The sequence below is a fragment of a genome, unplaced genomic scaffold, assembly GCF_019419815.1.
Source record: "Pyrus x bretschneideri cultivar Hongxiangsu unplaced genomic scaffold, Pyrus_bretschneideri_v1 Contig96, whole genome shotgun sequence".
NCBI classification, from domain to species: Eukaryota; Viridiplantae; Streptophyta; class Magnoliopsida; order Rosales; family Rosaceae; genus Pyrus; species Pyrus x bretschneideri.
The window spans coordinates 198969-343147 of record NW_025999838.1 but is presented as its reverse complement, the minus strand read 5'-3'; the positions used below and the strand labels follow the sequence as shown (position 1 = coordinate 343147).

The 144179-nt window shown below is 37.9% G+C and overlaps 9 protein-coding genes and 1 long non-coding RNA gene across 12 annotated transcripts; 4 read left to right on the top strand and 6 right to left on the bottom strand.

Annotated features, from left to right (window-relative positions):
• Positions 1-16883: 16883 nt before the first annotated feature.
• On the bottom strand, positions 16884-18340 carry LOC125473767. Its single transcript, XM_048577049.1, has 5 exons — positions 18043-18340; positions 17696-17889; positions 17337-17531; positions 17192-17231; positions 16884-17050 (listed from the first exon to the last, which is right to left on the bottom strand). Exons 1-5 carry the CDS (start codon positions 18338-18340, stop codon positions 16884-16886), a joined length of 894 nt encoding a protein of 297 aa, XP_048433006.1.
• Positions 18341-30327: 11987 nt separating this feature from the next.
• Positions 30328-33498, top strand: LOC103931656. The gene is made up of 7 exons (XM_048577052.1): positions 30328-30655; positions 30877-30934; positions 31243-31323; positions 31464-31499; positions 31620-31859; positions 31947-32088; positions 32782-33498. Exons 1-7 carry the CDS (start codon positions 30441-30443, stop codon positions 33273-33275), a joined length of 1266 nt encoding a protein of 421 aa, XP_048433009.1. The 5' UTR covers positions 30328-30440; the 3' UTR covers positions 33276-33498.
• A 154-nt stretch (positions 33499-33652) lies between these two features.
• Positions 33653-37266, top strand: LOC103931657 (B3 domain-containing protein Os01g0234100-like). The gene is made up of 8 exons (XM_048577051.1): positions 33653-33797; positions 34308-34819; positions 34910-35005; positions 35295-35332; positions 35424-35577; positions 35689-35895; positions 36111-36201; positions 36294-37266. Exons 2-8 carry the CDS (start codon positions 34610-34612, stop codon positions 36989-36991), a joined length of 1494 nt encoding a protein of 497 aa, XP_048433008.1. The 5' UTR covers positions 33653-33797; positions 34308-34609; the 3' UTR covers positions 36992-37266.
• Positions 37267-39808: 2542 nt separating this feature from the next.
• LOC125473773 lies at positions 39809-43122 on the bottom strand. Of its 2 annotated transcripts, none has more exons than XR_007255607.1 (3): positions 42668-43122; positions 40307-42046; positions 39809-40168 (listed from the first exon to the last, which is right to left on the bottom strand). It is a non-coding gene; the product is annotated as an uncharacterized LOC125473773 (long non-coding RNA). The 2 variants fall into 2 exon arrangements; XR_007255608.1 differs by having other exon boundaries at positions 39809-40031.
• Positions 43123-49996: 6874 nt separating this feature from the next.
• LOC125473779 (presequence protease 1, chloroplastic/mitochondrial-like) lies at positions 49997-60422 on the top strand. Its single transcript, XM_048577062.1, has 19 exons — positions 49997-50368; positions 50442-50625; positions 50837-51011; positions 51097-51229; positions 51340-51410; positions 52130-52213; positions 52837-52927; positions 53485-54005; positions 54126-54290; positions 54373-54591; positions 54668-54795; positions 57289-57478; positions 58057-58140; positions 58227-58324; positions 58700-58964; positions 59044-59206; positions 59284-59464; positions 59737-59808; positions 60049-60422. Exons 1-19 carry the CDS (start codon positions 50074-50076, stop codon positions 60188-60190), a joined length of 3261 nt encoding a protein of 1086 aa, XP_048433019.1. The 5' UTR covers positions 49997-50073; the 3' UTR covers positions 60191-60422.
• Positions 60423-80050: 19628 nt separating this feature from the next.
• Positions 80051-81142, top strand: LOC125473766 (cyclin-dependent kinase inhibitor 7-like). Its single transcript, XM_048577048.1, has 4 exons — positions 80051-80398; positions 80577-80635; positions 80728-80898; positions 81073-81142. Exons 1-4 carry the CDS (start codon positions 80051-80053, stop codon positions 81140-81142), a joined length of 648 nt encoding a protein of 215 aa, XP_048433005.1.
• Positions 81143-94129: 12987 nt separating this feature from the next.
• Positions 94130-96819, bottom strand: LOC125473774 (B3 domain-containing protein Os01g0234100-like). Of its 2 annotated transcripts, none has more exons than XM_048577056.1 (7): positions 96551-96819; positions 96365-96460; positions 96038-96075; positions 95793-95946; positions 95474-95680; positions 95173-95263; positions 94130-95083 (listed from the first exon to the last, which is right to left on the bottom strand). In XM_048577056.1, the coding sequence occupies exons 1-7, from the start codon at positions 96758-96760 to the stop codon at positions 94377-94379; spliced, it is 1503 nt and encodes a 500-aa protein (XP_048433013.1). In that variant the 5' UTR covers positions 96761-96819; the 3' UTR covers positions 94130-94376. The 2 variants fall into 2 exon arrangements, with proteins under 2 accessions (XP_048433013.1, XP_048433014.1); XM_048577057.1 differs by having other exon boundaries at positions 94130-95074.
• A 748-nt stretch (positions 96820-97567) lies between these two features.
• Positions 97568-101023, bottom strand: LOC103941429. Its single transcript, XM_009351621.3, has 7 exons — positions 100670-101023; positions 100391-100448; positions 100003-100083; positions 99827-99862; positions 99467-99706; positions 99238-99379; positions 97568-98545 (listed from the first exon to the last, which is right to left on the bottom strand). The coding sequence occupies exons 1-7, from the start codon at positions 100882-100884 to the stop codon at positions 98052-98054; spliced, it is 1266 nt and encodes a 421-aa protein (XP_009349896.2). The 5' UTR covers positions 100885-101023; the 3' UTR covers positions 97568-98051.
• Positions 101024-106303: 5280 nt separating this feature from the next.
• On the bottom strand, positions 106304-107930 carry LOC125473769 (UDP-arabinopyranose mutase 3-like). The gene is made up of 2 exons (XM_048577053.1): positions 107539-107930; positions 106304-106722 (listed from the first exon to the last, which is right to left on the bottom strand). Exons 1-2 carry the CDS (start codon positions 107863-107865, stop codon positions 106468-106470), a joined length of 582 nt encoding a protein of 193 aa, XP_048433010.1. The 5' UTR covers positions 107866-107930; the 3' UTR covers positions 106304-106467.
• Positions 107931-130603: 22673 nt separating this feature from the next.
• On the bottom strand, positions 130604-133586 carry LOC103936522 (B3 domain-containing protein Os01g0234100-like). The gene is made up of 7 exons (XM_009346372.3): positions 133497-133586; positions 133345-133407; positions 132652-132689; positions 132377-132548; positions 132074-132280; positions 131518-131599; positions 130604-131415 (listed from the first exon to the last, which is right to left on the bottom strand). Exons 1-7 carry the CDS (start codon positions 133584-133586, stop codon positions 130760-130762), a joined length of 1308 nt encoding a protein of 435 aa, XP_009344647.2. The 3' UTR covers positions 130604-130759.
• Between the last annotated feature and the right edge of the window lie 10593 nt (positions 133587-144179).

The following is a 144179-nucleotide window of genomic DNA, read 5'->3' as shown; positions in this document are numbered from 1 at the left end:
TTTTATTTTTTTTCAATAATTTGTAAGAGACTTGTTGAATACCTAGATGAACACACATTATATATTTCCTATCATACCCCCATCCTTAATTTTTTGTATTTTATATTATCGAACGTATGAAATTACCAAATTACCCTTGAGGCATGAACGTTGACTTTCATTGATCGTCTCGACGTAATGCTTGTGACTACTTTTCTTAGTTTATTCTTATCGTACACATCGCTACGAACGCGTGGGTGCAAACAGATTCGAATTTGGAGCTATAACGAAGTTTTTACAAATTTCGAGATGTCAAACATTTTTCAAATATTTCACGTTTTGTCTTAGTGGCCTTAATTTTTGAGCCACTGGGACCCACAAATTATCCTTCTCCCTTGCTTTTTTCCCTATTCCCCAAGACATCCCCCCCTCCCCGTTTGCTTTCTATCACTTCTCTATCTCTCTCTAAAATATATGGTTTCTCTCTCTAAGCTCTTTCTCGATTCTCTCTATCTCAGCCCTCCTTGAGGGCACCATACACAACACAACACAACAAAAATAATAAACAGCAACGACAACACCCCCCCCAACCACCCAATAACCCTAGTTGTGAACCTAGAAACGAACAAGAACACCCCATACTCCCCCTCCATCGCTGCACAGTGCACCGTCACTGTTCATGAAACTCTTCAGCGAGTTTCCACCTACTCTGGCGAAGGTAAGCCTCGAACCTCATCCAAAAGTTGTAGATCGTGCCTTGATGTATATTTGGGAGTAGTTTGAGAAGTTTTGGTGATGTTTGGACTTAGGAAACTCACGGGGAAAGCTTCACTAGTTTTCTGGCAAGGACCGCCACTTTGCAACCATTTTTTAGCCAACTCCATCCACCACTCAGTCCCAACTCGGTATGAACTTCTCTTCATGTCAAGCTTCATTTTGGGTTTTGAAACATCGAAAATCGTTGAGAAATGAGCTCGAACGGAGCTCGGAAAGTTTGCCCATAAATCAGCCAAATCTTTGGCCTCGTGAGGAAGGTGAGTAGCCTCTACTCACAGGTGCGTAGGGCTGCGTGTGAAGCACACGGGCTTCCCCAGAGGTACTATGCTCCGCCGTCGTCCACGGCGACTCCAACGACTTTCCAGCTGCTTAACTCGGCGGGTAGCGACATGTGTGGTGGTGCGTGGCCTTCCGGGCCACTGCCCTGTAGCAACATGTGGGAGAACTCGAGGTCCCCCCTAGGTTTTTCGACGTCCTGAGTCCAATTATGAAGTCCGTTTTCCCAAATTCAATCATCTTCTTAGGTTTACTAAAATGTTCTCTTTTGTGCTTAGGTGTGTCATTTGAGGTGACCCTGCCCTCCCTGTTATTGAACGGCACATTGGTAACGAAGTACCTGGGAGTGTCCCTTTCCAAAATGCATGATTTTATTAGTAGAAAGGCATACATGAAAAGCATGATTTTATGACTACATTTTATGAAACGTTTATTGAATTATTGGATTTACGCTTTATGAAATATCATGCTTTATCGAATTTATGCTACTGAGATATTTATGAATATGATTTATGATATGATGTTTGAGCTATTGAGCTCCGATGAGATATATTTTGGAAAGATTATGTTCATGATTTTATGTGCTTACTTAGTGGATATTCATACATATGTGCCTTCGGGAGGGCAATGTAATGCCTTTGGGTGAATGATACATGTGCCTTCAGGCGGATGATGTAGTGTCTTCAGTCGGAAGCTATAGTGCCTTCGAGCAGAAGATATGTATATATATATATATATGCCTTCGGGCAAATATATATATATATGCCTTTGGGCGGGCGATGTAGTACCTTTGGGCGATTGTGATACCACTACTAAGCACACTATACGATATATGTTTTATGAAGGTTTTATGGCATGCTAGGGTTTTCAAAAAACCTATTACTTATTATGCTATATGATTTTTCTAAAATTGGGGGTTAGTACGTTGAAGAATAATTGTTTTAGTATTACATATATATATAAACTTGGCTCCCTCAAGTTTTGTTTTGTGCCCCCTTCAGGATCTAGGAACGAGGCATACGATTCGAGCTGCGAGGCATTCCTATATCAATAAAATTTATGTCGTCCTCTCTACGTAGGACATCTCTTGTAATCGCACTTTCTAATATCCTTTCCGCTTGCATTTCGAATTAGTAGTATGCTCTGAACATGTTCATGCATTATCACTTTTAAATTGTTGGCAGTTGAATATTCTCCTTTGGTCCAGTGACCCATACCTTATTACTATTATTTTGTTAAGGTTTTCCTACACACTTAAGCCCTAAACTCTCTCTTTTTAAAGAAACTGAGCTAGGCATCGAAGATCCATTGACCAAACCCTCACCCCACCTCGTGGGCGCGTGTGTCGCTTTGGCCCAAAGGTGCTATTTTGTTTGTAGGTACAATTTCGTCAAGACTGAGGATGGCATAAATTTGCTACCACAAATTGGTGCTTTTATTGGGAGCCTGATTTAATGCTCGAGGTAGGCTCTCACAAGTCCTTTCGGAATTTTCTGTTACATGGAATTTCTCATACGCTCCTAGTCACTGAGCTTTTTTAAAGTTTTTTTTATCAGTCCCTGGAGAGAGGATATGATGGTAATAAATTCCAAAACCACGATAAGCAATACCTCCTATGTAGCTGAATTTTCACCCAATCGATGGACTGGAGAATGGAGCAACGACAACCACCATCATTGCCCATAACATCGCAGTAGCCACCCATGGCTTACAGGCCCAGGAAACTAAAACAACAGATGCAGACTTTGCTACCTGAACAAAAACCCAAGTAGTTGGGCGCCAATTCAAGAAGTAGGCATGAAGCAGCAACATAAAAGCCTAGACGTGCAAGCCTCGAATGATGTACGTTGTCCAAACTGCAGCAATAGGTGCCCCAAGGGCCAAAGTAGTGGCCCAACTTGTGCTGGAGACAGGAGCAAACCTGAAAAGCAAACATTGCAACCTAGAGCCTAGATGAAGCCTAGAACCAGTAGCAAATCAAGGAGCCCTAGCGACCCAATCTGCGCAAGCTTAATATGTTCCCCAAGTAGTAGTCCACGCGGGTTAACCTAGATCTGCACCATGACCCATGTCCACCACTGTTCTAATGACCAAGTGTCTAAACCGGCTCCCAAATTGTTTCAGGCTCAAGCTGCAGATATTGTACCTAGGCCGATCATCGTCTTCACAAAGTAGGATGCCAAAGGAGTAGGCTCCTCCCAAACTGGCACCCCTGATAATCCTTGTCCAATTGTCATGTGCCATGATCGACAAAATGATGGTTGACCATCGCAACGCAATCAACTTCAGGTGATCCAGAGGATAGGCTTAGAAAGCACAATTAGACGCCAGACAAAAAAACACTTTTCTGTAGTAATGACATGTTGTTGTTTATGTGTCAAAGATCCAAGACATGTCCTAAACTTGCATCTCAACCTGATCTTTACAGGATTACTTGATGATAAAGGATACGCCAATGTCTTGACCGATGGCACAAACAATGGGGTAAGTTTTGAGTATGCATTACAATACATGTACGTGTTATATTATGGACCTTGACTGTGAGATTTTATCTTCAAAGATGTACAAGTAATAGTAAAACACCTTTTTTCGCACGTAATAGTGGATAATTAACATAGTTATTGCCGAAGTCAACCCTTTGGCGTGTATTGAGCTGAGCTACGATAATAATGGGATAACTTTATTTTTTTAACAAACGATATTATCTAAATCAAGGGGAAGGGGGTGGGCTTAGCCTAACAATGGACTAGCAATGTGGTTCAAATTTGTTTTTGGCGAAAAGCGAACCTAAGACCTCTCACTTACAAGTGAAGAGGAATACCATTATACCGTAGTACCAAATGGCACAATTTTGAGGTTTCAAAATATTTTTGCATGACCATTAAAGGTAAATTTATAAGCGATTTGGAACCCATCTTGCCATATATTGAGTCTAGCCCAAAATGTAGACAAAACGGAGTTCCATCATCCAGGGCATAACCGAAATATTATGAATTTTTAGAAACTTATTGTGCGGTGAAAGTTTCATGAAGGTAAGTTTTAATTGTTTTTATAGAAATGAGCATAACCAATTAAAACTCGTCAATAAAAGTAATTGTGAGAAATCGAGATTGCTGAGTTTTTGTAAGACCTTTGCATACACACTTCACAAACAAAAGATGCGACTAATGACTCCATTACTTTATTTGTTTTTGTGTGTGTTGCAGTTGTAACTAAGGAGTGGAACTTGTAGGTGAATACCACTGTATCAAGAGTACTATGATTTAATGATATTTCTTATTATTTGTAAATGAGAGGTCTCATGTTTGACTCATTTGGATGCCAAATTTATACCTAATTATTATAGATGGTCGAATGTGACTTAAGCCTAAACCCCTCATCCCTAAGTGTAAAATATCATTGCATAAAAAACGATGAGTGCTTCAGTGTAAGTACCAATTGATCGGACTTGTAAGGTCGTCCAATAAAAAGTTCTTGCTGATGTGGTAAAAACTAACATACAAATTAAACCCTATAAATTATGCAATCGTAGTATGAGTAAGTAGGGATCGTTCTATTCTGGGGATTAGAAGTGAAGCTAATCAACACAAATTAAAGTTATAAAACTGAAAACTAAGTTAAACTAAAAACAAAACAATGACTGGGGGGATTTGGACGAATTTAATTAAAACGAAAGTAAAGTGCATCAAGTAAATTAAGTTGTGAATGAAATATGGATGAAATGATAGATAAAAGATTCTTCTCCACACGTGAAACATATGCATACAAATCGATTTCCAGTTATTCTTCCTATAAACCATGAATGACAATGCCCCAAATTAACTGTGAACGGCACTAATTAACTCTCAGATTTTCCTAAGTTCATTGAATTGGACTCAGCGACGCAACCAAATTATTCTTCTCAAGTTCCCTAACTATGAAAAGCATGATAGAGATACATCTCAAAGATCAGTTCTGTGAAAATCATAAGCATTGACAAAGCATTCTTAACTATGAAAAGCATGATACTCCTGCCAAGAATTTACTTAACTCAATCATGACTAGTGACTTTTACTACTTACAAATATAAGTTCATAACCATTAGGTGAAATCCCTTATATTCTAGCATCAAATCCCTGCATGTAAACTAAGTGTGCACCTTTAATAAACATACAAGAATAAGTTTTCTATAAAGCAAATAAGTAAATCGCATTCATGTTTTATGAAACAATAATTGGATGTAATCAATTTATATAAAACATATGACATTGGCTTCGAATTCACCTTTAGCTAAAAGGAAATTTAGTTACACATGTTCATCATAACCGAAAAGCAATCTAAAATAAACATTGAACTTAAAATAAAGATAGAATGAACTCTGAAAATTCCAGCAACTTCAATGGATGAATGGTAGGCATGGCACTCCCTAAATCTCTGCAGGAATTTCATATATATATATAGGGGAAAATGGTTGAATCCAAGAAGGGAAGGGTTTTGGCATTTTTAAGTTATTTTAGGACTTTAAAAATTAGGTAGAAAGTGTTGGAATGTGATTAGGATTCCTCCTTGCAGCTGGAGCTAAGATAAGATAATGTTGGATAAGATAGGATAAGATAAGATAAGATAAGATAAGATAATGTTCCTCTCCAATTAGGATTCCTCTTTCTTGTGTAATTCCTTGCCTTCCAAGCCTCAACTTTAATTTCTCCAGATTTTAGCACATGTCTAGCACCATTTAAACACCAAAAACGTTCAGCCCATATGCTATCCACGCTTGCTATCCAATCCAAGTCCAAAAAAGGTCCAAATTGCTCCATTTTACCATTGATTGTCATCTTTACCAACTGGACCTACAATAATACGAAAATAACATAAACTACCAAAATAAATGGAAATTAACGAAGTAAATGAAAAGAAATAAGATAACAAGGTCGCATAAATATGCTTCTATCAAATTCCCCCATACTTAGCTTTTGCTAGTCCTCGAGCAAAACAAAGAAAACAAAACAAAACCTAAACCTTCCAACAATTGCCTCAGGGATTTCCAATGAAACATGACATGTTAAAAATCATTACTTACATAGATTTTAGCAATCCTTACTCTTGAGCTTATACTTAACTGCAGTAACCACTCACTAGCTTGCATTTAATCAATTAACACAACATTTGAAAGTAGTAACATGCCTTAGAGAATTCACTCAATTCCTCACCGGATATACTCTCTATTTTCACACAGATTTTCTGAATACACTCCCTATACTAAGTATATGTGGGAGGATTGATGTAAACATGTAAACTAGCACTCACATATGTTATAACAAAGAAGGCACTTTCTGGAATTATTAATACAAACATGTATATGATCTCATGAACGGAATGCCACTACTTAGAAGCGAGAACTAGGGATTCCATATGCTCATACCAATTTCAAACTCCACATATTGAATAATATAACAATCAAGATAAAAGTCTAAGGGTTGTAATGGGGCTAAGGTATTGGCTAACAAAGAAACGTTAAGGATAAACAAAGGTTCTTAAAGTGATAGTAAGCAAAGTAATGAAATCAACACTTAGAATTCAACTTTTGATTACAGCACCCAACTATAAACACAAGGGAAGATTCGTACAACTTTAGGGTCAGATTCACATTTTTGGACCCTTCTTCAGGAACCAACACTTATGAACTCATTCTCACTTCTTTTCAACTTCTTTTTCTTTTCTCCTTTTTTTTTAACGTTTTTCTTCTTCTTTGGTTTTTTTTTTTTTTTTCTGTTTTCTTTGAAACATAAAACATAAGAACTACTTCACTGGGTTCAAAAGAACAAATCCTTCCCCCACACTTATTTTTCTGCAAATCGTAAATCAAAAGGAATTCCCAACTAGTCATGCTTCACTATTCTTTAAGAACAAGTCATGGATATATGCTAGGCTAGGTAGGGATAATGCAGGCTAACAAAGAAAATAGGCTAAATAAGGCTTAAAGGGGTTAAACCTACAATACATATGCAAGGGATAAGGCTTTTTGGCTCTGGTGGTAACTAAACAACTTCATCTTGTTATTTGTTACGCAATCAATTTTATGCTTTTAATGAAACAGGCATGAGTTCTAGTATTTGGAACTAAAATGATGAAAAAGCATTCTAAGTAGCAACCAAGCAATGAAATAATGAGATCAAGCAACAACTTTAGAAAACAAGAATATCACAGATTAATAACTCTCCAAACAAAGAATAGGCTCAAGTCTCACAAGGTTGTAGCATTAGTTTAAGTTTCTTCCTTCAAGCATGTTACAAAAATTGATTTTTTTCCTTTGTGATTACATGTGAATTCGTAAATGACAGCTACAACTAAGTATTAACCAAAGAGCATATCAAACTTCCGCCCATGTTTGTAACTTTCTTTAATAGTCATGCAACTAAAAACCAAATCCTCATCATTGTGTTAGAAGGTACCCTAAGACGCAAACAAGCAACAAAAATGACTCTTTTTGGTATTTTTCTCAAAATTTTTCGATTTTTTTTCTTCCAATTTTTGTTGTATGACACACAATAAAATAGTGAATAACAATATTAGTAGTGATAGGTGGTGAAAACAAGTCATGAAAAGCAATTCGTTTACCCCTCCCCCCCAACACACTTAAACCAAACATTGTCCTCAATGTTTCAAAAATAAACTTAAACAAGAAAGCAATAAAAGATAACTAGCTAACAAAACAATCATGGCAAAGTAAAAACAATAAAGAAAAAAGTAAAAGATAGCAAATCTGGTTGTAAGAGCCGGAAATTCCAATGTCTCTTTATTTGAATACATGGGTTGCCTCCCAAGAAGCACTTGCTTTAACGTCTTCCAGTCGGACGATACCTCCATTTAATCCTTACTATGGCTAATTGCATGGAGGGATACATCCTCCACGACATGCTCCTTAAAATTTCCGTGCATTGGATCTATAAACGGAAAGGGATAGTGATCCTTCCTGATTGTGGCGTTGAGCTTGCTAAAGTCAATGTAAACTCTCACCAGCTTGGATTCGATTGGGCACCTGAACCAAAGAAGGTAACAACCTATTAGTTGAAATGGGAATTAGAATTGGAATAGGTGGCTCACCTATGTACTGCAATGAAGACTCAAAAGTAGCAGCATTGTCAACAATCTTAGAGGTGGTGCTCTCAGCCTTGGATGGTTTGAGCGCAGTGGCTTGTCTCGTGTGATCCACTCTAATTCCCTTTTCAATGGTGGTTCTAAATACATCATTCTTGATAGGTTTTGAACGTTCCTGCCCTATATTTTCAATCACATTAATGGCAAAACAAGAATGCACATCATTAGGATACTTAACAGATTCAGAAACATTAAAATTAATTATATCGGCATCAAACTCCATAGTTAACGCTCCCTTGGACACATCAATCTTGGTTTGGGCTGTTTTCATAAAAGGTCTTCCACGTAAGATTGGCAATGGTGTAGAGTGGGCTAAATCCTCCATCTCAAGCACATAAAAATCTGCTAGAAAAATCAAATAGTCTACCTGCACCAAAACATCTTCCAAAACTCCTTTCGGATGTGCATTAGATCGATTAGCCAATTGAATAATGACACCATCATTTTTAAGCTCTCCTAGATTCATAGATGCATAAACAGAATATGGCATGACATCAATGAAAGCACCTAAATCTAGCATAGCATGTTCAAACCTTGTATTACCAATAACACAAGGGATAGTGAAACTACCTGAATCTTTGCATTTCGATGGCAGCTTTCTTTGCAAAACTGCAGAGACATTTTGACTTACATGTACCACCTCCTTCTCTGGAATCCGTTTCTTTGTTGTACAAAGCTTCTTCAAAAACTTAGCATACTTCGGAACTTGCTTTATTGCATCAAGAAGTGGAATATTGACTTGTACCTTCCTGAATGTTTCTACGATGTCTTTTTAATTCTCTTCTTTCTTAGATTGCAGAAACCTACGAGGGAAAGACACATTTGGTGGAATAGGGTTAGAAGGAATTGAATTTGAACCAACCTTACGTAAATTGGGTGGCATAGGAGCCTTAGAAGGTTGCGACAAGGATTGTTCTTCTCTTGCCATGGCCTTGTCTACCTCTTCTTCTTCGGGCAGCATCTTTCGTCCTCTTTTTGGCATTGTTTGGACGTTTTTGGATTGGTTCCAATCTCTTTACCATTTCATAAGGTAATAGCCTTAGCAGTTTCAAAACCTCTTTTTGGATTGACAATGGTTGAACTAGAAAGTTTGCCTTGTTCTCTAAATTGTCCCATGAATTCTGTCATCTCCCCAATTTGATTCTTCACTTTGCCCATCTCTTTGACTTGATTTTGTAAACCCTGAGTCAAAAAAGTTAGTGCTTGAAGAATTTTATCATAATCCATTGACGAACCTAAATTTGGTTGGGAAGGTTGTGGGGGCGGCTGTGGTGGTGCAAATGGCCTTTGATAGAGCCCTGGAGATGGCTGTCTATTTCTGCCTTGTTGTTGAGTTTGTTGACATTCCCTCCCCTCCATATTTGGATGATCTTTCTAGCCCGGATTGTAGGTGTTCAAGAATGGGTCACTCCTTGGTTGATTTTGACCTTGATAACCTATGGCATTGACACTTTCCCATCGCTCATTCTCTATTAATCAAGGACATTGATCAGTAGGATGTCCTTGCATAGAGCACACGCCACATGCAGCTACACCTTGCACTTTGGATCCTTCAACTACCTGTGATATAAGAGTAGAAAGATTAGCCATTTGAGATTGAAGTTCTGAAATAACAATTACTTGATTGACTTGGATTGGGTGTACATGTTCTCTTTCTCCAACTTCTTCATATTGTTTGCATTCAAGTCTCGATTCGTTATTAAAATCTTCGCAGCAACTGGGGTTTTGTCAACTAAAGCACATCCTGCTGAAGCATCAAGCATTTGTCTCTCAAGTGGAAGTAATCCTCCATAGAAATATTGAATTAAAAGCTCATAATATGCTAGAAAATATTCACCTTGGCCTTGTTAAATTCCACTAAGTCTCTTCCTCAAAAGAATGACTTTTGAAGTTGGGAAGAATTTCTCTAAGAATGCTTTCTTCATGCTTTCCCAAGAGGTGACAGTTCCAGGTGCTAATTCAAAGAGCCAATCTTTAGCCTTTTCCAAAAGAGAGAATGGAAAGGCTTTCATCTTCAAAATATTCCCATCCACATTAATTGGTGTCATACTCAAACATACTACTTCAAATTCCTTAAGATGCTTGTTTGGATCTTCCATGGACAGCCCATGGTATTTGGGAATGTGATGCAGCAAACTAGACTTCATTTCAAACTCATCAGTTTTGCCTTGAACTGCTGTAGGGTATTGAATGCAAAGAAGAACGGCATTATCCAATCTCGAGGCTGAAAGTTCCTTGATTGTTTGATTGTCAACAACCATGTCTTGTTCCTCTTCCAATTCTGTTTCAATTTCAACTTCAAATTCGGATTCAGAACTAGAACTAGGTGGATTGAATTCTTGCTGCTTCCTCTTCCTTCTCAAAGTTCATTCAAAATCATCGTCAAATTGCAATATATGCCCATGGATAGGTTGAGAACTTTGAGTCATAAACTAGTACCTAAAACAAAGAAAACAAAACAAAATCAGAAACACAAGAAAAGACACGAACAAAAACAAAGGGGAAGATTAGCAATTTTGCTAATCCCCGGCAACGATGCCAAAATTTGATGTGGTAACACAAATTAAACCCTATAAATTATGCAATCGTAGTATGAGTAAGTAGGGATCATTCTATTCCGAGGATTATAAGGGACTGGGGGATTTGGACAAATTTAATTAAAACAAAAGTAAAGTTTAGCAAGTAAATTAAGTTGTGAATGAAATATGGATGAAATGATAGCTAAAGGATTCTTCTCCACACATGAAACATATGTATACAAATCGATTTCCAGTTATTCTTCCTATAAACCATGAATGACAATGCCCTAAATTAATTGTGAATAGCACTAATTAACTTCAGATTTTCCTAAGTTCATTGAATTGGACTCAGTGACGCAACCAAATTATTCTTCTTAAGTTCCCTAACTATGAAAAGCATGATAGAGATACATCTCAAAGATCATTAAGTTCTGTGAAAATCATAAGCATTGACAAAGCATTCGTAACTATGAAAAGCATGATACTCCTACCAAGAATTTACTTAACTCAATCATGACTAGTGACTTTTACTACTTACAAATATAAGTTCATAACGATTAGGTGAAATTCCCTTATATTCTAGCATCAAATCCCTACATGCAAACTAAGTGTGCACCCTTAATAAACATACAAGATTTAAAAGTTTTCTATGAAGCAGATAAGTAAATCGCATTCATGTTTTATGAAACAATAACTGGATGTAATCAATTTATACAAAACATATGATCATGGCTTCGAATTCACCTCCAACTAAAAAGAAACTTAGTTACACATGTTCATCATAACTGAAAAGCAATCTAAAATAAACATTGAACTTAAAACAAAGATAGAATGAACTCTAAAAATTCCAGCAACTTCAATGGATGAATGGTAGGCATGGCACTCCCTAAATCTCTGCAGGAATTTCATATACATATATATAGGGGAAAATGGCTGAATCCAAGGAGGGAAAGGTTTTGGCATTTTTAAGTTATTTTAGGACTTTAAAAATCAGGTAGAAAATGTTGGAATGTGATTAGGATTCATCCTTGTAGCTGGAGATAAGATAAGATAATGTTGGATAAGATAAGATAAGATAAGATAAGATAGGATAGGATAAGATAATGTTCTTCTCCAATTAGGATTCCTCTTTCTTGTGAATTCCTTGTCTTCCAAGCCTCAACTTTAATTTCTCCAGATTTTAGCACATGTCTAGCACCATTTAAACACCAAAAATGTTCAGTCCATAGGCTATCCATGCTTGCTATCCAATCCAAGTCCAAAACTGCTCAAAATTGCTCCATTTTGCCATTTATTGTCATCTTTACCAACTGGACCTACAATAATACGAAAATAACATAAACTACCAAAGTCGCATAAATATGCTCCTATCAGTTGCACAAGTGAGGGTTCATTAACCAAAAATAAATAATTTTGTGTGTGCTTGCAAGAGAAAGTGGGGCTTTATCCTTACATTCCTCTTCAAAATATATTATTTTAATATTATAAAAGAAAATTGTTATTAGCATTAAAAAAAAAAGTCAGCATATTATCATGAAAAGCATTTTGTCACTAATGATTTGGCTCGTTTGGGTTTGTCATACAGTTTTGGTCCAGCATTTTTTGAACAAGCTTCTCCTTCTTGTCATTAGTTGCTAGTTGTAGATATAGTTGAGATCTTGTGGCCTCATGGTATTCTATTGTAATTTTCTTCTTTTTTAAAGGGTCTATGCCTTGTTGTCAACCAAAAAAAAAAGTCAGCATACTCTTCTTACTTATTTCATGGATTAAATAATAATTTTTGTAGTGTTAATAGCACTTCCCGAAAAACTATCCTAACTATTTAACAAATGAAATTACGTTAATAACCCATTATGTGCGAGAGGTTTGAAAATAATTTCAGGGACCTAATTTCATTCGGTGATAATTCAGAGACCAAGGGCTAGTTTGGTATTGTGCTTTTAAGAAAATTAATTTTGCTGAGCTATGAGAATAAACAACTGTAAAATAAAGTTGTTGAGTATTTGATAAACATTTTTTTTTTGTAAAAAAAAGTGTCTGAGTGTTTGGTAAACTTTTATATAAATTGTTGTGAATATGTTAAATGACTAAAAAATATGTGTTATTTAATGTAATATAATAATTGTCAAAGAGAATAATATAGGGGCAAGGATTGTAATTTTGTAAAATATATGGGGGTATAATTGCCATTTTAAAATTTCATTAAATGGACATTGATTACTATGCTTTGAAAAAAAAAAAAAACACTTTTTTTAGATGCATGGTAGACCCTGCTTCTACTTTTCTATAGTCATTAACAACAGTTTTTTTAAAAAGAATTTTGTTTTTTGTTTTATCAAACATATTTGATATTCAAGATTTTTTTAATAAATTTTTTTTTTTTAAAGCACCACAATTCCAAACTAGCCCTAAATCGACAGTTCATCCTTATTTGTTTAGAGTTGAGTAAATTTTTATGGTTAACCAATGAGCAAATTACATGAAAAATGTAAATACATAGAGCAAAAGAAGAATTAAAGAAGGAAGAATTAGGAAAGAGAGAGGGAGAGAGAGTTGGTTTCACGTGCAATGAAATGGTGGTGTGGTGGCCGATCGATGCCTTTTTTTGGTTTGCTTGCTTACTTTGGATCTGATGCACCTAAATTTCAATGCAAACTCTCTCTCTCTGTCTTGTCACTTGATCGAGATAGAGAAAGGGGTGGGGATTGGTAAAAGAATGTTGCTTGCTTATTAATGAAGGCCATTGGTGCTTTGATTTTGGGTTACCAAAATTGATTACTTATAAAGATTTTAAATTATTTTTTAAAAATGGATCAGCTAGCAGCTTCGCTACAAGATTCCTCCCTTTCAGCTGTCAGCAATACTCATAGAGGCATTTTAGTATTTTCTTAACCACTATCATGTGATTCACAAACACCGAAAATCGAATCCAATACGTGATTAATTCTAAAGATAAAGGTGTCATTTGACCTTATCAACTAGTTTTTATTTATTTTTATTTTGTGTGTGTGTATATTAAGGAACTTGACTTGTTAAAATTGGTCCCTCTATTGTCTAATACCGTCTGATTTTCCGTTAAAATGTCAGATGTTAGCAATGTAGACCAATAAAAATACTTTACACGGAATAAAAATTATTAAAAAACACTTATGTTAAACAAAAAAAAACAATATAAATGCTAGATTATACTGTAATTAAATATAAACATTTTCTAATTCATTAAAATAAAATAAAAACTTAAAAAAAAATATACATTCATATGATACACCCCGACCCGGATTGTCCGCTAGGACTCCGAATCGAGCTGTGCTAGCCGACACCTGGAAGGTGACGAAGCCATAAATATGTGATAAAGTGTAAACTACGAATAAATTTAAACCTAAAAGTGCCTTAATATACGAGTGCACGGTGAGCGGGTATGGACCCATTCACACGTGATACCAAGCATAAGTAAAGTATAGCAAGGTAAGAAAATGATTATACCCTCATAAGAAGCCACCTATACTGAGAAGGGTCACGAATCCTCATTGATACGGAAACTTTGCTACTAGAACCTAGAGGGGCGCAAAATAGAAAAATGTGAGTGGGCGAAAACAAAGTTTTGAAAACACATTTCACTTTTCAAATATAATAACCCCTCACTAAAAAACCTATATAATTCCCCAGAAAATCATACTACGTAAGTATGAAATCAAAAGTATACTAAAAGTAAATTTCAGAAGTATACCATGACACAACATCTCATTAGCAATATAAATAATCATGTGCTTAATAACCCATACTAGTACGCAAGTCGGAGTCACCTATGGTGACCTGTACGACTGCACTTATATCTCATTATTTAATGCTAGCTCATAAGTCGGAGTCACCTATAGTGACTTGTACAACTCATCCATATCTCATCAATCGATGCTAGCTCATAAGTTGGAGTCACCTATAGTGACCTGTATAACTCATCCATCAATATCCAAGTAATATGTTAGCCAGATCCACCTTTTGTTGCCTGTACGGCTAAACGTATAGCTCATCACATATCCCTGCACACGTCGGAACCACCTCTAGTGGTCTGTACGACAGAACTAGGTGTAAATAAGTACACTTAAGTTCTACGATCACGTGAAGACTATGTGAATAATCGCGGGTCGCCTACGAGTCGAAACCATTTGTAGTGGTCTGTACAACAGGATTGTGCACCTACCTTGGATCCAAGGTAAGCGTAAGGTGCGGGAGGTGAACATCATCTGAAGGACTGTGCCCTGGCCAAGGGCGGGAGCACTAACACCGGGGTGCAAGTTTATGAGCTCTAATTGCATCTATTATAACATGTACGACTCATGGGCAACCTATATAACAGTGTTGGAGTTGCTTATCATTGCAACCTGTATGACAAGGTCGGAGTTACCTAAAGCATAAATATAGTCATGCCATAACTCGATCATTTCAAGTAATGCCATAAACTCACCTGAACTTACCTGTGCATCATGTGTTCCTCTTCGCACTTCAAAGCATTCACAGTAATTACTCATAGGTACTATACATATGGATATGCCATGATGCAATCTAACACTCAACCATGTCATAGCATTTACCAATATATACATATATATAACATGGCGAAATATGCATAATCTGTAATGCCCCATTCCCGAACTATTTATTTCGGGAATAATTATCGGGAACAAGTCCAACTAGATATTTGTTTAATCAACTATCATTACTTACAATTCTTTACTTCAATCTCTCAATTCCTCACATATTGTTATTGTCTCAATTATTGTATGACTACATCTAACATCTCGTTAGACTACCCACATGCCCTAAACAAGGATCAAGCCATTCGTAGTTCGCATTAATTATTGTAGGTAACATGCATAAATCAACTCAAACACATTTGTGGAATTATCAATCATATGTATATGTACGATAGAAAAGAAATGACCCACTCACTGATATGTAGAAGGGTCGTAGCCCCCAAGCCTCGCTTGCCTACGCTCGTCCTCAGGAAACGTCTCCCCTAAGCGAAACAACTATTTTTAACGTTATTTTAAGCACATACTCAAAACTAGGTAATAACTTCTCATACATTGCTCAATTGGGATGTTTGAATATACCAATGTGATCTACTAAACCCCATGAACATCCCCATATTTTTAGAAAAAATTTTCGATCACCCACACGCCCTCACGCACCGGCCAAGGCAAGGCCACACGTACGAAAACCCTAACGGCGTTAGGGAATATACTGTTAAATATACCTGATACCGTTAGTAACGCCGTTAGTATATTCCGTCAAAGTTGATGGAATATTCTTCGTCTTCTTCGATGATCCTCGCCGGAGCCGCCGTTAGCCGTCATCTGCGATTGCCGGATTCTGAAAAATTTTCAAATCTTCATATCTTCTTCATTTCTCAACCAAAATTCATGAAATTTCCACCAAAATGAAGCTTAGGATGAGAAGAACACAATCTTATCACTTTGAGGTCCTAAAACCAACGGAATCTCGCAGGAAAAATTTGAGGAAACCGGCCAAACCCTGTAACTATATAAACCTGAGTGTTCTTACGTCAAAACCACTCCAAAATTGATCCAACGTGCTAGAAAAGCAAGAATATTACCTTCTTAAGTCTCAAAACCACTTAAAACATTCACAATCATGTTAGAGGAAAATCAGCCCTCACCGAAGTTTGGGTAACTCGAGTTCCCATGAACCGTTCGTCGTTCCAAAGGTACTACTCAACTCATGAAGTCATGAGGAGTACGATGGTGGTCTTAAACAACTCGATCCGTGAGATATGACGAGAGTTGAGGAGATGACCGTACGAGTGTACGAACGAATTGAAAAATCCGAGAGGGAGGAGAGAGAAAGAGGGGGTCAACAGGATTGGATGTATTTGTGCGAGTGTGGTCCAGTTGGCAACCAAACAAAACCAACAAAATCTTACTTCCAATTGGGTCTAAAAAGTTAGGAAGAAAAATAGATTGGTCCAAAAGCTTAGCCCATTTACACACACAACCACACAACGTTCAAGGGCAAAATGGTCATTTCAAGCTATCGAAAATATATTTCGAGACGGGCTATCACAACCTACCCCCCTTAAGAAAATGTCGTCCCCGAAATTTCATATAATAATGTAACAACCCACTAATAACCATAAAATAAGCGTGGATACATTTCCTTCATACGCTCATCTGTCCCCTAAGTGGCTTCCTTCACCGAGTGATTCATCCACAAAACTTTCACTAAACGCACGTTTTTATTCCTCAGAACCTTATCCTTCCAATCCAAAATCGTCACTGGTTCCTCTTCATAAGTCAAGTCTGGATTAATTTCCAATGGTTGAGGAGGTATCACATGTGATGGGTCTGAAACATAATGACGAAACATGGAAACATGAGAAACGTTGTGCACTTTAGATAACTCGGGAGGCAACTTAAGCCTGTAAGCAACTTTATCGACTCACTCGGTGATTAGATATGGTTCGATGTATCTAGGACTTAGCTTACCCTTTTTCCCGAACCGTACCACACCTTTCCATGGCGATAGCTTCAAAAATACTCAATCACCCACTTTATACACTCAATCAGTGGCATGCTTGTCTGCTAGACTCTTTTGTCGATCCTGGGCCGCTTTCAAGTTAGATTTAATTACCTGAGTATTCTGAGTAGTCTCATCTACAATCTCGGGGCCCACCAAAACTCTTTCACCAACTTCTAACCAACATAATGGCGTACAACAAGACTTGTCATAAAGTACCTCAAAAGGTAACATACCAATCCTCGAATGGTAACTATTGTTGTAGGCAAACTCCATCAAATCTAAACGATGATGCCACTCATCACCAAACTACAATACCAATGATCTCAGTATATCCTCCAATGTTTGAATAGTCCTCTAAAATTCTCTGGATGATATGTCGTACTATAAAGTAACCTCGAACCAAGAGCCTCCTGAAATGTCACCCAGAATTTAGAAGTGAATCTAGGATCCCGATCCGAGATAATACTGACTGGAACCCCATGGTACTTAACAATCTTCAATATGAACAATTCAGCTAATCGGCTTAAAGAATATTTCTCCCTTACTGGAATAAAGTGTGCTGATTTAGTAAACCGATCAACAATCACCCAAACACCATCATAACCATTCCGTGTACGAGGAAATTTATACAGAAATCCATTGTAATATTTTCCCATTTCCATCTCTGGAACAGGAAATGGCTGCATTAATCCAAATGGCTTTTTCCTTTCAACTTTAACCTGCTAACAAATGGCACACCTACTCACATACTCAGCAATTTCTTTTTTCATGCTCGGCCAATAATAAAATGGTCGAATGGTATGATACATTTTAGTACCTCCAGGATGCATCGCATATGCCGAGATATGCACTTCATTCAAAATTTCTTTCTTTAATTCCACATTATTCAACACATACATTATGTTCTCCTGTATAAGCATGTCATCAGTCTCCCGAATTCTGAGATCTTTCTTTTTCCCTTCATTTCTTGCCCGAATTAACTCTTGAATTCCCTCATCATTCATTTGAGCCTCAAGCACTCGATCAATTAGTATCGGCCTGACCTGAAAATTAGCAAGTAAAGCTTCCTCTTGTGCTTCCACCCCTAACTTCACTCCAGTGGACCTCAAATCCATAAGAAGAGGAACATGACAAGCGTGCAAAGCATTAATTCTCCCTTAAGGCTTCCTACTAAGTGCATCTGCCACCACATTTGCACGACCAGAGTGATACTCAATCATGCAATCATAATCACTGAGCAATTCAATCCATCTTCATTGTCGAAGATTAAGATCCCTCTGAGTGAAAAGGTACTGAAGACTTATATGATCCATAAAAATCTTACATTTTTCACCATAAAGATAATGTCTTCAAATCTTCAAAGCAAAGACAATAGCTACTAACTCAAGATCATGAGTAGGATAATTCATTTCATAAGGCTTCAACTGTCACGACGCACAAGCAATCACCCTACCATGCTGCATCAACACACAACCTATGCCATTTAATGATGCATCACTATAGATCTCAAAATTACCACTATCATTTGGAAGCGCCAAAACAGGTGCACGAGTGAGACAATACTGCAACTATTGAAAACTTTGCTCACAATTATCATCCCACTCAAATTTAACATCCTTTCTAGTTAACCTTGTTAGTGGAAATGCAATGACTGAAAAATCATTTAGTGTGTTTTGAAGTATTTTTTATGTGTCTTAAACAGAAAATTCGAAAATTTGAAAAAAAAAATCGAAAAAGAGTGTTTTAAAAACCCAAAAAGAGTTGTTTTGAGAGTCGTTTTTGTTTGTGTCTTAGGATACCTTCCAACACAATGATGAGCATTTGGTTTTTAATTGCATGACTATTAAAGAACGTTACAAACATGGATGGAAGTTTGATATACTCTTTGGTTTATGCTTAGTTGTAGGTGACATTTACGAATTCACATGTAATCACAAAGGGAAAAAAAAAAGTTTTTGTAACATGCTTGAAGGAAGGAACTCAAACTAACGCTACAACCCTAAGAGATTTGAGCCTAAACATTCTTTGGAGAGTTATTAATCTTGATGTCTTGTTTTCTAAAGTCGTTGCATGATCTCATCATTCTTTGCTTGGTTGCTACTTAGAATGCGTTTTCTCACTATAGTTCCAAATACTAGAACTCATGCCCGTTTCATTCAAAGCATAAAATTGAGTGCATAACATATAACAAGATGAAGTTGTTTAGTTAAACCAGAGTCAAAAAGCCTTACCCATTTGCATATGTATTGTAGGTTTAACCCCTTTGAGCCTTAGTTAGCCTAATTTTCTTTGTTAACCACATTATCCTTACCTAGCCTAGAATAGGACTATCCATACCCTTGTTCTTAAAGTATAGTAAAGCATGACTTAGAGGGAATTCCTTTTGTTCTACAATTTACAGAAAACCAAGTGTGGGGGAAGGATTTTCGTGGGAATCTAGGGGGATGGATGATTTATGTGCCAAAGAAAAGATTAGGGCACGAAAAAAAAAAACGTGACAAAGAAAAAAGGAACTTGAAAAAAAAAAAAGAAGAAAAGAAAGAAAAAAGAGTTGAAAATAAGTGAGAATGAACTCACAAGTGTTGATTGTTGAAGAAAGGGTCCAAAAGTTTGAATTTGACCCTAAGTTTTATGTGAATCGTCCCTTGGTGTTCAAAGTTGATTTCTACATTCAAAAGTGAATTCTAAGTGTTTATTTCATTACTCTGCTTACTATTGCTTTAAGAACTTTTGTTTATCCTTACCTTTCTTTGTTAGCCAATACCTTAGCCCCGTTACAACCCTTTGACTTTGATCTTGATTGTTATGTGTTTCAATATGTGGAGTTTAAAATTGGTTTGAGCATATGCTATCCCTGGTTCTCGCGTCTAAGTAGTGGCATTCCATTCATGAGATCATATACATGTTAATAATTCCAGAAAGTGCCTTCTTTAATTATACATATGTGAGTATTAGTCTACATGCTTACATTAATCTTCTCACATATACCTAGTGTAGGGAGTGTAGTCAAAAAATTTGTGTGAAAACAGATCTTCCCAAAACTTAGGAAAAACTAACATATTTTCCGTATTCGACGAGGTGGCAAGATTCAAACATTAGACACAAGGACCAAGAATGCCCACATCACCCGTGTGATGAAAATAATACTGCCTAACTTATACTCTGATACAAACTGACACACCCCGACCCGGATTGTCTGCTAGGACTCCAAATCGATCTATTCTGGCCAACACCTCGAAGGTGACGAAGCCATAAATATGTGATAATGTGTAAACTACGAATAAATTTAAACCTAAAAGTGCCTCAATATACGAGTGCACAGTGAGCGGGTATGAACCAATTCACGCGTGATACCGAGCATAAGTAAAGTATAGCAAGGTAAGATAATGATTATACCCTCATAAGAAGCCACCTATACTAAGAAGTGCCACGAATCCTCGTCGATACGGAAACTTTGCTACTAGAACCTGGAGGGGTGCAAAACAGAAAAATGTGAGTGGGCGAAAACAAAGTTTTGAAAACACATTTCACTTTTCAAATATAATAACCCCTCACTGAAAAACCTGTATAATTCCCCAGAAAATCATACTACGTAAGTATGAAATCAAAAGTATACTAATAGTAAAATTCAGAAGTATACTAGTATGCAAGTTGGAGTCACCTATGGTAACCTATACGACTGCATCCATATCTCATCAATCAATGCTAGCTCATAAGTCGGAGTCACCTATAGTGACCTGTACGACTCATCTATATCTCATCCATCAATATCTAAGTAATATGTCTGCCGGATCCACCTCTTATGGCATGTACGGCTGAACCCATAGCTCATCACAAATCCCTGCATATGAGTCGGAACCATCTCTAGTGGTCTGTATGACAGGATTGGGTGTAAATAAGTACGCTCAAGTGCTACGATCACATGAAAATTGTGCGAATAATCACGGGTCACCTACGAGTCGGAACCACCTGTAGTGGTCTGTACGACAGGACTGTGCACCTACCTTGGATCCAGGGTGAGCATAAGGTGCGGGAGGTGAACATCACATGAAGGACTATGCCCAGGCCACGGGCGAGAGCACTAACACCGGGGTGCAGGTTTATGAGCTCTAACTGCATCTATTATAACATGTACGACTCATGGTCAACCTGTACGACAGTGTCAGAGTTGCCTATCATTACAACCTGTATGACAAAGTCAGAGTTACCTAAAGCATAAATATCGTCATGTCATAACTCGATCATTTCAAGTAATACCATAAACTCACCTAAACTTACCTGTAGTATACATATGGATATGCCATGATGCAATCTAATATTCAACCATGTCATAGCATTTACCAATATATACATATATATAACATGACGAAATATGCATAATCTGTAATGCCCCACACCCGAACTATTTATTTCGGGAATAATTATCGGGAACAAGTCCAACTAGATATTAGTTTAATCAACAATCATTACTTACAATTCTTTACCTCAATCTCTCAATTCCTCACACAATGCTATTGTCTCAATTATTGTATGGCTGCATATAATGTCTCGTTAGACTGCCTACATACCCTAAACAGGGATTAAGCCATTCGTAGTTCGTATCAATTAGTGTCGGTAACATGCATAAATCAACTTAAACACGTTTGTGGAATTATCAATCATATGTATATATACGATAGAAAGGAAAGGACCCACTCATTGATATGTAGAAGGGTCGTAGCCCCCAAACCTCACTTGACTGCGCTCGTCCTCTGGAAACGTCTCACCTAAGAGAAATAATTATTTTAATGTTATTTTAAGCACATACTCAAAACTAGGTAACAACTTCTCATACATTGCTCAATTGGGATGTTTGAATATACCAACGTGATCTACTCAACTTCACGAACATCCCCATATTTTTAGAAAAATTTTCTGATCACCCACACACCCTCACACGCCGACCAAGGCACTGCCACACGCGCGACAATGCGCAGGCACGTGCCTGGCACACGTACGAAAACCCTAACAGCGTTAGGGAATATTCCGTCCAATAATGAAATATACTGTTAAATATACCTGACGCCGTTAATATATTCCGTCAAAGTTGGCGGAATATTCTTCGTATTCTCCAATGATCCTCGCCGGAAGCACCGTCGGCCGTCGTCTGCGATTGCTAGATTTTGGAAAATTTTCAAATCTTCATATCTTCTTCATTTCTCAACCAAAATTCATATTTTCACCAAAATGAAGCTTAGGATGAGAAGAACACAGTCTTACCACTTTGACGTCCTAAAACCAACGAAATCTTGCCGGAAAAATTCGGGGAAACCGGCCAAACCCTGCAACTATATAAACCCGAGTGTTCTTACGTCAAAACCACTCCAAAATTGATCCAACGTGTTAGAAAAGCAAGAATATTACCTTCTTAAGTCTCAAAACCACTTAAAACCCTCGTGATCATGTTGGAGGAAAATCACCCCTCGCCGGAGTTCGGGTAACTCGAGTTCCCATGAACCGTTTGTCGTCCCAAAGGTACCACTCAACTCGTGAAGTCACGAGGAGTACGATGGTGGTCTTAAACAACTCGATCCGTGAAAGATGACAAGAGTTGAGGAGATGACCATACGAGTGTATAGACGAATGGAAAAATCTAAGAAGGAGGGGAAAGAGGGAGGGTCAACGGGATTGGATGTGTGTGTGTGTGAGTGTGGTCCAGTTGGCAACCAAACAAAACCAACAGAATCTTACTTCCAATTAGGTCCAAAAAGTTAGGAAGAAAAATAGATTGGTCCAAAAGCTTAGCCCATTTACACAAACAACCACACAACGTTCAAGGGCAAAATGGTCATTTCACGCTATCGAAAATATATTTCGGGACGCGCTGTCACACATAACTAATTGTCATCACCCCTTTTACCCACAAGGGCCACAACTACCATTGTAAACAAGCTGCCCATTTGGGCCACTCCTAATTCCTAAATATGCCAACCCCTTTCCCCGACAACCGATCAAGTCTAATTGTCGACCCAACACCACTTCTCTGTTATGTTCCTGTTAATACATTGATCATAATTAGTGATATATTAGTTGATTAAATAATGAGTATTAGTGAGTGATTAGTCATTGCCAGCTGGCAATTTGGTTTTTAGTAACATATTCTAGATGCAACCGTGACATCAAAATATCAAATCGAGTCTATGGTTTATATAAACCAAATTCACTCCAAATGCTCATCCAAATTATTCGAATAAACCAAATACCAAATTTTTTTTAGTGGGTCATTTCACTCGTTGAAAATCCCAAACTCATTCTAAGGAACTACAAGTGGCTTGATCCCTCAAAATGGGTACGTATGCAATTTAGGCATTTGCTTAAATACAACCACAAAATCAAACAAACACTCAAATCCCCAAAGTTATGGTCTATTCATATTAGAATTAAAGGGTTTTCCTTTTTAAGATTGTTTTAATGGACGCATAGTCTTTTTAATGGGTTTGGTAGGATGTGGGGTCCACGGTCTTTTTAATAAAAAATGAAATATTTTAATTTAATTGGACAAAGGAGTGGGTCTCGCGTTTTCCATGTTTGCAGTTAACGATCAATTTAACAGATTAACTAACGAAAGTTTGACATTGCAACAAATTTGTAAGTTGATGTATAACATTGCAATATTCAAAAGATGTGGTATAAATTTGTAATGCGATCCAAATTGAAGTGATAAAATGTGATTTACCCATTTATCATAATTTTCTTTTTCTACCATGAATCTTGTATTAACTAATCGGAATAAGCGCTAATTTCAATACTAGGGCAAGGATCCTCTCTGTATCCTATTTGCAAGGATCCTAGGGATCCTCATATCCTATCCGTTCATCGTATATTGTGAGGCCTGCTTTCGTTAGGTACTGTTTGTGTTTAATTTTAAATAAAAAAAATTAAAATAATTTCTGATCGCACGATGTACGATGAATAACGAACAGGAAATTTGAATCCATAAAATCCTCACAAAGAGGATTTAGATGGAATCCAAATCCAGTTGACAGTTGTGTTGTAATAATTGAACTGGCATTCTAATGCAAGTTGTTGGGTGAGATTGAACACATAGTGATAGTTGACTAAAATTTGTCCTAACTTCAAACTCTCACAAATATAAAAAGACTATAACTTACTTGATCATGCCATTCATTAATGATTAAGAATAATAACATATAGGTAACTTATTGGTGAGTGAAAATTGTACAGATCATACGACTAGTGCTGTGGTACTAATAGACACGCTTGACGTAGCTTGCTGCAAGATTGTTGTGGATTAGGAAATGTGATAATATATGGGGGGTTAATCTTAGGAAATGCGAAATAATATCTAGAAACTGGGTTGGAAACAAATTAAAATCATCAAAATAACTTCTTCTTTTTTTAACGTGTTGAAACAAATTAGATGCATGTCACCTCATATAAACCTGTTAAGGATCCGTTATTAGCGGGTTCTTATCATGTAACCCGATAACAATCCAATTAGTTATCATGTTGATCCAAAACTCGTTATTTTTGTGTTTGTTCACACGACATCATGTAAGAAATTGTCAAGTCTAATTTGATATATACTTCTAGGTATATAGTGACACACCCCGATCGAAATCAAGGCGTGATGGCTGTCACGTGAGTGTGACGTAGCCATGTGCACAGTGCAGAAGCAAAAGATAGTAATAAAAGTACAAATAAATAAAAACCAAACTACTAAAAATCTAGTTAAGGTAACACACTAATGCGAGACTAAGTGTGATAAACGTAATCAGAGCACAGAAAACCTACGTGCAATCCAGAAGAAGAATACTAAATGCACAACACCCAAAGGTGATCCTACATTTGTGATGTTCTGTCAGAACCACCGTCAAGTCCTCGTGAGCCACCAAAGCTGCTTCTAACTAGAACCTGGAGGGGTGCAAAACAGAAAGTGTGAGTGGGCAAAAACAAAGCTTTTCAAAATCATTTCATTATCAAAAGTTCTAACCCCTCGCTGTAAAACCTGTAGAGTTTCCCAAAAAATAGAATATACACATATATCGAAAACATGCTCAGAAATATGTCATGTCGAATGCCTCCACATAAAATGTAAGTAACCCAGGTAATGTCAATCAATGCAAGTAACATGTCAACCAAAGTCACCTAACATGACCTGTACAGCTAAATATAGAGCACAAATCCTCAACTCACTAACTATACCTGCACACGAGTCGGAAACACCTAAAGTGGTCTGTACGACAGGACTAGGTGTAAATAAATACGCTCAAGTGCTACAATCACTTAAAGACTGGGCGAATAATCGCGGGTCACCTACGAGTCGGAACCACCTATAATGGTCTGTACGACAGGACTGTGCACCTAACTTGGATCCAAGATAAGCGTGTGGTGCGGGAGGTAAACATCACGTGAAGGATTGTGCCCTACTCTGGGCGGGAGCACTAACACAGAAGGTGCAGGTTATAAGCTCTCTATGCATCTCACATAACCACTAATTCACAATCATAAACCATAAACTTATTTGGCACTTACTTGTGCGTCCGCAGCACCAAACATACATATATGCAACTACTAATGCATAAATAAATAGGTAAACGCTATGCATGGCATTTAAAACATATAAACATTCCATATCATTTACCGGGGAAAACCACAAGTATATAGGTATATACGGAAAACCAAAAGCCTACTCACTGATATGTGGAAGGGTCGTAACCCCCTTGCCTCGAGTGACTGTGCTCGTCCTCAGGATAGGTCTCACCTATATGCGAAACAACTATAAAAACGTCAATTTAAAGCACATAACCAAAACTAGGTAATAACTTCTCATACAATGCTCAAATGGGGTGTGTGAATACACCAATGTGATCTACTCAACCTCACGAACATCCCGGTAATTTTAAAATAATTTTTTGAGGTTCCACGCGCCGCCACGCGCTGGCGAGTGCATAGACCTACGCGCCTCCCACGCGTGGCCACGTGAAAGGCACACTGACGGCGTCAGTTAACGCCGTCAAGAATATTCTGTTAAACCCTAACAGATTCCTTTAAAACTGACTGACGACGTCAGCATATTCCGTCCAAAATTGACGGAATATACTGTCATCTTCTCCGGCGAATCGCCGGTCGTCAGAAACTAGAAAATTCTTAAAACCTTCGTTTCTCACTCGTTTCTTCACCGATTTTTATGAAATTTACACCAATGGAAAGCTAGAGATGAGAAGAACAACGTTATACCTGTATGAAACCTCAAAGATCACAGGATGTCGCCGGAGAAATTCAAGAAAAAATCGGCCAAACATGCAACTCACGATCCCGACGTCTAAATCCTTCCAACGCACCACCGCAAGCTTCCTAAGGACCTCACTAAGCTTCCTATAAGCTTCAAATTCCCTAAAAAATAACATTTCACGTGTGCATGAACAGTGACCAAAACGAAGATTCCTAGTTTGACGTGAAATTGAAGGATTCCTTATCTGAAATTGGTATGGTTAAACTCGTATGGTCCTCACGAACACAAAGGTATAATTTTCCACCTCAATCAGTGACGTTTGCAAGGGATTTGGGTCTTGTCCGTACAAAGGAAGAAGAAGAGAAAGAGAGAGAGAGAAAGAGAGAGAGAGAGTGTTCAAGACAGAAAGGGAAACACGGGAAAGGAGATGAGGATGAGGGTGTGTGGTCCAGATGCAGCCAACCAAACAACAAAACAACCACCCAAAATGACAAATACCCACCAAGGGCAAAATCGTCATTTCACACCTACGATACGAATAATCCTGGACGGGCTGTCACAACTTACCCCTTAATAAAATTTCATCTCGAAATTCATAACAACAACTCAAACAAACCACTAGTAATCGTAGAACAACCGAGGATACAAATCTCTCATCCGGTCTTCCATCTCCCAAGTTGCCTCTTCCACTGAGTGATTCATCCACAAAACTTTCACTAAACTCACAGTCTTGTTCCTCATAACCTTTTCCTTCTAATCCAGAATCGTTACTAGTTCCTCGTCATATGTCAAATCCAGACTTATTTCCAATGGTTGAAGAGGTATCACATGCAACGGATCCACAACGTAATGACGAAGCATAGACACATGAAAAACATTATGCACTTTAGCCAGCTCAGAAGGCAACTCAAGCCTGTAAGCCACTTCACCAACTCGCTCGGTGATCATATATGGTCTGATATACCTGGGACTTAACTTACCTTTCTTTCCAAACCGTACTACACCTCTCCACGGTGAAAGCTTCAGAAACACCCAATCACCAACTTTATACACCCTGTCAGTGGCATGCCTGTCCGCTAAGCTCTTTTGTATTTCCTGGGCCACTTTTAGGTTAAACTTAATTACCTGAACATTCTGAGTAGTCTCATCTACAATCTCAGGGCCCACCAAAACTCGTTCTCCGACCTCCGACCAACACAAGGGTGTTCGACAAGATTTACCATACAGTGCCTCAAATGTTGACATGACGATACTCGAATGAAAGCTGTTGTTGTAGGCAAATTCCATTAAATCCAACCGCTTATGCCAAGCATCGCCAAACTACAACACCGAAGATCTTAACATATCCTCCAATGTCTGAATGGTCCTCTCTGATTGTCAGTCTGTCTGAGGATGATATAACGTACTGTAGAGTAATCTCGTACCCAAAGCTTCTTGAAAAGCCCCCCAAAATTTAGAAGTAAATCGTGGGTCACGATCCGAGACAATACTCACTGGAACACCATGGTACTTCACAATCTTCGATATGAATAATTCAGCTAATCGGCCCAAAGAATACTTTTCCCTTACTGGAATAAAATGTGTTGACTTAGTAAGTCGATCAACTATCACCCAAATGCCGTCAAAACCATTATGTGTACGCGGAAGCTTCTACACAAAATCCATAGTAATATTTTCCCATTTCCACTCTGAGATAGGAAGCAGCTGCAACAACCCAAACGGCTTATTCCTTTCAGCTTTAACCTATTGGCAAATGACACACCTACTCACATACTCAGCTATCTCTCTTTTCATACCCGGCCAATAATAGAATGGTTGAATGGTATGATACATTTTGGTACCTCCTGGATGCATCGCATAAGCTGAGATATGCACTTCATCAAGAATTGCTTTCTTTAATTCCAAATTATTTGGCACAAACATTCTACTCTCCTGCATAAACATGCCATCCGATTCTCGAACTTTGAAGTCTTTCTTTTTCCCCTGATTCCTTGCTTAAATTATTTCCTGGGTCTCTTCATCAACCATCTGGGCTTCAAGTACATGATCAATTAAAATCGGCCTAACTTGAAAATTAGCAAGTAAGGCTACCTCCTGATCTTTTACCTCTAACCGCACTCCAGTTGATCTCAAGTTTGCCAGAAGAGGAACACGACTAACGTACAACGTGTTAATACGGCCCTAAGATTTTATGCTAAGTGCATCAGCTACCACATTCGCACGACCAGGGTGATAATCAATCATGCAATCATAATCACCAAGCAGTTCCAACCATCTCCGCTGACAAAGATTAAGATCCCTCTGAGTGAAAAGATATTGAAGACTCTTATGATCCATAAAGATCTTACATTTTTCCCCATAAAGATAATGTCTCCACATCTTTAAAGCAAAGATAATGGCCGCTAACTCCAAATCATGCGTAGGGTAATTCAACTCATGAGGCTTTAATTGTCGTGAAGCATAAGCAATCACCCTACCATGTTGCATAAACACACATCCCAGACCATTTAAGGAAGCATCACTGTAGACTTCGAAATTACCACTATCATCCGGGAGTGCCAAAACAGGTGCATGAGTGAGACAATACTTCAATTGCTGGAAACTTTGCTCACAATTATCATCCCACTCAAATTTAACATCCTTCCTAGTTAACCTCGTCAATGGTAAAGCAATCATGGAAAAATCCTTTACTCAACCTCACGAACATCCCCATAATTTTAAAATAATTTTTCGAGGCTCCACGTGCCGCCACGCGACTGCGAGTGCACGGACCTACGCGCCCCCCACGCACGGCCACGTGCCAGGCACATTGACGGCGTCAGCATATTCCGTCCAAAACTGACGGAATATACTGTCATCTTCTCCGGCGAATCCCCAGTTGCCGGAAACTGGAAAATTCTTAAAAACTTCATTTCTCACTCGTTTCTTCACCAATTTCTATGAAATTTACACCAATGGAAAGTTGGAGATGAGAAGAACAACATTATACCTGTTTGAAACCTTAAAGATCACATGATGTCGCCGGAGAAATTCAAGAAAAAATCGGCCAAACTTGCAACTCACAATCTCGACGTCTAAATCCTTCCAACGAACCATCTCGAGCTTCCTAAGGACCTCACTAAGCTTCCTATAAGCTTCAAATTCCCTGAAAAACAACATTTTATGTGTGCATGAACAATGACCAAAACGGAGATTCCTGGTTCGACGTGAAATCAAAAGATTCCTTACCTGAAATTGGTATGGTTGAACTCGTATGGTCCTCACGAACACAAAGGTATAATTTTCCACCTCAATCAGTGACGTTTGCAAGGGATTTGGGTCTCGTCCGTACAAAGGAAGAAGAAGAGAAAGAGAGAGAGAGGGAGTGTTCGAGACAAAAAGGGAAACACGGGAAATGAGGTGAGGATGAGGGTGTGTGGTCCATATGCAGCCAGCCAAACAACAAAACAACCATCCAAAATGACAAATACCCACCAATGACAAAATCATAATTTCACACCTACGGTACGAATAATCCGAAACGGACTGTCACATATAGTGACATTATAGATAATGATATCGTACATTGAGTTCAAAAAATAATTAAGAAAATGTTACAATAACTCTTTTATCACGTCTCTTATAAATTTAAATTCTAGCTCCATTACCGACCCTCGGATCAAGAATCAAATTGAAGAGCAGGGTCTTATCCTAAAACGCGCGTGGTACAGTCAGAGGTGTCCCGGTGGACCCCATCTAAGAGATCCCTCTCCTCAGTGGCCCCACAATGACGATGACCGCATAGGAGTCATGATCCAGCAGAAGCCCCACCACGGCCACCATTATCGTTTCTCTCTCCAGAAATTCAATTCAGGATTTCGTGCACGTACACGAGTGGCTCTTACAATCCAACCACCATTTCCCCATCTACCTCACAATTCCACCCACACCAAAAACCCTAGGATTCAATCCCAAAATTCTCCCAAAGAAGCTCAGCATCTATGTGGAGCGGTGGCGGAGCTAGTGGTAGTTGCGGAGGCGATGGTGGCGGCGGTGGAATCCACTGGGGACGGAAGGAGGAGGTCTCTCAATCGAAAGGAATCGTTGTCATCTTCGCTTGGGTTTCGATTCACGAGAGGCACTTGCAGAATTACGTGGATTTGTACTCGTCTCTCGGTTGGAATTCCCTCGTTTGCCATTCCCATTTTCTCCATGCGTGAGTGGATTTTCTTTTCTCGCATTTTCTCACCACCCAAACAGAACGTAACATCCATGAGATGTATTTTTAGAATTCTTTTTGTGCTGAATCGCTCATGGATTTGCTTGCATTTGGATATTTGGTTTATGATTCATGGATGGGTTTAAAGATTGGAGTTTTATTCGATTTTGCCGCATTTTGAGCTTATTTTTCTGCTCTGGTGATGAAATTTTGTGTAGATTCTATCCCGAAAAGGCCATGTCGTTCGCCTTTGTTATTCTCAATGAGCTTGTTGAGGTCAGCTTCCTTCCCAGTTTGCCAATTTCTTATTCATTGCTTCTTTAGATTTGATGCATATATTTAATATGGAACTATGATCCGATTCCCGGGCCAATGACTGTATGGTTAGTTGTGTGTGTATGTGTATTACTCGCCTAATGGCGAGAAAGAACCGAACTCTTATATGGTGTAAAATCCCATCCCATCCCATTTCAATTTCAAAGTGTTTTTAATGCCGGATGAATTTGGCATACATAGCTTTTAATTTTGCTCAAGTTTACTCTATGGAGTGTCCTGTTATTTATTTTTATATTTTGGGTATGCAGGAGCTAAGGGTTAAGCCATGTCCTGTAGTCTTTGTGGCTCTTTCTGCTGGTACAAAAGCTTGTATGTACAAGGTTTTTCGGGTAAGTTTTGTGAGTAGTGGATACCCGACTTTGTATTTGGCACTGATAAGTTGATTTCTGGAATTGTTGAAGTCATAGCTGGTCTTTTCTGATTTTATTTCAATGTTTGTACTGTGTAATAACTTTAAATGTAACTGCAGATTCTTGACGGAATTTGTGACGGTCAGCATTATCTGGTATGCTTTTCTTCGTAGTTTCAGTTAAAACATGTGCTGTATTTTATTCATAATGCCCATTTGATCCCATATGGTCATTTTTGGAACTCTGTTCTTATGGGTTATTTTAACTTTGTGAAGGCTGAATATCGATTGGTAAGAAAGTGTATTACTGGACACATCTATGATTCTGGTCCTGTTGATTTTACAAGTGATCTGGGCACTCAATATGCTCTACACCCAACCATTCTAAAGATGCCTGGATCGTCAAAACTGGTTTCTTGGGTAGCTAAAGGCATTGCTTCTGGTTTGGATGCGTTGTACCTTACTAGATTTGAATCCCAATGTGCTGAGTATTGGCACGCTCTTTTTTCGTCTGTTGTAAGTTTTCATTCAGCCTTTACTCACCTTTAGCTGTCTGTTGCTTGTTTCTATTAGTTTATGGACTAATTAATTTTTTTCCTATAGAGTTTGGGTGCGCCATTTCTCATTTTGTGCTCTGATAAAGATGATCTGGCCCCCTATCACATTATCTGCAATTTCACTCACCGTTTACAAGAACTTGGAGGAGATGTCAAGCTTGTGAAATTGAATGGCTCCCCTCATCTAGGTTTGTATAAAAAAAAATTGATTTCCTTTTATCCTTATCCTGTTCTGTAGTTTTGATTTCCTTATTGTGCACTACCTATGAAAGTTATATCGCTCATCAGCGATGTGTTTTGGTATCGGGAAACCAGTAGGCATAGCTTAGCACCGTTCTTTAACATAATCGTAATGGTTATTGGATATCTGTAAGAAATTACATGGTTTTGTTGGGTGAAGTTATGGCATGTCAACGCGTTTCAACAGGCAACACTTTGAACAGTATAAATGTCTTGTTGGAATTGTCCAAAACCTTGTGGGCACCATCTTATCTTGGACAAATAGAAAGTAAAAAAAATAGATGCAAAAGCGTTCAGATGATATGGTTAAACCTTTGTTTAGTTAGTAGATTTTGGGGACTTTCATTCTCTTAGTTGGAGGCCATGATTCAGTCGGTCTTGTACCGTGGTACATTTCATCCCAATCTATGGTACTTGGGAATCTAGACCTTGTACTGACCTTAAGTCCAACATGACCATTGGTAAAATGAACTTGCAGAATTGCAGATAGAGTTAGTTGAGTTCCTTTCGCGTTCCTAGATTGGAAAACACTGCATAGATACTTAACTAGCGCATAGAATTTTTCACATTTTTATCGCTTGGTTGCTTTAATGCTTGTGGCACAGAAGAACTAAACACACACAATTTTATGTTCATTTCAGGTCATTATAAGTATTATCCAATACAGTATAGGTCTTCCGTTACTCACTTTCTTGAAAAGGCTGCTTTGGTTTTTTCTCAAAGAATTGAAGAACTTGAAGGTGACAATACTAGCATGGAAGGCATGCAAGATGAGATATCTGAACTAATATGTGATCTCCAGAAAGCAGCAGTTAACTCTAATCAGAGCCTTAGAAGAGTTGCAGTGGAGCCGAGCGACCACTTCTTCTTGCCAAGTTCAGCTGAGAATCAAAATAGTACTGACTCCGGGTCTTTACAAGATGAACAAAAAGAAAGATCCGTCTCTCTGCCCAGTCCCCCAAGCATTAGTGCACATAGTGTACTTGGCCAAGTCCTGTTTGATGTTTGTGTCCCTAAGAACGTTGAGGGTTGGGATATTAAATTTTGCGGGTCTTTGAATGGGCAGCCATTTGCCTCTGCTCGTAGGAATTCACCTCCTCGTGGTCTCAAAAGCTTTCGTCGCTCAAGATTATGATTTCTCTTATGGGTTGGCCGTCAATGCAACAATGTTAGCCAGAATAAAGGCAAATGTTGGAGGTGAGGTCTGCCGTTTCAGGCATCTTTGGTGGTATCCGGAATAAATGCATGCATATTCTAACTCGTTCGTCCTCTGGAACGAAGTGTACAGATCGAACGAAGGATAATCACATGTATATAACAACGTAACCTTTATATGTTTAATATAGATTTTGTCTATATGATGTAGCTTCGAAATGTATAGATGATGATACATATCACCAGGAGATAGGTGCAAAGTTGGTTTGCATAAGATAATAGTTTGTAGGTCAGCTGCAGCGCGGTCCGAAGCGACCGCGAACGGAGTAACTATGACAGTAGATGTTGGATGAATCATGACTGTAAGATTTATACGCTGCTAGTAGGAGGAAAATGAACTGTAACTTTTTTCTGAATAAGCTAATAAAAACTAGATACAGACGAGAGAATCTGGGTTTGACTCAATTTCTTAAAGGACAAACACGTCGAGAAAATTTCACGGGTACTCTCTACTCATTCTTCTTTAATCTAGGAATTATTTATTGACATGGTTGATTATTTAGTACTTGTCGAAAGCATTTAGCAATGTCTATGAGTATTTATGCATAGAAACTTGTCATTTCAACCTTCCCATTTCCAGAATGGTGCTTAGTGGCCGTATTGGCAGATCATTAATGTGAAATTATGAATCTCAACCCATAATTAGGTTCCTTCTTGGACAAGACAACGTCACCAGTGGGAGTGAATTGAGTGCATATGGACCGCCAGATAGCTAGATGAACCGACTATTTAATTTTGACGCTTTATTGATTATTGATAATTGATATTTCGATTACATATTTAATGAAACTTATTTTGAATGTTTATCATTAACAAATAACTGATAACGTGGCAAAATCTTGTTAACAAGATAAGCGATTTGTGAGCTCAACTTTTTAATTTCTACTCTCCTTCTAAGAGAATCCATTTATTCACTTTAGTTTTTTTTTTTTTTTTTTTAATGGACAACTAGTGGCAAGTCATGGTTATTCACTGGTTTCGGGCTCGAAGAAGCTATGGAGAATTTCAATATGCCCGTAGCCACACTCAAGCAGATTCACCAACTCGGATCATCAAACCTAGAACCTTCCACATTTTTCTTGTCTAGTAGGAAACCGGAGGCTGTGCCCTCACCACTTGCTGTTGTTTCCTTTTTTATTTGTTGAAATGGCTAGAGAATAAAGAGGTGAGTGTTTGACAAGAAGTAAAACGCAGTGACTGACTAGTGACGAGAGGGGTGGCAGAGCTCTCAGGCTGAGTGTTTGTCAAACGCCAATGGCCATGGCGGCGATGCTGGACTGGAGACACCCCCAAAACTTCACACTCGACATGAACGTCAAGGAAGAAGAAGAAGAAGTCGCCGACTCTGAGTATTTCCCAGAAGAAAAAGAAGACGACGAAGACCACGGCGAAGCAGAAAGCTTGACCGTTTCCCAGTTTCGTCTCCGCAGCCGCCCAAAATCCCTTCATTCACCTCCACCTTTGGTTCCCTCTCTCTCTCTCTCTCTCTCTCTCTCTCTCTCTCTCTCTCTAGATTGTGAATGTATTTGCTGAATGCTGGCTGTTCGACTGCAGGTAGAGGTAGAGCAGAGGGAGCAGACATTGGAGACCAAGCAAAATGTGCTCAGCACCTGCAGACGTCCTTCACGACCGACCCATATCACCAAGCGAGTGAGAACGTTTTTTGTTTCCATTGATTTCCTTATGATTTTTTGAGTTGGGTGCTTTTAACAATTATATGGGAAACCCAAAAATTGTGCCAGCCAACAACATGCCCATCTGTTGTTTGATACATGTTTGATAAACTGCCCCAGTGAACTTTTTCTGCAAATCAGTAGAATTAGCGTGATTTTGTGATTTCCGACACGGCCCTTGTGATTTTACTTGTATTCTGCTGCATGTCATGACTCATATTATCAATACAAAGCTAAATGGAAAGTTGTTATGATTATTTTGACAGAAAGTTCCTGGTCATCCTCAGAAGCATGGAGATGGAGGGTAGGTATATTTGTCGAAATGTTTTCGTTAATTAACTTGACCACTTATGTGCTTGAAGTGTACAACATAGATGTTTTGATTGATTGACTAGGTGTAAACGGAAGAGAACCATTTTCGACTCTTTTAAGGATCATGAAATATCTTTTGCGAGAAACCAAGTTCAGGACATCCAGGCAAATATTGGAGCTGACCCCGTCTTTGTCAAGTCTATGATACGTTCAAATGTTTCCTCTTGCTTTTGTTTGGTGAGTCATAACTCTTTAAGTTCTTAACTGAAGCACCACGTTTTGAAGGCCTGGACTTGGATTCCTAGACAAATGTGTAACTGCTTTTGTTCTTAATTTTTCTTTTGACAGACACTGCCTAAGCAATTCTGCCATTTGTATTTGCCATTGCATGATGCAACATTAGCCCTCGAAGTTGAAGGTGGGGAAAAATACAGAGTGACGTTTCTTGGGGAAAGGAGGATAGTCAGTGCTGGATGGCAAAAGTTTTCTACTGCAAACAAGTTGCTTGTCGGCAACCTTTTAGTTTTCCGTTTGGTCAGGCCCTTGAAGTTTAAGGTAGTCACTGTTGTTTCCTGGCAAATAGTTTTTTTTTTTTTTTTTCCGTAAATTTTACAAGAACATCTTGGTTTTTAATACCCTCATGTCCACTTACTATGCTGTTCTTCATAGGATGAAGTGTATCTGCCATTTCATGTGGTTTTATCGGTCTAACTTCTTGACATCTACCGTGCTGCGGATTAGTTTACTGTGCTCTCTACACAATGTTACAGGTGTACATAATGGGAAGACATAGTCTAGCTGAAGTAGATGCAGCTTTTAGCCTCTTGAAAATGAAATCCTGTGCCACCAAAGAGGTTTTTGGTACTCTCTCTCTCTCTCTACTTTGCTCCTTCACAAATTATTAGATCATTGCATGTGCACCAGAAATATTAACTTGGTGAAAGGTTATGCAGGGAAAAAACATCTAATGACTCCTCCACGAGATGTTTCACAAGTCAACATTCAAAAGAAAAGTTTGAAATTAGGTACTAATCCAGAGCTTGATGCCAACCAATCTGAGGATGACAGTGAGGACTTCACCTCCAACTTAGCGGCAGATATTACAATTCAAGGACCAGCAGCTGATTTTGAAGATGTTAGAATAATTGATAATTTCCCCATTCTTGTGAATGGTGTGACTATAGATACTCAACTCTCCGCGCAGGTCAGGACTATCTATTATGATCTATGCTGCTCACAAGGCTCATTTTTGCATGACAATATCCTCAAAAGTATTGACAGTAAGTTGGCTGCTGAAATAATAACCGAAACCACCAACATCGCTAATGCCATTAGAGCTTGCAAGCTGCCCCCCTCCCGTGCTGATTGTGTAATGCAGGAGAAGACCTTACACGCCTTTGAGCTGTTGGGTATGGATGTTGGATTTCTACGCGCGAGACTGAAGCGGTGTCTGAGCGTGGCCTCCAAATACGAAGTGGCCGCGGAATCAAAGAGGTATTTAGAAGGTAAAGTTGAGCAAGTTTGTATGAGGGATAAGATGAGAGATCTTGATTCAAAGCTTTCGGAGTTGAAAGAGACCATGGAAAGTTTTGATGCTAAGATAAAGGCTTTAAAAAAAAATTCGAGGAAGCGCGAACTTATCTTTCCATGAAGATTTTGGTGGTCCGTGTTGATGAAAAGTAAAAGAAAACACGCACACGCACACACAAAAGCCCTTTTAGGGTTCAACAGAATTCAATGGCTTAGATGATTTTGTTTTTCTTCAAGTAGATGTAGGGATTTCACATGCTTGAGTTGGTTGTTATACATGGTCCTTCACCTTATCTAATCAAATCCTTTGCTACTTTTAATAGTACTGTTTGGAGAGTATGTGTAATTATTTATTATTTTACTTGCAATGCACGTTTAAAATGGGGATCTTTACATCATTCTCTCATCTGTTTTTTTGGATAAATATATTTTTGAATATTTTAGGAGAGGCATCTGCAACATTTAGAAATTGAGTGTATTTTATGAGAACTATTATTGGCACTTCAAAAATCTCATTTTGCACTCCTTATATATGTATTTTTTTTTTAAATATAGAAAGTTTGGAGTGAAAAATGAGAATTTTTTAGTGCTAATAACAATTCCCTTTTTTATTTATCACTCTAGTATACTAAATTACTAACACCAGAAGAGTGAATTTTCCACAAACAAGTGAGATTTGACTCTCTGCCACTTAACAATTAACGTTAATTTTTGTACCAACATTATAAAATATTGTGCAAAAAACATGAGGTGCAAAATAATTTCACTTTTAGAGAATCCCTTTTATATTTCTCAACCAAACTATTCAAAAGGGAAATTAATAATATAGCATTAATGTGGCGTCGTTTCCATGCATTGCTCACGAAGCGGCAAAATAGGTATGATGTAAAATTTTGAATTACAGACCCTCAAAAGTAGCTGACTCATCGCTCTAATATGTAAAGTAAATTGAGGTGCTAATTAATATAGTTAATGGGTTTAAACTGAAGAAATTGTTGTGGCATATTTTGTCTAAGAGGTGCGGATAATTGAGGAATTTTTGAGATGTATATTTCTCATTTTGTGTACTTTTATTTATCGTAAACTATGATGAGAGAAAAACTTGATTTCTAAGAAATACAAATCCTATTAGGAAAGGATCACTAATTTCAAAAGTAAACCAAACCTACCAAGGATTATACAATACACCTGTGCTAGAATTTATATCACAAAACTTCCCCTTGAATGTATAAATACTCAAGTAGTTGTCGTATCAGATCCTTATAGATGATGTAGAAGCCATTGATGAAGTTGTCGAGTCTAGTCGACGCAACGAGCATATGTGAGTCTCAAACAAGCAGAAGTAATGCATAAAAGATGAAACTCAAAAAACCCCGCTGTGATAAAAAAAAAAAAAAAAACACTATGGTAGGATAAAACCCATAGTCCAAGGAGAAACATGAGAACTTAAATCAAGTCAAAACTAAAGATCTTCGGGATGCAAGTAAAGCACACAAGGATATGACTAGTCTAGGATAGGTGCCTCGTTAAAACCTAACCAAGTAGTAAAAACCCAATGGGAAAAATGCTCCTAGAAAAAGGAGTACCTTCAGGTCAAGTACGTATACTTCTGAATACTCCCACTGAGTCTGACAAACTTTCAAATGAGAACTACAAGCGTTGCCAATCAGACAATTTACATATACCGATTTCTTAAACAAGATTCTAAAAGGTAAACTTTGATATTAACTTCGTGAAGAGGTCCGGTAGGTTGTCCGGTAACTGCATGCCTTTGGTTGCTCAGTGATGTAATACTCCTCTTTGATTTTATATTTTTGGTTTTTATTTTCTTTTACGTTTATAAAATGCTTTCTGTATTAATAGCCATTTATTCTTAATGATTAACTTAATACAATAATTCTCTACACGATAAATGGATATATGGTATAAAACCCCTTGAGGCATTGAACCATGGCAATTTTTTCAAGGGACTGAATGCCCAAATACAAAAGCAAGGCTCCAAGCTTGATTTTTCTCCTCTGATAAATTAGAGTTGTCTACTAGTACGTTCCACAAGCATAAAGATTAAGGCTTTGAGTTTTTTTTTTTTTTTTTTTTTTTTTTTGAACAAACGATATTATCTATACTAAGAGTATGGGGTGTACGTTAAGCTCACAATAGGCTAGTAATAATATGTTTCAAATTTGCCTATGACAAGAATTGAATATATGACCTCTTACTTAATATTATTGGTCATAAAAATTTGACTCAAAAAGAGATTGCTAGTCAATTGGAATACATTTTTCTCGTTTTTGTAAATATATTTTTGATTAAATATTCTTTCTTTCTAATAAGCCTATTATCTATATTTAGTGCTAGGAAATTTAAAGTTGATAAATTGCAATGAGCATTTTTGCTCACCACCACAACTATTGTGTATACTCATCATACACCTAATCATCTGTCACATGCCGTTTCATCTAACTCTAATTAACTTTCATATTAAATGTTACATTTGAACATTGAAAAATTTAACTAAGATTAAATGAAAAGACATGTAGCAAATGATTTGATGTATGATAAGCATACATCATAGTTTATAATAATGATTAGTGAGCAAAAATATTTCCTAAATTGCAACATAACGTTGGTCAAATAATACTTAACATCTCCGACGGAGGTAGCAAAAGAGTAGTAAACTATATGTGCTATGCCACGTTAGATAAAATTGTCTCAAATGGAAGTAGCAATTGAATTCGTAAACTATAACTGTAGGGACCTGAGCAAATTGGGCTCGGAAATATATTTTATTCTTTTTTTTTTTTTTTGAAATTTTACTATTAATAAAGAGAGGGAGAGACTTCGAAACTATACACTAATTTAGAGAGGGAGAGTTTCGAGCTCAGAATGCATGTACATGAATCTCACATCATATCTACTAAGATATTGGACCACATACTTACTAAAAAACATTGTTTATTTATTCACACAAATGACAAATCTATTAAACATACAGCTGTTGGGCCCCCACAATAGAACTTAAAATAAAAAACAAAATTTAAAGATTGGGTAGAATGACGAACTTCTACAACCCATTAGGCGGATTGGGTGAGATTGTGCTTTAGGAATAGAATTAGCAAGAATGCCCGCGCTTTGCTGCGGGTTTTCAAACCATGAATAATCTTCACATCACAATAATTAACCACAATCCTCTGTTTTTCTAAGTGCAAATAGAAAAACAGAATCAAAGTATTCAACCCAAAATCTTCACATTAGCTCAAAAACTATATTGTTTCCAGAGCTTTCCAATTTTCCAGCACTGAACAACAAACATAATAGCACTAAAATATATAATTGAAAAAAAAAAAAAACAATTCCAAGAAACTAAATGCGAAGTTCGGCAGATCTGCAGAGTAACATAAACCCATTACTTGAAATTAAGAGCATTGCGGCTCACCTTGAAAGCACCCATTTTCCGATAAGGGAGAGAAAGGCCGCTGTTCTGGCAACTGAGTGCTACTGGCTCCAAAGTAGTTTATCTTCCAGAACTTTGTAAGAGCAAGTCACCCTTTCAAAGCCACCATAAATCGCCAGTTTACATCATTTTGCTTGCCTAAAAAATGCAAACAAAAAAAGAAAAAAAAAATAGAAAGTATAAGATTCAAACATGTTTACAATTACAAACACTTTACAATGCATGTAAAAATTAAACGTTCTCAAGCACCCACGTCTCCGATTCGAGGCTAAAACTCAATTCCACAAAAGAAATCAACAATTTTGATCAAAACAGAAAAGCCAACAGATCCAAAAGCCCCAATACAATTACACACATACTTAGCTTCCATGGAAATCAACAATTCCATATAAGTACAAAAAATATTTTCTTACACCTAATTTCACAGCTTAGAGAGCAATAGTTATACTAACAACAATTAATTGAAACCATTGAAGGGGAAAAATGCAAAAGTGGATAAAAACTTACAATTCAACGAAGATTGTGTTCCCAATCTAAATACATTATAAACTCCGGCACAGAATTAAACATAGGTCTCCTTTAAGCACTAAAGCTCAGTTCATGTGGATTTTGGGAAAAAAAGGGTTCAAAACCTAACAATCCAGATTAGGGGAAACAATTAAACTGTAAAATTAACAACAACTAAACAAATTAATGAACTGAAAACCCACAAAAAAAAACCCAAAAAAAAAAAGCAACTGATCTTAAAACAAAGAACAAACAGACAGAACAGAGAGTGAATACCCAAAATAAGAGAAAATAAAACAAATAAAGGAATAATGAGAGAGATGAATCCCCCAAAATCGGACCTAACGTACTAAAAATTTTGAAAATCTAATCTAATATTAAAGAATCCACCTATGTATTGTATTAAACCTCAAAGACACCTCCACCTTTTAACTGAAAAGCTTAGTCAACATACCACCTCCTAATATAAACACTTGCTTATAAATATGACTAATAAATAGTTTTGATCTTAAACAAAAGAATGGATGTATCCCTTCCCATTTTTTTTTTTTTTTGGTCTGAATGTATCCTTTCCCTTTAAAGGTTGCACTGTCCTAGAAGTAAACTCATTATGATGAAAGTAAATGATTTCACATAAAAACAATTGTAGCCTCTAACAGTTCAGCACAAACATAAAATTATCATGATTCATACTTCTGCGCCGATATGAAATTTTATAAACTAGACAAAAGGAACCCGATTTCATTGACTTCACAGTGTAAGTGCTGTAAAAAAATAAGCAAACACTGGCAATATGATCACACACATTCCAAGTATTAATACATCCAACTGCAAAACAGATGGCAATATGATCAACCACATTCCAAGTATTAATACATCTAACAATGAAGGTAGAGATTAATTGCAGAAGAGATGATTGCAATTGAGTGAATCCGCAAAACTCAGTAGACTCAAACTGCAAAACAGATGGGGAAAAATCAAACCCATTAACAGAGTGGAGAGAAATTTTAAATCTTTAAACGAATTCTAGACAAAATCATGTAAAGGAATTAAATGTTGCAGATTATAAATTAAAAAATTAAAAAAAAAATAACCATTTAAATTTGTTTACTTGCCGGCTTCCTATCTGGTTGTAGAGGTTGCAGATAATGTTGTCTTCCTCTTTAGTGAAGCTTCCATGTTTGATGTCTGGCCTCTTCTCGCACCGCCTCAAACCTACAAAGTGTAGAAAAATTAATAAAGTTGAGAACTCTTGCAGAGATTGGCAAAGAAAATAAAACCCTTTTCTCATTTCTCCTTGGTAAAGAAAATAAAACCCTTTTTCTCATTTCTCCTAGAACAGCATGGAGTGCATCCCATGATTGCTTATTGTGTGCCCTCACTCACTCCCTAAAGAGCAACCAGAGACATACACAAATAGCACTAAATTGCAATTTCAAAACAAAAGTAACTTTTGTTCTTCAAACCAAGAACCACATATGCATACCAAAATGATGACGATGCGTGGGAGTCCAAACTAAACAGCCAAAAAATAGAGAGAATAAGAGTAAGAATTCGAACAGAGTTCATGCATTTATATTGTATAAATGACTCTTAGCTTGTTTTGCTTCTTGCAGGCTTATGAGATTCAGGAAAAATGTGTTAATTAGTTCCTCTCGTAGAACTAAAGAGGTGTTTTCTAGAGACCTAGAATATATGGAATCTCTACCCAGCAATAAAAACAAAGAACATCACATAGGCAACATAAGCCGAACAAAAATCCCACATTTCACAACCAAATCATCACATCAGTTCGAAACATTAAACTATAAGAACTAAAAATAATAATAACGGTACCTTGAGCTGAACCTTCAAGTCAAAACCTCCTGCTTTGCAACCTGAAACGAATGAAAGAAATTAAAACCCACGAACCCACAATCAGATAAAAACAATTTTCTAGGAAAAACAAAACCAAGATTGGTATACAAAAAACCATCAGATCTATAACCTGGAAAAACAAATAAAAAGCCACACAAAAAAAACCCAATAAAAAAAAAAAGCAACCGACCTTAAAACAGAGAATAAACAGACAGAAAGAGAGATGAATGTCTAAAATGAGAGAAAACAAAACAAATAAGGGAAATTAATATCTCTGATGAATCCCCCAAAACCTGACCTAACACACTAAAAAAATAAAAAATAATCCACAATCAAAAGGTAGAAACGATGACAATCTAAGCTGACAGTAAAAAAAAAGAACTTATCTTTGGAAATCCAGGCATGCAGCGGCAGATCCGGACGACCCGTGTGCATGTGTTGATGAATGGGATTGTGGAGATGCACGGCATGGGGTGTTTGTTTGTGTGAAGTGTGTGTGAATGCATGTGGATGACAACTAGGAAAGTGGGAATGCATGTGCAAGTGTGGCTAAGGGTTGTTGATTGGGCTAGAGGTTTTGCATGGCTCAAAGGATTGTTTGATTGGGCTAGGCCCTTTGTTTTATGTCCAAAGTGCATACAAGGCTTTCAAATTCGTCCAACACTTTGGCTCCAAGCATATGCTATCCATTCCAAGCCTAATTTTGCTCCAAAATGCTCCAAAATGCATCTTTTTGCTTCCTTAGCCATATGAACCTAAAAACACACGAAAATGGCTTAAACTACTAAAACAACTATGAATTAACAACATAGATGCACGAAAACAAGCTAAGTAAGTCGCCTAAATATGCTCCTATCAATGTATGATCTTAAGTAAATCCGAACTCCTTTTGGCACCTTTAGAAAACTTGTTGGTTTGCTTTCCCTTAATGTAATCTCTATAAGTCCTATAATCAGTAAAATCTAAAGTCATCAAGACTCCATCATTTACTAATTTCTTGATTCTCTCCATGGAGATATGACCTATTCTTTTATGCCAAAGTTTTGGGGAGTTTTCATTAATAATACATCATTTAGTACCAACATTGTCAGACATTGTTGAAAGATAACACTCATGCGTGAGGTCTAAATTCATTTCAAATAAACCATCTGATAAAATGCCATCACCAATACTCAAACCATTCTTAACTAAACTTATTATTGGATTGTCAAAGCAAACCTTAAAAATACAAAGTACCAACTTTGAAACTGAAATTAAATTTCTAGAGAAAGACAGAACATAAAAGACATTTCCCAAATCTAAATTAAAACCATATGCTAATTTTATTCTAAAAGTCCCCACTGCTTCAACACTGAAGCACATCTGATTTCCTGAGTAGATGTATTGCTCATTGCCCCTCAGCTTCTTGTGGTTTAGGAATCCATGCATGACATTGGTAATGTGAATTGAAGAACAAGAGTCAATCCACCATGTATTACTAGGAGACTCAACAAAATAAGATTCACGACACACATACGCAAATAGAGTACCTTTCTTTTCCAGTCATTTCTTGTACTTGGTGCATTCCTTCTTCTTGTGTCCCTTCTTGTTGCAGAAAAAGCATTCATCCTTGTTGGAAAAATGCTTCATCAGTTTCTTTCCTTTCACCTTAGGAAAATGTTTACCCTTCTTAGCACCTTAATGCTCATTAATTACCAGAAGAGCAGTTTCCAATTTCTCAAGTTTCAATCTCTCTTCCTCTTGAACACACATGGTCAAAAGTTCATTCCAAGACCACTTTTCCTTATATATGTTATAGGAAATCTTGAATTGTCCACACTCAAGAGTGAGGGAATTGAGAATGACTTAGAAATCTTTATCTGTAAGGACTTAAGTTGAGCTGCAATGTCCCTCATTTCCATAATATGCTCACGCACACTCTTAGAATTGCCGTGCTTCATGTCTGAAAGTTTCTGCATCTAGGTGCTAACAAGTGCTTTATCAGACTTCATAAATTGTTCTTCAATGGCTTTCATGAAATCTGTCTCCTTATCACATTCTGAGATTGAACCCCGAATGCTCTTGCTCACACTGAATTTGATGAGCAACAGATTTAAGGGATTAGATCGCTCCCAGCACTTATACGCATCCTTGCCTTCTTGAGTGCTTGATTCTGTGGGCAAGGGTGGTTTATCTCCACGAAGAGCAAGGTCGAGATCCATGCACCCTAAAGCCAACAGGACTTTGTCTTTCCAATCAGAAAAATTGTCACTACACAACATTGGAACATGAGATGAATCAAAAGAGATAATTGCAAACCAAATAAAAAACAAACAAATCATGCTTTTGAAATGTAAATTCACACCTTCCTGTGGGTAGAGGTTGTATAACACAGGAATTTACATATGCTTGAAGGTAATCAAGACATCAAAACCAAAAATCCATACATGTGGGAATAGGAAAACTAACACTTATATGTCTAGATTGCCATTTTGCTTTTCACTAATATTAAATAATTACTTCCTGCAAGTAGAGTAGCTATCACATCCCATTCCAAGATTTATGGTATTTTATTCTCAATAGTAGTGAAATTATTAAAATACCCTTGAAATGCCACATAGGCCTTCCACGTTGACTCATTTTCCCTTCACTTTTCCACTCTTATTTTACTATTTTTGAATAGAACTCATTTTTACGGGACATGGCCGCAGACGGAACTCAATTCGGAGCTATAACAAACAAGTTATGTTTGAAACAGTGTAAATTTACCTGAGATAAATTCTAATTTTCTCATGCAGTGTGCACCTTAGACTGGCGTGGGAGTTTCCAGTTTCTAGATGACCTAAAAATTTGTTACTAAAGAAAGCCGATATGCGCCTATTTCTTACCGGATTTCAACTGTCCATAAGAAATAAGTACTTATACTTTATACATACGTCTTTTCATTCTTTAGAGCCCACTCTTGCTGGAGTTGTTGCTGGGTCAGATTCCATAACCTTTACTAATCTCTGAGTTGCCTTTCCTTCGGCTTGTAACAAGAGTGAGGCCATTATTTAAGCTTAAATCAGCCTTAAACAGGCTATGTTCAGACCATACATGATATTTGATTCATTTAGTGTACAAGTAGGAATTAAAATAATATTTATTTTGGGTTTTGAAAACCCACACTTGTTTCATCGCACACATCATCATTTTCTTTCTTTTTGGCCGGTTCCCACGTCTCTTTAGCTCTCTCTACCTCTCTTTTCTCTCTCACATTAATCCGCATTCATTTCTTTTGATTTCTATATTTTCAACTTTTTCTCTTCCCTATGTTTCTATCCCTCTGCCCCGTGCACTCCCCACTCTCTCACTCAGTCATTCTCATTTCTTCTCTTAACTCTCTCATGCAGCTCTTCCTCTCCTTGCACTTTCTTCTTCCTCTCGGCACTACCTAAGCAGCCATCATACCATCTCCAAAACTCCCCAAACTCAATCAAAAATCACCTAAAGCCTCTGGGACTTGTTCCCCACTATTTGACCGTGAGAAAACTCAAAAAAAAACGAAAACCTCATTGTGTATCATGACGATTGCCTACAAAATAATCACTCCTCTGACCATGGTAAGCTTAGGATTTCCACCACTAAACTCTTTCTCAAGTTTTACTAGCATGCATGTATGTTTCAGTGCATTTGAGGGATGAATATCTAATCCACCATTTTTTCGACTAGTTTGTAGGATTCCCGTTCAAAACCTGGCCAAATCTAGTTGGTTTGGTTGAGTTGAAGGCATAGGGCATTTTCCCCACAACCCCTAGACCACAGGTTTGAGCTTGCATGCTCAAATCCCCTCTGTTCTAAAGGTTCCAAGTCAGGCAATAGATTCTAGGCTTTTTTCGAGCAGCTCTGGCCAACGTGTGACCTTGAAATAGGAATAATTTTATTCATCTCGTCCTAAGCTTTGTTTTGATACATTGTGGGTCAAATTTAGTTGTGTAACGGCTCTAAATGAGGCATTTGAATTTCTTCCCAAATTTCCAACGAAAATCTTGTTTTTGTGCAAACTAAGGGGAATAGGCTTATTACATTAATTATTTTTACTTTAATGATTAGTGTAGTAATTTTCTGTTTAGAAGAGGACCATCCGAAGGTGTACCATGAGCAGAATAGTTAGACGGTTACGATATGCAGGTACCTATGAGTGGGTCTTTTCGTTTTTATGTGTGTATATATGTGTGTGTGTGTGTGTGATTTTTCCCGACAATTGCTTTTATTGCTAAGATGTGACATGCTATGTTTAGTGTTACAAATAGACTTTCATATACTTTATGTTTTTAATATTATTCGTGAGCATAAATTTGTGGCATGATATACTTGTATTTTATCTGCTCATTATTGCATGTTTGCATGGTGTCTCTTAGTTATTTGTAGTGCCCTGGGCCAAGGACCAACTTCAGGTGTAGTTCACATGTACCGTTTACATTCGCTTCAGATCCAGAGTTAGGTGCCAGCCTGTCCTTTTGTTTGATGATTTGAACTCATATGTGATGCGACTAGTGCAGCTCACGTGATGTAGTACTAGAATGTAAAACCTAAACCCAGCTTGTTCCATTGTCTGAATATCTCTGCAATGGACTACATAAATTAATGAGCACTGATTTCTTGTAATAATGATTTGAGATTTAATGTTGAGATACCTTATTGTTGTACCCTACATCTTTTGACCACTTCTGCTGCAGTGTACTGTATATTACATGCTAGTATTATAATATTTTCGAGAAACTTTATACTTGTTTTACAGCGAAGGGTTACACGTTTTCGAAAACGGTTTACAAAACTTTAATTTTTAGGCCCACTCACCCTTGTTTTTTTTGCCCCTCCAGGATTTTAGTGGCAGAGATTTCGTGATGACGAGGGTTGCTAGTAAAAGCTATTATGTAGAAGACTTCTCTTTTCAGTATAAATGTCCTTACTCTTCTTTTACTGCACTTTATCTATGATGTGACATCACTTGTGTGATATGGGTTCAATCTCACTCACATGCGCACTCTAATTAGTCACTTTTAGGTTTTAATTTATTCACATTTTTCACATCACTACACTTTATGGCTTTGCCATCTTCTAGGTGTCAGCCAGCATCACAATTCGGGTGTCTACGTTGATGTTCCAGGTCAGGTTAAGTTAGTGGCTATTTAGATTACTGTAATTTGTAGATGCCTCATTCCTTATTTCATTTTTTTTAAACTGAACTCCTTACGTGATTATAGCACACACTTCATAGACTTAAGATGTTGCGGCTAATCTTAAATCAACATGAAGCAATTATATATGTATCAACTTACTGAGTTCAAAATGAAAAGAAACTCATAACATACATGGATATGACATCAAATAACAATTTTTTTTTTTCATATAACAATGAAATACAACTCGTAATATGAATAGATTAAACAAGTTTGAACCCTTAAGCACAATCAAACAATATCACTTCATGCCTTAGGAAGACTGAATTGTGAACAATATGTACTGAAGGTGGCATTGATACCACATGTTGTCAGTTTTGGTGATCACATTCAGCGCAACATGTAAAATAGAATTCGAACTAACCTCCAGCCATGATTGTCCATCAACGAGTTTCCTGCAGCACAGCAAAATCGAACACTCGTGTAACTCTAGTTTAAGTGATCTTCTAGCCTATTGCCACTCGAGTACCTTTCTCAGATGGAATGCAAGGCTTTATATAGGCTAGGCTAGGAACCCCTTAATCTCACGTGAAAACAAACTAACTCCACTAATCCCTACCATCAAGGGATTCGTTGAGTCAAAATCTCTCTTACTCTCTTATCTGTTAACTAGAGTCATGTTCTTAGTGGATTGTAATCAACTAGAGTCATGCTTGGAGTGGGTTGTTTGACTAATTCATATATTAATTAATTACCAACATCAGTAACTAAATATTAATGAATAATATGTAGGCCACCTTAAGTGAGAATATGTAAACGTTGCTAATAGCAGAGACTTGTGTTGAAGGTAAGTATGTCGTTGAGAAGAAGAAGCAAGATAGCAGAAGCTGCGAAATTGCCCTATAAGTACCTCAAGGTAGTAGAAATACTAGGGTACCATCCTAAAACTTGTGCCATTCAGCATATCAAGTTCCTAATTGATAGTGTCGTTGGATTGGAGAAAATTGTTATCGATCCCGTCAGACGTTGGTGTAGACCTAAAGGAAGCGAAGTGGAAGTTGAACCGAAACGGGAAGCAAAAGAAAGAGACCATGCTATTCAACAACTTAAAATATAGTGCCTTCAACTGTTGATTTTGTATGCCTCTTGTAAGTAGCTAGCTCTGCTTAAGTCGTCAAGAGATTGTGAGCGAACGAATTCATTGAAAATCATATTAATTTTCTTTTATTTGTTTATGTGTATTCAATTGAGATACAATGGGTTTTAAATTATTATTTTTTATTACAAAAAAATATTATTACACTACATTACAGAGTAGGATAGTGTTTGAACAGGGGACGAAATGGGTTGACGAAAAAAAAGAAAAACATCAACCGGGGCAACAATTTCTCTTCTGTGAAAGAAAAAAGAGATAGGTTCAGCCACCTAAAAACCCAAGCATCCTAGAAGCAAAGGAGCTGAATCCATAGTGGAACTCTTTCGGCTTCTCAACTCTTCCTATTCTAAAATGAAATTCGTTATCTAGTTCTACAATTTAGAAATATTCATCTTCAATTGTGAATTTAAGTTCAACGCCCATAGATGATGAGCTTGATACCACTTATTATGGAGATGAATGAAGTTTTCCTAATGAAATTTCTTTCTTTTATTAAAATGGAAAATCAAATTAACCACTGACATTATGTTTATGCCCTTTCACTTATATATGTGGAGAGAGAACCAAATTCAACTCTCATGAACTGAGTTTAATACTTGTCTTTTCACTTGTAAGTGGAAGAACTCATATTTAACTCTCGTAGTTTGAGTTCAATACCTGCCTTTTTACATGAGTGGAAGAACTCATCGAACTTTGTACATTTTATTTTTGACTCTCTTTTTAACTTGTCCACCAAGTAGACAAACTTGTCCACCAAGTAAACAAAATGAAACAAAAATGCTACTCTTACAATTTATTTGTAACATTATTTGTATTATCTTTTTAATAAAGATGAGATCCATATTTGTTGGTGGGTCCTACCTCTTTTAGAAAAATGATATAAATGATGGTACAAATAGGTAATAAGTATAGCATTACTAAAAATAAAAAAATTAAAAAAAATTAAAAAAAAAAAAAGATGGAAAATAGTTTCGACTTACTAAGCAAGAAAAAGGAAAATAAAAGAAGGAAGAACCACCCATCCAATCCCCAACTCCACTTAACCTTCAGATTTCATTATTTCCCTCGCAATCCAAACCACAAAAGTTATGAAAGGAGCAACTCTGCTTCGCTCTTCTCTCGCCTCCAGCAATCGCCTCTTATTCTCCGTCCGCTCTTCCCGCCGCCTCTCCTGTTTTTCCCTCCCCTCATCTCGCTCTTCATCTTCTTCTTCAGCTTCTGCTGTAAGAAACCATTGCTGCCGTCCGATTCTCAACCCCAGCAGACGCTCTCTGCTCCGCCCCGCCAGCAGATTACTCCCCTCTTCTGCCCCCAACGTCGCTAGAAGCTTCTCCTCCCTCTCCGCGCGCGCAGTCGCCATTCCATTCACTCAGTCCCCTTCAGGTACATTTCCTTCTGAAACCCTAGCTACCCAATTTGTAATTTGTGATTTAATTTGGGTTTTTTGTGGGTTTAGAGTATTCTGGGGTGCAGGATGACGTCGTGGAAAAGCTCGGGTTCGAGAAGGTCTCTGAGGAGTTCATTGGAGAGTGTAAATCCAAAGCTCTGCTCTTCAGGCACAAGAAGACCGGTGCCCAAGTTATTTCGGTGTCCAATGATGACGAGAATAAGGTTTTCGGCATTGTTTTTCGGACCCCGCCGTGAGTACTCGTACTAAAAATTTCTTCTTTATGTAATGGAACTTACAAATTAGGATACTTTATTTTCTGCGCATTATGTGTTTGATTGGTTTAGCTGCCGAACAGTGAAGAATTGTTGTGTAAATCAAGTTGTTTTAAGTGAATTACAAATGTCCTTTTCTTTTGTTGTCAATCACAATGTTCAATCTTGTTTATCTATTTGTTGATGCAGGAACGATTCCACTGGGATCCCACACATCCTTGAACACAGTGTATTGTGTGGGTCAAGAAAGTACCCTTTGAAAGAACCATTTGTTGAGTTGTTGAAAGGGAGCTTGAATACGTTTCTGAATGCATTTACTTATCCGGATAGAACTTGCTACCCGGTTGCTTCCACAAATACAAAGGTAAAACGAGTAGAGAATTGGAAAGAAATCCACTGATATATTGTATTGACACTGTATTCGTTACTAAAACATGTCATTTTATCAGGATTTCTATAACCTTGTCGATGTATATCTGGATGCTGTCTTCTTTCCTAAATGTGTGGAGGACGTCAGGACTTTCCAGCAGGAGGGTTGGCATTACGAGCTCAATGATCCTTCTGATGATATATCGTATAAAGGTTGCTCACCTGATCCTTCTGAAATTGATGTGTCATGGTTATAAATTTTTTTATTTCCAAGTATTAAGCTACTATATTTTTTCTTAAATGATTTCTGTTCTTAATTTCAGGAGTTGTTTTTAATGAGATGAAAGGGGTCTATTCCCAGCCTGATAATATACTCGGGCGGACTGCTCAACAGGCAAGTTTTCTTTTCTTTTTGTTCCCAACTGTTTATTGTCTATATTTTAGCAGTTTGGCACATTTATAACCTTAACCATCTTTGTTTCAGTTCTTTTCCACGTGTCTGAATGATATGGACAGACCAATGTTACAAATCATACTGTAGAGTGTTTAATGGTACTATCACAATATGAGCAATTACTTGAATTTGTTTGATCTAGGTATGTTGTTATCCAAACCACATACTGTAGAGGGTTTAATTGTGGGCAACCGTGGTAATTAGATGGGGAAAAAATCATGGTGGGCTTTAGTTTGAAGACATCAGTTTGAGCTAAATGTTTTATAAAATCAGATGTATATGTAAATCATTAAACATTATTAATATACATTTCTATATGGTTATCTGCTTAATATTATATTATTTGTTTTCTGTATCCAAATTTATTTCCCATTGCGCTTAGCATAATGATACTAATTGAGCATGAATGCTGAAGTTCATGAAGGCCATTTGTTCTTGGTATACACACCTATCTGTGTTATTGACAGGAGAGTCATATGTTATCATGGATGATTATAGTACATGAACATTTAATGGCACTAGCTTTTGTGAATGACTGGAGTACTTGGTATTATGTTTACCAAGTATCTTGTTTTCGTTTTTTTTTTTTTTCTTCAAAATACTTTGATATTGATACCTCTTGTTTCCATTTGCAACTGTTCCATGTGCATTTGCTACAGGCTCTATTTCCGGATAACACCTATGCTGTTGACAGTGGGGGTGATCCAACCGTTATTCCTAAACTGACATTTGACGAATTCAAGGTTTGTTGTGTTGACCGAGGAAAAATTTCTGTATAGTTCTTTAGAGTACTATTATAAACTTAATTGTAACCGTTAATGTGCTGTGGTCGTAGGTAACTTTTTATTGTAGACTTTGATTTTTTTTATTTTTTAATATTTTTTTTATTTTGTAGCATTACAATTTCACACAGCAAGTTATAGCAGCACATTCTGTGCAACCTTTAAAATATTGTTCTGGAAAATTTCAGTGTGTTGCCTTCAGTGTAGTGATGTAGTCAGATGACCAATTGTAAGAAGTTTTGAACCATGTAAAGGATGCATTCCAATGTCATTTGGATGTAGAATGACAGTAATTAGAATTCTATTGCAAAACGGTTTTGAATTTTTTCTTTTTGTTTTGTTTGTGAGCATTTTTGTCCTTTGCACATAGTGACTTCTGGTAGAAATTAGAATGACTCACTGTTACTCCCCCTCCCTTCTTTTCTCCATGTTCTGTCTCATATGCATTATTCGTCTGAGTGTGACCGCCTTCCTGGCAAGTTATCTGATTCTCATGAACGAGTTACATCTGTCGATTATTTTTGAGTTGTTTCTTAAATAATATTTTAATGCAACTGCTTTTCTTTCTGACAAACATATTACAGGAGTTCCACCGTAAGTATTACCATCCCAGCAATGCCCGAATATGGTTTTATGGAGATGATGATCCAACTGAACGCCTGCGCATTTTGAGTGGTATTAAATCGGATCTACGTATACATTTGAATTACTTTGGTTTGCTTGCAAACTAGATTATAATGTATGACTATTTCAACCTTTTCCCATAAAAGATTGGATGAGTTTTCCCAAATTAAGATTGATGAGAAGCTAGCTCTGGAAAGAAACTGTTGAGGATATTAATCTAGCCACTGAAACCATAAAGCCATATGCTAGCTATGCTAGTGGCTCTTGTTACTATGTTTTCACTTCTTCTAGTGATGTGCATTTTACAATTTTTCATTCTGTAACAAGGTTTCCAAATCCAAACCTTAACATCAACGAATGTTCCCCATTTTTGGTTTTTTTATCCAAATTGTTGCGAAGTACTAAAATTTAGGTTACCAATTTAAGAAACGAAATGGATATCCGTCTTAGAGAAGCCAGCGATTGCTTACATGTTCATGTTTTTACTGCGCTATTATTTTGATGACCTAGAATTTTTTATAAATGATTTACAAGTGTAATAGTCAAAAATATTTTGAATCTCTAGCATCTCACCTCTCTCTCTCTCTCTCTCTCTCTCTCTCTCTCAGAGTACCTAGATATGTTCGATGCAAGTTCATCTGCAAATGAATCAAGAATTCAACCGCAGAAACTATTTTCAGAACCAATTAGGATTTCTGAGAAATATCCTGCTGGTGAAGGTGGTGACTTGAGGAAGAAAAACATGGTATGCCTCAATTGGTTGCTTGCTGATAAGCCCCTAGATTTGGAGACTGAGCTTACGCTTGGGTTTCTGGATCATCTTATGTTGGGAACGCCTGCTTCTCCATTGAGGAAAATATTGCTTGAGAGTGGGTTGGGTGAGGCCATCGTTGGTGGTGGAGTTGATGATGATCTTCTTCAACCTCTATTTAGTATTGGTTTGAAGGGTGTTTCAGAAGATGATATTCAAAAGGTTGAAGAAGTTGTCATGACTACACTTAAAAAGTTAGCAGAGGAAGGTTTTTATACGGAAGCTGTAGAAGCATCCATGAATACGATTGAGTTCTCTCTGAGGGAAAACAACACGGGATCATTTCCTCGTGGCTTGTCACTAATGCTCCGATCCATAGTAAGATATATCCCTCTTTAGTTTAGTTTTCTTCCCTATCCTTTTCTCAATAAAGTATCTGGTATCTTTTTTGGCCATTTATTCTTGATCATAGTTTAATGTAAGTTTTTCTTTTTATAGGGTAAATGGATATATGATTTGGATCCGTTTGAGCCATTAAAGTATGAGAAACCTTTGCTGGCACTGAAAGCCAGAATAGAAGCTGAAGGCTCTAAGGCTGTTTTCTCTCCCTTAATCAAGAAATTCATTCTGGACAATCCCCATCGAGTTGTGGTAGAAATGCAGGTAATCAATTATACATTTTCTCTCATGACCTTTCTTCCCTGTTTATTACTCCTAAGTTCCTAACATGTAACTTGATTGTCAGCCTGATCCAGAGAAAGCTTCTCGTGATGAAGAGGCTGAGAAAGAAATATTGCATAAAGTTAAATCCTGTATGACAGAAGAAGATCTAGCTGAGCTAGCACGTGCTACACAGGAGCTGCGACGGAGGCAGGAAACTCCTGACCCTTCGGAAGCTTTGAAAAGTGTTCCAAGTCTCTCTTTGCAAGACATTCCAAAGGAACCTACTTGTATTCCTACAGAGGTTACCATAACATCAAGTTTCTGTGAATTTCCTTTCGGGATAGTTCCTATTGAAAAAAAAAATATGTTAAATGTAGGTTGGGGATGTCAATGGCGTGAAAGTTCTGCGGCATGACCTCTTCACAAATGATGTCCTGTACACTGAAGTTGTGTTCAATATGAGTTCACTAAAGCAAGAGCTACTTCCTTTGGTACCTCTTTTTTGGTAAGTTGTTTCCGCTGATTTTTCTTATGCCTTAATTACTTTGGTTTCATCGTGAAATAACATGATGCTAACTCTTCTTAAAACAAAGGTTTACTTCTGAAGAACCTCAAAAGTAGAGTTTCATTAATTTTCCATGGGCTGCCAAGCATGCACTAACTGGTCCTGCCAATATTTAATTTTGGAGATTTAACAATTTTATTCAGAAGTAACTGCACAAATTAATTTGTGAAACTCTTCTCTCTTAAAGCGAAATGAAGCCTCGTACTTTAGCCTCTCTAATCTGTATTATCAAAGGCAAAACACACAATGACTGACGAATCTGGCATCTCTTTCCACTTGGTCAGAACCATTTTTTAAGATTTAATTGTCTGTAACTGATTAAGAAAAAGAAGGCTGATCTTGATCCCCATTCTTGACGACTTCCCTTAAACTCATTAAGCCAGACTGATTCCCATGCCCTCTTTCATTGAATCTTGTTTTTCTATTGGTCTTTCAGTGAAGAAAATCTACTCAACTTTTGTAGAGCACGATAACTTGCATGTTGGATAGTTAGTTACACACATTTTCTTCCTGAGACTCTTTAGGAGACACACGAAGGTTTTACCTTCAATTACATAGAGATATGCAAAATTATAGATTGAGTACTTTCTTTCACTTACTCTGGTTATTGTGCATGCTAGCATATTCCTATGAAGAAATATATATTTATTGATATTATAAACACACAAGTCTACATATTTAATAGGGAGAATGACAAGTCATCCAATACAATTACTGTTAAATAGTCTGATAAAGCTAAATGTAATTAGTTCTGTTAGTAACTGTAGTTAGTTAAGGTAGTTGAGGGTATTCTTGTAACTAGCCTAAGGCAGCTAAGGCTATATATATTCACATCTGTGTAACTAATTTATTCATTCAATACAATTGGGAAACTTACAGAGAAAGTTTTCTGTTTCTATATGCTATCACGCCATTCTGCTTCACAGCACCGACCTTCTCTTCCGCTCGTCAAATCGATCGATTCTCTCTGATTCTTTGATTTTTTGTCTTCGATCTCTGTTGAATCTTGATCTCTTCAAGATATGGCTGCTCAATTTGACTCGCCACCAACTGGATTGTCTTTTCTGATCATCTCTCCTTCGGTCCAAAACCCTAATTCGTCTTCTAATCCTAGTCCTCTGAACTCGTATACCTCTCTTTACGATTCACAACATTGGCAGTATGGTGCCGATCAAGCTGAAACGATCAAACTATCTGCCATGGCGAGCACTGTTTGCTCCAATTTTCCGCCTATACAAACTGCCTGGTATCATTGATGGCACTGAGATTTGATTTTCGCCATTCTTGCCTGATCGCTCGATGAACCCTACCTTCGAGGATTGGTATGAAAAGGATCAAAATCTCTTGATCTGGCTTAATTCTACCCTATCAGAAGAGATCATTCCGTTCACGGTTGGTGTTTCTTCTTCTCACGAGCTCTGGGTGAAGCTTGAAAAGCACTTTGGTGGAGTTTCGGAGGCTCACATTCACCAATTGAGATCGCGACTCCAATCAATTCAGAAGGGATCTGGTTATTGTGCATGCTAGCATATTCCTATGAAGAAATATATATTTATTGATATTATAAACACACAAGTCTACATATTTTCGTGTGAATACCCTGTGACTTTTGAATCAGACACTCATGCTCATGTTGCTATATTTCTGACTCCCCCTAGGTCTTGCTCTTTAATGTATCCGGCAATAGACTAAAACTTAGCAAAATAGAGAAAACTAGAAACACACAAGATTTATATTGGTTCGGCAGAACTTTTGCCTACGTCCAGTTGTGATTCCCTGGGTAGAGAAATCACAGCTTCTTTGATTAATAATAGTGTTATAGTACTTTGCAAAATCCTAGAACTAATCACCTCTAAACTCTCTTGGCTGTCTCTGGCTTTTTCACTCATTATTCCAGCCTTGCTGCACCCTATTTATAAGTATACGGTGCGGCTCACATGCCCCTTTTCAAATTATATTTCCTATTCTAAAATTACATTTCCTTTCCAATTCCAAATAGACTTCTGGGATTCCTTATCTAATTGAATAAGGAAACTAAGATTCTTTCCTAGTCCTTTTAGGAGAAGACTCAGTGCACCCTTTATTTCCCTATAACAATCCTAAATGGGAAGGACACTAATTGATGAACCAAAAAACCTAACACATGTCACCTAATCCTGGCGTTGAATTGTATTTATGAAAGGAAGGACAGTCATGTAGATCTGTTTAATGGCAAAGCACCAATAGGGTTAGGGGTTGTTGCAGCGGCAACATTGGTATGAGAATTTGCACACCCCATTGAACTGCTTCTTTATATACATCAACAGTGTAACCATAAGAACGATGCTCTTATTATCATTTGAGCTTAACAAGTTTCATCGTTAATTTATTTTTCTGGGTAAGTTAGGAAAGTTAGATTGTATTCTTGATTGGATCATGATGTTCTTTTGACAGCCAATCGTTGCTAGAGATGGGTACAAAAGATTTGAGTTTTGTGCAACTGAATCAGTTGATCGGAAGGAAAACCGGAGGAATATCAGTTTATCCAATGACATCATCTGTACGGGGCAAGGAGGATCCCTGCAGCCATATAATTGTTCGTGGAAAAACTATGGCAGGACGTGCTGATGATCTATTTCACCTGGTATTTTTAGTTCCTTTTTTTCATTTGATATTTGGTCAATAAGAATTTCCAGTTCATTACTTAAGACTAATTTGTATTAAGTTGGCTTCATGTACTTATTGCTCCTAACTTCTCACAAAGTTTACCTTGAGCTGACAATTATTTGTCAAATATGCGAAATGCGTATGCACTTAGGTTACATCACTTAAGTTTAATCTTTAGTGGATGTAAAATTCTCTTGTTTCCATTCTAAATATACATATTTTCATTTGAAATGTTTCCTGTGCAAATTTTCTGTTGTCCGCTAATCAAATGAAAAAAAAAATTCAGGTTTGTTTTTTCTTAATTTCGAATATAATAGTTACAATTTAGTTATCCTTTCCTTAAGAGGATTGGCTTCATTGTGAACATTGATCATTCCCTTCTTTTTTTTCGTTTTGAATGGCGGGAGGTTTGTAATTGCAGTGCCAATGCCATACCAAGTCACCGACTGTATAATTGCTATGTTACCTCGAGATTAGTATGGTAGTCTGGTGGTTAAATTTTTGCTGCAGATACTTAAATCAAGGTTTTCATGGATCTATTTCATGTTATTGCAGTTCAACTGTGTTCTTCAAGACGTCCAGTTTACAGACCAGCAGCGGTTTAAGCAGTTTGTCTCCCAAAGCAAAGCGAGAATGGAGGTATATCATAAACTCTATTTGAAAAGGTTCAACAGAACTGATCCTTGACCTTAAAAGCTGTAATATTTCTGTTATGTCTTTTTCAGAACCGATTGAGAGGTAGTGGTCATGGAATTGTTGCTGCAAGGATGGATGCAAAGCTAAATACTGCGGGGTGGATTTCTGAACAAATGGGTGGTGTCAGGTTGGACTGGAAATTTACCAGTGATGTTTTCTGCCAATCTTGCATATTCTACATTTTCTGTTTGTAAAGTGCACTTCAAGAAGTTATGATTTCAAGGTTGCATTGAAATTAAATACAATTCTTTGTGCTGTTAATGTACATCTTGTAAAATGATTACAGATTTAGGTTCATTTCCAGGACCTTGCAGATTTAAGCTTGTTATGCATGATCGTTCTTTTTTTAAATCTTACCATATCTTTGATATGAATAATTCGGAAAGCTTTTAGCATGTATGAGAACTATTTGCTTATACTTATGGATAATACAACATCGAATAGCAAAACTTAGTGCGACCAACATACTTTCTGATACAATTAATTTATTCTTTCTACTTAGTTACTTGGAGTTTCTTCAAGCTCTTGAAGAGAAAGTTGATCAAGATTGGGATGCAATTTCTTCATCTCTTGAGGAGATCCGCAAGTCCTTGCTTTCTAGGCAAGGTTGCATAGTAAATGTCACTGCTGAAGGGAAGAATCTCACCAACTCTGAGAAGTTTGTGAGTAAATTTCTTGATTTGCTGCCTAACAGCTCTCCTGTTGCGACTGCTACTTGGAATGCTCAATTACCTTCAGCAAATGAAGCCATTGTAATCCCTACTCAGGTTAGAAAAATATTTTTTTGTCGTGGTTCCTTTTTGAATGTTTTATGAATTAATTATTCTGAGCTCTTACCTTCCGCAGGTTAATTATATTGGAAAAGCTGGTAACATTTATGACACTGGTTATCGGCTTAGTGGGAGTGCACATGTTATCTCCAAATACATTAGTAATACATGGTTGTGGGATCGTGTAAGAGTTAGTGGTGGAGCATATGGAGGATTTTGTGACTTTGATATTCACTCAGGTAAAATTTTGTGTGTTAAATGTTCTCCGAGTTTTAATTGCTTATGTTAGGAGCTAACTTTGTGAAATTTAATGTAGGAGTATTCTCGTTCTTATCTTATCGGGACCCCAACTTGTTAAAGACACTTGATGTATATGATGGGACTGGGGATTTTCTTCGACAATTAGAAATCGATGAAGAGACTCTTACCAAGTCCATCATTGGGACAATCGGAGATGTTGATTCGTACCAGCTTCCTGATGCCAAAGGTTATAGTAGGTATGTTAACATCATCAGTTTTATTTGTGTCAGAAAGTGGGATATATATGTGAGGACCGCTGTGGAACCAGAAGGGAACAGGCTGGTTTTTACCTCTTAATGATTGTTGCTAGAAACAATCATGTGTATGCCTCCGTATCTAATTTTACGCACACAACGTGCCATAATAGTTTGTTGGCTGGCGGTCTCACATTGGTTCTGAATTTGCTTTTTGTTTCCAAAAGATTGAAATATTTTCACCTCACCTGTTTCCATTTTTTCTTCTCCTGCAGTTTGTTGCGATATTTATTGGGAATCACAGAAGAAGAAAGGCAAATAAGACGAGCAGAGATACTGTCAACAAGGTAGAGATGCTGTTCATTGGTTGATGATTTAACTTGTTATTCAAGTTGTAAGGCAAGAGAACCATTGTTGTTACTCCGTTTTCATTGTTCGCGAATTAGCTGTTAGCTTTATCATACCGAATCAGATATTATTGTATATCATATTTAGATTCTTGTATGAGAACATAACATCTGTTACAGCCATGCCTGCGAATGTATTACCTAGTTCAAAATTTAACTTGTTATCCATTTGTCACACAGCTTGAAGGACTTCAAGGAATTTGCAAATGCGATCGACGTAGTCAAAGACAAAGGGGTTGTGGTTGCAGTGGCATCTCCAGATGACGTCGATGCAGCACAAAAGGAGCGAAACGACTTCTTTCAAGTAAAGAAAGCCCTCTAGTTCTAAGTCCCAGAAAATGCTCGGGATGTAGCGACTTTCTGTAGCACTTTCCCATGATACAGCAAGAAAGAGTCGTAAATAGTAGGTTAGAAAAGAAATTTTGGCGCATCAAAACTTGGTTACCATGTCAGGATACTGCAATTTGGTATTAACTTTAAACAGTGGTAGCCAATTCTTTTGACCCCTTAAATGTGATTTTTTTTTTCTTTTAATAAAAAGAGATTAGCCGACACTTAGTATTACAGTTTTGTGGTGTTTCTTTTTACTTGTAAATTAAGGGTTAGGTTTTTTAGTGTAGATGATATCGTTTTTTCAAAAAAAAAAAAATAATAAAAGGGGACCAGCTATGGTTTCGCCATAATAGTCCAGACTTTTGAGGGCTGGAAAGATTTACAAAGCCTTTTTAGCCTTTCCCTTTAAATGTGATTTAAAAGCCTTTATTATTCTCTCCTTGAAATTCTTAGCTTCACACTACCAAAACTTCAATATATCAAAACACTGACTTTTGATATATTTCAACTTGACAATGTTTTATTTTTATTTTTTAATTTGTTACAAGCAATATTATACACTAATTAACATTAAGAAAAGGGAGACGGTGTGACCTATCTTTCCCATGCCCATCTCTTCATTCTTATTCTTGTTCTGGTTCAAAAAAATTATTTTTAAATTATTTTTCTACAATTATTAATCAATAGTGAATATTTTATTTTATTTTTTAACTGAAAACTAGCAGAAGCCCCCAAAATTGGTACTTTTTTAACAACACAGTGACCAAATTGGTTAAATTGAAAACATAGTAACCAAAATAGATTTTGGCCTATAATTCAATGATCAAAATGGTTTTTAACCCTAAATTAAAGTCCGTTTGCATCTGAACTTGGAACATTTGATCTGAGAAGCACAATTTTTTTTATTCAAACAATATTCTACATTAAATTCAGCTAATTACGATGAAAAGAATTTATATTTGACATTTGATTGTAAAAGAAATAGCACAATGTCTTAACCAATTTGACAGAGTGTTGGGATTATTATTTATGTCCAACGTCTAACACCTGTTCACAAATTAACTTAAGAATTGCTTGAAGTGTAAGTAACATTTAGAGTTCAGTTCTCTTCTTTTTACTGTAATGCAGTTGTCCATTTCATCAATTTTCTTATGAATTATTATTATATATATGTATGTATGTATGTATATGTATGTATACTCGATATTGGGATAGGGAAATTGAAATTAACACGACCTCGAGTGCAAAAGTGAATGCTTTTAATTAACAACTAAGCTACAAATTTCTTGCATTTGCTTATTAATTTAGTGTACTGTTGATGCAGTAAGTATTCTACTGGAGTCGCCCACATACTTGGAACCAGTGTAGTTTGTGGGTCAAGAAAATACCCATCGAAACAAATGTTGGATAAGATGTTGAGAGGGAGCTCGGTTACTAGAGAGAGAGAGAATTAGTTGTGGGCCCCACTTCACATCGAACTTCAACAATCTAAACCATCTATTTTGTAAGTCTCGATTCATAGTTCATTCTTGCAAAAATTCAATTTAACTCGAAACCATTTGCTTCTTTAATTATCACAATTAAATTTCAATGTTTCTAAGAGAACAAAATGTTCGTCAATTTCTTTGAACTCAATTAGACGCCTCAAATATTTCCGATTTGGCTAATATTTTGTAAGGATGATCTATTATGTGTAATTTAAAAAATAGACGGTTTGGATCGTTAAAGTTCAATATGATATAGGTTTCACTACTAATCCCCATTTTTATATTAAGGAAAAAAAAAAAAAAAAAAAGGAGTCATTTCCCTCAAAGGCCTTCTATATAATACATACATACATATATATATATATATATATATATATATATATAATATATAGATATATATATATATATAGATATATTTGTATATATGGTTAATTCCAGGACTTCATATACTATGTACAACCAAACCAAGGTACTCCTACTGCTTCTGCTTGTTGATGTCATAACTCCAGAGTACAGACCTATATATACAACCAAGTCCAGTCCCTAGATTATAGTTACAGCTGATGACTTACAAAAACTATATATTCCAGTTACTCTTCATTAGTAAAACAGAAGAGAATCATTTTCAAATTCTCACCCAACATTCCTGTAGACCTCTGTGGTCCTTTGGTCCATACCTTCATTCACTTCACGATCTAGCTCGGAAAATTACTTGGTTCCTTAGAAGTATGGAGTCATTTCTCCTCCTCTTATATGTCGATCACATTCTGACACGTATGCATAAACGGCCAATTAATTAAAAATTTTATGCACGTGTGTCATACTGATTTGTAGGTGAGAAGGAATGACTCTTTAACTGTAACAAGTTAACGATGTTCAATAATCAATAATACTTACTCGATCAGCTAGATCTTGTAGCAGCAGGAGTAGTGAACCTGTTGCCATTAAGGCCTTATAAATTCAGTCGATCAGCTAGCTCTCCTCGGGTTAATCTGCAGGTGGGTTATGGAGTCAGAAAATTGCCGTTTGATCAAACAACCATAATATGTAATGGCATTCAAATTTTTTCACTTGTTTTTGGTAAAGTTTTATGTAAAACCCAACAGACCATAGCATCTAAGGTTTAATATTACCCATGGTTTCACCGTAATTATTGGTGTGTAGTGGCATGTTTCAAGAAGGCAAGACAAGTTTGCGTGATTGGAAATAATTAGGTATACTGCATGGTGGCTAAGGCCCTTATTCCTTTTAAGTTTTGTCACTCTTAAGCCTAGATGAGTCCTTGGCCTTTCTAATTAATCCTTTTATCTAAGGTTATCACCAACCAAAAGGACTAAACATAACCCCGTCTAGAATTATAGCCCAGCAAACAATTATTTTTAAACAAACAGTGCCAAACTTTATTTATATACTATCTCCAATCGAAATGAACTATGTTTTAGCCCCCCAATGTGTTTATTATTTTTAAGTTTGTTCTTCAACTTATTGGTTAATTAAATTAAACTACCTTATTAAAATAAGGTTATCCAAACATATTTTGAGTGCCACTTGTTACTAAATGAATATGCCTTTGGATTTCCTATCATTTGATTAAAGATGTGGTGTAACAGCCTGTCCCTAGAAATTATGAATTTTATAATTTTAATAAGTGAAGTTATGAAAATGACCTTTGAGGCAAAGTGTTGACTCTTGTTGACTGCTGTGTCGTGTCACGTAAGAATCATTTTCTTGGCGTATTTTTGCAGTACTTATTGCTACAGACGCGTGGGTGCAAATGGGGTGAGAGAGTTATTAACGTTTAAAGTTAGGGATAAAATGGTAATTTTAATTGATTTCAAAGGCTCCAGATTTCTGGAGCAAATATCTATGAAGCCACATATGTGGTTGGGATAAAAGGGAAGAAAGAAACGGATAGCTGGGATGAGAAGGAGAGAAGAGAAAGGAGATGAGGGGTAGGATCAGACCCAATCAGAAATTAGAGTAAGGAGGGAAAGGAGGGAACAAATCTCCCCTCTTTTTTTGTTGGACCCGTGTACCTATGCCACCCAACCCGTTCGGCCGGGGTTATTCAGGCCAATGTTCACCCAATTGTCCGGCGATTCATGTCAAATTAACACTTAGGAAACACTCCATGACCTTCCCTCTACCAATTACAACCCAAAATTTATGAAGTTTGACCTTGATTTGATGAAAACCGTACCCATGGGCGCGATGAACCCGTGTATTCGATCCTCCAAATCTGAAATGATTTCATCCAATTACTGTCACCATTAGACTCTCCTTAAGGTCTAGAACAAAGCCCAAAGAAGTTTTGGAGCGTCGGGTTCAATTTGAGGACGAATTGGAGAACACCCAATTTAAGGGTTCCGTACGGTTCAAGCTAAATTGGGGCTTTTCCTGGCCAAATTGGCCTTAGTCACAGGCGCCGATCGCTCGGGATGCCTCGATGGTTGTGCTAGGAAGTTGTAGCATGGACTCCAGGTGAATGGATCTTTTCCTTTCTATCGTGTGCGTGTGTGTGTATATATATACACACATATGATTGATAATTCCACAAACGTTATTATGTTGATTTATGCATATTACCCACTTGTAATTATTATGAATACCTTGGGGCACAGTGCGAACTATGAATGGCTTGATCCCTGTTTAGGGTACGTAGGCAATCTAAAGAGACGTTAAATGCAGCCATATAATAAATGAGACTAAATAATTAGGACAATAGCCTTGCTTGAGGAATCGAGCAATGTGAGGGACATTGGTGGAAAATGTGAGATTTAACCTTATGTTTTGGTGAATAAATGTTGGTCATAAAACAAAGAGTGATAAAGCAAGAAAATTGAAGTAAGCAAAACGTAAGTAACGATAGTTAATTAAACTAGTGTCTAGTTGGGCTTTTCACCAATAATTATTCTTGAAAGTAAATAGTTTGGGAGTAGGGCATTATTGATTGTATATTTTACGCCATATTATATATTTTGGGAATACGATGAAATGTCTGATTATTAGATTTGCATCATGGCATATTCTTATATATATTACCTGAATCTAATTATTGTGAATGTTTTGAAGTGCCAAATGACGATGCGGATGCCCAGGTAAGTTTCAGGTGAGTACATGTTGATGATAGTGATGGTAATGAGTATGATTGTGTTGAGATGTATTTAATGCTCATTATTTTGCACCTCGGTGTTAGTGCTCCGCCCGTGGCCAGGGTCTAGCCTTCACGTGATTGTTCACCTTTCGCACCACACGCTCACCTTGGATTCAAGGTAGGTGCCAGCCTGTCGTACAGACCACATTAGGTGGTTCCGACTCGTAGGTGACTTGTAATACTTCGCATAGCCTTCATGTGATCGTAGCACTTGAGCGTATTTATTTACAGCCAGCCTATCGTATAGACCACTTTAGGTGGTTCCGACTCGTGTGCAGGATTTGGTAGATGAGCTAATAGATGAGATATGTGACGAGATATGGATAAGTCGTACATGTCACTTTAGGTGACTCCGACTTATATGCTAGCCATGATTGATGAGATATGTGATGAGATATGGATAAGTCATACAGGTCACTTTAGGTGACTCCGACTTATATAGTAGCCATGAATGAGGAGATATGTGATGAGATATGGATAAGTCGTACAGGTCACTTTAGATGACTCCGACTTACATGTTAGCCATGATTGATGAGATATGTGATGAGATATGAATAAGTTGTACAGGTCACTTTAGGTGACTCCGACTTATATGCTAGCAATGATTGATGAGATAATTGATGAGATATGGATTCAGCCGTACAGGTCATGTGAGGTGACTCCGGCTAATGTGTTGATGAGCTATTAGTTCAGCCGTGCAGGCCACCAAAAGTGGATCTGGTTGACTTACCATTTCATATTAATTTATTTCACCTGGGTTACTTCTTCTGTGTTATTGAGATATTTGGCGTGGCATATTTATGAATTTCGCTATTCTGAGCATGGTATTGAGATATACATATATATATATATATTCTATTTTCTGGGAAAGTATATAGGTGTTACAGCGAGGGGTTACTGCCTTTGGTAATTGAAATTGGTTTGAAAAGTTTTGTTTTACTCACTCACATTTTCTATTTATGCACCCCTCTAGGTACTAGCAGCAGAGTTTCCGTATCGACGAGGATTTGTGGCACTTCCCAATACAGGTAGCTTCTTTTGATGGTATAATCATTATCTTACCTTACTGTATTTTACTTATGCTCTGTACCACGCATGAAATGGGTCCAGACCCTCTCACCGCGCACTCGTGTACTTAGGCACTTTTAGATTTTAATTTATTCACATTTTTTTTACATTATCACACTTATGGCTTCGTCACCTTCTTGGTATCGGCCAGCACGCCTCGATTCGGGGTCCTAGTGGACATTCCGGGTCGGGGTGTGTCATGTGGCCATTTGAAAAAAAATGTTGAGAATAAATTTAGATTATTAGAAGAGGTAAGGAAGGGGTTTTTATGAAAAGTATGTGAGAAATTATGTAGAAATGACTTAGGTATTTATAGGAAAAAAAAATTACATTTTGGCCTAAAAAAATAAATGAGCCCCTCAAAGGGGCTACCCGACTGGCTAAGAATGCCTAGCCCGATGGCCAAAAGGGCTGAAGCTTGGCCTAGTGGGTCCCTTTTTTTCTTTTTTTTTTAGGCCCAGCCCTCCATTGGAGTTCGGTTTTGGAGCATTTCTAGTCATTTTTTAAAAAGGATACTAATGGGTAATTTCATAGTAGTGCACCGAAGGTTTCATGTTTTGGTTTTACTCTAACACAAGCTAGAATACCAAAGATGAAAGATTCAATTGATTGGAGATTTTCTTTGCAGGACTCTCGTTCTTTCTTAAAAGTCACTCATTTGTTTTTGAAAGACGAATGGTTGGAGAAAAGCTCAAATTTAACAGTACATTGACAAAATAAAAACTAGGAAGCTGAGACTTGAGAGAGATTGATCCAAAAAAGTCAAAGTAGTTACAAGTTAGAATCACAACCCCATTTTTCTGTTCAACCACTGGAAAAGATAATTGAGATGGAAAGGATGGTTGTGAAACTCTCTTGGTTAAGCTTAGTTTAATTGTTGTTGGCTCCAACATTCGAAGCCAGCTTCCCAAAAGGAAAATGATCATCGTCATCACTTGCGCAAACTAACTTGAATAACTCAGTCACTTGTTACAACCATTGTTCTAAATGGCACCTAGGCACCCGCCTAGCCCGCCCAAACCTGCCTAGACACCCGCCTAGGTTGTGACTTACTTAGATAGAAAATAGATAACTTTTATTTTACATTTATTTTTTTCAATAAATTGTAAGAGACTTGTTGAATACTTAAAGAAATATACAGTATATACTTGCTCTCCATGTTTTCATTATGTTTCAATAGATCATAATATATATGTTATTCCATTTTGTAGTTTATGATGAAATCATATATATTTTAAGTATAAACAGACACTTATTTACACGAAATATAATAGATTTAATTAAATCTGCCTAGTCTGCCTAGGCGCTAGGCCCCAGCCCGCCTCCCGACTAGTGCCTAACAACTTTTAGAACCTTAGTTACAACCGTGAGAACATGTGTACAAAGTAGATTTATATTGATGAATTTGTAGGGTTACAATCTCTGTTTACAATTTTCCTCTTATTCAGTCTTCAAATTTGATGTAGATGCGTAGGTTGTTGATCCAAGGGTTGTTATGACTTGATCTCGGACGAACGATTGAACGATTGCTTCAAGTTTTTGAGCTTAAAACAATGTGTGGATGATCTTTACCTTAGGTTTACGGCTGCAACAAAGGTAGTGTTGATGTAGGATTTCGTTGATTCAAGGGTCCTGACGACTTGATCTTGAAACGAACGTCACTGCAAGTTTTGAGCTTGCAACAAAGTCTTGAAGGAACCGGCACGACTGCTTGTTGATTCTTCAAGGGAGTGCTTTGGCTTTGGTTGTGCATTCTTCGAAGAGAGCTTTGGTAGTGTATTAGTCTTCAAATATTTGGCAAAGGTTCTCCTTTTGTGAGGATTTCAACCTGTCAATGTAGAAATTGTCGACCTTATGCTTGTCTTGGGACCTTGTATTTATAGACTTCTCGAAGCTTGCCTTTAGATGGATTTGGCTTTGATTTGTATCTTGATTCATCCATGGGAGAATTTAGGCATGTTTTGTGTCTTATTTTCAGCCACTTTCCCTTGCTTGGCCAAATTATAAGGCTTTCTTGCCTATTTTGTGAGCAATCTTCAATTCTTACTTGTTTTGTGAAAATGCTTTAGCTTTCTTTTTGGTTTTGGGAGAATTTGGGCCCCTTGCCGATTTATAAGGATTTCTTCCCCTTTTTGCCGATTTTTGGGGAAGTTTTATTCTTCCTTTGCTTGATTTGTGCCACATTTCATTGATGACTTGTCCATTTGTGATAAGTCATATGCCACGTGGTGCTTTGTGATGCATCATTTGCATGCAATGAAATTTACATGTGTACAAATGCCCCCACTTCAAGGCGCGTTGTAGGCATATGCTTGTCACATATAGGAAACGTGTTTTGAAGTCCTGCAATGTGAATGTTCTAACTCATGGGTCATCGAGACTTGATCTTGAATAGTTTGCTTCTTCAAGGGCCATAGAGGCATATGTCTCGAACGAAAACATTTCTTCAAGGGCCGTTGAGGCTTGGTCTTGAATGAAATGAAAATTTTCTTTAAGGGCCGTAGAGGCTTAATTTTGAATGAAATGGAAATTTTCTTCAAGGGCTGTAGAGGCTTGATCTTGAATGAAAATTTTGAAAATGGATAAATTAGCACATACTTATTGTGCGTATTGATCTTCCATAAATTTTGACAAAAATACATTTGGTGTATTTTGAGGCTTGGATTTTTTTTTCTTTTTCTTGCAGTTGTGGGAAAAAATGTTTTTCCTTCCTTAGGTAGGAAGCTCCTTCAATTTTGGCAATGACGGTGATTTCCTTCAAGGTGTTGGAAAGTTTTGGTGATTTCCTTCAAGGTTTTGGAAAGATTTAATGATTGTCCTTGGGTTAAGTAGGATGTGCATTTTCTTTTTCCTTTCTTCTTTTTTTTTTATTTATTTTTTTTTTTTTTATCTTCAGCCAAGGGGGTGTTTTCCCCTTTGGTATGGGAAACTTGAAGGCTTGTCCTTGCTTTGGAGGGATTACCTTTTGTATTTTGGCAAGGAGATGTACTTTCCTTTGATGGTTTGGAAATTTTGAAGCTTTTCCTTTGTTTTTTTTTTTTTTTTTTCCCTTATTTTGTTGTTGTTGTTGTTGTTATTGTTGTTGCAGGAAAAACAACATGTTTCCTTCCTTGTTGCCAAAATTATGTTGCCCTTTTTTGCTTGGAATTTGCTTCCTTCTTTTGGTTGGAATGTACTTCCTTCTTTTGATTTTCCTTTTGCTATTTGGTATTTATTCTTCCTATAGTATTAGGAAGCAATTGACCCTTATTTATAGGACAATTGTGTGTGCGTTTTTGTCACAAAACATCCTTGTCGTGCACTGCCATTGTGCTTGCCGTGCCTTGTGGTTGCTTGGAGCTGCCGTGGGTTTGCTTGCTGCTTAGTGCCATGGCTTGTAGCTGCTTGGAGCCGTGCATTTTGTTTCTTGGTGCTTGTTGCAGCGCATCACTTTTTACCGCGTGGTGCTATGCAAAAGACTGCAGCGGGGTTTCGCGATGTATATCATGGCTTCTTGATATGGGTTGTGGCAGCATCAGCGCTTGATGAAATCACAAGCATTTCCTACTGCTGGTTGATTGTCTCACCTAGCCCTCAAGTTGTGCCAAGTTTCAATTTTACGATATAGACAATCCATACCAGAGGTTAATTACATTAGTGCGGATTTTAAAGAAAACCCTTGTAGTTGAAATATTATATTGCCGATTGTTTCATTTCCTGGTTAAAGCATTGTTTTGGTTTTTCTATGTATTACATTGATAAAGTTCGGCGTCCAATTCCTTTGTCTTTTGCATATCCAGCAGTAAACCTAGTCACTTCAGGACCTTATGGTCTTATATTTGCATCTTTAGTACCCTTTTTCTATGATATTCCAATTTCAACACGGTTTCGTGTATTTGGTGTTCGCTTCTCGGATAAGTCTTTCATATATCTAGCCGGCCTACAGGTAAAATGTGTACAATCAAAGTATTCCATCTAACCATAGATGTTGAAGAACTATAGCTGTTTACTTTCCCCAGGCATTAAATTCTAAATGTTGTTCTCTCTTTCTAAATGTTGTTCTCTCTTTCAGTTTTATTTTATTATTATTTTTATATTCATGTTATTTTTTTTTTCAAGTATTGCATTGAAAGGGTTTACCTTTCCTACTTAACACTCTCCAATTATAATGCGGAATGGGAAGATTCATTCCTACTTATAGACGTCGCAGTTGATCACTCGTCGTAGAGTGTGACCAATGCACCTCCTGCATTATCAGCATCTATTGCTCCAGCCGTGAGTGCTCCATTGATTGGGGAGCCTACACCCTTTGTTGAGGCTACTTCTATGACGTCCCAGGTACCTGTCTCATCGATGTCATCAGTGTCTGTTGAGCCACTCAGTGCACGGCGGCCTCACCAACACCGCCGCGACCTGGAGCCTTCTAATCAGACTTTCTCGGCATCCAGAGTCTAGGGTGAGGCCTCCCAGCTAGCATGTAGTTTTTTCTAATTCTCACTACGTTGTATTTCTTTTCTTTTTTCATTGTAAAACTATTATTTTTATGATGGTAAAAATTTGCTGGATTGTGAATTACTGTTATTTTACTGTTTTAAGGTTTTGGGAAATGCTATACTATTAGGGGAGGTTGTGTCGAATTTTTTGTACAAATTTAAGCTTAGGGTTTTCACCATTTAAGTATTTTTGGCCAGCTAAAAAAACACCAGGGGGCCTAATCGAATGCTGAAGCAGTCACAGAGTGTACGTCAAACCACCTCCAAGATCAAGATTGAGTATGACCCGCGACATTGTGGAGCGACTACCTCACAGCAGCATAGTGGCATCGCTAGTAGCTGTGGTGTTGTTATTCGAGACAATTGTCCTTTTCAGCAGGAGTCTTGGGCAGAAATTCCTGAGGAGATGAAGAAACTGGTGTGACACAAGTTGTCGGTTAGTATATTAATTTTCAGCCTTTATCATTTTTTTAATTTTGTTTACAAATATTAAAAACAAAATATATTATCTTAATATTATTAAATTTCTTACTATTATTTTATTATTTTTCATATTCGTAGTGCATTTATAATCTTGAGGACATATCCCCCGAGGCCATGGCCTACTTAGAGGGGACCTTAGCAACTCGGTAAAACAATGGAAGAACAATTTTCACACATATTTTAAGCGATGGGATGATCCGGACATTGCTCGCCTACATGTTCCACACGAGTTGAAGGACCGGCCAAAGGATTGGGAGTAGTTCTGCAATCATTTTACGGACCCAAAATTTGTGGTATGTACATAATATTTTAATAATAATTTATTATTGTATATGTTATTTTTTTTAAGCTTTTTTTATTAATTTATTTCAAATAGTTGCACTAACATGTATATTGTGTGTTTAACAAAAGAAATCTGATGCTGGCCAGAAAGCTCGGGAGTCAAAGACACTTTTCCACCATTCTGGTTTGAAGCCCTTTTCGTATAGGCTTGAGGCACGACGTGAGGTAAAAGTATATTAACTTTGAAAGTTTATACAATTTATTTATTATTATTGATTAATAAAATTTTCTTAATGTTTTTTTTTTTTTTCTTCAAGAAGGTTCTATGTTCTCAGAGATCAACATGTTCAAGGACGTTTACGTTCTTATATATATGAATCGTTCAAATATTATCTATATTTTGTTATTAAACATTATATGTTTTTTCTTTATTATTACAGGCTACTATGGTGGAAAAAAGCACTGCTGTTCTCCAAGAAGCAACATCGCAGCTTCCCTTGGAGACCCCGATTGAGGACGTCACGGTACCCAAGGATGTAGGTTTTCAGATCATGACTGATGTCCTAGATCAGAACTTCGATCATCGTCGTGGCAAAGTTGTTCGGTGTATGGGGAAAGCGCGGGTTCATGAGACGGGTGCCTCTTCTTCCAGATCGAACACAGCAGAGGTCGATGCATTGAAGGAGGAAGTGATGCAGCTGAAGGCCCAGGGCGAGCAGATGAGGGCTCAGCTGAGGGTCCATGGCGATGAGATGAGAACCTATGCCAGGACGGTGAGAGACCTTGTACAAGCCATACAGATGTCTAGCCTCCAAATCTCGCTACCAGCACCTCATCTTGCTCCTTTTGTGACCTCAGAGTCACCTCGCCCTACCGATACCTAGTAGCCTAATGTATTAAACCTAGTTCACTTGAAATTTTTTTCTTTTTTGTCCGAACATCTTGTATGTACATTTTCATATATTTTATAATTAAATACTTTTGCTTGGTTAATTAATTATTTTTTAGAATTTAATTACAATATTTATCAAAAATTTAAAAAAAAAATTATTTTTTACCAAAACAAAAAAAAAGGGTTTGCACGACATATGCCTACGTCCACTTTGCACAACGCACGCACGTCACGCAAAGTGGCTTTGCAGGACGTAGGACGTGCGTTGCGCAAAGTATTTTTGCATGACGTAGGCCACGCGTCGCGCAAAGTATCTTTGCACGACGTAGGATGTGCGTCGCACAAAGCCACTTTGTACGATGCATGTTATTTCTTCGTCACACAAACCCTGCCGTCATTGCCTTGGTGCGACAGTTGGCGCGCGACAAAGGTTGCGTCGCGCAAACCCCTAGGCAACGATTTTTCACTTTGTGCGACGACTGTACGTATGTCGCGCAAAGTGTTTTTTCTACTAGTGCAGTGCTTTAGTGAATATATCTACTAGCTGCTCTCTTCGTGCAATTCATAATGTCTATGTTCTCTTAGATGTAAAGTTTGTCGACATTTAGATTCTCATCTCTCAAAGGTGCTGCATATAATATGTAATTACAGTAAACCTTTAGGTCTTGGCTTTTTTTTGCTTATATGTTGTGTTTTTTAATCACTGGGGTTTATTCCAGTGTGATGAAGAGAAAGAAGTCCATTAATCTCAAAGCCAAGTTCATCCAGAAAAAATGGAGGGTTATTGCTAGACAAGCATATTTCTTCACATGGAAGCACAAAAACTTTTCCAGCCTAAGACACATAGGCAGCAGCTGCCTAATATAACCAGAGTCACACTTTTAGTTCAGGTAAAAGTTGAACAGTTCACAAACGACTTTTGTCACACTTTGACAAAGGATCTAACGGTTAAAAACTTCACAGTATAGAATATGCGGTGTATTACTGGAAAATCCCTAGGAGTTGTTTTAAATAAATTCATTTCATAACTTAATTGATTTTGCATAACCAAGATTGTTGGAAATCTATGTAAGGGTTGAGAAAAGGGTAAGTGGCTCCCGTCTTGGGGTATCCAACTATAGCTCGCTGTGAAGCATGCCACCATAGGGTCCCTACCTTTGGGGAAAGTAGAATGGTTTGGGTAAATTTGCCTTCCGGTTGAATTGTGCATGTAACACGTTTCTAGAGCTCACCTTGTCGTTGCTTCACAGTAATATTTCCAGTTGTGTAAAACTGGAAATCCACATCAGGATCCAGGACCAACACATTAATTTATCAATGAATGTATTTCAGGACTTCTGTTGCACAAGTTATTACTTCATTGTGTACTAGATTTCCAAGCCTCCACGACATGCCCTAGGGAAAATATATATACAGTTAATTAATTCCAGGCCTATATATACAACCAAACCAAGGTACTACTGCTGCTGCATCTGCTTCTGCTTGTTGATGTCATAACTCGAGACCTATACAGTGAAGCTCCAGTCCCTAGATTATAGTTAGCCATATATACAGTATCTCACTGCATGAGTAACTACAGTCTACTATATACGACATTTGGTCCCAACCTTCGTTCACTTCACCAGCTAGCGCGGAAAATACTTGGCTTCGCACATGACTTGAAAGTGCTATGTACTCCTCTTATCTGTTCACTTGAATATATAACGTTATTATATTATAAAATTAAGAAACTGTCGTTTTTCATGATGTTATTATTGACACTAAAAAAATCTCATTGTACTCCAAGTTCTTACGTTTAGAAAGAAAAAAACAAATACTCTTATGAGGAGTGCACAATGCGGTTTAAAGTGCTAACAAAATCAATTTTTAAATATAGAACATTATTACATAATGTTAAATGGAAAAAATTTAGGGGCCCTTCAAATTGGGGGTCTTGTGCGACTACACCTTTCGCTCCCCCTCAACATCCCCTCTGGATCCTATCCAGATCCTTTTTGTGAGGATCGCGAATATCACTTCATCATGTTCGTTCATCTGTCATCCTGCAAAAAGAAATTATTTTGAATTTTTTTATTAAAATTGAACATAAACAGTACTTGACGAAAACTAACCACACAATATATGATAAACGAACACGATGAAATTATCTCCAAGATCCTCACTAAAAAGATCCCGAGAGAATCCTCATCCCATGTTAGGTGTAGTACTGTAAGCCATTGCATGTTGGCGGTTGGCCCTTAATCCTTTCACGTTGTGTCACCCCTAAGGCTAGATGTGTACTTGGCCATTCCAATTAAGCTAGCCCTTCAAACTCACAATTCACATTAATGGCCTTTAATCCTTGTATGATTACCAACATTTTCCTTTGTTCTCGAGACTCCGTTATTTGATTCTCCCCTCACATAGACATATAGGTAAATACATGCGGGTTTAACGTTAATCACCTACAAACTTGACTACCAAAGAGGGTCCTTTAGATGAAAAGCAACTTTATGCAACAGAATCACCATCATGCAGCGCCTCAATTCAATAATTCATATCATATGACATGTGAGAAAAACTTACATATGGCATGTTTTACTAAATGGAATGCTACATGATGTTTATTGACAATGGAAATTGTACACCCTAAGACAATCAACTTGTCAATAAATAAAACCATACTTGCAATTCTCAACGTTTTTAAAGAACAAATGTACTGTCTAAACAACAACTGTAAAATTGGTTATGTGCTCAATTATGTAACATGACAACTGAGATTAAGATTTACATCGAGACATCCAACTTTTTAGGAGAGAGAGCAAGAGAGACAGAATCCTTGGTATTTAAGTTCGTAGGTGGTAGTATTAATTATATATATATATATATATATATATATATATATATATATATATATATATATATAGAAAGAAGAAAAGGTAAATAGTATTTTTGCTGTCATCAAGCTTTAACAAAAAATAATAGGACAAAAATGCCCCTAAAACAAAAAACTTCAAAAACATTCCAAAATAATGCATTAAATAAGGCAGTAGTTTTGTCATTTTAATAGTATTTTTTTAATAATTATTTTGTGTGTGTGTGTGTGTGTGTGTTTTTTATTTTATTTTATTTTTTTATAATTAGTACCTCACAATATGCTAGCAATAATGTGATTCAATTTCTTTATTTTTAAAGACGTTAAAAAAGTCTTAAGAGGCATGTAAGCTGGTTATAAAAATGGTCTTCACACATGGATAATAATATGATTAAATTAGTTGTCAAATGATTGTTTTTTCTTACACGTTAAAAACATCTTAAAATGCGTGTAATGCTAGTTATAAAAAAAAAGTCATTCGCACGCAGATAATAATGTGATTAAATTAGTTGTCAAATGATTGTTTTTTTTTTTTTTAACAAACGATATTATCTACACTAGGGAGGGGGTAGGCATAGCCTCACAATGGACTAGCAATAATGTGATTCAATCAGTTGTTTATTAAATATTATTTTCTCTATTTTAAACACGTTCAAAACATCTTAAAATGCTTGTAATGCCGATTATAAAAAAAGTTTTTCGTGCACGAGTAATAATGTGATTACATTAGTTGTCAAATGATTTTTTTTTAACAAATGATATTATCTACATTAAGGGGGAGATGGTGGGCTTAGCCTCACAATGAACTAGCAATAATATGATTCAATCAGTTGTTTATTAAAAATTATTTTCTCATGTTCAAAACATCTTAAGAGGTGTGTAATGCCGGTTATAAAAAATGTATTTCGCACACGGATAATAATGTGATTAAATTAGTTGTCAAATGATTGTATTTTTTTTTAACAAACGATATTATCTACACTACGGTAGAGGGTGTGGGCTTAGCCTCACAATAAGCTAGCAATAATGTGATTCAATCAGTTGTTTATTAAATGCCGGTTATAAAAAGGTCTTTTGCATGTGGATAATAATGTGATTAAATTAGTTGTCAAATGATTTTTTTTTTTAAATAAACGATATTATCTACACTAAGGGAAAGGGAGTGGGCTTAGTCTCACGATGGGCTATCAATAATGTGATTCAATCAAATTGTTTATTAAATATTATTTTCTCTATTTTTAATGTAAATTATATAAAGACCGATTTTATTATATATGTGAATTTAGCTGTTTTAATTGGTTTATGAGGGGTTTCTTCTAGCATGATCTAAGATTATTCATTTACTTCAAATATTTGACTTTCCTTTTGTCAATTTACACATACAAATACATTTAAAACATGTAAGTCGCGCTTGGCACGTCGTGATTCAAAAAATGTCTTAAACACATGCATGAAAGCTAGTATATTAGAAAGTTGAAGGAAGGAGAAGTAAAATGTGGGCGTGGGTACAAACGAAAGTATCACCATCTGGCCAGCTTTGGTCGCATCCATGATCCATCACTTCTTTACCTTGTACTTGTGGCAACTTCACTTAAGTCTTTATTTTTCTGGCTCTTGTGGACCAAACTAAAATGTGGATGTGGGTACAAACGAAAGTGTCCCTCATTTTCCTATCAATTACACCTTGCATGCACAACCGACTAGTTTACCAAAAATGTAGGAAAATCACCTATTTTTCTTAACTTAAAAATAAAAAAAATAAAAAAATAAAAAAAATAATATTTATAAACTTGCCATGAGGTGGAATTGTGATGTACACTTGAGATGTCAAAATTTATTATACTACCAATCACACCTACCGATATTGTCTCAACTTAATTGTCCTTGTATATCTTGAAAGGTGTTAGTTTTTGTCACAAAATGTCTTTAGTACAACTATGATCAAGGAGAGCGATTCAAACTGTTAAACCAGATAACTATAGATAATTGTCTGAATTGAATTAAAATTCAAACGCTTACTTTAAATAGAATTTTACTAGAAAGTCTTTGACAACACTTTCTATAATCATCAACCACCTTGTAGTTAACTGTTTTTTTGTATTATTATTAAGGACAGAAAAACACAGGAAGTAATTACTTGTAGGCTTTTCAAGAGATGATGTTAGAAGTAAGGCTTTTGGAATGTAAAGTTGAGGAATACTGGGACTCACCAGTCACCATCTGTTATTATATTCATACAAACTCCCCGCAAACTATTCATAATACTATAATAGTTCTCTTTTATTGCAATACAAGATTTAGGGATGTTTTATCAGAATCCTCTCCAGATCATTTTGGTGAGGATTCTAGAGATTCATGAATCATGTCCGTTCATCGTACATCGTGAGATTAATTTTTGTCAAGCACTATTTATATTTATTTTAAATAAAAATATTTAAAATGATTTATGACCACATGATGTACCATGAACATACACCATTCACAAATTCATAAGATTCTCACAAAAATGATCCGATGACTCTTATTAGAGTAGTTCTCACATTGAGTAGAACGAGCATGAAGTTGAGTTAGACTGAAAAAATAACAATGGTCGGACATACATTTTTGTGTGAGAGTGGTGTAACAAGCGATGTGGCCCTTACTAAATAATTTTACACAAATTACAACAAGATTGGAAGTGCAAAAGTAAATATTCTTTATGGCATTTGAACTAAAAAATTATTTAGGAAGTCGAGCTGTTTTGTAGAATGTACCTTCTTTTTTTTTTTTTTTTTTTTTTTTTACTTGATTAAAAATTTCATTCACCTAAAATATAACTACAAATGGTGTTTTCTGCAAAAAAAAATTAAAAAAAAAAAAAAGCCTCGAATAACTAGTTGCTCTCACTTCTCACGTCTCACCAATCACCATTAATCTTTTATGTTTTCTGGTGAACTATCTCTCACTATTCGATTTATTAATGGTTAGTGTGAATTTAAATGCCAGAAAGCAAACGTCCATTTCTAAGTCGTAAAGTAATATGCACAACCATCACGGCAGATCATAACACGACTATCAGGGATGTTTGTTTGCCTTCACTAATTTTCACTGGACTAGACTGGACTAACTATTAGTCTCATTCAATGTTTGTTACCGTACAAGACAAAAGTTAATGAGATTAGCTGGGACTCGCCAAGACTAAGGATGTTGCTAGAGGTTCTTAGCAAGAGTCCCCGAAAATCATGGAACTAGCGAGGACCTTGGTTCTTTTGATCTACTACTAGCATCCCCTCTTTGCTCTCTGTCATCTCTCCTACTCTAGCCCCTTTTTGCAACCACCAGACCACCACCATCAGAAGCTCAACGCCAATCTCCGCGTTTGCGCGTGACCCAGACTCAAAGTCAGGACCGGTATCAGAGCGTACCAAATGCCCAAGTACCAGTTGGGTTTTTGTCGATGGTGGAAAAAAGTTGAGCGTCACCGTCACGATTACGACAGACCTAGCGGCAATTTCGATTTCAATTGTGAAATTAGGGAGAAAGTTGTGAAATTTGAGATTTGTATTTTGTGATTTGTGAGAAAGTTGTGAAATTTAGGATTTCTGTTTTGTGATTTGTGAGAAGAGGGAGAGGGGGCATGACACAAAAAGAGGGGGTATGATTGGAAAAGATGGGGTGCGACAGGAAAAGAGGGAGACAGAAAGGGAAGAGAGAGGTTTCACGAGAGAGAGAGAGAGAGCCCTCCAAACTTTTAGTGTTATTCCAAATTGGTTTTTAACTTTTTAAAACATTTCAAACAAGTAACTAACCTAATGAAAATGTTACATATGTTAAGCCCCAATTAATTTTTCAAACATAGATTGTATTCGAAATCCACCAACTAGGTATATTATGATCAACATTAATATTAATTGCCTTAAAAACTAAATTTCAAACATAGAACATATAATATGGAACCCAATTATCAAACGGGCATTGAATTGAATCGAAATTTGACCAAATTGAAATTACATCAGAAGGGTAATCTTCTACAAAGGAGAGAGTTAAGAATTCAGATAAGGTTTTGACGAGCTTGGTCCTACTCATGTGTTTTTCTCATACGCCGATTCTTAGCTCATAAAGCTTCCAGTTCTTCTTTGTGACAGCGAAGATGGTGGTGACCGCATCATGGCAGTTAATACCATTTCAGCAACTTCCACAACATTCTTCTTGATATTGGCGGCTTGAGTTGTAGTGTGGAGTTGGTGGTTCTACATTGGGTTTGGAGATGATGGTACGATGGGAGTGGTGGTGACTGTTAGTTGGTGAATGATGCTTCCATGACCTGCTATTGATTTTGGAGAGAAAATAACCCCTAGTTAATTAATAGATTTTTAACTGGGGTTTATAGATGTGTTGTTTTCAATAGGTTAAGTACTTGTTGGAATGTGCAAAAAAGGTTAAAGACTAATTTGGAATGACACTAAAAGGTTAGAGGGTTTTAAGTACTTAATCCTACTTTTAATTATCCTACTTGTTATCCAATACTGCACCAAACGGCTTACTAAGTTAATCCAATGAATCTATTCTGAGTCAATCCAACTCAAATCCTAGAATTAGTCTAGTTCGAGATAATCATGCAACATATGCACTCAAATCATACTTCCGGATTCCAAAACAAAATTGGTATTAATTGGAATTACAGAAAGGCAGAAAGGTAAAGTAGAATTTCTCAAAACGACAGACAAACCTTGCGTTTTTGGCAACTGTCCCACAGAGGAAGAATCGCACGTTGTTTGTTATCCAGATCTTCGCAACGGCACCGTCGGCATTCCCTTTGTATTGTCACCCATTTACCCGTTCAATTTCACCCCAGTCGTCGGGACCACCAAAACAGTAACACAGTAACACCGTAACACGGTAAATAGTAATTCCAAGGCACCCCACCGGACCCACCCCAAACTTCTGTTTAATTTTTCCCTTTTTTATAAAACGAAATCTGAGCCGTCCAACAGATCACTCCCTCAACATCCCTCTCGGATCTCACACTTTCCACTCTCTCTTTTGAAAACCAAAAAAGGCGATAAGGAGAGAAAGCACACACTCTGTGCGTGTGTGCGTGCACTGCTTTAACCTTCTCTGTGCTCTGTAGAGAGAGAAAGAGGAGATAGTGAGATGGAGGACTGCAACTGTAAGCGAATGGCGGCCATGGACAACTCCACCACAGCAGCCGTATCAAAGAGGAGAAAGATCACTGCTTCAACGCCGCCATTGCCTCCATTGCCGCCAAGTCCAATAATGCTTCAGCTCCTCGACTCCCCCCATTCATGCTCCAGCTTTTACTCCGATCACTCTCCGCCTCCCTCCTCTTGCTGCTCCACCAACGATCTCAACGACGTCGCCGCCGCCCGTAGCTCGCCGCTCCTAGATCTGCAGGTGAATCCCGCCTCCATAGCTCGCACCGAGATTCGAATTTCTCTTCCCCTTTCTTTCTGTTTGAAAACGAGGAGACAAATAGAGGAGAGAGAAACTAGCGAATGGAAAACTGTAATAGTTGATTTTTCTCATTTCCGTTAGGATTTTCTCAGGAAACAAACAGACGCTTACTCTCTCTCTCTCTCTCTCTCTCTCTCTTCATTATCCTTCAATTTTACGTTTCTAAGATTTTATTGCAATGTTTGACAAATTCGAATTTAAATTTCAAAATTCATTGCACCGTTTGCAGGCCAAGAGTTTCGAAACGGCATTCTCCAACTCGACCTCTATCACCAACAATAAATTCAGGTTTCACTTCTCATTCCTTCATCGTAATTTCCCTCTTCAATTTCTCCAAACCGAAACGTATTTTTTTCAGGTTAATTTTTTTTCATCAGCAGGGAGACGACGCCGTCGAGCGAGCTGTCCCTGGACTTGAACGAAATGTCATCGCCGGCGCCGGCGGTGTCTCACCGGCGGAGAATCCCGGTCAGCAAATCGACTCCAAGTGAAGAGATCGAAGAGTTCTTCGCCGCCGCCGAGAAGTACGAGCATAAGCGCTTTACAGAGAAGTGAGTACGTTTTTCACTTTTCCATTTTCTTTTCGTATTTTTTTAATTTTCCATTTCGTGTGCTGCACTCAACCGCCGGTGCATTTTAGCAGGATACGTAAATCGGAAACCTTAACTAACAAATAACTTTCCCCATTTTGATCGGTTTCCAATTGGGTTCGGAATTTGGTGCAGGTTCAACTATGATATCGTCAATGACGTGCCTCTGGAGGGTCGGTACCAGTGGGTTCGTCTGAAGTCATAAGTAGCTCTAGAGAGAGAAAGCAGATGAGAGAGAAGAGGATGGGAAATTACGATAAATTGACACTATGTAGAACAAGTAATTTTATGCATGGAGATGGAGGTGGGAGCGGTGGAGGAGAGTTTGCTTACGACAGTTCATTTTTTCAGGAGTCAAAAAGACTCACAAAGGAGGGTTTGGAATTTGATCTGGGTTTTCAACTAATTCTCTGCAAATCCTCCCAACTTTTTTAATTATTTAAGTTCTAATATTATTATACAGTTTTGCAACAATTTTCCAGATTTGGATTCCCCCATTACCAACATTTGGTAATTACTTATTTTTTGCTTTTAGTTTTGGAAGAAAAGGGATTTTTGTTTGGGTCTGTTTTGGGATTTTGTGGCTGTTTGCATCTCTCTCAAAAATTTTCTTTGTTTCCTTTTTCTATCAGTTGTTTAGTTTTTTTTTTTTTTTTGGGTAAATTACATTTTCATACCTCAGATTTGGAATCTATTTCAATTTCTTACAACATTTTCAAAACATTTCACTTTCATACCTTAAGTACTATTTTATTTCAAAATAATACATCCGTTACATTTTCCATTCATTGATCTATTAAATGCTGACGTGGCTACCACATATATGCCACATGGCTGCCAAATGTCTACCACGTGGCAAATAAAATAATTTTTAAAAATTTTCTCAAAAAAAAATTAAAAAATGAAACCCACTTACAACACATTTTTGTCATTTTGATTAAAACTCACTTACTCTAAAAAGTCACTCCTAATACTATTCACTTACAACACATTCTCGTCATTTTGATTAAAACTCAAAATTTTCAAACCCTTTTCATAGTTTTCTTAATTTTAATTGATTAAAAATGCAAGTGGTCCTCTATCATAATAACCAAGATGAATCATTGCATCAGAGCTTTAGTTCGAATATAACCATATATAATGTAGTACTTTTCTGAAGCACCACGAAGCACTTAAATTCTAAATAAACATTTTGTTATGCTTCTAACAACAATTTTGCTACCAAGTGTGATTATGAGCAGACTTATACAGTACTTTCTGCATAAGCAATCCACCAATTCCAAACGGGTTCTTAAAAATGAGAATATTGAGAAGGGATGTGCTATTTGCACATCCGTTTTTACTTTTCACACATCTTTTTAATTTACGGTTGTCTGATCGAATGAATTAAAGAAGATCAAATAACAAGAATTAACAAAGGGTGTATGAGAAGTAAAAAAAGAGTATGAATAGCACATCCCTATTGAGAATCGTTTTTGCCATTTCAAAACACTTTTTTATCTTTTTATTGATGAACAAAAACACAAAAGATGTGTTTTTATTATTACAACAATAATTTTACACTAAGCGGAGGGTGAGTTCGTTTAAGTTATATAATAAAAATATAATTTGGTATCAAATTCGTCATGAACGAAATTCAAACTCAAGACCTCACATTTATAAGTAAAACGAAAATTAAACGTAATAGTGAGTGACCAAAAAATATGTTTTAAAAGGAACACCACCAGACTTCTAGCTGCTTCTGAAAAGGTGGACACTCATTTCACACTGGAGAGGGAGGAGGAGAAAGCGAAGGGTAGCAGAGGGCATTGTCGGACACAGATGCGATGCAAAGCAAAGCCAGACGAACGGGTACATGCATTTCGACATGATTACACACGTGGCAAAAAGCCAATAATCAATCAATATCGATGTGGGGTTTGCTTGCTTACGCCCACTCTTCTTCCTTCTTCTAGCTTCTCCTTTGCCTTTTCCTATTAAGTACCCAAAATAGATTAAACAAAAAACAAGACTGAAATAAACAACTCTACAAACCCTTTTAGGGGAAGGGGTATTTATTTTTTGAAAAAAAATGAGGATTAGTTATAAAACCCACTTCATATCAAATTTCAATTATTCGAACCATGTATTTTTGTAAGTCTTGATTCATAGATTACTATTACAAAAATTCGATTCAATTCAAAATCATTTACTTATTTAATTATCACGATAAAATTTCAATGTTTCTTAAAGAACAAAGTGTACATCAATTTCTATGAACTCAATTAAATGCCTCAAATATTTCGAATTTGGCTAATATTTTGTAAGGATGATCCATAAGGTACAACTTAAAACATAGACGGTTCAAATATTTAAAGTTTGATGCAGTTGTGGGCCCAACAATTAATCCTCATTTTTATTAAAAAAAAATAGAAATCCCTTCTCTTAAAGGCTTTCAACAACCCTAGGGAGATTATATTCACACACCCCAAATTACTTCCCTCACACACCCCAAATTACTTCCCTCACACCCTTTTAAGTTTTTAATATTTTTCTATCAAGTGTTAGTGGTGTGTGGAAAATATTAAAAAAATTAAAAGGGTGTGGGAGAAGTAATTTGGGGTGTATGGATATAAGGCCATCTCCAACCGAAGGCTGGCCAGAGGGCTCGTTTTAGCCCTCTGGCCTTCCAAGATATTAATATTTTAATGAACAGTATAGGGCCATATTTTCCTCCATCTCCAACCGAGGGCCAAAGGGCTCGTTTTACGCCATCTCCAACCAAGGGCTGGCCAGAGGGCTCGTTTTAGCCCTTTGGTCATCCAGGATAATAATATTTTAATGAACAGTACTAAGTCATATTTACCTCCATCTCTAACCGATGGCCAAAGGGCCATAGGTGTGACAGCCCGTCCCGGACTTTTCGTACCGTAGGGGTGAAATGACGGTTTTGCCCCTAGTATGGTTGTTTCGTTGTGTGGTTGTTTTTGGGTTTTGCTTGGCTGATTTTGGACCACACTCATTTTCCCTCTCTCTCTGCCCTGTCCCGAGCCTCTCTCTCTCTCTCTCCCATTCCTATTTTCTTGTACGGACGACACCCAAAACCCTTGAAAACTTCACAGATCGAGGAAACAAGTTACACAGTTGTGCTCGTGAGGTCCTTAGGAGTTCAACCATACCCATGTCAGGTAAGGATACCTTCGTTTTCACGTCGAACTCGGGATCCCCCGATTTGGTCACTGTTCATGCACACGTTAATTCTTGTGTTTTTGAGAATTTCAAGCTTGTAGGAAGCTTGGTGAGGTCCTTAAGAGGCTCGGGGTGGTTCGTTTGAAGGTTTTGGACGTCGGGATCGTGAGTTGCAGGTTTGGCTGGAGTTGGTGGTGTTTTCCCGGTAAGATTCTGTTGGTTTTAGTGCTTGAAAGTGGTATGGATTTGTTCCTCTTGTTGTAGGCTTCATTTTGGTACTAGTTTTGTGAAATTTGGTTAAAAAACGAAGAAGATACAAAGTTTTGAAAATTTCCCGGTTTTCTGGCGCCGGTGACAGCACTGGAGTTTGGCCGGAAAAGACGATGGAATATTCCGTCAGTTTGGACGGAATATTCCTAACGGCGTTAACGGAATATTCCTGACGGCGTTAATTGACGCCGTCAGTATGCCAGGCACGTGCCTGCGCGTGGGCGGCGCGTGTGGCCGTGCCTTGGCCGGCGCGTGGGGGCGCATGCGGCGTCGAAAAATTATTTTAAAAATATGGGGATGTTCGTGAGGTTGAGTAGATCACGTTGGTGTATTCATACACCCCATTTGAGTATTGTATGAGAAGTTATTTCGTAATGTTGGTTATGTGCTTTAAAATTAACGTATTTATAGTTGTTTCGCATATAGGTGAGACCTATCCCGAAGACGAGTGCGGTCATTCGAGGGAAGGGGGTTACGACCCTTCTACATACCAGTAAGTGGGCTTTTGGTTTTCCGTATATACCTATATACTTATGTTTTTGCCAGAAGGTGAAATGAAACATTTATACGTTTATATGCCATGCATTATGTTTGCCCATTTAATTATGCATTATTAGTTGCTTATATATATATATATATGTGTGTGTGTGTGTGTGTGTGTTGGTGCTGTGGACGCACAGGTAAGTGCCAGGTAAGTTATGGTTTATGTTTATGTTCAGTAGTGATTTGAGATGCATATAGAGCTCATAACCTGCACCCCCGATGTTAGTGCTCCCACCCAAAGTTGGGCACAGTCCTTCACGTGATGTTCGCCTCCCGCACCACACGCTCATCTTGGATCCAAGTTAGGTGCACAGTCCTATCATACAGACCATTTTAGGTGGTTCCGACTCATAGGTGACCCGCGATTATTCGCCTAGTCTTTACGTGATCGTAGCACTTAAGCATACTATTATACACTCAGTCCTATCGTACAGACCACTTTAGGTGGTTCCGACTCGTGTGCAGGTATAGTCAGTAAGTTAGAGATTTGAGCTCTAGATTCAGCCGTACAGGTCACGTTAGATGACTCCGGCTGACAGATTACATGGCATTGTTTGGCATTACCTGAGTACTTGCATTTTATTTCGAGGCATTTGGCATGGCATATTTCTGAGCATGATTTATATATATATGTATATATTCTATTTTTCTAGGAAGTATACAGGTTTTACGGCGAAGGGTTAGAACTTTGTTTATGAAATGCTTTTTGAAAAGCTTTGTTTTTGCCCACTCACGCTTTTTGTTTTGCGCCCCTCCAGGTTCTAGTTTGGCTAGCACTTTTGGTGGCTCCCCAGAGGATTTTCCCGGCTTATCTGACAGATTATCACCAGTGTAGGACCACCTTTGGGTGTGTTTATTTAGTGTTGTTTCTCCTGGACTACACTAGGTCTTCCGTACTCTAAACTTTTGTTATCACACTTACGCTTGCACATGTATGTTATTACTTTGTGTATAGCTGGTTTTTATTTATTCGTACTTTTATTATTATTTTATTAGCTTCCGCACTGTGCACATGGTTACGTCACTTCCACGTGACGGCCAGCATGCCCTGATCTCGGTCGGGGTGTGTCAATAGGGCTCGTTTTAGCCCTGTCATAAAAAATCGTCTCCAACCGAGGGCTAAAGGGTCAAACATAATTTATTATTTAAAAACTACAACTTAAATTCAAATCGAACAGCTAAGTGACGTTAGCTAGCCATTAGCAGCTGATACCATGTTACTTAATTTAATTTAATGTTGTATAATGGCTTAGGAAGTTATAGGAAAAAAATGGAATTTATAAAAAAAATGACACAAATTTTGTAAAATAGAAGTTATAGGAAAAAAAAATAGAATTTAAAAAAATATATGAAACAAATTTTTTAAAATATAAGTTATAGGAAAAAAAATAGAATTTAAAAAAATATGAAACAAATTTTGTAAAATAGAAGTTATAGCAAAAAAAATGGAATTTAAAAAAAATATATGAAACAAATTTTGTAAAATAGAAGTCATAGGAAAAAAAATAGAATTTAAAAAAAATATGAAACAAATTTTGTAAAATAGAAGTTATAGGAAGTTATAGAAAAAAAAAATAGAATTTAAAAATAGAAGTTATAGGAAAAAAAAATTTTAAATAAAAAAAAAACTGTAAAAAAAATTTTCAAAAATAATAGCTAGCTGACTCAGTTAGCCGTTATATTCAAAATTTTCCATGTTATTTGTGTCGGTTCTAACCGACACTATTTCTTTTATTTCTGTCGGTTATAACCGACAGTTTAAAAAAAAAAAAATACTTCTAGCCAGCCCTTTGGCCCTTTAGACCTTTCAGATTCTGTGGGGCCCACGAGCCCTCTGGCCTAGCCCTCGGTTCGAGAAGGTTTTCGGGCTATTTTCGACCCTCTAGAGCCTTCAGTTGGAGATGGCCTTAGCCTTGTCACAAAAAACCGTCTTCAACTAAGAGCCAAAGGGCCATAGGGCCAAACATAATTTATTATTTAAAAAGTACAACTTAAATTAAATTCAAATTTTGTAAAATAGAAGTTATGGAAAAAAAAAATAGAAGTTATGGGAAAAAAATTGTGTAAAAAAAAAAAAATAAAAACATAAAACTGTAAAAAATAAAAAAAATAAAAAAAATAACAGGTTGCATTTGAAATTTGGCGTATAATTCCTGTCGAATATAACCGACAGGAATAGTAGAATTTATGGCCCAACCCAGGGCTGGCTAGATTGGGCCAGCCCTCTGGCCCTTTCTGATTTCGTTGGGCCCACGAGCCCTCTGGCCTAGCCATCGGTTGGAGATGGTTTTCAGGCTATTTTCGGCCCTCTGGCTATGACAGCCCGTCTTGAATTATATTATCGATGGCGTGAAATGACGATTTTGCCCTTGGACGTTAGCTGGTGTCATGGGTGATTTGTTTTTTTGGTTGGTGACTCAGCTGGACATCTCACTCCCATACCTTTCCCGTTAACCTCTCTCTCTCTCACTCCTCTCTCTCGGATTTTCTTCTATTTCCATACAAACCGTACAGACAAACCTTCAACCAACCATTTCAGGCACAGATCGAGGATTTGAAGGTTGGTTTTGAACTCCTTGCAAGTCTAGGAGTTGATCCATACCTTTGTTTAGACTTAAAACCTTCGAAAACCCTAGTTTCTTGCGAGCTCCGATTTGGATACTGTTCATGCACACATAATTGTGAAGTTTTTGGAAGATTCTAATATTATAGGAAGCTTTAGAACACTCTCACGAAGCTCGGAGAAGAAAAAACGAGGTGTTTTGGATGTCGAGAAGTCGAGTTTAGCGAGCTTTAAGTTTTGGCCGAATTATCGAGGGTTCTCCGGTGAGATTCCGTGGATTTCAGGGCTTGAAATTGGTAAGGTTTTGTTCTTCTCATTGTAAGCTTTAATTTGAGACAAATTTCATGGATTTTGGTTAAGAAATGAAGAAGATATTAAGGTTTGAAGTTTTTTCTAGTTTCCAGCGACAGCGAAGGTCACTGGCGAACCAAGGTTGAAGACAACGGAATATTCTGTCAAGTTTAACGGAATATTCTAACGGCATCAGGTTAATTTTAACAAAATATGCTACTTTTTAATGGAATATTCCTAACGGCGTTAACGGTTATCGTTAGGCGTGCCAGGCACGTGGCCTCGCGTGGGGGCGCGTCTGGCCGTGCCTTGGCAGGCACGTGGCGGCACGTGGGACGTCCAAAAATTATTTTAAAAATATAGGGATGTTCGTGAGGTTGAGTAGATCACATTGCTATATTCAAACACCTCATTTGAGCATTGTATGAGAAGTTATTAGCTAGTTTTGTTTATGTGCTTTAAATTAACGTTTATATAGTTGTTTCGTATATAGGTGAGACCTATCCTCAGGACAAGCGCAGTCAATCGAGGCTTGGGGGCTACGACCCTTCCACATACCAGTGAGTGGGCTTTCGGTTTTCCGTATATACCTATATACTTGGTATTTTCCCAGAAAATGAATTTGAATGACTATACATCTTGAAATGCCATGCAAAATATCTGCCTATTTTACTCATGCATTAGTAGTTGCATATATTTATGATGGGTGCTAAGGACGTACAGGTAAGCGCCAAGTAAGTTTATAGATTATGGTTGTGAGATTGATGATTATGTGAGATGTGTTGAGAGCTCATAAACCTACACCCCGGTGTTAGTGCTCCCACCCAGTGTTAGGGCACAGTCCTTCATGTGATGTTCACCTCCCACACCATACGCTCATCTTAGATCCAAGTTAGGTGCACAGTTCTGTCGTACAGACCACTATAGGTGGTTCCGACTCGTAGGTGACCTGCGATTATTCGCACAGTCTTCACGTGATCGTAGCACTTAAGCGTATTTATTCACACCCAGTCCTGTCGTACAGACCACTTAAGGTGGTTCCGACTCGTGTGCAGGTATATTTGTTGAGATGTGGATTTAAGTTATACAGGTCACGTTAGGTGACTCCGACTAAATGGATGAGCCGTAGATTCAGCCGTATAGGTCACATTAGGTGACTCCAGCTAACTATCATTTACATTGATTTATACCACCTGGCTTACATATATTTTTATGCTGAGATATTTGACATGGCATATTGGTGAATTTTGCTATTCTGAGCATGATTGTGGTATAGATATATATTATATTTTCTTGGAAATTATACAGGTTTTACGGCGAGGGGTTAGAACTTTTGAGAAATGAAATGATTTTGAAAAGCTTTGTTTTTGCCCACTCACACTTTTTGTTTTGCGTCCCTCCAGGTTCTAGGTAGGAGTTATCGTTGGTGGCATACGAGGATTCCAGTGGTGGTTCTGACAGATTCCACAAATGTAGGATCACCTTTGGGTGTTGTTTAATTAGTACTTGTCCAGTCGGACTGCACTTAGGCTATTTATGCTCTGATTGTGTATTTCACACTTAATCTCGCACTATCACCTTATTTTAGCTAGTACTCTTAGTAGTTTGGTTTTTATTTATTCGTATTTCTCTTTATCATTTTGCTTCCGCACTATGCATATGGTTACGTCACTCTCACGTGACGGCCAGAACGGCTTGATTTTTGTCGGGGTGTGTCACTGACCCTCTGAACCCTTCGGTTGGAGATGGCCTAATCTCACCCCTATATACATAATCTATTTTTAAGTCCCTAAATCGGATTTTATGAAGAATAAAGTTGATATGTTACATTACTTATATGTAGCGGTACAAAGAATGTGATTAATCTTTTTTAAACCGATTTTAAAATTCTACAAAGATTCAAACTTGAGTGCACAACGAGAGCACATATTTTTTTATAAAATACGATTGCCCCCACATCTTCAACTTAACAATTACACGATGGATGGCGCTTGTATACTAAATCTTTGGAGTCACGTCAATGGATGTCATCATGTAACTTATATAGATAACTCCACAATTTATTAGAAAATTTGGTTTTAAAGTAAAAATGCAATTAAAAGGGAATTTGGGCTTCAAACAATTTTCCCTCCAACTATTAAACTTAATTCGTTTAACTAAAAAGCTCAAATAGCAACTGATGGATTGCCCTAATGGATGGGGCATTTCTTTAAGAATAATACTTGCATTTTCTTTTTTTAAAATGAGCTCATTCCTCCACTGACAAATAACGCATTGTTTCTGTAGAAATATCATAAGCAGATCAGTTCATCATCATTCAAATGTATCAAATAAATCAACAGTATAGGTATCAAGTAACATATTGAAGATGAACAGTCCATTTATTTGAGACATTTGGTTACTAAACGAACTCCGTTTCGAATGACTTTTTAAAAAGATGATCTTCAAATGAAGATTAATAAATTGAATGGTTCCGATTATAAAAGTTTTATGGTGACGATATGTTATTTGCGAGTAGGAGAATGAGATCATCCCACAAAAGAGATGCAAGTATTTTTATTTTTTTTTTCTCTAACACCCACCGGGTCATCTCGAGTTCAAGTTATCCTCTATCTTGCCATCTTTAATCACGACTAATGTACATGGATTAATTGGTCAAGAAACAAAAAAAGCTACATGCATGTTTTCATGTATATTGCAATGTTATCAAAATCCAACAACATATTCATGAAATGAAAGTAACTTGTTTTTTGCATGAAAATATCATTCACACATGATAATGCCATGAACATAATACATTTTTAACAATCTATAATCCCCCTGGCAATCAACCATTATTATTACTCGTGCTAAAATATAATTCTTCCTCAAGAACAACAATGGATCCTAATTATTTTATGAACTTCGATTTCCCTCCAGTAAGCAAATTTTGCTCTGTAAGCTTCGTTTGTAAAATTTTACCAATTATTTTTTTTGTCAATAATTTTTTTTTTCTTTTCCAAATTTATGCCTGCATGCATGTTCATAGCGAGAATAATTACTGGTTGATATACATGTTTAACAGACAGTGGAGATCAAAGTCATATGGCAAGGAGCAATGGGCGCTTTGGTGGTTCCCTTCTCTGCAAGAATTATCGAAGTAAACTACTGATTTTGCAAACACTTAATGTCCCAATCACAGCAGAGAGGCAAGAGCTCTCATGGGAAGGGCAGTTTTTAAAAGATGAACTGACTGTTCAAAGCAATAACATTCCCGCTAATGATACCATACATGCCTTCAACAAGATTAAAGTCGGAGTTTATTTGGCGACTAACCGCCTTTATCATGAAATCGTAGTCTACGAAGGTAGTAGTGTGGGTGAGTTAAAGGAGAAAATTCACGCAGATTATGGCGTGAATATCGATCATAAAGTACTGTGTAAGGGGAATGATGATCTTGATGATCGTACTATTCTGTGGGCTGCTGGAGTTGTCGAAGGAACTTCGTTACATCTCGTGAGAAAGAAATAATATCAGGGAACAATTAATACTTCACGGTTTCAAGGGAACCTTGGCAACTTTGGATTGCAAAGTTTTATGAGTAGACTAAATAATATATACTATATATGTACTATTAATTTGAGTTTGAAAAATGAAAAGAAATATATATCTATGATAATGCATTAATATGAATTAAAAGAATTTGTTTAAGTGAAAACCGAAGTGTTGGAAGAAGTTTGGTTACCAACAAAAATATAGCTTGACATGTATGCAAAAAAAAAAAAAGTACTGTGTTTTCTTTCAACGAGTATTTTATATGTCATCATGAAAATATGATACACAAATACGGAGGAATGAACAAGAACCCCTTTTTCAACAAAACTATACTTTTGCTCTTTTTCTGCTGCATCAACAGCAGCTGCAAATGCCATTAAAACAAGAACCCCCTTGTGTTTGACTATATCCTCATTGCATCTGCAAATTCCTTGAAGTCCTTTAAGCTGCGGGACAAAGGATTGACACATAAAAAACATTGAATGAAGTAAAATCTTTACAAGTCTGCCTATACCTAACCTTCATTAATGTTATGTTTTGGTGCAAGAATCTATATATGAAAAGAACATTATCTATATGCTAAAACCCAATTGAGAATCACTGTTCACCAACAGGATTTAACGGAATTGCCCTTCAGTTGCTACTCATCCTCGGTCTTTTTCCTGTATTGCTTTACTAATTTGCCCCTAATGTCTAGTAAGGGTAAAATTGTAAATAGATGAGTTTGTTATAATGTTGTTATAACAGCCCTTGTGATTGGATAATGTTTAGTTAGATGATGAAGTAATTAGTTGATAGCATAAGTGGGTGTGTCAGTAGTATATGTACTCCAAAGATGTAATCTTCTTGTTTAAAAAATGAAAGTATAACATTTCTATCATGGTTCTCATGAACCTCGATCCTTCTCTCTCTTTGCTTCTTGCTTCTCGCGCTTCTTCTCCCTTCAAAGCTCAAAACCCTAGATTTTTTAGCCATGGCGACCTCTAGCTCTCATTCCTCTCAGTCTGAATCTCCTATTCACCCTACTCCAATGAATTATTGCCCTAATTTTTCATCATCCTTGGCAATTTCGTCAATCACGATCCAGAATATTGGATCTTTGGTTCGAATTAAGCTTACAACAACGAACTATCTCACCTGGAGTGCATTGTTCGCTTCGATCTTCCGCCGATACAATCTCACCGGTATCATTGATGGCACAATGCCTGCTTCGCCGAAGTTTCTTCTTGATTTGTCTGGTAATCGCACCTCTACTCTGAATCCTCAATATATTGTGTGGCTTGAGAATGATCAGAATATTTTGATCTGGATTAATTCTACACTCTCGGATGCTCTTATTCCATACACTGTTGGTGTTTATTTGGCTCGTGAGCTATGGTCGAAACTGGAATCATGTCTTGCAACTGCATCGCAATCACATATTCATGAGCTTCGTTCTCATCTTCATATTGTCACAAAGGGTGATTCCATGGCTGCGGTCTATCTTTAACAAATTGAAGAAATTGCTGATGCCCTAGCCAATACCGGTGCTCCAATTGAAGCCTCTGAGTTGATTTCTGTTATTCTACACGGTTGGCCCTCCAAGTATGAATCATTTAAGGTACTCCTTTTTCTAGGAGCATTTTTCCCACTGGGTTTTTACTACCTAACTAGGTTTTAACGAGGCACCTATCCTAGACTAGTCATACCCTTGTGTGCTTTACTTGCATCCCGAAGATGTTTAGTTTTGACTTGATTTAAGTTCTCGTGTTTCTCCTTGGACTATGGGTTTTATCCTACCATAGTGTTTATTTTTATTTTTATTTTTTTTTATCACAGCGAGGTTTTTTGAGTTTCACCTTTTATGCATTACTTCCGCTTGTTTGAGACTCGCATATGCTCGTTGTGTCGACTAGACTAGACGACTTCATCAACAGCTTCTACATCATCTATAAGGATCTGATGCGACAACTACTTGAGTATTTATACACTCAAGGGGAAGTTTTGTGATATAAATTCTAGCACAAGTGTATTGTATAATCCTTGGAAGGTTTGGTTTACTTTTAAAATTAGTGATCCTTTCCTAATAGGATTTGTATTTCTTAGAAATCAAGTTTTTCTCTCCTCATAGTTTACGATAAATAAAAGTACACAAAATGAGAAATATACATCTCAAAAATTCCTCAATTATCCGCACCTCTTAGACAAAATAGGCCACAACAATTTCTTCAGTTTAAACCCATTAACTATATTAATTTACTTTACATATTAGAGTGATGAGTCAGCTACTTTTGAGGTTCAGTAATTCAAATTTTTACATCATACCTATTTTGCCCCTTCGTGAGCAATGCATGGAAACGACGCCACATTAATGCTATATTATTAATTTCCCTTTTGAATTGTTTGGTTGAGAAATATGAAAGGGATTCTCTAAAAGTGGAATTATTTGGCACCTTATGTTTTTTGCACAATATTTTATAATATTGGCACAAAAACTAACGTTAATTGTTAGGTGGCAGAGAGTCGAATCTCACTTGTTTGTGGAAAATTCACTCTTCTGATGTTAGTAATTTAGTATACTAGAGTACAAAATAGGTAAATAAAAAAAGGATTTGTTATTGGCACTCAAAAATTCTCATTTTTCACTCCAAACTTTCTATATTTCAAAAGAAAAATACATATATAAGGAGTGCAAAATGAGATTTTTGGAATGCCAATAATAGTTTTCATAAAATACACTCAATTTCTAAATGTTGTAGATGCCTCTCCTAAAATATTCAAAAATATATTTATCCAAAAAAACAGATGAGAGAATGATGTAAAGATCCCCATTTTAAACGTGCATTGCAAGTAAAAGAATAAATAATTACACATACTCTCCAAACAGTACTATTAAAAGTAGCAAAGGATTTGATTAGATAAGGTTAAGGACCATGTATAACAACCAACTCAAGCATGTGAAATCCCTACATCTACTTGAAGAAAAACAAAATCATCTAAGCCATTGAATTCTGTTGAACCCTCAAAGGGCTTTTGTGTGTGCGTGTGCGTGTTTTCTTTTACTTTTCATCAACACGGACCACCAAAATCTTCATGGAAAGATAAGTTCGCGCTTCCTCGAATTTTTTTTCAAAGCCTTTATCTTAGCATCAAAACTTTCCATGGTCTCTTTCAACTCCGAAAGCTTTGAATCAAGATCTCTCATCTTATCCCTCATACAAACTTGCTCAACTTCACCTTCTAAATACCTCTTTGATTCCTCAGCCACTTCGTATTTGGTGGCCACGCTCAGACACCGCTTCAGTCTCGCGCGTAGAAATCCAACATCCATACCCAACAGCTCAAAGGCGTGTAAAGTCTTCTCCTGCATTACACAATCAGCACGGGAGTGGGGCAGCTTGCAAGCTCTAATGGCATTAGCGATGTTGGTGGTTTCGGTTATTATTTCAGCAGCCAACTTACTGTCAATACTTTTGAGGATATTGTCATGCAAAAATGAGCCTTGTGAGCAGCATAGATCATAATAGATGGTCCTGACCTGCGCGGAGAGTTGAGTATCTATAGTCACACCATTCACAAGAATGCGGAAATTATCAATTATTCTAACATCTTCAAAATCAGCTGCTGGTCCTTGAATTGTAATATCTGCCGCTAAGTTGGAGGTGAAGTCCTCATTGTCATCCTCAGATTGGTTGGCATCAAGCTCCGGATTAGTACCTAATTTCAAACTTTTCTTTTGAATGTTGACTTGGGAAACATCTCGTCGAGGAGTCATTAGATGTTTTTTCCCTGCATAACCTTTCACCAAGTTAATATTTCTGGTGCACAAGCAATGATCTAATAATTTGTGAAGGAGCAAAGTAGAGAGAGAGAGAGAGAGAGAGTACCAAAAACCTCTTTGGTGGCGCAGGATTTCATTTTCAAGAGGCTAAAAGCTGCATCTACTTCAGCTAGACTATGTCTTCCCATTATGTACACCTGTAACATTGTGTAGAGAGCACAGTAAACTAATCCGCAGCACGGTAGATATCAAGAAGTTAGACCGATAAAACCACATGAAATGGCAGATACACTTCATCCTATGAAGCACTGCATAGTAAGTGGACATGAGGGTATTAAAAACCAAGATGTTCTTGTAAAATTTATGGAAAAAAAAAAAACTATTTGCCAGGAAACAACAGTGACTACCTTAAACTTCAAGGGCTTGACCAAACGGAAAACTAAAAGGTTGCCGACAAGCAACTTGTTTGCAGTACAAAACTTTTGCCATCCAGCACTGACTATCCTCCTTTCCCCAAGAAACGTCACTCTGTATTTTTCCCCACTTTCAACTTCGAGGGTTAATGTTGCATCATGCAATGGCAAATACAAATGGCAGAATTGCTTAGGCAGTGTCTGTCAAAAGAAAAAATTAAGAACACAAGCAGTTACACATTTGTCTAGGAATCCAAGTCCAGGCCTTCAAAACGTGGTGCTTCAGTTAAGAACTTAAAGAGTTATGACTCACCAAACAAAAGCAAGAGGAAACATTTGAACGTATCATAGACTTGACAAAGACGGGGTCAGCTCCAAGATTTGCCTGGATGTCCTGAACTTGGTTTCTCACAAAAGATATTTCATGATCCTTAAAAGAGTCGAAAATGGTTCTCTTCCGCTTACACCTAGTCAATCAATCAAAACATCTATGTTGTACACTTCAAGCACATAAGTGGTCAAGTTAATTAACGAAAACATTTCGACAAATATACCTACCCTCCATCTCCATGCTTCTGAGGATGACCAGGAACTTTCTGTCAAAATAATCATAACAACTTTCCATTTAGCTTTGTATTGATAATATGAGTCATGATATGCAGCAGAATACAAGTAAAATCACAAGGGCCGTGTCGGAAATCACAAAATCACGCTAATTCTACTGATTTGCAGAAAAAGTTCACTGGGGCAGTTTATCAAACATGTATCAAACAACAGATGGGCATGTTCTTGGCTGGCACAATTTTTGGGTTTCCCATATAATTGTTAAAAGCACCCAACTTAAAAAATCATAAGGAAATCAATGGAAACGAAAAACGTTCTTACTCGCTTGGTGATATGGGTCGGTCGTGAAGGACGTCTGCAGGTGCTGAACAGATTTTGCTTGGTCTCCAATGTCTGCTCCCTCTGCTCTACCTCTACCTGCAGTCGAACAGCCAGCATTCAGCAAATACATTCACAATCTAGAGAGAGAGATAGAGAGAGAGAGAGAGAGAAAGAGAGAGAGGGAACCACAGGTGGAGGTGAATGAAGGGATTTTGGGCGGCTGCGGAGACGAAACTGGGAAACGGTCAAGCTTTCTGCTTCGCCGTGGTCTTCGTCGTCTTCTTTTTCTTCTGGGAAATACTCAGAGTCGGCGAGTTCTTCTTCTTCTTCCTTGACGTTCATGTCGAGTGTGAAGTTTTGGGGGTGTCTCCAGTCCAGCATCACCTCCATGGCCATTGGCGTTTGACAAACACTCAGCCTGAGAGCTATGCCACCCCTCTCGTCACTAGTCAGTCACTGCGTTTTACTTCTTGTCAAACACTCACCTCTTTATTCTCTAGCCATTTCAACAAATAAAAAAGGAAACAACAAGAAGTGGTGAGGGCACAGCCTGCGGTTTCCTACTTAGACAAGAAAAATGTGGAAGGTTCTGGATTTGATGATCCGAGTTGGTGAATCTGTTTGAGTGTGGCTACGGGCATATTGAAATTCTTCATAGCTTCTCCGAGCCCGAAACCAGTGAATAACCGTGACTTGCCACTGGTTGTCCATTAAAAAAAAAAAAAAAACCAAAAGTGACTAAATGGATTCTCTTAGAAGGAGAGTAGAAATTAAAAAGTTGAGCTCACAAATCGCTTATCTTGTTAACAAGATTTTGCCACGTTATCAGTTATTTGTTATTGATAAACATTCAAAATAAGTTTCATTAAATATGTAATCGAAATATCAATTATCAATAATCAATAAAGCGTCAAAATTAAATAGTCGGTTCATCTAGCTATCTGGCGGTCTATATGCACTCAATTCACTTCCACTGGTGACGTTGTCTTGTCCAAGAAGGAACCTAATTATGGGTTGAGATTCATAATTTCACATTAATGATCTGCCAATACGGCCACTAAGCACCATTCTGGAAATGGTAAGGTTGAAATGACAAGTTTCTATGCATAAATACTCATATAGACATTGCTAAATGCTTTCGACAAGTACTAAATAATCAACCATGTCAATAAATAATTCTCGACGTGTTTGTCCTCTAAGAAATTGAGTCAAACCCAGATTCTCTCATCTGTATCTAGTTTTTATTAGCTTATTCAGAAAAAGTTACAGTTCATTTTCCTCCTACTAGCAGCGTATAAATCTTACAGTCATGATTCATCCAACATCTACTGTCATAGTTACTCCGTTTGCGGTCGCCTCGGACCGCGCTGCAGCTGACCTACAAACTATTATCTTATGCAAACCAACTTTGCACCTATCTCCTGGTGATATGTATCATCATCTATACATTTCGAAGCTACATCATATAGACAAAATCTATATTAAACATGTAAAGGTTACGTTGTTATATACATGTGATTATCCTTCGTTCGATCTGTACACTTCGTTCCAGAGGACGAACGAGTTAGAATATGCATGCATTTATTCCGGATACCACCAAAGATGCCTGAAACGGCAGACCTCACCTCCAACATTTGCCTTCATTCTGGCTAACATTGTTGCATTGACGGCTAACCCATAAGAGAAATCATAATCTTGAGCGACGAAAGCTTTTGAGACCACGAGGAGGTGAATTCCTACGAGCAGAGGCAAATGGCTGCCCATTCAAAGACCCGCAAAATTTAATATCCCAACCCTCAACGTTCTTAGGGACACAAACATCAAACAGGACTTGGCCAAGTACACTATGTGCACTAATGCTTGGGGGACTGGGCAGAGAGACGGATCTTTCTTTTTGTTCATCTTGTAAAGACCCGGAGTCTGTACTATTTTGATTCTCAGCTGAACTTGGCAAGAAGAAGTGGTCGCTCGGCTCCACTGCAACTCTTCTAAGGCTCTGATTAGAGTTAACTGCTGCTTTCTGGAGATCACATATTAGTTCAGATATCTCATCTTGCATGCCTTCCATGCTAGTATTGTCACCTTCAAGTTCTTCAATTCTTTGAGAAAAAACCAAAGCAGCCTTTTCAAGAAAGTGAGTAACGGAAGACCTATACTGTATTGGATAATACTTATAATGACCTGAAATGAACATAAAATTGTGTGTGTTTAGTTCTTCTGTGCCACAAGCATTAAAGCAACCAAGCGATAAAAATGTGAAAAATTCTATGCGCTAGTTAAGTATCTATGCAGTGTTTTCCAATCTAGGAACGCGAAAGGAACTCAACTAACTCTATCTGCAATTCTGCAAGTTCATTTTACCAATGGTCATGTTGGACTTAAGGTCAGTACAAGGTCTAGATTCCCAAGTACCATAGATTGGGATGAAATGTACCACGGTACAAGACCGATTGAATCATGGCCTCCAACTACAAGAATGAAAGTCCCCAAAATCTACTAACTAAACAAAGGTTTAACCATATCATCTGAACGCTTTTGCATCTATTTTTTTTACTTTCTATTTGTCCAAAATAAGATGGTGCCCACAAGGTTTTGGACAATTCCAACAAGACATTTATACTGTTCAAAGTGTTGCCTGTTGAAACACGTTGACATGCCATAACTTCACCCAACAAAACCATGTAATTTCTTACAGATATCCAATAACCATCACGATTATGTTAAAGAACAGTACTAAGCTATGCCTACTGGTTTCCCGATACCAAAACACATCGCTGATGAGCGATATAACTTTCGTAGGTAGTGCACAATAAGGAAATCAAAACTACAGAACAGGATAAGGATAAAAGGAAATCAATTTTTTTTATACAAACCTAGATGAGGGGAGCCATTCAATTTCACAAGCTTGACATCTCCTCCAAGTTCTTGTAAACGGTGAGTGAAATTACAGATAATGTGATAGGGGGCCAGATCATCTTTATCAGAGCACAAAATGAGAAATGGAGCACCCAAACTCTATAGGAAAAACATTAATTAGTCCATAAACTAATAGAAACAAGCAACAGACAGCTAAAGGTGAGTAAAGGCTGAACGAAAACTTACAACAGACGAAAAAAGAGCGTGCCAATACTCAGCACATTGGGATTCAAATCTAGTAAGGTACAACGCATCCAAACCAGAAGCAATGCCTTTAGCTACCCAAGAAACCAGTTTTGATGATCCAGGCATCTTTAGAATGGTTGGGTGTAGAGCATATTGAGTGCCCAGATCACTTGTAAAATCAACAGGACCAGAATCATAGATGTGTCCAGTAATACACTTTCTTACCAATCGATATTCAGCCTTCATAAAGTTAAAATAACCCATAAGAACAGAGTTCCAAAAATGAACATATGGGATCAAATGGGCATTATGAATAAAATACAGCACATGTTTTAACTGAAACTACGAAGATAAGCATACCAGATAATGCTGACCGTCACAAATTCCGTCAAGAATCTGCAGTTACATTTGAAGTTATTACACAGTACAAACATTGAAATAAAATCAGAAAAGACCAGCTAAGACTTCAACAATTCCAGAAATCAACTTATCAGTGCCAAATACAAAGTCGGGTATCCACCACTCACAAGACTTACCCGAAAAACCTTGTACATACAAGCTTTTGTACCAGCAGAAAGAGCCACAAAGACTACAGGACATGGCTTAACCCTTAGCTCCTGCATACCCAAAATATAAAAATAAATAACTGGACACTCCATAGAGTAAACTTGAGCAAAATTAAAAGCTATGTATGCCATATTCATCCGGCATTAAAAACACTTTGAAATTCGAATGGGATGGGATGGGATTTTACACCATAAAGAGTTCGGTTCTTTCTCGCCATTAGGCGAGTAATACACATACACACACATCTAACCATACAGTCATTGGCCCGGGAATCGGATCATAGTTCCATATTAAATATATGCACCAAATCTAAAGAAGCAATGAATAAGAAATTGGCAAACTGGGAAGGAAGCTGACCTCAACAAGCTCATTGAGAATAACAAAGGCGAACGACATGGCCTTTTCGGGATAGAATCTACACAAAATTTCATCACCAGAGCAGAAAAATAAGCTCAAAATGCGGCAAAATCGAATAAAACTCCAATCTTTAAACCCATCCATGAATCATAAACCAAATATCCAAATACAAGCAAATCCATGAGCGATTCAGCACAAAAAGAATTCTAAAAATACATCTCATGGATGTTACGTTCTGTTTGGGTGGTGAGAAAATGCGAGAAAAGAAAATCCACTCACGCATGGAGAAAATGGGAATGGCAAACGAGGGAATTCCAACCGAGAGACGAGTACAAATCCACGTAATTCTGCAAGTGCCTCTCGTGAATCGAAACCCAAGCGAAGATGACAACGATTCCTTTCGAATGAGAGACCTCCTCCTTCCGTCCCCAGTGGATTCCACCGCCGCCACCATCGCCACCGCAACTACCACTAGCTCCGCCACCGCTCCACATAGATGCTGAGCTTCTTTGGGAGAATTTTGGGATTGAATCCTAGGGATTTTGGTGTGGGTGGAATTGTGAGGTAGATGGGGAAATGGTGGTTGGATTGTAAGAGCCACCCGTGTTCGTGTACGAAATCCTGAATTGAATTTCTGGAGAGAGAAACGATAATGGGGGCCGTGGTGGGGCTTCTGCTGGATCATGACTCCTATGCGGTCATCGTCATTGTGGGGACACTGAGGAGAGGGATCTCTTAGATGGGGTCCACCGGGACACCTCAGACTGTACCACGCGCGTTTTAGGATAAGAGCAAGCCCAGCGTTGCTGGGTGCTCGGGGGATAGGCCAGAGAAAAGGGGCCCGAGGTTCTGTGGACCGGCTCCAACGTTGAAGAGCCTGAGTGGAGGTAGAGGCCTGAGTTCTGGGCTCGTGAAGAATTGCAAGCCCGAGAGTCCAAGTGGATGTGACGCCAACGCTGATGTCAGCCTGGCGCCATGTCATTTTTAATTTTTTTTTCTGTCAGGCGCATGCACCCCACTGGCGCGTGGGGGCGCGTCGCCGACACAAAATCAGAAAAAAAAACAGTGCTTTTTCAATTACCGTTGGGAAGCCACGTGGCTTCCCACGGTCCGTTCGATCTCAACGAATCTTTAATTTGGACCGTTCGATCTCAACGGTAAAAAAAAAAAAAAAGTTTTATTTAATATCCACCGTTCGATCTGAGATTAACTGTGGATATTAATATGCTTTATAAATAAAAAAATAAAAGAAAAAATAGTTTTAAAATTAAAAAAAGTTACCGTTGTGACACGTGGCACAATCTGGAGTGTTGGAATTCAAATTTTTTTATATCCAACGGCAGAAATTAATTAGTTGAATAAAAAATTAAAAAAAAATTGTAAAAAATTAAAAAAAAAATCTGAAATTTTTTTTAAAAAAATTGTTTTTACTTTTCTATAAATACCTTCTCATTATCATCTACCTTGCACTACAATTTCATATTTTCTCAACTACTTTCAATCACATTCCTTTCTTTGTCTCAAAGTTTCAGTCCATTTTTTTTCAACAAAATGACTACTGGTACAGGTACGAATTGGTCGCTTCTTGAAGATGTTGCGTTGTGTACTAGCTGGGTTGAAGTTACTCATAGTTCGCTTACGGGTAATGAGATGTAGTTGCGAGAAATGTGGAGTCTTATTCATACCAATTATCTTGAGAAAATTGGTGGGAAAAGAACCAAAGAATCGATGTCCAGTCGTTGGAAATTACTTAGCCAATCGTTTAGTACGTGGAGAGACGCCTTGGCACAAGCTACTAGTAATATTCGAAGTGGGAAAAATTACTCGGATCAGGTAACAATATATTATTTATTTGATACCCAAATTTACATTATAATTATTTGTTTATATTATTTATTTGTTACATACTTACATTATAATTATTTGTTTGTATTATTTATGTGACAGCCCGTTTCGGAATTTTCGAAACGTAAGGGTGAAATGATGATTTTGCCCCTAGTGTGATCTTTTGTTGTGTGGTTGTTTTTGGATTGTTGTTGGCAGGATGTGGACCACACACTCTCCCACACCCCCTCACTTTTTCCCTGCCCTGCACCCCTGTCCTGAGCCTTTCTCTCCCCCATTTCCTATTCCATTTGTACGGACACACCCAGAAACCCTCCAAATCTTCACAGATCGAGGAAACAAAATATGTATTCTTGCTCGTGAGGTCCGTAGAAGTTCAACCATACCCATTTCAGGTAAGGATACCTTCGTTTTCACGTCGAACTAGGGATACCCCGATTTTGTCATTGTTCATGCACACGTTAATTCTTGTGTTTTTGGGAATTTCAAGCTTGTAGGAAGCTTGGTGAGGTCCTTAGGAGGCTCGGGGTGGTTCGTTTGAAGGTTTTGGACGTCGGGATCGTGAGTTACAAGGTTGGCCGGAGTTGGTGGTGTTTTCCCGGCGAGATTCCGTGTGTTTTAGCACTTGGAAGTGGTATGGATTTGTTCCTCTCGTTGTAAGCTTCATTTTGGTACCAATTTTGTGAAATTTGGTTGAAAAACGAAGAAGTTACAAAGTTTTCAAATTTTCACGATTTTCCGGTGCCGGAGCCTCGCCAGAAAAGACGACGGAATATTCCGTCAGTTTGGACGAAATATTCCTGACGGCGTTAACGGAATATTCCTGACGCCGTCAGTGTGCCGGCACGTGCGACGGTGGAAATTTTTTCTAAAAATATGGGGATGTTCCTGAGGTTAAGTAGATCACATTGGTGTATTCATACACCCCATTTGAGCATTGTATGAGAAGTTATTTCATAAGGTTGGTTATGTGTTTTAAAATTAACGTTTTTATAGTTGTTTCGCATATAAGTGAGACCTATCCCGAGGATGAGCGCGGTCACTCGAGGCAAGGGGGTTACGACCCTTCTACATACCAGTGAGTGGGCTTTTGGTTTTCCGTATATACCTATATACTTATGCTTTTCCCAGAAAATGAATTGAAACGTTTATTCGTTTATATGCCATGCATTATGTTTGCCGTTGTTTATGCATTGTTAGTAGCCTATATATGTATATGTATGTTGGTGCTGTGGGCGCACAGGTAAGTGCCAGGTGAGTATGATTTATGCTTATGTTCAGTAGTGATTTGAGATGCATAGAGAGTGTTGGAAATATGCCATGAAAGTCAATCTTTGGAAGAAACCTTTCAGGACAATGTAATGATGCATATAAGACTCTTATACATCGGAAGGCAAAGATACTAATTAGGACTATCTCAATGAACGAAATATGTCCTAAATAATGAATCCATGGACAATGGATTGATGGAAGAAGTAATCTAATGATGATTAGACTACAGAGACCTTCTTCTCATAACCATTATGTCCAAAAAGGTTCCTGGTCATAGGATTGTCAGAGGGATACTGACAATGCATAGACCGGTACATACTATGTCTGCTTCAAATGGAAGGATGGAAAGTCTTATCCCATTCGTGTAGTGACACTAAGACAAGTATGTAGGTGCTCATTAAGGGAATGAGTTCACTGAACACAATCGAACGAGAGTACTTGCATGGAGGTCTACTCACATGTCAAGCAAGTAACTCTGAAGGTTGGAATAATGTAAGTAATCCTTTGACCTGAGACATCATAGATGTCTAATGGTTAGGTCCTTGATCTTTGATCATGTCAAACGACATTCCATTGGAGTGTCCACGACATTGTTGGGGTTAAGGTATCTAAACATGTAGGCATGTGAATGATCAACAAGGAATCTCTGATCCTCGTTATGAGAGGAAGAATACTCTGAGATATGATTCGGGAATCTTCGGCCGAAGTCTCGAGCGTAATAAAGGAAAACGTTCCTATGCGACTCAATTGAATCATATAAGAAAGCATAATCACATTAGGGGTTTGACATAGTATATCCATACCCTAGTGATGTGATTGAAAGTATTGTTTTAGAGAAGGATCGAATTACATTGTAATTCCAACTGAATAGGTTCTCCGAATAAACTTCTACATTAGCTTGGGTAGCCATGATATATGTTTAGATGTCACTCATGGCTTGTGAGTTCTTCTAGATGATTAAATGTAGTCATCAAAGAAGAAGGTGAATTAAAAGTAAGTTTTAATTCACTAAGTGGATGGATTAAATATAATCAATTGGATTGGTGCCAATCACCTCACTGCCTTACTAATTAGAACCTAAAAGATTGTTCACCAATACACTCTTGTAGTGAGTAACTAATGGATGATGGAAATAATTAATTGGATTAATTAAGTGTTGTGATTAATTTAGAAAGTCTAAAGAAATCATAAAAGCGATAAAAGATCGTTTTGGGCTTAAAGAAATGTTCGGGTTTAATTGGGCCCATTGGGCCTAAACCCATTGGGCTTTTATTCAAGCATTGGATGACTTGAAATAATAAAAGCCCAAGGCCCAAACAACACTAAGAAGGCCGCCCAAAGAGAGGGAGAGAGAAGGTCAATTGTTGACTTGTTTCTTTATGTTATAAAAGGAACTTTATAATGAAAGTTTCAAAAGGGTTTTTTGTGTGTTCAAAACAACAAAAGAGAAAAGAAAATAACTCTCTCTAACACTCAAAGGGCCGGCCACCATAAGGGGATTTTTAGCTAATCATTTTATCACCCCTTTGGTTATTCCTTCATCCTTCTTACTACACTAGTGGGTGAGGATCTTTAGAGGTTTTCAATTTTGGAAACTTGAAGAGGACCTAGGAGCACTCATTCTCAACAAAGTGGAGGAGGCAAGGAGGGAGGCTAGGCTCAAGGAGTTCAAGGAGCAAAGAGCTTAGAGGTGGTCCATCCTTGGTCTAAGATCTAGATCAAGAGGTATAAAACTACTCCTAAACTTTGTTCTTCAATAAATTGTTTTTGATGCATCATAAATAAACCTATGAATCTTGAAGGGGATTTTCATGACTAGAGCTTTGATATTAATTGATGACATGCTTCCGTTGTTTTCGTATATAAATTTTGAATTGTATATGCATGCTAGTCAATAGAAATCCCACATAAATCTCATATTTTCCCTTCAGAGAGCTCATAACCTGCACCCCCGGTGTTAGTGCTTCCGCCCAGAGTCGGGCACAGTCCTTCACGTGATGTTCACCTCCCGCACCACACGCTCATCTTGGATCCAAGTTACGTGCACAGTCCTGTCGTACAGACCACTTTAGGTGGTTCCAACTCGTAGGTAACCCGCGATTATTCGCCCAGCCTTCACGTGATCGTAGCACTTGAGCGTACTTATATTACACCTAGTCCTGTCGTACAGACCACTTTAGGTGGTTCCGACTCGTGTGCAGGTATAGTTAGTGAGATGGAGATTTGAGCTCTAGATTCAACCGTACAGGTCACGTTAGGTGACTCCGGCTGACAAATTACATGGCATTGATTTGACATTCCTGAGCACTTGCATTCTATTTAGAGACAATTGACATGGCATATTTCAGAGCATGATTTATATGTATGTATATTCTATTTTTTTGGGAAGTATACAGGTTTTACAGCGAGGGGTTAGAATCTTGTTTATGAAATGGTTTTTGAAAAGCTTTGTTTTTGCCCACTCACACTTTTTGTTTTGCGCCTCTCCAGGTTCTAGTTGGCTAGCACTTTTGGTTAGGGCTGGGCACGGGCCGGGCCGGGCCCAATTTTGAAGGGACCGGACCAGACCTAGGTTCAAAGGGAACGGGGCGGGCCGGGCCGGGGATTACATTTTTTAATATAAGAACCGGACATTACCCGGCCCGGTTGAAACGGGCCGGTTCGGGCCGGGTCCACGGGTCCATTTTTTTTTTTTTTTTGGTTGTTTGAAAGAAAAAAAAAATTGTACATATTCACAGATTGCAAACTGCACAGATTGCAATCTGCACAAAAAACTGCAGACTAATATGCAAAGACTCCGGTGAACACAGAACTTCATATCAAAATCTTGTGAACTAGTTAACCTTTTAGCTTGTATGCTGAGAAATGTGCAACCAAATAAAAGGAAAAGAGAAGTATGTGCTGAATTATAAAAGGATATGCAAAGACTCCGGTGAACACAGAACTTCATATCAAAGTCTTCATACCCTAAGTCTGTGATCCCCACCAATTATTTTAATGCTAAGAATATGCTCGTCATCGTCAAGAAGTTCCAATCTTTCAGTACTTGTAGTGGCAGGAAGCCCAGACTTAACATCAACTTCTCTGAGACTTCCAATCTCAAGGTTCCCCTGCACCACACACCTGCTGATGAAAAATGGAGTTGACGGAGACAGAAGGTTCTTGATATGCTGCTCAAGTGCATTGATATCTTTGCCAGAAGGATCTTTGGCAACCTGCATTTTCACAAAGAGTACCATACTTAAGTTATAACACCTCAATTTCACAAGAATTTTAAGGATATCGATCAAATCTGAAACACATTAGCAGCACCATAACATTGCTAATTCCAGCAACAGTTCCAAATACACAACACCAACTACTCAAACTACGAATACACGAAACCGAAATTAAACGTTTTAATCTTAATCAATATTTACGGGCCGAAACTTTTAGGTGTAAATCTAACAATAATTCGAACAGACTCGAGTGCAAGGTGGAGATCTGTGAATGTAGTAAACAGTATATCAATTAGCTTAGTGCTGAACCTAAGATTTACGAAAACAATACAAATCTTTCAAAAGCTTCGATATCATAGAATTGCAATTATATAATCCATGCTATCACTGAAACCGGATCAGAAGACAATGACTAACAAACAACATCTCTACACAAGACTTTAAGTACACTAACGGAAAGAACTCATGGTAAGAAACGGATCAAACCAAAGGCAACTATGATATTAAAATATGACTCGAAAGAAACAGAGATCAAAGCAAGTAAAGTTCATTAACAAAAGTAAACGATGAGGGTAAGTCAAACATTAGCAGCAGAAACAGATCTAAACAACAAAAGCAACAGAATTTCATCACAAACTAATCAATTCGAGTCGAATCGAAATTCAATTGAACAACAAGATTTCGAAAACCCCAACAAAACCCACTTCCCAAAACCCACCAAGATCCAACCTTTTCAACTCAAAAATCAAATCCCACATCCAAAACAGCCCCAATTAAGATCCCAAGTTTTCGAAACCCAAAAGCGATACTTACAAAGCAATCGTCGTCGATGGTGAAGATGTACTTCTTCTTGGAGACCATGTAGCCGAAGCATCTGCAAGCAGAGTCCTTGAAGGAGATGCAGGACGCCTTGGGACCCAGAATCCGGTTGATATCGTTGCGGTTGTAGAGCTCGTAGTCGAAGCCCTCCGGGACCTTGATCACCTTCGACGGGTCGCCGTCCTGGACGATGATGAGGTGGTACTGCTGGAAGAAGGGCCTCCACATCTCGAGGAAATCGAGGTTTCGGATGGTGGGGATGACGATGTCGAGCTCGTCCTTCAGCAGAGGGGTCGGGGCGACCTTGCTGTACTGCGCCATGGCTGCAGCTGCTTCTCACCGACGGAGAGCGAGAGAGAGGGAGGGAGAGAGAGACGGGTTGGAGTTTAGACTAAAACCTAAAACCAACGGTCATGATTGGAAGGTATGTTTATTTTCAATCTGGGCCGTCCATTTCAATTACAAACGGGCCGGTTCGGGGCCCCGTTTTTCTATAAATCTGGAACCGGCCCGACCCTAGAATGCCATTACCTAGGCCCGCCCCACCCCGTTTCCCCTATTTAAAAACAGGACCCGCCCCGTACCCGCCCCGACCCGCCTATACCCGCCCCTACCCGCGGGCCCAAGACCCGTTTGCCCAACCCTACTTTTGGTGGCTTCCCTGAGGATTTCTTCGGCATATCTGACAGATTATTACCAGTGTAGGACCACCTTCGGGTGTGCTTTTGTAGTGTCGTTTTCTCCCGGACTGTGTTAGGTCTTCATGCTCTGAACTTTGTTTTCACACTTACGCTTGTACATGTATGTTATTACTTTGTGTAAAGCTGGATTTTATTTATTCGTACTATTTTTATTATTATTTTATTATCTTCCGCACTGTGCACATGATTACGTCACTTCCACGTGACGGCCAGCATGCCCTAATCTCGATCGGGGTGTGTTAGTTTGGTATCAGAGCCTAGGTTTGGCAGTCCTGTACTTTTGTGAGTATTCTAATGGTTTTGGTGTCCTCTGTCAGAATTATGCCGCCTCGTCGGGAACCACGTCGCTCTGCTGAGCCTAGTTTCCCCGATGTAGCTCAGCTGGGGGAAGCTATCGCTACAACTATTCATTCGGCGCTCCGCCCTCCCCAGAGGACTCCTCTGGAGACTATGTATAATTTGAAGTTGGATAAGTTCGAAGGCAACGAGGGTTTTGAGGGTGCGGAGCAGTGGCTAGAACATATTGAGAAGACTTTTCATGTTTTGCATAATCAGGGGAATCTGCCTGTCGAGAAGTGGGTAGAGACGACATCATGGTTTTTGGGTAAAGATTCTGCATCCTGGTGGGAGTAGGAACTTCGTCGTTTGACTCCAGCTGAGAAGACTGATTGGGATGTATTCCGAGAGTTATTTAGGAGAAGGTTTGTGCCTCCTGAGTATATTGACCGCAAGAAGCAGGAATTCACTGAGTTGAGACAAGGGAAGTTGACAACAAATGAGTATTACCAGAGGTTCACTGATTTGTCTCGCTATCATCCAGATGTTGCTGGCAATCCGGCGGAGAAGCTTCGTCGTTTCCGTTTAGGCACTAAGAAGAAGTGGCGTTCGATGGCGACCACTACCCCTTGTGACACCTACCAGGAGTTTTATGAGATTCTGCTGAGAATTGAGGATTCAGAAAACATGCCGAGCGAGAGTGAGGAGGAAGAGAAAAATGGTAATCAGAGGAAGGATGATAAGGGCAAAGGTCAGGCGTCGCTCGGACCTCGTAGGACCTAGACAGAGTCATGCTGGTGGAGGTAGGGCCTCAGTTTGCCGCAGGTACAATAATCGACATTTTGGTAAGTGTAGGCGAGGCAACAGTGGTTGCTTTACTTGTGGGCAGATGGGACATCAGGCTGCAAATTGTCCCTAGAGTCAGTAGAAGCCCCAACAGACTTTCTTGCCACCACCTGTATCGATTCAGCAGATTCCTGGTCCTGGTAGTTATGGGCAGACAGGTCGAGGTGGTGCCTATTACTATCAGGGCGATGTTGTTCCTTATGCCCCGGGACAGTATCAATATCCCCATGACCCATATTCTCAGGGTGGTTATCCCCAGTATTCTGGTGGCTATATGCCGTATCCTCCAGTTCCAGCAGGTGGGTCTAAGTAGTTTCAGGGAGGACAGACTCAGCATGGGGAGATTGCTACGAGTAGTGCGGGGTCTTCGAGGCAGTCTGGTCAGCCCAGTCAGGGGCGTGGTACTCAGAGTCGCGGTGGCCAGACGAGCAGAGGTCGAGGTGGACGACAGCAGACCCAGGGGCGTATTCATAATATTTCTCTGCAGGACGCTCAAAACAATCCATATTTGATCATGGGTACGTTAAATATCCTTGGTTATTTTGCTAGAGTATTAATTGATTGTGGTGCTACACATTCTGTGATTTCTCATACATTTGCTCAAGTGACGCAACCACGCCCCACACCTCTAGGGTATGATTTAGAGTTTGCTATGCCTAGAGGGGAGAGATGTATTGTAGATCGTGTGTACCCAGGATGTCCAGTGATAATGGAGGATGTTGTTATGCCAGCTGATCTTATCCCGTTGGATATTGTTGACTTTGATGTGATTTTGGGCACCGATTGGTTCCATTTCAATCGTGCCAATATTGATTGTTACGGGAAAATAGTTACGTTCCATCGTCCTGGATTACCTGTGGTTACTTTTGTGGGCGAGCAGAGTGGGGTGAGACATGGCGTTATTTCTACTATGCGAGCGAAAAGGTTGTTATCTAAAGGTTGCCAGGTGTACTTAGCTCATGTGGTGCTGGATGAGGCTACTCCTAGTAGAGTAGAGGATGTGAGGGTAGTCAGATATTTTCCCGATGTTTTTCCTGAGGATTTACCTGGTTTGCGGCCAGACCGAGACATGGAGTTCACCATTGAGTTGCTTCCAGGTACTAATCATATTTCCTTGATTCCTTATTGTATGGCTCCCGCTGAGTTGAGGGAATTGAAAGTTCAGTTGCAGAAATTAGTGGATAAGGGTTTTATTCAGCCTAGTACTTCACCTTGGGGAGCTCCAATGTTGTTTGTGAGAAAGAAAGACAGAACTTTGAGGCTATGTATTGATTATAGGCAATTGAATTGGGTAACAATTAAAAACCGTTATCGATTGCCGCGTATTGATGATTTATTTGATCAGCTTCGAGGTGCTTGTGTATTCTCCAAGATTGACTTGAGGTCTGGATATTATCAGTTGAAGATTAGTAGGGATGATGTTCCTAAGACGGCGTTCAGGACTCATTATGGTCATTACGAGTTCCTGGTTATGCCATTTGGATTAACGAATGCACTAGCTGCTTTTATAGATTTGATGAACCGAGTGTTCCAGCCATATTTGGATAGGTTTGTTATTGTTTTCATCGACGACATTCTGGTGTATTCTAAGTCTAAAGCGGAACACGTTCGACATCTTACTTTGGTGTTGAAAAGGTTGAGGGAACACCAATTGTATGCTAAGTTTAGCAAGTGCCAGTTTTGGTTAGACCAAGTTGCGTTTTTGGGGCACGTCATTTCAACTCAGGGTATTTTGGTGGATCCTCAAAAGGTGGCAGCTATGGAGAAATGGGTGCAACCGCGAACCGTCACTGAGGTGAGGAGTTTTCTTGGTTTAGCAGGGTATTATCGACGGTTTGTTAAGGATTTTTCTGTGATTGCTTTACCACTGACGAGATTAACGAGGAAAGACGTTAAATTTGAGTGGGATGATAAGTGTGAGTAGAGTTTCGAGCAGTTGAAGTATTGTCTCACCCATGCACCTGTTTTGGCACTCCCGAATGATAGTGGTGATTTCGAGGTTTATAGTGATGCTTCTTTCAATGGTCTGGGATGTGTGTTGATGCAGCATGGTAGGGTGATTGCTTATGCTTCACGACAACTGAAACCTCATGAGTTGAATTACCTTACACATGATTTAAAGTTAGCTACCATTATTTTTGCGTTGAAGTTGTGGAGACACTACCTTTATGGAGAGAAATGTAAGATCTTTACAGATCATATGAGTCTTCAGTATCTTTTTACGCAGAAGGATCTTAATCTTCGTCAGCGGAGGTGGATGAAGTTGCTCAGTGATTATGATTGCACGATTGATTATCACCCTGGTCGTGCAAACGTTGTGGCTGATTCACTTAGCAGGAAGTCTCAGGGCCGTATCAATGCGTTGTACGCTAGTCGCATACCTCTTCTGGTAGACTTACAATCTACGGGAGTGAGGTTGGAGGCAGAAGATCGAGAGGTGGCTTTACTTGCTAATTTTCAAGTTAGGCCAATTTTAGTCGATCGGGTGCTTGAAGCTCAGGTAGCTGATAGGGAAACTCAAGAATTGATCCAAGCTCAAGATCGAGGGAGGAGGAGAGACCTCAGAGTTCGTGATTCGGATGGTATGCTGATGCAGGAGGGTAGGATGTTTGTGCCTAATAATTTGGATTTAAAGAAAGCAATTCTCAATGAAGCACATATCTCGGCTTATGCTATGCATCCAGGAGCTACTAAAATATATCATACCATTCGACCATTTTATTATTGGCCGAGTATGAAGAGGGAGATAGCTGAGTATATGAGTAGGTGTGTCGTTTGTCAGCAAGTGAAGGCGGAAAGGAAGAAGTCGTTTGGGTTGTTGCAGCCGCTTCCCGTTCCAGAGTGGAAATGGGAAAACATTACTATGGATTTTGTGTACAAGCTTCCGCGTACACATAATGGTTTTGTCGGCATTTGGGTGATTGTTGATCGGCTTACTAAGTCAACACATTTCATTCCAGTAAGGGAGAAGTATTTTTTGGGTCGATTAGCTGAGTTGTTCATCTCGAAAATCGTGAAGTACCATGGTGTCCCTGTGAGTATTGTCTCGGATCGTGATCCAAGATTTACATCTAAATTTTGGGTGGCGTTTCAGGAAGCTTTGGGTATGAGACTACTTTATAGTACGGCGTATCATCCTTAGACGGATGGACAGTCAGAGAGAACCATTCAGACTTTGGAGGATATGTTGCGAGCTTCGGTGTTACAGTTTGGTGATGCTTGGCACCAACGGTTGGATTTAATGGAATTTGCCTACAACAACAGCTTTCATTCGAGTATCGGCATGGCACCATTTGAGGCATTGTATGGTAGATCTTGTCGCACACCATTGTGTTGGTTAGAGGTCGGAGAAAGAGTTTTGGTGGGCCCGGAGATTGTTGAGGAGACTACTCAAAATGTTCAGGTAATTAAGTCTAACCTGAAGGTGGCCCAGGATAGGAAGAAGAGTTTAGCAGATTGGCAGGAGTATCATGCTATAGTTAAGAATGCTTTGTCAATGCTTATGATTTTCACAGAACTGATCTTTGAGATGTATCTCTATCATGCTTTTCATAGTTAGGGAACTTGAGAAGAATAATTTGGTTGCGTCACTAAGTCCAATTCAATGAACTTAGGAAAATTTGAGAGTTAATTAGTGTTGCTCACAGCTAATTTGGGGCATTGTCATTCATGGTTTATAGGAAGAATAACTGGAAATCGATTTGTATGCATATGTTTCACGTGTGGAGAAGAATCTTTTATCTATCATTTCATCCATATTTCATTCACATTCACATTCACATTCACATAATTTACTTACTACACTTTACTTTCGTTTTAATTAAATTCGTCCAAATCCCCCCAGTCATTGTTTTGTTTTTAGTTTAACTTAGTTTTCAATTTTATAAGTTTAATTTGTGTTGATTAGCATTCTTTCTAATCCCTGGAATAGAACGATCCCTACTTACTCATACTACGATTGCATAATTTATAGGGTTTAATTTGTATGTTAGTTTTTACCACATGAGTAAGAACTTTTTATTGGACGACCTTACAAGTCTGATCAATTGGTACTTACACTGAAGCACTCATCGTCTTTTATGCAATGATATTTTACACTTAGGGATGAGGGGTTTAGGCTTAAGTCACATTTGACCATCTGTAATAATTAGGTATAAATTTGGCATCCAAATGAATCAAACATGAGACCTCTCATTTACAAATAATGAGAAATATCATTAAATCATAGTACTCTTGATACAGTGGTATTCACCTACAAGTTCCACTCCTTAGTTACAAGTGCAACACACACAAAAACAAATCAAGTAATAGAGTCATTAGTCGCATCTTTTGTTTGTGAAGTGTGTATGCAAAGGTCTTACAAAAACTCAGCAATCTTGATTTCTCACAATTACTTTTATTGACAAGTTTTAATTGGTTATGCTCATTTCTATAAAAACAATTAAAACTTACCTTCATGAAACTTTCACCGCACAATAAGTTTCTCAAAATTCATAATATTTCGGTTATGTCCTAGATGATGGAACTCCGTTTTGTCTACATTTTGGGCTAGACTCAATATATGGCAAGACGGGTTCCAAATCACTTATAAATTTACCTTTAATGGCCATGCAAAAATATTTTGAAACCTCAAAATCGTGCCATTTAGTACTACGGTATATTGGTATTCCTCTTCACTTGTAACTAGAGGTCTTAGGTTCAATTCTCGCCAAAAACAAATTTGAACCACATTGCTAGTCCATTATTAGGCTAAGCCCACCCCCTTCCCCTTGATTTAGATAATATCGTTTGTTAAAAAAACAAAGTTATCCCATTATTATCGTAGCTCAGCTCAATACATGCCAAAAGGTTGACTTCGGCAATAACTATGTTAATTATCCACTATGACGTGCAAAAAAAGGTGTTTTACTATTACTTGTACATCTTTGAAGATAAAATCTCATAGTCAAGGTCCATAATATAACACGTACATGTATTGTAATGCATACTCACAACTTATCCCATTGTTTGTGCCATCGATCAAGACGTTGGCGTATCCTTTATCATCAAGTAATCCTGTAAAGATCAGGTTGAGATGCAAGTTTAGGACATGTCTTGGATCTTTGACACATAAACAACATGTCACTACCATAGAAAAGTGTTTTTCTGTCTGGTGTCTAATTGTGCTTTCTAAGCCTATCCTCTGAATCACCTAAAGTTGATTGCGTTGCGATGGTCAACCATCATTTTGTCGATCATGGCACATGACAGTTGGACACGGATTATCAAGGGTGCCGGTTTGGGAAGAGCTTACTCCTTTTGCATCCTACTTTGTGAAGACAATGATCAACCTAGGTACAATATCTGCAGCTTGAACTTGAAACAATTTGGGAGCCGGTTCGGACACTTGGTCATTAGAACAGTGGTGGACATGGGTCGTGGTGCGGATCTAGGTTAACCTGCGTGGACTACTGCTTGGGGAACATATTAAGCTCGCGCGGATTGGGTCGCTGGGGCTCCTTGATTTGCTACTGGTTCTAGGCTTCATCTAGGCTCTAGGATGCAATGTTTGCTTTTCGGGTTTACTCCTGTCTCCAGCACAAGTTGGGCCGCTACTTTGGCCCTTGTGGCACCTATTGCTGCAGTTTGGACAACGTACATCATTCGAGGCTTGCACGTCTAGGCTTGCCAAATCATGCTTAAGGTGATTATTTCAACCCATACAACACTTTATTCAACTTGCACACTACTTCGGGTTGTAAAACCGATGCATAACCATGTGGAATATCCATATACCCTTCTTCTTTAAGATTACTATGTAAGAAAGCATTGTTCACATCCAATTGCTATAGTGGCCAATCTAAGTTGGCCACCAATGAAAGCAATACTCTTACCATATTAATCTTTGCTACCGGGGCAAATGTCTCTGTATATGACTTTGTATAATCAACACCATACGTCTGAGTGTATCCCTTGGCCACCAATTGGAGCCATCAGCTTTGTACTTGATGGTGTACACCCATCAACACCAAACTCTCTTCTTTCCTCGGGGTAGTGGAACTAAATCCCATGTCTGATTTTTCTGAAGTGTAGCCATTTCTTCCTTCATTGCCTTGGTCCATCAATCGTCAAATAGTGCCTCCTTCAATGAACTTGGTGTGCTATCATTGGATATTTGTTGTACAAAAATTTGTCGAGTTTTGATAATTTTTGTGATGACACATAGTTGGCAATGGGGTATTTAGAGCCTTTCGTTGTTTTCGATGAATATCGATTGGGTGGTTTGATAGGAGCATATTTAGGCGACTTACTTAGCTTGTTTTCGTGCATTTATATTGTTAATTCATAGTTGTTTTTGGCGTTTAAGCCATTTTCGTGTGTTTTTAGGTTCATGTGGCTAAGGAAGCAAAAAGATGCATTTTGGAGCATTTTGGAGCAAAATTGGACTTGGAAGGGATAACTTATACTTGGAGCAAAAGGAATGGACGAAATTGAAGAGTTGATGTCACAAGGATTCCTACTTGAAGTAGCCACACACCTTCCACATTTCAACCACATGCACTTGTTCCTCCATCATTGCACCAACAACAACATTGCACATGCACTCCCTTTAATTAATTAACCCACATGCACCCTTTATTCTTTCATCATTCCAGCCACTCCACATCCCTCACCAAGAAATCATTCAACACATGCATCCATAATCATTTCTCCACACCAAAACCGTGCACATGCATTCCCCTTGTGCAATTCCATCATTCCACACCTCCATGGCAGCCACCAACCAACCTAGCTGTCATGTTTCCCCTTTAATCATTCAAACATTCACCCACATGCATTTCTAACCCACATGCACCCTAGATTCTAATCAGCCATTCACATTTAATCATTCATTCCCATCAGATTTCTAGCATATTCACATGCATTCCATCCTTTAAAACATTGCACATGCACTCCACATGCATTCATCCTAGCTGTCATGTTTCCCCTTTAATCATTCCCTCACATTCTTTAAATCAGCCAACACATGCATCCACCTTTCTCCCATTAGATTTCCAACATTGCACATGCATTCCCCTTACAATTTCAGCCATCCTAGCTGTTTTGCACATGCATTCACTTAACCTAGCTGTCATGTTCCCTCTCCCATCCATTCATCTCCCTATAAAAACCATACACACTTCACACAATACACACACATTCATACACACCTCAATTCATCCCACACTTCCATTTCAGAAATTCATCCATTGTACATACCACAAACACTTCCCCCTTTGTGCCGTGAGTCTCCCTACAAATCCAAACACCATCCTTCCATTTTCACCACTACCCAAACCATTCACACCATCAAACTATCCTTAGACCTTGTGCTACAACGAAGAGGCAGAGAAGAGTGCCTAAACGTTCATACAATTCAAGTTTGAGTTGTTGGAATGTTTAGGTGTTTCTTTGATTTCAATGTTTAATTTCAATACTCTTTGTTTTGTACGAATGAGGAATGGAAGAGAAGAGGACCTAAACGTTCATACAATTCAAGTTTGAGTTGTTGGAATGTTTAGGTGTTTCTTTGATTCTCTTTGTTTTGTACCATGAGGAACTAAATCCCCCTTGGTTAGGGGGTAATTCGAAATATATGTTTATGCTTGCATTTTGATTTGATTACTTCTAATTGCGTTTCATAAGTTGTGGATTCAATTTGTTTAACTGTTTGATTGATAACTTATTTATGTATGTTTATTGAGAGTGCACGCTTAATTTTCATGCATGAATATGACGCTAGAATATAAGTGAGTTTCACCTAATAGTTACGAACTTATATTCACAAGTAGTGGAGGTTGCTTATAAACAATCGCGTTAAACGAATTCTTGGCATAAGTTTCATGCAATCATAGTAACGAATGCCCCGTCAACACTTATAATTTTCATAGAGCGTAATGATTCTTGCTTGTATCTCTATTATGCAATCATGTAGGGGACTTGTGGGGAATGTTTTGGGTTGTCGTATGCAATCATCCAATTCAATAACGTTAGGAAGATTTGAAGGTTAATTAGTGCATCACGGTTAACTTGGGGTGTTGAGAATTCATGGTTTATTGAAATGCAATTGGAAATCATTTTATTATGCAAGTATAACATGTATGGAGATGAACCCCTTAGCCATTCTATCATCCATTCATTCCATTCCATCAAATTCGTTTTACAATCTGTTTAGTTTATTAACTTGTTTTGTTATTTCAATTTTCGTATAAATCTAAATCCCCCTTTACTTTATTGTCCAATTTAGTTAGAAAGTGTCGTAGTTTATGTTTCTAAGTGTTTTGATTAAATTTGTTACATAAATTCGTCCAAATTCACCAAAGTGCTCAAAACTGCCCAGAAAGTGATTTTAAGGCAGTTTTGAGTGTTTTGGGTGATGTTTGAGTCTTTTCGTTTGTTTTAGTGTTTTAAAGTTTAGTTTTGCATTCTTTGAGTCTAGTATAGTGTTTCATATTGTTATTTTACGTTTTTGAGTCAAATCCAAGTGGTTAACAATCCCTCCTAATCCCCGGTCCAGAACGATCCCTACTTATACTTATACTACAACTGTCAAAAAGAGGGTTTAATTTGTGTGCGTATAATTTACGCATCATGGCTTTCCCTGGTTGTGCCTGAAAGGTAATTGATAATTCGGAACAATAGATACATCAATATGGATAGTAGAGCTTACCTCAGGAATATTTTCAGAAGTATGGTTATCCGGTGGTACTATATTTGGAGACGAAGAGGGAATAGTATCAGTAGAAGTCTCAAAATTGACAAGTGGTAGCACTGTTGCCATGGGTGAAGACGGCACTACGGAGTCTACCGTTGGTTCTATGGGCAACACTACGGCTGATGTTAGCTAAGCTGGAAGCACAACCACTATAGGCTCGGCTAATGGCAGCAGAAGATCAACAGTAGCATCCATGATCTAATCATTCTCATCATGTCGTGTCTCCCCCTAAGGAGGAGGATTGGAAGAATCCGAAGGGTAATACATCTCAGACTCAAAAAAAGTAACATCCATGGTAACTTATATTCGACAGGAAGAAGGATGGTGGCAACCATACCCTTTCTGATGGAGTCCGTACCCCATAAAAATACAACGGAGAGCACACGGGTCAAGTTTCGTCCGTTGATTTTTATGAAGATGAACAATACAACACATATAAAAACTCGAGATGGGAGTACCAAAACCGATGGTAGATGTACGAATGTAGCAAGGACTTGTAAGGGGGTAAGAAAATCCAGAAATTTGGATGGAAAATGGTTGATAAGATAAGTGGCAGTTTAAACAGCAATATCCCAAGAGGAGCGGGGAACATGCGCCCTAATCAAGAGTGAGCGAGCCGTTTCTAAGATATGGCAATTTTTGCGCTCAGCCACCCCATTCTGTTAAGGAGTCTGAGTACAGGTAGTTTCGTGAAGAATTCCGTGATTAGTTAAATAATGTAAGAAATCATTATTAACATATTCACCGCCATTATCAGCATGCAAAATCCGTATTTTAGTAGAAAACTGTGTCTGAACCATGGTGTGGAAGGTCTTAAAAACATACATCATCACTTTTATGCTTAAGAAGATATAACCAAGTCATCTGTGTGTAATCATCTATGAATGTTACAAACCACCAAATACCAGATGAAGTAGTAATCAGAGATGGTCCCCAAACATCCAAATGAACAAGACCAAAAGGAATAACACTTTTATTAGAATTTAGCGGATAAGAAACACATTGACTCTTGGCAAGTATGCAAGTGTCACATTTAAAGTCTGAAACTGAACAACCAATAAATACATCCGAAAAAATATGCTGCAAATAACTGAAAGATGGATGACCCAAACGGTGATGCCATAAGCATATCAGACGCTGCTTATGATCAACGGCTCATTGGGCGAGATTGACCCGTTTTGTACTGACATCATCAACAAAATAGAGATCCTCTCTCTTAGTACCACGACCAATTATCTCCTTCGTGAGAATATCTTGTACAGGACAAAACTTTGGATACATTAGCACACAACAGTTAAATTGTTCAATAGCTTGGCCAGGAGATATCAATTTATGCTTTAGTGAAGGTACAAGTAATGTATGAGGCAAAAAGAGAGTGAGCATGAGGCGCACGGTTCCAGCGCCAGTTACCGATGAGGTGATTCCATTAGCATTAGTAATATTACGTTAAGTGAAACGATATCACAAGTTAAATAAGTGGGTTCATAAGTCATATGGTCTTTGGCACCAGAGTTAATGATCCATCTGGATGGAGTATCATCACTATCCATATTAAAAGTATAACCACAGTTACCTGAGGACTCCGGAAACATGTCGAAATAACTTGAAACATAAGGATGATCATCCTGAGATATCAAAGATAATTAGGACACGGAGGTGGCGAGATTGGCTTACCCAAGCTTGGCTTGCTTGTCTCGTTCCCGTTGTTTCCAAAGCTTCAACGGTTCCCACCAATCAAGATAGCCATGCAACTGGAAGCAATTATTGTGGCCATGCTTCTCATTACCGCAATAAGTACAACCACCAGCTAGGATGAGTGGTTTAGGACGAGGAGGGCGGGGACCCATGGTGGGCCATGAGGCTGTCTTAGCAGTAAAGAGTGAGCCTTGTGCTAGGCTCGGGGCAGTAGCCTGGGCTTGCAGTCCTGGGCTTGGCACAAGTGGCTTCTTTGAGACCAAACTCCATAATTGGCACCATTGAGTTTGATGCCAATCAAAGCAGTAGATGAATCATGATGGACAATCTGTTTAACAACCTGTGCTAGAGGTAGGGTAGGATTCATGGTAGGGTCAGTTAGGGTATTAGTGTTTAGTGTAGGAGTAAAATCGGTTAGGATGAGATTGTTTCCACCGTGGAGTGGTGGTAGGTTCTCCATAGGAGGCCGAGTTTGCTTGAGGGAATGGGCAGAGCAGAAATCCTAGGATCTCTGCTCTGATACCATGCTAATTAGGGCTTATTTTGGGGTTTAATTTTCTGATATCATTCTTCTCACCAAGGAGGAAAATATATAATGTACAAGATTGATTTACAAGGAAAGAAACATCAATTAACATCTTTCCTAATTACAACCTGATTACAAGGACCCAAATAGGTAACTAAACTATTTACAAAAGGTCAACTATCCAAAAATCTTATCCTATCTTATCTTATCTTATCTCCAACTGCAAGGAAGAATTCTAATCACATTCCAACACTCTCAACCTACTTCTTAGAGTCCTAAAATAATTCACAACGCCTAATCCCTTTCCTCCTTGGATTCAGTTATGCCCTATGTATATATGAAGTGTCCTGCAATATTTTAGAGGTGTGCCTCGCCTACCATTCATCCGTTGAAGTTGCTGGAATTTTCAGAGTTCTTTCTATCTTTGTTTTATGTTTCAATGTTTGTTTAGATTGTTTTTTCAGTTATGATGAACATGTGTAACTAAGTTTCTTTTTAGTTAGAGGTGATTTGAAGCCATGATCATATGTTTTATATAAATTGATTACATCCAGTTATTGTTTCATAAAACATGACTGCGATTTACTTATCTACTTTATAGAAAACTTATTCTTGTATGTTTATTAAGGATGCATACTTAGTCTGCATGCAAGGATTTGATGCTAGAATATAAGGGAATTTCACGTAATCGTTATGAACTTATATTTGGAAGTAGTAAAAGTAACTAGTCATGATTGAGTTAAGTAAACTCTTGGCATGAGTATCATGCTTTTCATAGTTACAAATTTTTGTCAATGCTTATGATTTTCAAAGAACTTAATGATCTCTGAGATGTATCTCTATCATGTTTTTCATAGTTAGGGACTTGAGAAGAATAATTTGGTTGCGTCGCTGAGTCCAATTCAATGAACTTAGGAAAATCTGAGAGTTAATTAGTGTTGTTCACAATTAATTTAGGGCATTGTCATTCATGGTTTTGTTGATCCTAAAAATTACAAAGCCTACATGGCGCGCAAGCCGAGTAACTAATAAGCTAACTACGTCCTTTAGTTGAATGCGAGGCGTGCCAACTCGTCAGCCGAGGAGTAAAATTTGTTGATGTTGCATTAAGTGCGCTGTTGACTTCTTGATCTTGCGATTGCAACTGAGGAAGGAATAACTCTTGGCCTTTGGATTCTTAAGCCTGAAGACAAGGCTGCTAGTTCTACGAAGTTCAATATCAAATTCGGCTCTCAGGGTGCCGAATGTAATAACTTGGTAACACCTCACTTCGCCGAGAAGGCTAATGAGATGACCTCTGCCAATAAGGATTCGAAAATCCTTCTCAACCGAGACTTGGATAGATAACCAATCGGCCTCGACGCAGTGCTGTTTATCTAAACTGAAGGTGCTCTGCGGTTTTATGGTTCTACGACAACAGTGCTGTTTATCCAAACTGAAGATGTGTCGGCGGAAAAAGAAAATAAAAAAAATTCTCAAAATGTTTGAGAGGTTTGCGCAGGGCAGTTGTGTGTTGAATTGGAGGTCCTTTGATTGTTTCACGGTGCCTCCTATTTATAGGGACGGGTGCATGTTGGTTGATAAGCTCTAAGGCTGATTGAAGTTCCACCATCCTACTAAAACTCTTCCACCGTTCAAGTTTCGATCGAATCCTACAATACCGGCCTTCTGAACTTAGTAAAAAATGCAACCAGATTCACATTCACTCCATATGCAGCCCCGTGCTTAAACAAGATAAGTACTCATTTTATGTTGATAAGAATGTAGACATTTAACCAAAATGCCTTTCATCCATATCATTTTACTTCCAACCAAATGCAAACCATGCATTATCAAAAAGTTCATCCTGATCACATCTCATATTTCTGCATGTTGTCTTTATCCTTAGATTTCGATAAGTAGCATCTTCTGTGTTGATCAGGAACGCAAACCAACCAAGCTGCATGATGCGTAACCACACGAAGTCCTTGTACAATGCAACTTCTCTTATTTATTTGACTCCCAAACTGCAACTATAAGATAATTACCATTTTAATAAATTCCTAGCAAAATGGTAATATCAAATATGGTCTCTTTCATCAAATGACTCAAAGTATACGGGTCGAGTCCATACAAAATCACGGCCTCTTAATATTCAGAATCATCTGACGATATAAAATTCTACACATTCAAACGGCCTCGATTACTCGGGCCGATGACATAAAATCGGGTACAAACAGGTTTATAGGAAGAAAAAACTAGAAATCGATTTGTATGCATATGATTCATGTGTGGAGAAGAATCCTTTAGCTACCTTTTCATCCATATTTCATTCACAACTTAATTTACTTGATGTCATTTACTTTTGTTTTAATTAAATTCGTCCAAAATCCCTCCAGTCATTGTTTTGTTGTTAGTTTAACTAAGTTTTCAATTTTATAAGTTTAATTTGTGTTGATTAGCATCCCTTCTTGACACACCCCGATCGAAATCAAGGCGTGCTGGTCGTCACGTGAGGGTGATGTAGCCATGTGCATTGCAGAAGCAATAATAATACAAGAAATGCGGATAAATAAAAACCTAACTAACTAGAGCACTAAATAAGATAAGGTACAAGACGAAAAAAAGTGTGAATTCACAACCAGAGCATAAGTAGCCTAAGTGCAGTCCAGTAGGATGAATACTAATTATACAACACCAAAGGTAATCCTACACTGGTGATAATCTGTCAGAGCTGCCGTGGATTCCTCGCAAGCCACCAAAAAGCACTCCTAACTAGAACCTGGAGGGGCACAAAACAGAAAGTGTGAGTGGCAAAAACAAAGCTTTTCAAAATCATTTCATTTCTTAAAAGTTCTAACCCCTCACCGTAACACCTGTATAATTTCCCAGAAAATAGAATATATATATATATATATATATATATACCACAACCATGCTCAGAATAGCCAAAATTCACAAATATGCCATGTCGAATATATTAGCATAAAAATATATGTAAGCCAGGTGATATAAATCAATGCAAATGATAATGTTAGCCGGAGTCACCTAACGTGACCTGTACGGCTGAATCTAGAGCTCATCCATCTAGCCGGAGTCACTTAACATGACCTGTATGACTCAAATCCACATCTCAACAAATATACCTGCACATGAGTCGAAACCACCTAAAGTGGTCTGTACGACAGGACTGGGTGTAAATAATTACGCTCAAGTGCTACGATCACATGAAAACTGTGCGAATGATCGCGGGTCACCTACAAGTCGGAACCACCTATAATAGACTGTGCACCTAACTTGGATCCAAGGTGAGCGTATGGTGCGGGAGGTGAACATCACGTGAAGGACTGTGCCTTAACTCTGGGCGAGTGCACTAACATCGGGGTGCAAGTTTATGAGCTCTCAACACATCTCAACATAAACATCAATTAGATAAACAATCTACAACTCACCTGGTACTTACTTGAGTGTCCATAGCATCAAATCACAATATGCACATATCATACCAATTCATAGTCTAAGCATAAATCAATAGCCATGGCATTTCGAACATAATTTCATTTAAATCGATTTTCTGGGAAAAATCTCAAGTATATAGGTATATACGGAAAACCAAAAGCCCACTCACTATTATGTGGAAAGGTCGTAGCCCCCAAGCCTGGATTGAATGCGCTCGTCCTGAGGATAGGTCTCACCTATATGCGAAACAACTATAAAAACGTTAATTTAAAGCACATAAACAGAACTAGCTAATAGCTTCTCATACAATGCTCAAATGGGGTATTTGAATATACCAACATGATCTACTCAACACCACAAACATCCCCATATTTTTAGAAAAATTTTCCGACCACCCACGCGCCGACCAAGGCACGACCACACGCGCGGCCACGCGCAGGCACATGCCTGGCACATTGGACGGAATCTTAACTGCAGTTTGGAATATTCCATTAAAACCTTAACAGAAGTTAACGACGTTACCTAACGCCATTACAATATTCTGTCAACTCTAACGGAATATTCATCTCTTTCTCCGGCGAGCCTCGCCAGTCACCGCCGTCCACCGCCGTCAGCGCCGCCATCTGCAACTTGAATTTTTGCCGGTTTGTAGAAAAACTTTAAAACTTCATATCTTTTCCATTTCTCAACCAAATTCCATGAAATTTGTACCAAAATGAAGCTTACAACGAGTAGAGCAAAACTTACCACTTTTAGGACTTAAATCCAACGGAATCTCGCCGGAAAAACCCACAATAATCCGGCCAAAATTGAAACTCGCCAAACTCAACTTCCCGACGTCTAAAACACTTCGTTTTTCTTCTCCGAGCTTCGTGAAGACGTTCTAAAGCTCCCTAGAAGTTTAAAAACTTCTAAAACTTCACGATCACGATTGCATGAACAGTACATCAAATCGGGGTTCTTGGTTTCTCGAGAAAACGAAGGCTTCACGTCCAACCAAAGGTATGGATCGACTCCTGAGCTTGCAAGGAGTCCAAAAACACCAACAACGATCTTGATCTATGACTGGAAAGGTTGGTTTGAGGTTTGTCCATACTATTGTACGGAAATGGAAGAAAATCCGAGAGAGATGAGAGAGAGTCAACGAGAAAGGGTATAGGTGTGTGTGAGTGTGTGATGTCCAACTGAGTCACCAACCAAAAACAAATCATCCACGACACCAACTAACATCGAAGGGCAAAATCGTCATTCCACGCCATCGATAAAAAAATATTTCGGGATGGGATGTCACACTTCTAATCCCCGGAATAAAACGATCCCTACTTACTCGTACTACGATTGCATAATATACAAGGTTTAATTTGTGTATTAGTTTCTACCACATCAGTAAGTTGATGTAATTACAGAGGAAATATAATAATCACTGACCTTTGAGGCATCTTTTGATTAGCATTACTGCAATTGACTACCTGTATTAAAAGTAGAGCAAAATTTTTCAGTTTATTTCGTGTTTGAAACTGTTGAGAAATTAAATTGCTCACTAGTTCAGGTACAACCAAAACCTATAGAAAATAAACGAGGAAAGGGATCCTCTCCGAATCCCTTTCCAATAAACAAGACCCCCAACCTGATGGAAAAACATTTGTTTTTTAAATCCCTGCAAATTCAAAGGGATGCACAGAAATTATTTTCCAAACATGTTTCTTTGGTTTTTTTTTTTTTTTTTTTCCCTTTAAATCATCAAAGTTATTTCATTTCTTTCTATTAGGGTCATATTTATGAAATTGTCAAAAACAAACCATGTCAAAAAGCTTATAGCTTGAAATGATTAATCTTAATCAGATTATGTGCAGATTCAAAATATGAAAAACAAAAACAAAAACCCAAAAAAAAAAAAAGTATAAATAAATAAATATAGTGGGTTTCTCTCAATTCTTTTGGCCATCTGTGATTTTGTGAGAGAAGAAGATTTTTTTCCTCAAACAGCTTTTCATTGTCTTTTGATTGCCTACCCACCAATACCATACTTTGCAATCATTAGTAAACAAAACACTCACAATCCAAGCAAAACCAACATATTACATATCACATAGAGAGAGAGAGAGAGAGTACTTTAGATCGTGGTGGGCAAGAGGAGCTCTGTTTCTGCTTCTGGTCTTGAAGAACAGCCATGGCCATGGACTCTCTCTTTCTCTCCAACTTTATGGTTATGGAGGTAAAGAGTGAATAATGGAAAGATGATAAGATGGTTAATGGCAATTTAAATTAAACAAATTTATAATCATGTGGCATTTCAATTCAATAATATATTGTCATGTAGAGAAAAATTTGCATATAACAATACGTTGTTGGACAAGAGACGTCACGTAGTTCTGAACCCATTTTATTTAAGTTTTTCTTTGGAGGAAATGCTAGATGGTGGTTGGAGTTAATTTTCAAGCATAATAGTGTATTTTAGAAACCATATAGGTAAGAACAGTAATTTTCTAGCCATTTTCAGCGTAATGCTATTCCACTTTCCCAGAAAGAATATAAAATACCAATAGACTTCCCTCCCAATAATAATTTAAGTTTACCTACTGTACGATGAGCATGGGACATATGTTAAAATGAGCAGTAGGACTAGAAGGAGCGCATTCGGTTGTAAGTTAACTAAGCTTTTACTACTCTCTCTTGTCATGTGACTTATCATGAATTGATAAATTGATAAAACACTGTAAAGTTTCGGATTCTAAGTTTTTGTATTTAATTTTGTTGCATTCGACTGCATTTGACTTCATCATAGCTCTTACCATGATCTAAGAACTCAAAACATAACACACCTCAACCAAAAAAAAAAAAAAAAATTAATAATTGACACACCATTTTGCACTAAATTCATTTTTATTTTGCTTATTATTTTCTAAACTGTCGTTGTGTTTCTGTCTCTCCCCCGTCACGATCAGCCACACCATCTCCTCCCTTTTCTATAAAGACTTGAGGGTTCAGCAATTGATGACCTAGTACTTTTGTGGGAAAAAAAATTGCAATTGAACTGAATGCTAGTTAAATAGCCTACGATTTGGATTTCCCCTTTTTGGTTTTGAATAAACCTCATTGACGTGTTATGTTTTGAGTTGTTAGATCATTGTAAGAGTTAATATTAAATGCGGCTAAATGCAACAAAGAAAAATGTAGAGGCTCGGGAATCATAATTACGATCACACTGAATGTGAATATAGTATCTATTCAGTTGTATCTCAAGGAAGACTGATTTTTGTGCTAGTAATAATACCTACCTACATGTTCTTTCAAAAAAACACACACACACACACAAGATAATAATAGCTACATTAAGTCAAATATTTTGGAGAAGGATTTAAGTGTTGCATCCAAAAGCTGAGCTTTTAACTCAAACGGCATGTAGCATTTAATAATTCAGTAGAATAGATAAATAAATTGGCTGAGCTTTTGATCTTACAATTTGTTCTATATCATATAATTCCAAGACTGGAAATTGCCAAAGAAAAAACACAAAGGTAAAAACTACACACATCCACCCTAGATTCTAATCAGCCGTGGCCTCCCATTTTATTATTTGACCCTAATTTCAACCTAGCAGCCGAAAAATCCCATTTCTTTTGTCTCATATCATTCAGCCATTCTCTTCCAACATCATTTTTTCTTCTCTGCGGCAGCAAGCGCAATCCTCGCAGCGCGCTATACGCTAGCGCTTCTTCCCCCCCCCGCCCCCCCCCCCCCCCCCCCCCATTTACCATTAACCATAAAAAACCAAAAAAAGAAATCAAGGCCGGAGCCACCAATTATATTCTATCATTAGCCGCAAGAATCTACCATTCACCCTAATTCTAATCCTGCCGCAGCCACCATATATTAATATTTTCTTCTCTGCCGTGCAGGGGCACACCAATTCCAGCCTTCACACACAACAAAACATCACAGCCCAGCCACCCTTCCATTCGAGCAGCCTCCCATTATTGCCGTGCCTTCCTCCACCTTCCCAGCCACCTTCCAAACCTTCCTACACCTTCCCCACCATTGCCGCACCACTAAACCTCCATAAACCCAATCCCTAACCCAGAAAACCATCCAAAAACACCAATAACCATCTCTGCCGCAGCAAGGAGAAGAGGGAAGAGGAGCTTCGACGCGCACCAATTCAAGTGGATTCGTTGGGCGTTCTAGGTGTAATCAATCCTTTGTGCTTTATGTTTAAATTCAATTGTATTTCTCTTTTTGTGAACATGAGAGGCTAAACTCCTATTTAGCTAGGGGGTGATTCGAAACCATGTTTATGCTTGCAATATGATTTGATTACATTTGGTTGGAATTTCATGAATGGTGAATTCAATTTGTTTAACTGCTTGATCGATAACTTATTTATGTATGTTGATTGAGAGTGCACGCTTAATTTTCATGCATGAATATGACGCTAGAATATAAGTGAGTTTCACCTAATAGTTATGAACTTATATTCACAAGTAGTGGAGGTTGCTTATAAACAATCGCGTTAAATGAATTCTTGGCACTAGTTTCATGCTCATCATAGTAACGAATGCCTCGTCAACACTTATAGTTTTCATGATGCTTAATGATCTTTGATTGTATCTTTATTGTGCTTTTCACGTAAAGGACTTTTGGAGAATGTTTTGAATTGCGTTGCGCTAACCCATCCAATTCATTAACTTAAGGAGAACTTGACGGTTAATTTAAGCGGACCTAATTAACCCGGGGTGTTGAGTTTCATAATTCATCGAAAGACCAACTGAAAATCAAATTGTATGCAAGTGTGACATGTGTGGAGAAGAACCTTCTAGCTAGCATTCATCCATATTTTCATCACATTCATATTTACATTCTGCCTTTAAATTACAATCTGTGCATTTAGTTTAATTTCGTCAAAACCTCAATCCCCCTTTACTTTAGTGTCTAATTTAGTTAAAAAGTGTCTTAGTTTGTGTCCATAAGTGTTTTGTATTCTTTGAGTCTTTTGATTTGTTTTAGTGTTTTATTGTTTAATTTTGCATTCTTTGAGTCTAGTTTAGTGTTTTTAACGTTTGTTTTACGTTTTTAAGTCAGTTTCCAAGTGATTTAGTAATCCCTCCTAATCCCCGGTCTAGAACGATCCCTACTTGCATCTTTACTACAATTGTCAAAAGAGGGTTTTAATTTGTGTGCTTAAATAGTTCGCATCACTTTGCAATCATTAGTAAACAAAACACTCACATTCCAAGCAAAACCAACATATTACATATCACATAGAGAGAGAGAGAGAGAGAGAGAGAGAGAGAGAGAGAGAGAGAGAGAGAGAGAGAGAGAGAGAGAGAGAGAGAGAGAGAGAGAGAGAGAGAGAGAGGACTTTAGATCGTGGTGGGCAAGAGGAGCTCTGTTTCTGCTTCTGGTCTTGAAGAACAGCCATGGCCATGGACTCTCTCTTTCTCTCCAACTTTATGGTTATGGAGGTAAAGAGTGAATAATGGAAAGATGATAAGATGGTTAATGGCAATTTAAATTAAACGAATTTATCATCATGTGGCATTTCAATTCAATAATATATTGTCATGTAGAGAAAAATTTGCATATAACAATACGTTGTTGGACAAGAGACGTCATGTAGTTCTGAACCCATTTTATTTAAGTCTTTCTTTAGAGGAAAGGCTAGGTGGTGGTTGGAGTTAATTTTCAAGCATAATAGTGTATTTTAGAAACTATATAGGTAAGAACAGTAATTTTCTAGCCATTTTCAGTGTAATGCTATTCCACTTTCCCAGAAAGAATATAAAATACCAATAGACTTCCCTCCCAATAATAATTTAAGTTTACCTACTGTACGATGAGCATGGGACATATGTTAAAATGAGCAGTAGGACTAGAAGGAGCGCATTCGGTTGTAAGTTAACTAAGCTTTTACTGCTCTCTCTTTGTCATGTGACTTATCATGAATTGATAAATTGATAAAACAATGTAAAGTTTCGGATTCTAAGTTTTTGTATTTAATTTTGTTGCATTTGACTGCATTTCACTTCATCATAGCTCTTACCATGATCTAAGAACTCAAAACATGACATACCTCAACCAAAAAAAAAAAATTAATAATTGACACACCATTTTGCACTAAATTCATTTTTATTTTGCTTATTATTTTCTAAACTGTCGTTATGTTTCTGTCTCTCCCCCGTCACGATCAGCCACACCATCTCCTCCCTTTTCTATAAAGACTTGAGGGTTCAGCAATTGATGACCTAGTACTTTTCTGGGAAAAAAAATTGCAATTGAACTGAATGCTAGTTAAATAGCCTACGATTTGGATTTAGCCTTTTTGGTTTTGAATAAACCTCATTGACGTGTTATGTTTTGAGTTGTTAGATCATCGTAAGAGTTAATATTAAATGCGGCTAAATGCAACAAAGAAAAATGTAGAGGCTCGGGAATCATAATTACGATCACACTGAATGTGAATATAGTATCTATTCAGTTGTATCTCAAGGAAGACTGATTTTTGTGCTAGTAATAATACCTACCTACATGTTCTTTCAAAAAAAAAAAACACACACACACAAGATAATAATAGCTACATTAAGTCAAACATTTTGGAGAAGGATTTAAGTGTTGCATCCAAAAGCTGAGCTTTTAACTCAAACGGCATGTAGCATTTAATAATTCAGTAGAATAGATAAATAAATTGGCTGAGCTTTTGATCTTACAATTTGTTCTATATCATATAATTCCAAGACTGGAAATTGCCAAAGAAAAAACACAAAGGTAAAAACTAGTAATGCCACCAGTGCACTTTGTTCTTTGATGAAAATTACCCAAAATATCTGCAGTGCAAATTACAATAACTGCAGCTCCGCTATAGATCGATCATCTCCTGTAAAATAACCAAAAAGCTGAGTGATCACGGCACAAGACGCGCATTTCTTCCTCATGTAGCTTTGGCACGATAATCTTTAAGTTAACACCCAAAAAGAAGTGACCAGATTCTTTGAAGTTTTCCCATCACCAAGGGGCTTTAGCCACCTCTTGGAACATAATTTCCTGCTCCTCTGAACTCCTATTCGGAGTCTCAATCTCAGAGTCAAGACGACTATCCATGGCCTCTTTCACTTCCAAAACATTTGCCTCCTTAGGTCTTCTTGATTTTGAAGCAAAACTTGCAAGCTGGTCCAGGCGGGCACGCAGGAACCTAACATTCATGCCTAAATCATCAAAGGCTTTCAGAGTCTTATCCCAGGTCGAAAGATAATCTTCCGGGGTAGTGATCTTGCAGGCCCTGATGGCATCTGCAATGTTGACTGTCTCAGAAATTACTCCTGCAATCAGTTTACAGTTCAGACCCTCGAGAAGTTGTCCATGAAGGAAGGAGTTCTGACTGCAGCAAAGCTCATAATACTTGGTCATGACGTATTTCGAAAATTCAGAGTTTATGATTAAACCATTGACCTGAACGTTGAAGTTCTCCAAACAGTTCACTTCTTTGAAAGTGACAACTGACTCTGAAAGTCTAAGACCATCCAGAAATTCAGAACCAACATCTACACAATCATTTTCAGACTGATCTGATATTGGACCAGAGTCCGTATAACAGACTATTGCATTCTCCTGCGGAATAGGTTCCAAAATCTCACGTTCCTTTCCACGTGCAGTAACGCCTCCTGTATGATTTAAATCGCATGCAGGGATCAGAAAAGTAAGAGTTAGTTATAATTACGAAGCCACTTAGCACACGTAATTTGATGAGTTTTGAAACAACTTACCCGTATCCACCTGTTTGATGCGAGGATCTACGCTCATAAGGGGAAAATTACAGTCCACTTCATTTGATCTAATGATATACACCTGCAACAAATAGATAGCAAAAGAATTGAGTATCTCGTATGCATTCAGAAGTAGCATCTCAAAGCAATAATATAAATCTTATCTTTTTTTTCTCAAAATTTCCATTCAAGGGAAACCCCACCTAAATTTAAGATAAACGATTTGACAAACTGAAAAAAAAAATGTACAACTACCAAATTATGTGACCCTGTTTCTTTAAATCGTGGAATAAACGTTTTCATCTTTGTCACAATCATAATGGCATCGCTGAAATCTATCGTCTATATATAGTTCTACATTTAGAGAAACTCTGATTTACAAGACTAGGTTTGCAAGCCTATGATCATTTCTTTTAAGGACTTGAATTTCTCTTCTCTGAGCTCGTCGATTTTAATTATATGTTAATATGATGCATAACGGAACTTGGAATATAACAATTCCGAGTTATTAAACAAAGAATCCACACAAAAAATTCAAGAACTCTCCATCAGTTACCTTAAATTTGAAAGGAGTGACCAGATGGAAAATCACAGCATCTCCCTTCATTATCTTGTGAGCAATTGAAAACCCTCTCCATCCACCACTCAGTCCACCCTTCTCCACAAGATATTTTGTTTCAAATTCTCTCCCATTTTCATCTTCCAAAACAATCATTGAATCTTGTTTTGGCATATGTTCCCTGCGAAATTTCGTAGCAAGATTCTGCCAAACCAAAGTTAGTTCAAATATGTATATCATCCTAATTAGTCAATGCATTCAGATAACTGCACAAATTGTTGAAGAGAGCAAGTGGCTTACGAGGCAAAATCCTCCCGAAACTTGTGACGGCATCATAACTTTGAGTAGTGAAGGAAACCTAGGGTTTAGGCTTGCTTCGATCTTCTTTGCTCTTTCCATAACAGAAGACTGAGCTTGGGAGCTCTCATATAAGCTTTCTACTGCAACTCTTACCGGGGTCTTTCGTTTACGACTATTGGTACAAAGATTGAGGGTCCAATGTTACTTTATAACTATTACAAATAGTTTTAATAAGTAAAAGCAAATTACAAAGTAAACTAAATAAATTCACTGACCATTCCAACATAATGGGATTAGTTTTAGCATTCAACACCTGCATTCAAGAACGCGCAAAATATTTGAGTTAGTTCAGTGTATGAATCTACGGATTTTGATTCCATCCAAATCCTCATTGTCAGGATCCTAAGGATCCTCGTATCCTATTCGTTCATCGTACACGTGCGGCTAGAAATCATTTTGATTTTTTTATTTAAAATTAAACACAAATAGTACCTAAAGAAAATTGACCGCACGATATACAATAAACGGATAAGATATGAGGAGGATCCTCACAAGATCCGGAGAGGATCCTCATACTGAATCTACTGACAAGAAATCGAAAATTCCATAACTACAAGAATGTGGTATTCAGAATCTTGCTAAGGAGCGCCACAGGCCTAAAAACGACACAATTTTTTCGTTGATCGCATGATTGCATCAATGCTACAGGCCTAAACCCTAATATTTTAATTACGTTGCTGATCAATTCTCTACAATTTAATTCTTCGCCGTCTGATAGCCATCTGAGATGGAGATTTCATCGAAATTCCCATTTCAAAAAGCTTATAGCTTGAAAATATTGAAATTAATCTATATAGTTTCGAACTTAATGGTAATCATCAAACCATGTAGCTTTCGAAATCGGAAATAACAAGAACCCAATACAAAATCGGAAAAAATAAAAATTAACATATATTATTGTTTCTCACGTTTGTAGTCTTCAGTTGGAGGCATGGAGGTTTTTGCCCAAACGGCTTTTCGGTTGCCATACCCTGCAATCATTAGGAAACGAAAGGTCACAGACTCAGATTACAAGCAAAATGCAAATCATATCTGAGAGAAACGAATAGAGAGAGTGGACCTTATGCGGTGGAGGCGGCGGCGGTAGCAGTAGCAGTGGGTTAGTGGAGCTCTGTTTCTGGTCTTGAAGAATAGCCATTGCTTCCACCATGTTCTCTCTCTCTCTCCCTCTCTCTCCCTCTCTCTACAATTGGCATTGATATAGAAAGACAGATGTGTATGAGAGAGAGGGGGGAAATGAAAAGGACCGTTTAATTTCAAAAGAATCTTGCCTCAAATATGGAGCCAATTTTAAAAAATAATAGGGGATGCTTGGAGACATGTCCAAACCGCGTATTTAACTTACCAAAATGGAAATAACCGTACAAGTGACATCGAATGGAAGGTTAAAATCACATGCGGTATTTTAAATTAATCACGTGATGGTAAGCAAGCTACTCGGACTCGGTCATAATTTCACTTTGTAATTATTTTTTTTTATAAAAAATTTATCGGTAATGCTAGGGAGAAATTTCTGAATCAAATTTTATAAACCAAATGATGTGAATGTTAATAATTAGATTATTATGTAAGTGTTAATTAATGCATTTATTTTTTATTGGTGACACATTATTTGATTTACAAATTTGATTTCTCTAGCATTATTCAAACTTATATGCAACTGGACGCCAAAGTGATGTTCTAAATCATTATCTTAATGAAAATAAAACACAAAGTGACACATTTGTAGGCCTGTGATCACCCGGGCATCCCAATTACATGTATTGTTATTTATGCAAGTTTTTAAGGCCCCCTCCCCCTTTTTTTTTTGGCCATTGTGATTGTATGTTGTAGCATGAAGCATGATAGGTCAGGCTTATTTTATCCAATGTCATTTATTTAAAAAGTAGGGTTAAGTACGAATAACTACCCAATTTTAAAAGGATAATTTCAAATTGGTTTCAACCTTTTAAAACATCAAAAATATAAAAGTTGTCCTATACACTGATGTCAATTATAAAGAGCTCCCTTTTATCATGGAAGACTTGCAATATCTTCGTGGGAACTTCCAAGTGTTTTTGGCCATTAGTCTTTTGGGTCTAACTCAAGCGGAGCTGGAATGGATTGAGTGACTTAATTCATATATCGACGCTCATGATCCATGAGTGTAGTTCAGCTCCAATTTCGCAAGGCAACTCGAGAGAAAGACATGTCTAAGACTGGTGAGGCAAAATACAATATTGCATCAAAATTGGCCACGAAGGATTCAGGTACTAGGTCCCCATTCCCTGAAGATGCCTCAAAGATATCTTCATAAGGTCTCCAACCTCAAGAGTGAGATGCTGAGGATGAAGATGGGGAGCCCAGCAAATGGGAATTATTGGGTTGATGAAGACCAAAGGAATGCCATATGCCATTCAATTATGGACAATATGGAGATTAGCATGGTGCATGTTCTTCCCGAGTTTCAGTTCGAAGAAGGCCAACCAAATGCACTTAATGGGGATGTTAAAGTTGGAGACATGGCCCAGGTTGATTTTGTGACAACTGATCTGGCTGAAACACTCAAGTAAGAGGTATGGTTAAAGGTCGCTTTGTTTTAAATTTTTGCTCATGATTTGGCCATTAATCTGCGACACCTCAAGCTTTTATATGTAACTACCTCTATTAAAGGCGTTGAAGCCACAATGAACATTATGTTAGTTTCCGTTATGAAGCCGTTAAAGAGATCCAGGGATGAGCTTATACCGTCTGGCATCACCATGAACAGCTTTATCTGCAACAAATCTTCTATAAGGGGCATTCTGCCTCTACAAGTTACTATAGTTGGCATACCACTTATGACAACATTTTTCGTCGTCTATTCAAGAATCGAGTATAGTGCTTTGCTCGGTCAAGATTGGATCCATCAGACTGGTTGCATCCCTTCATCGTTATACCAAGTCTTGATTTTCTGGGATGGCAAGATGGATGTTGTTCACCTGGCCGACATGCAATTGTTTTAGACTAATACGCTCCATGATCGTTATTTTGATGACTAGGTTAGCTACATCATACTCCAAGGGCTCAATGAACATGACTGGTCCATCAAGATCTTTATTTAGAAAGTCGTCAAAGTATGTGTCGAAACTATTCAACATGATTCGATGTGAGTCGGTTTGGCTGATCTCATTGAGTATTTTAATATGTAATCACACCAACACTACAGAAAGAGAGGCCACATTTTCATCCATAATGGAACATTTGATGGCCCATTAGTGTGCGATATCTCGAGTCCCCCTTTCGAGCGTCAACCGAACTCATGGATAATCAACCTGAGGTCCAAGACCGTTTAGAAGAAATAAATGTGAGTATGGTTGAGGACCTCCAAGACCGTCTAGCAGACTTCTTATACGCTAACTCCTTATCGTATGGTAGCTACCTATTTGGCCGAAACGTTCTCTAGTATCATGTTCAAACATATTTCCAAGGAAAAAAAGAGTGACGCCAATGAACTTGCCCAAATCACCTTTTGCGCTCAACTTTCGAAAGGCAAGATGAGGTGGGTAATAACGATGGAAAATGGCTACTCTCAACTCTAGTTAATCAACAAGCTGACTAGAGAAACAACTTAATTAGGACTTGACTAATGTCTTTGCCACCATTGGTAGAGTGCAGAGTACCAAAGGATATCTACATCGTAGAGGTAATACCACTAGAGTGGAGAAAACTAATCATGCGATATCTTAATAATACAGGGGAAACATAATCCAAAGATCAAGTATTATGCTACGAGGTACGTTATATATCAAAATGAACTCTACATAGAAGGTGAAGATGGCCTTCTATTGCTAAGTCTTAAGCAGATTGAAGTGACCCAAGTAATGGTAGGCATCTTGGAAAAGATGGTCAAGGAAAAACCTGGTTTGTGGGTATGATGCAACATTAAAGTATGTTGTAATCTTGCCATTGATAAATGAGTCGCCAAGTAGACCCAATTATCGAGCGGAGAATATACACAGGCAATGATGCAAGAATTATAAGATTTGGAATAAGCAAGGTTTGACACAAGCAATCTTCTTATGGCTCAAAAGAAGATCGCCAAAAAAGCATATAATAAGAGGGTTAAGCAAAAGTCATTCAGCGAATGAGACTTGGTATGGAAAATAGTTTTGCCCACTGAAACTATGGATCCAAGACATGGAAAACGGTCTGCAAAATGGGAAACGCCTTTTGTTATTCACAGAGTTCTTGGCAATAGGGCATATCAACTTGCAGAAAAAATTGGTTTGTTGCATAAAATGTAATCAATGGGAAGTACTTGAAAAAGTATTATCCAATTATTTGGAGATGGCCAAGCACAGTTGACAGGGTACAACTATGGCAAAGACAGATTACAAATAAATTCGACACCAAGGACGTTAGAGAAAAAAAGGATATATTGAGGAGTTGTCGGCAAAAATCATTGAAGTCTTTCTCACCGCAAAACTTTGCCTACCAAAACACATGGCCTAATGTTAAGCCGTTGAACCTTCGTCGGTTACAACATCCAGAAACAGTTGATTATGTAGTTGGGCCACAAGATGCCAGAAAACTAAACCCGCACCAAGCCCAACAAGATCGACTAGAAGCACAAGGTGGTGAAATCCTGCAACCTTTGAATAGACGATAATCCCAGTAGAAACCAAATGATGAAAGGTGAAGGTGTCTACACCGAGAATGGCGCTAGTATAGTCTTCCATTGCCATCTCGATCAAAATGATAATATGCATTGAAATTCTGACTATGCCATAAGAGCCTAGCCAATTCTCAGAATTGACGGAGAAAACTTCTAGTTGTTGGCTTGTGAAACTCATACTGTTGACACAAGAGACCAAGCACCATTGAAATTAGGCTTTGCGAAGCTTGCCCAAAGAATTTTTTTTAGAGGGTGGGTCAGGAAGATTTGCCCTCATTGTTTTTTTTAATAGAGTTGGGATAACATGAGAAAAACATATTAAAGTTTTAGAATAAGACGTTGGCAATTTCATTGAGCAAAGGTAGGATGTGAGATAGAAAGGAAGCCTTCCCAGATTTTATAGACAAGTTATTGAGGAGCTAAAGGGTTTCTGACTAGGAGACTCGAAGGGATAACCTTGAGATATGTCTTGTAATCATTGTGATTGTAATGATCGAACAACTCAAATAAGTGCTTGCGCTACCCAAGGGCTTTTCTAAAAGTGGTGGTTTGATTCTTGAGGTAGACCTATTAGAGGAAAATACCTTTTGATGGCTCGATATAGAAAGTTGTGGCACGTTTATAGCTGAAATTTGAAGAGTCGTCTTTAGAATTTGACGCATGGCAGGAATACGGGAAATATGTGTCAGTGGAGGTGAAGTGTGCGTGCGAGTTGGGATTGAGGCATTTACTGCAAGATAATGGGCAATTTAGAAAAAAATATTCACTTCTTAAAAACCTTCAGGTGAATTATCCATGGTTGAGGGTTCCAGAAGTGAGGGGGCAATGTTTGGGCCTGATATGACAGTTTAGGCCGACATAAGAATCGTGAACCTCGGCCCAATGGACATCTTCCATCCCAATGACTTTTCGGCTCACAAAGAGGGCTCGGTCAAGTCTTACATGAGTTGAAATTGCCAAAAGATTAAGCTAATATAAGTTATCCCATGGATTAGAATGCCTTGGTAATTAGATAAGATGAATAAGTCTCATAATGAGATCAAATTCAGAACCCTAATTGGAGTAAAAAGGTCAAGGCATGTTGGAGATGATGTTTTGGCTACTAAAGGAGAACAAGGGAATATTCAAGGAGATGCCGAGCATGTACAATGCTATCAGGACTCTGCCCCGACAGGCTTGTTTATTACAGAGGCTTCATCTATTCATCTATAAGTAGAGAAGGTTTTCCAATTCAAGAGGCCCTCTTGAACTCAACAAACAACTCAAAATCCTCTACGCGAAACCCTTCTCAAACCATTGAGAAAAGCACTAGTTATCCTAACCCTCTCGTTAAGACATCTTCAGTTCAAACAAGTGAACACCACTACATTGACATCCGATGACATTGATAACTTATATATTTCATGCATTTATACCATCCATTTCTAGTCTCTTTGTGACTTTTTTTAGTTAATCTGGTTGCATTTTACCTTATTTTGTGTTAGTGTGCATTTACATGTACTTTAGGATCAATTTAAAGGCAAAAGAAGTGAAAACATGCCATTGTTGGAGCTAACCCTTATTCAAATGTAGAGAGAAGTTTAGTGGCTTGTTTTGGGGCCCAAATAAAGTTGTTACTTGTTTTGAAGCCTAAATAAAGAATCCAAAGCGAATCTAGCTGGTTAGGAGACCAAGAGCAGAATGTGAAAGGAAGTGGAATATCTAGCCTGATTTGGAGGAGCCAAATAAGGAAAAACATTCAAAACTTTGGCTTAATGGTTGAGGTCACCTTGCAATCAACTGCAGCCCAATTTAGCATATAAATACTAGGGTTTCATATCACTTTTACACAAGCCCCCTTTGGGGATGTCCAGAGCTCTTTCTCTTCTCTTTCTTTGGCCTTTCTTCCAAAAAAAAAAAACCCTATTTCCCTTCACCATCTGCCGCCATCAAAGAAACCACGCAACCGCACTGTTCTTAGAAAAGTTCAACATCAGAATTGCTTGAGAGAGGTTTCTTCTATGAGTTTAATTTCACTCATGTTGTTCTTGATATTTATTTATTCTGTAATCATGTTATGTAATTAAATTCATAGCTGGGGATTTTGATGTAGCCTTGCAAAACTATTCTATGTTATTAAGTTAAAGTATTTGATTCATCAATCTGTTTTCTTGTTTCATTCACTGATTTTATGGTTCAATTTGTTTGTTTATCTTAATGTTTGATCACCATTAGGGTTTCTTACAGACTATTTGATCAAGGTTATAGCACACATCATGCTTAATCTTAGTAGACATGTGAATGAATGAAGAAATGCTATGCGTACATCCTGCCTTGTGATTTCTTTGGTTCTTGGAAGTTTTCTTGTTCTTAATGGATTTTTATTTGGTAATCTAAGTTGAACATCACAACTTGGTTGGAGATTAGGAGTACTTGATCACAACCACACATCAAATGGATGATCATAAATGAGTAAAACGAACCCTAGTTGCAGATTGGAGAGTTGAATGCATTTTGACTTAATTTTCATGGAATTGGCTTGTAATGGTGAAATCGGTATCCCTAGTTCCATTCCCATTATTTCTGAATCAACCTATCATTTATCTTTATCTTTCTTGAATTTTTAAGTTATTTTAGTTTCCAATTGGAAAATCTAAATTCAATTTGCATTTTCATTGTTTAGTTAGGGTTCTCATAAAACTAGTAATTTGTACAGCTCTAATCAGTCTCTGTGGTTCGACACCCTTACTTGTGCCATAATACTATCCTTATATTTTCACTTGAAAGGAACACAACAGACATCTTCAGTTTGGACTAATAACACTAGAGCCGTAGAACCAAACAACTAAGGAGCACCTTCAATTTGGACTAGCAACATTACATCTGTTTGGTTGGTTATCTATCAAGTCTCAGCAGATGAAGAATTCTCTATTCTCTCGTATCAAGTGGTCATCTCATCAGCTTTGACGAAGCGAGGTATTCCTAAGTTACCCCTTGTTTGGCATAACGAAAGCCAAACCAATTATCGAACTTTGCAATGATCTAGTAACCTTATCTTTAGGTTCTAAAATTCAAGGCCGAGATGCGTTCCTTCCTCAGCCATAATCACTCCGATGCAGAAGTCAACAACACATTTGATAAGACAACCATCTCCATTCTACTTGCAGACCAAGCTCGGTTGCAAGTTAGCACCCTCGCATTCACAAGAAGGACGTAATTAACTCATAGCTACTTGGTCTAAGTGCCACGTAAGCTTTTATGGTCAACAATCAGGTAGTTATTTGGAATATTAAAGGCTAATTTAGAATCAACTATAAAGGTTGGGTAATTATTCATACTTAACCCTAAAAACAATGGTCATTGATAACGATTCGCTGAAATGTGGTGGCTTGGTCATGTCTTTCATAAGCTACCTGGTACCTACAATCCAATTCCGCTCAATCGATTTAAGATGATGATTCGGTAGGATCCAGTATTAGAAGATTTGGCAATTTTTTCTAGATTTGATGAAATGCACCTATTCTATATTGCATTGATACAAATACATAGACAATTATGTTCATTTCATGCTATAATTTTCACGAAATTTAATTTCATAATTAGAAATCTTAATTAGGGATGGTTTTGTCAAGATCCAAAATGTAGGGGTTTACTCCATAACACACTTTTAGTAGCCTGACAGGGTATACGTTTCATGCTTTAAAGTTTTCCTTGTTTTTTTCTTTTTTCTTCGGTATATGTACTATTGTTAATAGGTAAAGGATGTACATGCCTTTTGATAATGACAAAAACTTATAAAACATAAGTAGAACTTACACATATGTTGTACTTACACATAGGCTCTAACATAAAATTTCATATTATATTGTACTTTGCACATATGGCGTTAGGGTCAGCTCTGAAGGACCAAAGCCTCTGATTTTGAAAGGCCGAAAATAATTAACTTGATACAAATATATAGGTTATATATGTTGTTGGATAATAAAATACCAATTTTTGCACTTAGCAAAATTGGTGTTTCTTCGTTCAATTTCACGCGAGGTTAGAGCATCTCCACCCATTCCTCAATTACCCTTGAAATTGTGTTGAATTGCCCCCAATCCAAAAAAAATTTGCTTTAGAGCAACTCCAGCTTTGCAAAGGCGCCCTAGGACAACTCACTATTGGATCCACCCAGTGAACAGTAACTGCCTTTTGGATCTCGACCCCTAAAACTAAATAACCATGGCAATAGGCAATAACATATTAGTATTTTTTTTCCTCACCCAATCCATCTGACATCCCCATCACCCTTTCCATTTTTCCCCTCATTTGACCGGTTCTTCCTTTCTCTCCCTTTCTGTCTCTTTCTGTCTCTTTCTCTCTTTCTCTTCCTTTCTCTTTCTTTCTCTCCCTCTTTTCCAGCTCACTCTCGTGAGCTCTCTTCCTCCTTCCTCTTCAAACCTTCAATAAATCAAGCTCAAAAATAATATTTTTGGAATCCCTGGAACTCAAGGAACCCAACCATGGCCTTGCATGCGGCATTGGTGGAACTAAATAACACAATTAGTTGTTGGCTTGACACTTTAAAACCAGCCTCTCAGCTCCCAGCCTCAGCCCAAAAAAAAAAAAAAAAAAAAAAAAGAACAAAACAGAAAGGAAAAAAACAGAGCACTTCCACCAAAAATTTCAAAACCCCATCATACCAAAAGCAAAAGCAAAAAAGAAAGAGATAGGAAAATATAGAGAATTTCATGAAAAGGATTGGTTTTTGCTTTTGTGAAGAGGAAGTAGAGGACGTTGAAGATAAGATGATGCAAACGGAGCAGTCTCAGTCGGCGGCTCAGCTGCAGCAGCAGCTGGTAGTGGTGCAGAACTCCGTCGGAAGCCTCAGTTTCAACAGCAATATGTCGAAAGAGGACGAGGAGATGTTAAGGTTGCCGCATGCACTGATGCCACACATCAGCCACACATCACACAACCCTTAGACTCTTGGGCTGTCAATTCCTGCATGGCCTCTCGCTTGGGCCTCCCTTGAGCCTCATCGCCCATATGGGCTGGAGCTTCTACCTAGGGCAATTGGGTTGGAGCAACAACTAGTCCATCGAGCTATTGAATATGGTGGAGCTACTCTTAGCAAAGGAAAAAGTGGAGGCGATTAGGCCTAGGGTTGATGTCTTTCAGCTGCCCTAGCTTCCTTTGCTTGAGCTTACGCCTGTTTGCTACAGAAATGCTTGTGTGTGGCCCACCCACATGCACAACCACCTGTAACATCCCACATCACCCAAGGGAGTGGATCCTGTAAATCTCATATGTATATTCCCATCTCTACCTAGCATAAGGCCTCTTGGGAGCTCACTGGCTTCGGGTTCTATTGGAACTCCGAAGTTAAGCGAGTTCGTGCAAGAGCAATCCTATGATGGGTGACCCATTAGGAAGTTCTCATGTGAGTTCCCAAAAACAAAACTGTGAAGGTGTAGTAGGGGCCCAAAGCAGACAATATCGTGCTACGGTGGAGTCGAGCCAGAGATGTGGTGGAGGCCCTGGTCGGAATGTGACACCACCCTTTTTCCTGCTTCATAGCCGATGGATTTCCAATGGTTCTTTCATTTGAATTGTTGGATTTTCAACGTTAAAAATATTGAAAATTTTAAGTTGTGCCATGTGACACAATCACAATCTAGAGGATCTGATTTTTTTTTTTTTAAAAAAAAAAAAATTGATAATCAACCGTCATGATTAATTCAAAGGTAAGAACAACAATAACCAAGCCTTATCCCAATAAGTGGGTCGGCTATATGAATCCTAAAAAGTTATTGCACTGGGTTTTGCACCAAGTACTTCGTATCTTTTCTTATAGTTTCTTTCAAGGCCTTCCTAGGTCTTTCGTACACATATGCACCACATGAAAAACCACACAACCTACCCCATTTGTATTCACAAATACATAGGTGGGTAGAAAGAAAAAAAAAAAAAAAAAGAGGAATCATTTGATTAAAGTGAATTTGTGTGGATTTTAAACAAATACATTGAAATTTATATAGTTTTGGGTGACTTTTGATTTAAATAGTTTTTTTAATTGCTTAAGCAGTAGGATTTAATTTTGGGTTAGTATATCTTTTATTATCGTTAAATTTGCTCATATTCGATCTCAACCATTGGATTTAATGTATCTATGAATTTGATTTAAAAAAAAAAAATTTGAATCTAGACTGTTGGTTCAACCAACGGTCTAACCACGTGGGCCATCCAATAGAAAAAAAGTCTTTGGCTTTTTGCAAGTGGCCAACAGTGTCACCAACTGGGTCTTAGTACTATTCCCAACTATTAATGTCACATCCTAGTCCGGGCCCCCACCATATCCCAGGCTCGACTCCTCTGTAGCACGATATTGTACCCTTTGGGCCCCGACTACACCCTCATGGTTTTGTTTCTGGGAACTCACATGAGAACTTCCTAGTGGGTCACCCATCCTGGGAATGTTCTCGCCCGAACTCCCTTAACTTCGGAGTTCCAATGGAACTCGAAGCCAGTGAGCTCCCAAAATGTCGCATGCTAGGTAGAGATGAGAATATACATATAAGGCTAACAAGATCCACTCCCCTGAGCGATGTGAGATGTTACAATTAACCTTGGCTCATTTTCTTGGTTAAATTTGGCCCAAAAAAATGTTTTAACCCATACGTTTTTAGCCAAATGATTGTAGAAGCTTTGTATGAGTTTAGAACTTAAATTTTTGGTTTTAACCCAACCATTGGAGTTGGTCTTATAGGTTAAAATCCTGCACCACCTCCAGTTGTTTTTTTGTGCATATTTTTAAGAGAGGAAAATTTCGAAACAACACCAAAATGTTTCAAACTCAGGGCCTCATAAATGGTTTCAAAATCCACCAATTCAACTAACTAAATAAGGGGTTTATTTTGGTTTTTAGGCCCAAAGAAAATAGATCTTTAGATGACCACTTCTATCTCAAGAAAACGAACAAATGAGAGTGACAGTGAGATGAAGCAGATGCGGAAGAAGAAGGTGAAGGTCAAGTAGAGGAAGAAGGAGAAAAGGATGCTGAAGCATATGGCAAAAAAGAAACGATGGTGAGGAGGTGATGAAGTTGGTGATCCTAAGGAAATAGAAGAAAAAATGCCCTTGGAC

Bases quoted from the DNA above. Each gene is read 5' to 3' on its own strand.
- LOC125473779 (XM_048577062.1), top strand. From the start codon at position 50,074: ATGAAAGGAGCAACTCTGCTTCGCTCTTCTCTCGCCTCCAGCAATCGC. The intron at 54,592-54,667 runs GTTACCATAACA...TGTTAAATGTAG, and splicing joins CTACTTGTATTCCTACAGAG to GTTGGGGATGTCAATGGCGT. The intron at 54,796-57,288 runs GTAAGTTGTTTC...TTCTTTTGACAG, and splicing joins CCTTTGGTACCTCTTTTTTG to CCAATCGTTGCTAGAGATGG.
- LOC125473769 (XM_048577053.1), bottom strand. From the start codon at position 107,865: ATGGCGCAGTACAGCAAGGTCGCCCCGACCCCTCTGCTGAAGGACGAG. The intron at 106,723-107,538 runs GTAAGTATCGCT...GTGAAAATGCAG, and splicing joins CCATCGACGACGATTGCTTT to GTTGCCAAAGATCCTTCTGG.
- LOC103931657 (XM_048577051.1), top strand. From the start codon at position 34,610: ATGGCCATGGCGGCGATGCTGGACTGGAGACACCCCCAAAACTTCACA. The intron at 34,820-34,909 runs GTTCCCTCTCTC...GTTCGACTGCAG, and splicing joins TTCATTCACCTCCACCTTTG to GTAGAGGTAGAGCAGAGGGA. The intron at 35,578-35,688 runs GTGAGTCATAAC...TTCTTTTGACAG, and splicing joins TTTCCTCTTGCTTTTGTTTG to ACACTGCCTAAGCAATTCTG.
- LOC103936522 (XM_009346372.3), bottom strand. From the start codon at position 133,586: ATGGTGGAAGCAATGGCTATTCTTCAAGACCAGAAACAGAGCTCCACT. The intron at 133,408-133,496 runs GTCCACTCTCTC...TAATGATTGCAG, and splicing joins CGCCGCCTCCACCGCATAAG to GGTATGGCAACCGAAAAGCC. The intron at 132,281-132,376 runs GTAAGCCACTTG...TTGGTTTGGCAG, and splicing joins TTTCGGGAGGATTTTGCCTC to AATCTTGCTACGAAATTTCG.
- LOC125473766 (XM_048577048.1), top strand. From the start codon at position 80,051: ATGGCGGCCATGGACAACTCCACCACAGCAGCCGTATCAAAGAGGAGA. The intron at 80,399-80,576 runs GTAATAGTTGAT...CACCGTTTGCAG, and splicing joins AAACTAGCGAATGGAAAACT to GCCAAGAGTTTCGAAACGGC. The intron at 80,899-81,072 runs GTGAGTACGTTT...AATTTGGTGCAG, and splicing joins CATAAGCGCTTTACAGAGAA to GTTCAACTATGATATCGTCA.
- LOC103931656 (XM_048577052.1), top strand. From the start codon at position 30,441: ATGTGGAGCGGTGGCGGAGCTAGTGGTAGTTGCGGAGGCGATGGTGGC. The intron at 31,500-31,619 runs GTATGCTTTTCT...AACTTTGTGAAG, and splicing joins GTGACGGTCAGCATTATCTG to GCTGAATATCGATTGGTAAG. The intron at 32,089-32,781 runs GTTTGTATAAAA...TGTTCATTTCAG, and splicing joins GAATGGCTCCCCTCATCTAG to GTCATTATAAGTATTATCCA.
- LOC103941429 (XM_009351621.3), bottom strand. From the start codon at position 100,884: ATGTGGAGCGGTGGCGGAGCTAGTGGTAGTTGCGGTGGCGATGGTGGC. The intron at 100,084-100,390 runs GTCAGCTTCCTT...TTGGGTATGCAG, and splicing joins TTCTCAATGAGCTTGTTGAG to GAGCTAAGGGTTAAGCCATG. The intron at 99,380-99,466 runs GTAAGTTTTCGT...TTTTTCCTATAG, and splicing joins ACGCTCTTTTTTCGTCTGTT to AGTTTGGGTGCTCCATTTCT.
- LOC125473774 (XM_048577056.1), bottom strand. From the start codon at position 96,760: ATGGCCATGGAGGTGATGCTGGACTGGAGACACCCCCAAAACTTCACA. The intron at 96,461-96,550 runs GTTCCCTCTCTC...GTTCGACTGCAG, and splicing joins TTCATTCACCTCCACCTGTG to GTAGAGGTAGAGCAGAGGGA. The intron at 95,681-95,792 runs GTGAGTCATAAC...TTCTTTTGACAG, and splicing joins TTTCCTCTTGCTTTTGTTTG to ACACTGCCTAAGCAATTCTG.
- LOC125473767 (XM_048577049.1), bottom strand. From the start codon at position 18,340: ATGGATTTGAGGTCCACTGGAGTGAAGTTAGGGGTGGAAGCACAAGAG. The intron at 17,532-17,695 runs GTCAGTATTATC...TTGGTATTGTAG, and splicing joins TTAAGTACCATGGGGTTCCA to TTTGGTGATGAGTGGCATCA. The intron at 17,051-17,191 runs GTAAGCTAAGTC...ATTATGTTTCAG, and splicing joins GGTACGGTTCGGGAAAAAGG to ACCCATCACATGTGATACCT.